A 144,179-nucleotide genomic window follows, 5' to 3' on the forward strand; every position below is an offset into this window, starting at 1 on the left:
CAAACATAAATTATATGGTCAACTCCACCAATATCAGACAACGAGTGCACATTGCTGTTGCACTTATTGGTGTTTTGCTGATGTGACCATTTACATGTATATGAAAGGCATTCGGCCATTTAACTTCTAAAAGAGGGGCGAAAGATACCAGAGGGACAGACAGTCAAACTCATAGATTGAAAATAAACTGACAACGCCATGGCTTAAAATAAAAAGACAAACATAAAAATAATAGTATAGAAGATCTAAGCTAAGATGCGGAATTTTGTGTGTTTCCATACTGAAATAGAAATTCAAAGAAAAGAAAAGTTTAAAGCTAAAATATTTCCATACACTCATCTAAGAATTTATATACTATATGGATTCTCTGATTACAAATACAAACACATACTTCACAAGTTGAATGAATCGTTTGTTTTCTAAATCAACAGTAATGCATATTAATAATTCAGGAGTGTTTTTATTCTTAAGAATATCCCATTTGTTTTACGGTGTTCTCTGATGATCTGTAAACTATGCAATAAAATAAGGTTATTCATCCTTGAAACTATAGATAATAAAAGTAAAGATCAAAGAAACTTAGCAAACGACCTGACACATAGAAGAATACGTGATAAAATATACTTTTATTATTGTTTTATTTTTAACCGATAAACAACTGTTGCTCTCTCTAGACAATCATGCTGGGTCGGTTAGATTTCTTGGCATGATACATTGCTTATGAATAACATATACATATGTTAGGTTTTCCGACTGAGGATGTTGGATAAATATGTTTTAATTGTTTCACATGTGGTCTCATCAAGCCGAGCTAATTACTAATTGATGTTATTATATCGAGATAAGTTCCAAAAATGTATATTAAGAGCACTTAATCATGCCAATTTCACCTTTGTTTGATTGATTAATACGTTCTTAAGTGTGTTTAGATATTTCCGACTGATCTTGATGCAAGGAAATTAAATATTATTATCGCCTGTTTCCCATATTTTTGCACCATCTCATGTTCACGTTTCAACGAAATTTTTCGAATATACACGCAGAAAGTAAGTGTTCGAAATGAACCTAACGTCAAATAAGAATAAAAAAAGAAATTGTCACGACTATAGTAGGAATAATTCATCTGAAATTGCAAAAATGTTACTTTCTATAACCCTACGTTTTGTCTTCACTCGACTCATCAGGGGCGATCTAATAAACAGATAATGAACGATACTCTTGAGAAGACATCGATAATATATTTGTATAGTTGGTATGATAAGGCCACCTTTTTGACGACTGAAACTCGAAAACGAAAATGAATGATAAATATTGTAAATTTTTACTGTTTCGTTTTTTTTTATTTTAGCATTGTAAATGTTCTTTTTATCAATACATTTCGTTTTAAATAAAAGATATAACAAATGGCATTATTGTCCCTAAACTTATTTGTTGTTTTGTAAATTCCTCAAGTCTATCAAATTTATGTAGTTTGATTGATAAAGGAAGAAAATCACACAATATTGACATCATTCTACTGATATGTTGTGATGTAAAATGTAGATGAATTTTGAGCTCTAAAACTTTTATTTTCAATGATTTTTATTTAGTCAAACGTGCAACGAACCAATAACTAAACCGGCGAATGAATCCAAAGTGTAATGAATACCAATAACCATTGGTAACAAACACTCATTTATGAAATATCGAACTAAAAAGTGAATTAAAAAAGGTGAGAAATTCATAAAAATGACAAAATCAAACATGTTTCTCGTTTCTCGTTTTGTTTATATAGATTAGACCGTTGGTTTTCCCGTTTGAATGGTTTTACACTAGTAATTTTGGGGCCCTTTATAGCTTGTTGTTCGGTGTGAGCTAAGGCTCCGTGTTGAAGGCCGTACTTTAACCTATAATGGTTTACTTTTTAAATTGTTATTTGTATGGAGAGTTGTCTCATTGGCACTCACACCACATCTTCCTATATCTATTAGACTTTTTTTAACCTACGGGTCGAATAGATACACCCCAAACTTGTACGACAAGTGTTAATATTAGTAGTAATAGACAGCAGCGCCTGCATACGGGATATATATTTCCCAATTGATACGATATTCGCGTAATGTATTTCCTATCATGATTTTCGTGATAGAGGGTTGTTGCTCCAATGAAGCTATAAAACCAAGTTCCAAAATGGTGAAGTTGAAATCATCCCTTCGTAAAATTTACGGACGCCATCACGAGTTAGTTGACCGTTATGGAATAACCTTTACACAGATGATATCGGATATGTTCCTTACGTCGTAACTACAATCTCCTTCCTTTTCATGAATGTGACCTACCGAATTAGACTATTTACCGGATTTGTTATAAAATGAGCAGAACGACGGGTGCCACGGGTGGAGCAGGATCTGCTTACCCTTCCGGAGCACCTGAGATCACCCCTATTTTTTGGTGGTGTTCGTGTTGCTTATTCTTTATTTTTCTATGATGTGTCAGGTGTACTTTTGTTTGTTTGTTTGTCTTTTTCATTTTAAGCCATGGCGTTGTCAGTTTCTTTTAGATTTTAGATTCATGAGTTTGACTGTTACTCTGGTATCTTTCGTCCCTCTGTTTTGACACTCATGAATCGCAAATTTGGTTGGGCACATCTGCATATTTCAGTGAATAAGTTCAATGGTTATTAAATTTCCATTTTAAGTTAAATTAAAGCGACAGTAGTTTGTCAACGATCAAATCGGTAACAACGCGTGCATACAATCATTCGTATATTACAAGTTTGCCAAATGATGAACTAAATTTAACATTCGTAAATTAACTGCACTTGAGTATCTATTTTTAATCATGTTTACCTTCTTTTTCTAGATAATAATTAATTCGTCGAGTTTTAGCTATATAACAGAGTGAAAAATATTTTACTTGTATTCTAAATGGTGGTTGGGGACTGTGCAGTTAGTTTAATAATTTATATAATGAACATATTCTTAACATACTTTTGTAACATAATAACTTTGAAATTCTCATGAACTTGATCGAAGGTAGCAGCTATTTTTTTAGGGAGTTATTTCAGCAGATTGTAACAAACCGCTTTGAATCATCATCACTCTTATACTAATAATGAAGTTATGAATGTGATATTATGAAGATTAAATAAGGAGATTATTACGGATTCATGAAATTAGTCATTTCAATTGAATTATACTTTTCATAACAGGGTACCAATTTCATTTTATTCACAACCCTTCCTTACTTAAACTATGACAACTCTTATACGGTATTTGGACAAATGCTAAAGTGGTGAACATGCGAACTAGGAATGATTTCTTAAGGGAGTTGTTAGGCAACACATATATGGTTTGTTTATTTATGTATAGCCGTTTTCATTCTTTTAATATATAACTAAAAAAATGCATATATGTTGCAATAATCCTATTGCACTGAAGAGTTCTAGATTCTCAATTCTAGAATGTTTAGTAACACATATTTCCAACAACAAGTATTTTCTTCATTTGTTGCCTACGCTATCATTGTAATGAGAAATTCAGTGAGACTATAATAGAGGAATAAAATACGGAATTGCAGTTTCGAAGAATAAATTATATTATTGGTCTTCACATATTTGTCGATATCGGCCAACCGAGTTATGTTGGGTTCGTCAAACTTTGAAAGGATGATTTCAACATTTATTTATACTTTGAAACCTGCTCCAATAGCTTTTTTGGAAGTTATGACAAGAATTGGAAGTTATGACAAGAATTGGAAGTTATGACAAGAATTGGAAGTTATGACAAGAATTGGAAGTTATGACAAGAATTGGAAGTTATGACAAGAATTGGAAGTATTTGGAATATCTTAAAAACTACACATGTGGGAAATACAAACTCCATATACAGACGTTCCTTGAATGTCCCTACGCTTAGAATTTTAAGTTTTTATTCTAATTGCACAATGTGAGGAAGATAAACAATACTCATACAGATCTTTAAGCATTATCATTTGATTTACACCGTTTCTAGTTTCAGTTACTCAGAAAACTAATTTCCAATGAAATGAATATAGTGGAAAGCAGTTTCGTGTAGGATTTAGCAGACTAAAAAATATAAAATTGTTTCTGAGAACACGAAATAAGAGTAACAAGTAGAACTAAGTAAGATTCAGCTCTTTGCTTATAACTGAATATCAATGAAATAACTTCTGTAATACAAAGATACCTCCAAAAACATAGTTTCGTAATTAAATACAGAATAATTAAGAAAAATCAGCATTTAATACTTTTCACTACAGATATAAAAATAAAATTGAGTATGACTATTATGATGCGTTAGTTTGAATTAATTGTTGCATGTTTCATGCACATTTTTTGCACTGACGAGCAATTAACTCGTTAAATATTTTGGATTCCCCTGCCTCTAGAGATTAAACAAAAGATTTAGGTTAAGTAACCTTTCATCAGAAAATGTCTTAATGATTTTTCGTCACGAAATAAGGAGAAAAGAAAAAAGTGATTTATGTCAACACAATATAAAAGTTTAGTTACTATCTGAAGAAGATCACACATCTCAATCGCAAAAAAAAGTTTTGATGAGGGATTGCTATTTATTTTCAAAAACAATTGTCAAAATCCTAGTATTCTTTTTTTTTAATACGATTCTTGTGCGAGACATCTGCATAAGACCATAATTCAATTATTTGTAACCGGGCATTGCATTTTGGGGTGTCAGTGTATTGAAAAAAGGGAGAAAAGATACCAAGCGCTTATCAAAATATATTTCAGGCGTGAATCTTATTTGTACAGACTTAAAAAAAATGTTCGGTTTTCTTTGAAACATGGCAAAAGTTTCTCAGGACCAAATATCATAATAATTTATACAATTGCCTATTTTCTCAAACAGCAGTTTAACTTTGGAAAAGTTTCTCAGCATATATCGTAATATCTGAGTATGTGGAATTGTAAACCATATATGACAAGGACCAATCTCCCACCATGAGACAGTTCTTAATTTTCACCTATTTTAACTTGTCACGTTTTTAACCTTTACATATCACAAATTCTGCATATACATTGTTTACTATTGTCATACCTTTTCTAACCTGAGGATAAGTACAATATTACTTAAGTTTGAACTGTATTTGGAAAGAGTTATAAACCTCGCATTGTGAAATATACTCGGACACTTTCCTCACAGGATGTTTTTTATACAATGTAACCTTTTACAGTGTGTTTTTACTTATATTAACTTCTCCTAATGTTTCCAACATAAGTCTTTGAAGAACTATAAAGTATTTAAACATTACATTGATTTTGATTTTATCACCCTTGGTATCATGATTTTTTTTTCACCACCTCTGTACTCAGCTATTTCAACACCACTTCTTTTGATAACGTATCGTTCAACATTTGTTGTTTGATATATTTGAAATATAGTATGTACAAATGATGAATATAAAATTCCAATCGTATTTTTTCACTCACATCGTTGAAACCTTTATAAAATATTTTCGGTCGTACTGACACGATAAAAGATTTGATTGATTATTTTTCATTTTCAAGACAAAGACACTTGGTCATTTGTATAAGAAAAAAACTTTCTTGGCATACACTATTGTTTTTTGTGGTATTCTTGGTAGCTTCATCAAAAGTTATCTCTTCATAAAATTTGATTTTTATTAAAGTTACACACCTGCTACAATATATCATGAAGTTGTTTTAGTATATTTGTTTTTGCATTTTATCGAAAATGTGACCTTTTCTCACTTTTACAATGTGTAAATTAGCTCTTTTTGATAATCTTAACAGAGTATATACATTTCAATAAAGTTACTGATCCGGCCCAAAATTATCTTTGGAATTTTTATCTCTTCAAATTGTTTCTATTAAACACATTTTTAAACTCCAATTTTTAAAACATAAACTTATGTTCCATTATGTACTTAAATGCATACACCTCATATCATGTAAAGTAGACAGACTACCAGGCACCGAGGGAAACTAAGTAGTCGGTTCTTCGGTACCTAAATTGTTAATATCAAATTTTTCTGAAATCGTCTGTTGATGAATTTCTTAATTAGGTCTTTCAACTTTTCTGTGGAAAGACCTATTGTTTTTCTTCTGATTATTTTTTTTTTTTTCTTCCGCCTAATTTTGTTCTTGCGATAAACATTTGTTTCGCAATATGTCGCTTTGATATTTGGTATATGATATCGAACAGTTTATGCGCTTTTGAAATTTACCCTGCGTAACCGAATACTTTTCGTTGTAGGAGTTATCTCCCCAAACACTGTTTTCCTTGTGCTCACAACTCCTTTGCAACCGTAAAAGATAACGACAAATTTATTTTACAAAATTGCTCGTTATATCCTTTGCATGATTTGTCCTATTTTGACCGAAGCAATATGACCGCTCCATATGAGAGTTATTTCCCCTTATGCATCTGATATAAGTGATATGCATTTCTATCTTATAAACCATAAGTGATAGAGACCAATGAACTTTTGATTTGAGGTCCTTGGTCCAAAAAAATGAAAATTAGGTCAAGGTCAAAGGTCAAGGTCATATTCTAATATTTGAATTTGGCTTATTTTCACTTATATCCAAAGACCGTATAAGATATCAACAAATTATTTTTACTAAATTGTTAGTTGCGACATGTCGTAACACATAAATTTTTATTACAAGGGCACGTTGAACGTAAAAGGGAGTTTTCTCCCCTCTTGTATTTAAAAATACGCGTTTGGTGATATAAGTCATTAACCAAATATAATTAAGACCTATGATCTTTTGATTTGAGGGCCTTAGTTCATGACCTTGAAATTGATCTCAAGGTCATAGCTTAATTTGACGTTCTAGATTTTGACCTTTGCTTTTATATTATATGTATACATGATAAAGCTATGAAACTTTTGGAAAAAGGTATCAAACCATTTAACCTAGAAAGAAACAACCGGAAGTGACCTTTTGTAAACCGGAAGTAGCTATTTTTTGTACTTTATTAATATAAAAGTATATAGAACCAGATATTTTTGGAATCAGTGTCAAGTAAATATTCAAATATAATCGTAAGTAATATTTTTCAAACCGGAAGTAACAAATTATCTCCCTTATTTAAAAAAAGTATGGAAACCAAATATTTTTGGAATCAGCGTACTAGAAGCTATCATTTGACGATTGAAATGACATTTTAAACTTAGTTTCACAACTTTCATATCAAAATACATTGTTTTGATGGAAAGACCTTCCATTGTTCTCTGAACAATTGGTTTTTAATTAATATAGATTTTGTTTTACTGAACTCCGAAAAATTCAAAAAGGAAAGTCTCTAATTAAATGACAAAATTAAAAGGCTCAAACACATCAAACGAATGTATAACAACTGTCATAATCCTAACTCGTTACAGATATTTTCCTATGCTTATGGTTTTATAGCTAGCTTTATCTCTCACTTGTAGACAGTCGCACCACATTCCATAATGTTTCACCTCCCCAGGTAAAGTTGACATCAGAGGGATTTGGTTTGGTTTGTTTGGTGACAAAGATTATAACACAATGTTGACTGCTGTACCCCTAGTTTTGACATTTGTACCAAATATATCTGTTTGTTTTGGTCACACATCGTTGTTTATATAATTGAATTTGATGCGACTGGCATACAAGTGAGAGGTTTCGCTAGCTATAAAAGCAGGTTTAATCCATCATGTTTTACATACGAAAAGGCCTGTACCAATGCAAGTCAGGAATATGACAGTTGTTATCCATTCGTTTGATGTGTTTGAGCTTCTAGTTTTGCCATTAGATTAAGAACGTTCTATTCAAAATTTTCCTCGGAGCTCAGTATTTTTATGATTTTACTTTTTAATTGCATATGTTTTTGAAATAAAAAAGCTACCTGTAAAAAATGCAAAATGAAGAATTAAACAACTATTAATTGCATATAAAAAAATCAATACAAACTATGAATAACTCTGTCAAGAATCTTGGTTATATGATGTGGAGATGAAACGACAACTAATCACCGCATGGTAATTTATGCCGACGGTGAGCTTTAAAAGATTAAGTCAAACGATAAAGGTCACTCTAGCTGATTTCTTTCGTAACATTTTCATAGAGATTGTAAAATTACAGACCAACGAAGGTTATATAATTTAAGATGATACTTAAAATAAGACATTTTCTTTACAATTTATTTTAATTGCACCAATTTTGGAAAAAGCTGTAGGCGACAGCATGTTCTTACAGAGCGCTATCTTTCGTGACATTCTATTTATTTTTTAACGCAAAACAATTTTGCGATTACAGACTAAGAAAAGGTTGTCTAATCTTTTTTACTTGCAGGAAATTAAAAAAAGTCAAGAAATTTTGTCAGTGCTCACTAAAATTTTGATTCAACAGAACCTTATAAAAATCTTAAAAGCAGTACTCGATATGTAGATATCAGTTCAACGAACTTGAAACTAAAATTAACTGAAATTGTCGCTGTAAACAGTGGAAAGTCATATGACAATTTGAGATTTACGAAAAGTCTCGGTTCAGACTGTTGACTCCGTCTCTGACAGAAAAAATTACAGGGGTCATCTCAAAAGTTATTTAAGCGGGGCAATTGATTCACAAGGGGTATATAATCGCTCAAACGACAATAGGAATCACAATTTGAATCCAGAGTTTTCGTTACAGCACCCCCCCCCAAATAAAACAACTAAAAGGTAGCTCTAAAATTAGTTAAAAAGTGGTGTGAAAAAAAGCAGGAATAATTAATGACAATATTATTTGAAAATATGTGCCATAAAATTAAAAGCTGGTGAAGCCATTCTGAAAAAGGAATATAGCAACTCATGAAAATTACAGACAAGTTTTGTTTGAGTTAAGAAGAACCCGGAGGGACCTGCTCCCAATTTTGGATCATGTTCCCCTTTATTGAAGCCAAACATGTAGCGAGTCCCCGTTTCCGAAATTATTGATCAGCCACTGGTCAAATCAAAGACTTAAAAATTGATATAAACTGCTACTTCTCTACGCGCAAAGCATGATCAGTCAGAATAATGTGTTAAGGTTGGTTTACATGTTTTACTGCGGACAGTGACCTTTTTAAAGGAACGTTACAAATTGTTTTGTCGGTCTTGTTAAGTTGAACATTAGTCAACCAACAATTTATCAGACACTCATTAATTTTTGGACGAGAAGTTAAACGCCCAAAGGCTGCGATCGGAATTTTGAGATTTGACAGGGTTTTCAGACATCATTTCTGCATCAAAAGAGCTTTCGACGTTTTGAGAATGACTTTTATTTCAGTCGGAAATAAATAACAGACACAATTATGAATGACAACTGTATAGGGCAATAGCTCGAAAATACATTAGAGCATAGAATCAGGGGTTTAGATTTGTGAGACTGTATATATTAATGTTAATTAAAAATAATATAGTAAATAAATTTATCCAAATCGTCATCCTGCTACTACGATATTACCAAGATAGCAAATCAACTGAAAACCGAAATACAAGAAACGTTAGAGTTGAAAATTAAAAATAATCACTGCAAAATAGTTTATAGAATTGTTGTCGAAAATGCAATGGGTAACCTACAAATAATAAAGTGATGTGTACTTTGTCGAGGCACCCAAAACAAAAACTCAGACACATCATGGCGACGTGTGCAGGATTTGTAAAGAAAAGACAAACCTATTTCATTAAATAAATTGTTGTGTACAATCTTGTTTTACCATTATTTGCAAATTTTACTCCGAAAAGCTAATTTGTAGTACGTTTGTCTATTTTGAGACGACCCCTTTCATTTTATCATCTGTCAGACTCGGTGTCAATAGTAGGTACAACGACTTTCCTTAAATGTCTATTATCTTACCGCAACACTGGAGTTCGCCTTTGCTTTTCAGATTGGAATCGTCTTTCTCGGTCTTTATTTCTTTTTTTAGTGTAAACTTGCTCGTTTTTTCGTCGTTTTTTGTTTTTTGAACTGGTTTTCTGAGGTTTTTTAAAAGTCATATATTTTTAATGTTCCATCCCCTTGTAATTGTTTGTCTTTTCTGTAACTTAATATATAATGATATAGAAGTACAGGCTAAGGATGAAAGCCTCTTATAGAAAACAACAACATTTCATAACTGAAATATTTCACAATAGATACGGTATAAAATATAAAATTGAGAATGGAAATGGGGAATGTGTCAAAGAGGCAACAACCTGACCATATAACAGACATATAGATATTGTAGTATACATTTCAATAATGGAAAAATAAGGATATGTCAATCAGCTTGTTCATCTTCATTCAAACATTGGAAAATCGTAGAACTTTTGGAGGAAAAAATATAATCATGTAAATATGTGAAAATTGAATCTTGAATCTTGAAATGTGTGGAAAATAAAATAGAAATAACGTACATATAAAAATATTTGTCATTAAAGTTGACATATAAATAACTCAACGTCATAATTTATTTCTACAGACAAAAATTTTCAACTAAGTGAAAGTCTTCCTTTTCAATCTGTAAAAGGAGAAATAGAAACATGATTCATGAACCGAATATTCATATTTTTTAAATAAAGATTATGTTGGGTTGGGTTACTATCTTTCTTCCTTTCCAGCATCTCCTTTTTATTTGTGTTGGTAGGATCAATCAATATGTAAATTCTGAATCATGTGAGTACACGTTTTTGATACAGTAGTCTGTACATTTTCCTGAATACAACATGGTCTGGACTCATGTGTTTTTCTATTTTATATAACGACCATACAGCAACAAAACAAAAATTCAACACAAACAATTTTTCATTTCTTTTTCTTTTTCAGGTATTTCAAAATCTTATTATGGAAAAATAAAGGCAACAGTAATATACCGCTGTTCGAAAGTCATTAATCAATTGAGAGAACACAAATCCGGGTTACAAATTAAAACCGAGGTTAACACATCAACTATAAGAGGAAAACAACGACACAACAGAAACACTGTAGTGCAACACAAAATTAAGACGACAATGCAACACACACAAAAACGAAATCAAACAAATTGACAACATTGAGCCTATTGGTAATTTCAATTTGCTATTATTGAATATTTAATGCGTATTACTTTGAGTTAAATTGAGCACAATAATTCATATAGATAAGTTGAATTTCCAATTTATGTAGAATACCCACTAGATAAGAAAACTATTAAAAACAAATATCATTTACTCGTCTTCATATGTTTTAGTATGTAACACCTGTTTAATAAGTTCTTATCATAATAAGGGCACTTAAATTTGTCATTGCTTCCTCTGGTACATTAGTATACAAAATTGCCCCTATCAATAAACACTTTATCTACAGTTAAAACAAACCAATGATAACAGGCTTATAATTTGGTATGCCAGACGTAGTGTTTTGATGAATGCAATATTTGATAAACACAAAAGTTACAAAAAATTAAAATTCCAAAAAGCATACCAAAAAACAGAACTCCAAGGTAATTTAAAAAAGGGAGACGTTATTTTGTGGTGAAAAGTGCACTAGTAGGAGCATCGATGTACTGGTTATTAAACCTTGTCAAAGAGATTGATACCGGTCTAACAATTCTGTACGCAAGACATTAGACTTATCAATGGACCTTGGATCAAAACAATTTTGAAATGCATTTTAGACACATATCTCCACGAAATTTCTTTTCCTCTTGAAAATGGAGGTAAAGAATTCAGCTGGACAATCAAAAACCATACGTTGATTAACAATTAACATGACTTATAGGAAAACGACGACACCATCTAACAATCCAATTCTTGCCAAAAAAAATCCGTTTATTTAGGATATCCGGTGACAATTCATGACACTAAAGCTTTTAAGTTTTCAAAATTCACACAAAAATCCTCGATTGATGTTTCGTTGAGGAATGGTTAACGGGAATATTTATCATTGTGTTTTAAAATTCGTTGTTTTGATTAAAATGAAAATAAATCAGATGTATCATTTAGGAGATAACTGTATTGTATTTTAAGCTCCGACGGCATCAATTGGGGATTTGATGGTCGCAAATTAAGTTTACTGGCGACGCGTTAGCGGAGACAGTAAACGGGTATTTGCGACCATCAAATTCCAAATTGATGCCGTCGGAGCTTAAAATACAATATTGTTATCTCCATTCTAATGAAACTGACAGAAAACAACGTTAAAACATGCATTTAAAATCTGTCATATGTCGTCTGCGCTTGCGCGTACGTCCCATAGCATCAATTGTCAATTGATGCCATGTAAGAAAGTGACGTTATCCAATCAAAATGAACGTTACAAACGTTGTTGCATTAGAATATGTTTTTCATTATTGATTTTCAATAGTCTTTAATATTTGTCATTGAGTTAACATTTATAAAAATTTTATTCGAGCGCCACTGACAAGTTTAATGCAATAGCAAAATGTATTGAACGAAATTCAAGGTCAATCCGAGTTGGTTGCAAATAAATAATTTCATTAAAGGAATTTCACCATTTAACTTCTAAGTAGAATCACATCCATAGCAGCCGGTAGGTGATTACAGAACAAACATAGAAATATACCTGTCTCTTGCACTTTTGTTATTATACACAATGATAACTGTGAGCAGTTAACAATAATATTATGTTTTACTTCCTGCTGGACTACTGAGAAACTGAAGGAATAAATTGACCAAACTTGAGATTGTTGACATTTAAAGTAAAATGTCAATTACCACATGATAGGATATTTCGCGTCAACATTCAAGTATCCTTAAAACAACTTTAATCATCTATATTTTTTGGTGATTAACATTTGATTATTTGTAGAAGTAGGTAATAATATGTTAAAAAGCGCAAGCAATAAAAAATCATTATCCGTATTATTGCCCAAAATATTATAAAAACTGAAATTACTTTAAAAAAGAATAACATTGTGACGAAATTATCATCAATTCGATCGATCCAATTATTCCAAAACACTCTTGGTTGCAGTTTTTGAAATAGAGTCGAACGATATCAAAGGGATATTTAAACTCATAAGTAAAAAAAAAACTGGCAACGCCAAAGCAAAATACCAACAACAGTTCCATAACACAATTAAGAATACTAAAGACTAAGCAACATGAACCCAACCGACAACCGTGGGTGATCGCAGGTGGTCATGAAGGGAAGGCAGATATTGCTTCACATGAGGATCCATCGTCTTGCTGGTGTAAAAAGAAGAGGAATTTGTGGCTACGTTAATTGTGGTATCAGTGTAATTGATTGACAGCCTGTATAGACCCTGGACTGAGATTTTGACATATATTTTAGAAAGCTGCCCCTTCGATGTCTGTTTATGTTTTTGTAAAGTTGTTGTAAAGTTTAAATTATAAGCGTGGTACCTTTGATAATTATTGATGTCTCACTGACTTACACCCCACATCCCATTTATTGATATTCGAATGAATATAGAATAAAAATAAGAATATTTATTGTTCCTGTTAACTGGGCAATGTTCTTATACTTATTTCTTTTTATATCGCAATTTAAACCATAGCTCATTGTCGTCTTTATCATGTTCTCTTACTATTGTACTATTATATAGATGCCACCTAAAAAAGATGAACAAATGCAGAGACAAAACGTTTAATTATCCTGTTATCTCCGACGACCGAAGAAGCTAAATCACTGCCAATGAAATTGACATCGATACTGTAAAACTGACACAAGAATTGTCACTGATCATCAATACTTATAATCATTCAGTGGAAATACGAAATTGGACGTGATCTGCACAGTGACATTATAGGGACAGAACAAATTTAATCTCCGAGATTGTCCATCATTTTTGTGTAGTTTCTAATAAACTTGCCATGTTTCCGCCAGACGAAGTCGTGTTATTTTTATATTAACAATTCTTACAAAAAGGCAATTTTGATCTAGAAAAAATATTCCTGTGATCATCCGGCTCCAAATAAGTTTAAGGTTACTTATTGGAATGTTTATTAAAATAAAAGAGAGCTTGTTCAAACGTTATTTAACTAATGCTGGTTTAAAGGATCAGATGAAAAATACTTACAAAAGAAAAACGATACATTTATCAGATTGAGGCTGTTTAAAAGTCATGATAGTTAAAAACGAGTGTAAATAATTATGTCGGCTAAGTTATTATAACTTTATTCTATTATTTGTGCCGACCTAATAAAAATTTGCAGCAAAATAAAAAGTTAATGAATGCTGAAAAATTATAAAACATATTGGGTATCGTAACTCGGTTGAGTCGTATTATGCGTCCCTACTTTTATCTTTTTGTTCTTCTTTGGCTGATTTGTCCTGGTTATACTGTCAATTTATTGCTGATTATTCCACAATATTATAATTTTCATATAAGATCCTAGACTAAGGTTAGTTTGTGAGGAAACGTGTTGGTGTAATTTCTTTTAGAAAAGCAATCTTATTTCCTTTTCGTTTGGTTCTTGTGGAAATTACATGAGATATAATCATTGCTACCAGTAATGTAACTATTAATTCATATTTTGTAATTATATACCTGCTGCTTATGTAATTGGGTTGAGTCATTTATTTTTGGCTACACGTATTTAGTTATAATAGGCACCATAGCGGAATACAGATTTATTGAGAATAAATTAACTGTATGCATAAAAAACAACTGTGCAAGTAAAACAATTATGATATCATATCCTCAATTAGAACATAATATGATACAAAGTATTTAATATAAAAAAGATGTATTGTTTCTTTTTAATGCAACTTCAGAATGCATGCAGCTCCTACACTTATAGTTCACATATAATTATTCACATTCACACTTATAACACTGTCTATCTTTGTTATTACAAGCACAACATAGTGTGTAATACATAAATTATGCTTTCTCATTTGGTTATAAATAGTCTTCTGAATTGGTGCACAAATACCAAAACTTGATTCATTTTGTGAGGAAATATTCTTCATAGATTCTGAAAAAAAACATTTAATAAAATATAGATGTTGAAACTGTTTTTTTGACGCAACGATGATCTGTAGAAGTGAAGGTATTAACGTTCTTGTCTGCATTGTTTTAAGTATAAAGTAATTTATTACATCACATAACCGAATTAGACTTTTCGAATTTCGATTTACATCTTCTACACAACGTTGCTATGTACATATGGAGCACGATCTTCGTATCCTTCTGGAGATAAGGTTCCGTGGTGTTCATGTTGTTTAGTTTCCAGTTTTCTAGATTGTTCTTGTAACTGTTGTTGATTTCCAATTAAATTAAATTAGAGTTGTCAGTTCGTTTTTTTACTTTTGAATATCTCTATATATCGCGTCTCTTGCTCAATTCAAAATGACTTTAATTTTGATTGAGAGTATTAAGCCGATAGTTGTTTTATTTATAAAATGTTCAACATTCTGTCCTTTCGTGATAAGTTTGGTTAATATTTTGTTATGAAGCTAAATTATTTTCCCGTGCTCTTAAAATTTGCTATGGTGACGTTACAAAAAAAAAGCCGGCTGCATTGTTTACCTATGATGCCAATATTAACTCTTTATTTGTAACTTCTTTGAAGCAATCCTCTATCAGGGAGAATAAGTCATAATAGAAAACACAAGCTCTGACAGATAGAATGGGAGATATACACTTTTCATATAAGTGATACTGATATGTTGTCTCAAAGATTATAAATATTCACAGTGAAATCATCTTTTGTCGTACGTTTAAGTCACCAACCAACTCTCGATTTCAATTTCCAGGTATAAGGCAGAATATTTTAGATTGAATATACGGTATCCTTGATTTCAATTTCAATAGAATAGAGGCTTCAATTTATTAAGAACTCATTAAAGAAGAGAAAATTTGATACATATGCAAATTGGCTTTTTCTTCTACTGACAATTTTCCTGTTAACATTTCCCTTCGTTATAAAAATCATCGACATTGTATATTCGAGTTGTATTGAAAGGTACAAATTACGATGAAAATGTAGTGTCTTGTTAATACCACATGTTTGTGTAAAATGGAAAACTAATTGAATTACATGTATGGGTTTCTGATTGAATGGTTTAAGACATATCAAAGGAAAATGAAGTTCACTTTAGTATATAAAATTCGTTGATTTCGTGTATACAACTGAATTAGCTAAATGTGAAATTAACGTTCAAAATTGCTGTTTAATGCCTTAAAGAAATCTGAATAACGTTAACATTTGATGCATTTTTATTCACGCTAATACAATTTTATGTAACATAAGGCAAACATGTTGGTTTTGATGGTACTCTATACTTCATATTCAATCCTAAGAAAAAGTTTAGCTTCTCTGACGTAAAATATTTTCTTTTTCAAGTGTCAATTGGGAATAAATTCAAGGATCTCTAATTAGTTTTGATTGAGTTTATTATCACATTCCATATAGAAATTAAATCAAGAACACTTCCTTGTCTGGCGAAATATCTGAATGTAGGACAAGCGATTGAGTTGGTTGAGGTTATTTATATTCATGTCAATAAGTAGTTTATCAACAATTTTGTATGACTTCATATATGATTTGAGCAGTACCATCACTTTGATAATTCAAAATTTGGTGATTATGATCAACGCATCAATCCCGTTGAACTTTAAATAAAGGATACAAAAATACTTAATAAAATTGAGAATGGAAATGGGGAATGTGTCAAAGAGACAACAACCCGACCAAATAAAAAACAACAGCAGAGGGTCATCAACAGGTCTTCAATGAAGCGAGAAATTCCCGCACCCGGAGGCGTCCTTCAGCTGGCCCCTAAACAAATATATACTAGTCCAGTGATAATGAACGCCATACTAATTTCCAAATTGTACACAAGAAACTAAAATTAAAATAATACAAGACAAACAAAGGCCAGAGGCTCCTGACTTGGGACAGGCGCAAAAATGCGGCGGGGTTAAACATGTTTGTGAGATCTCAACCATCCCCCTATACCTCTAACCAATGTAGAAAAGTAAACGCATAACAATACGCACATTAAAATTCAGTTCAAGAGAAGTCCGAGTCTGATGTCAGAAGATGTAACCAAAGAAAATAAACAAAATGACAATAATACATAAATAACAACAGACTACTAGCAGTTAACTGACATGCCAGCTCCAGACTTCAATTAAACTGACTGAAAGATTATGATTTCATCATATGAACATTAGGCACAATCCTTCCCGTTAGGGGTTTAGTACCATACCATCATAACATATATGAGAAGAACATAACCCGTGTCATGCCAACAACTGTTTTTAGAATAAATGTGTTTAGTTCCGATGCAAAGACCTTATCAGTGACTCAATATTAACGCCAAAATATGCAATCTTTAATGACTTGACAACAGTATCGTAATAAGTCTATTCAAAGGTTTTGTAAGTTTCCGAGGTGAATACTGACACCTTTGTGCTTTATAAAGAATATTTCCATAAAAAATTGGATGTGAAATACCTGAACGTATTAGAAGTCTGCATGTTGAGCTATTTTTACGAATGATGTCTTTATACCTCTGCCTCATATCTTGTCTTACATCCAAAAATAGCAATGAGGGACTGTTGAAAATAAACTTTACAAAAAAGAGATGATTTCAGCTCCCAAATTGTGAATTTTCTATTTCTATATAGCAACATTTCAGCAGCGCCTACATATGAAATATACATTCAAAAGCTGGCATTGTGTCTGCTCAAAATGAAGCAAATACACCAAAAGATCCATTGATGGCATGCGAGTTAGTTGAACATTATGAGTATCTGTTTCACAGATGACGGTGGATATGTTCCAATAGTCGTGACCACAATCCTGTTCCCTTTTCCTCATATGTGACCTAACGATCCAAACTTTGGCCTTTCATTTAACATCCCCTTAAATTTTTATCACTGGGAAATGAAATAAGCCCCTTTTTTTCTAAAAAAGTATTACTACAAAAATACTTAACTCCAAGGCAATTCATAAAGAGGAAGTCCATAAAACCTGACAAAACAAAACGTTACCAATCAAGAAAACAATTAAAAAACAGTTACCACTATCCTGATTTCGAAACGCGCGTCTGGCGTAATAAATTAGTCACTGTCCAAAGAAAATGGAGGGTGAAACCTGCATGGTTTATAGCTTGTATTACAGTTGTTTATAGTTCCGTTATATTGATAAAAATAGGTGTACAATCCATACAGACAAGTTATGTTTATGTGCAAATAATTGGAATTAAGCAACCAAAACTGTGTTCATGCATATACATCACAGACTAGCAACACAACTGACTACTAAGATAAATATACTTATAAACCTACATACTGTATATTGTATACACTCTCTCGGAAAAGTAGAAATTAAGTACAAATACAAAAGTAAAAAGATAGAAACAACACTGTCAAAACCCATTGTGTCGAAATAGCACAATAGGAACCAGCTGCATAAGAGCAAAGCATGTCCAAAGTTAAAAAATCAAAACCTGATGATACCGTCAATACCGGTTCACGTAAAAAATAAAAAGAAACATAGTCACACGAAGAGAACCATAAACATCGCCTGGAATGTATAACTCAAGACCATCTTGTAGTTTTTGTGAAGTAGACACTGAATATATATCTATAAAGTGCAAACGATTTAGTTTGAGAAAAGGGACAAGACGTTCTTAGACAAAACCCTAGCTCATTATTTATGTTTGCTCAAAAACTTATAATATTTAACAACGTATGAGTAGTAGCAGCTAGCTCTTGAATATAGTATGAGTTAAGAAATGTATATTACATACACGGGTATAGTTGGTATATTGCTGCTAGGATGAGGAACATTTTGATTTCGAAATAGTTCGTCATAAATTCTAGAACTGAAATGACCGTATATGGTGTGTAAATAAAAAAAATAACGATACCAAATTTACAGCAACAGAACACTTTTCGACAAATGATGTCTCTTCAGCGATATTTGTATCCAAAAATGTTAGAAGAGCAGATATATACAAAAAGGGCCAAAGGTTCAACCAAACTTTATCAAGGATCCAGCGCTATGCATAAGAGAGATACATTCCTCAATTTCAAACCTTTCCTGAATTAGCTGGTAATAATTTACCAAAAGAAATAAAATACAACTACTGAAAAATATGCTCTGCATTGTAACAGGCGCATACATAATGTTGCGGGGTAAACATGTTAGCGGGAGCCCAACCCTCCCCGTAAGGTGGCTCACCCCAATAGTGACCCCCGGTAGATTTTTTTGTATATAAAGTCTTAAGTAGTGTTTGAGACTGCCCGGCATGCTGCGGATGTGACCTAGCAAAATCCTAACATGGTTAAACCAATAATTTTGCGGTCCTCCGCAAAGTATGCAGTATTGAGGAATTATAACATAGACCGATATGTCGGAATACTAGGCCAGTCCCGGCTATTTGACAGTGGTGGAACCAGGGGGAGGGTTTTAGGGATCGGAACCCCCTTATTTGGACGATCAATGCTTTTGAAATATAGTTGGAACCCCCCCCCTTTTGTCCTGGGTAAGAACCCCCTTTTAAAATGGCTGGATCCGCCCAGATTGATCAATTTTCATCTTCATGAAAAGGCGGAAAACAGCAAATTATTGAAGTGTCGTTTTATTTCTGCAGGAAAACAAATAATCATTTAAGTGAAATAAGTTGCTGGATCCATTTCTAGTCTATTATAATAACACTTGCTCTGAATCAATTATTTTAGTTTTAATGCTGATGTTTCTTTTTTTTTAATATGAACTCGGTTGACATATTGATAAATACAACAGAAAATCGAAATCAACAAAATAACAATTCAGCAAAATAAGTAATAGAAAAATATCATAAAAATAGAAACATTGGCCCTGAGGATTTATTATATTAGATTATAGGTATTTAAATGAATTCAAAATATGGTACGAACGGACCCAAGGGGCGACCGTGTAAGATGAGAATGCGTTTTGGGATTGAATGGGCACCAAATACCGTCGACGTCATACATGTGACTGTCAGTATTTATATATTCTTTTTTTAACGTTATGCTTAAATCGTGTATATTTCTCTCCTTTTAGACCCTTATGCAAAAAATGAAGAAAGCACTCTGAATTTCTGACCGTTCGTATTTCCTGTTTTGAAGAACGTTTTGCAACACTTGTTTACATCGTCAAGGGTGCTTTTATACACGCCCGCGTTCTAAGGTCGTCAAAGCTTTTTTTGAGAAGACCCCTTAAATCGACCGTTTCCAAGGCATTCGTCGTAAGAAACATGCGTTAAAATATGCGCATTGTTAAAGGGCCGAGTCATCTTAATCTGTGAAACAGTATTGTGACAGTACAACATAAGAACAATCTATAACAATCGGTTGTCTGATTGTCTCCTATTTAATTTTAGGCATAAAGTTGTCTGTCTGTCTTTTATTATGGTTATTGATTACTCATTGATATCTATTCAGTATCTTACTTCTCTACACTAATACTACAATATTACTGTATACCAGTGACATTTACATTAGCTAATTCAGAACACTATCGATGACAGTATATTATTTTTTATTTAAACAAATCTATTTATTGTTGCATTTATTGTTGCATTGCATTTGTATTCAACCTTTATTGTGAAAACAATGTAGATATATGAGATATCCAAATGATTCAAATCATATTTTATAAAATGACTTTAAAATACAATGTTTAACTTAATATCATATTAAATATATCTCCTTATATTCATAAATGATAAAGACTCCAATTTGTTTACATTGACCTGTATTGAGCTCGTTATAACCGCTTGTCATTAACACGTGTCATATGACATTAACGCAGTTGTTAGCAAATGACTGCTTATTAACCTCTGGTTATCTGATAGGGACAATGTTACGTAATACGTGTAATTGATTCGTACCATAGTAATTGGTAATCAATTACAATGATAGGATTTCTGATGCCTAGATAATAAGTTATAATGAGTAAATGCATCTTGATTGTACCAATACACGCAAAGACAGGCTGCTTTAAATCTGATAGTTGATCTTTAATTCGATTATCTGAAAGCTTTTTACTAAAGACTGTCCATTTCAGATAAAGTAAATAATTTATATTGATGCTTTAAACGGTTATATTTTTAGATATTAGAAAAAAAAAGAGTAAAAAATTGGTTATAAGTCTGAAGTAAAAACTTTAAACACAAATAAGTATGGCACCCATGCAGACATATGACACTTCATATAGAAACAAATTGTAGATTGATTGTGGATGCGTCTATAGTATCTTAAAACAAAGGTACTGTAAGCTTGTCAAACCCATATTTTTATGCAATTTAAAGCAGTTAACACCAAACAAAAGACAAAGACATAGACAACTGTCAGCTGACAAAACAATCCACAGAACCGACTAAGTTTTGTTCATGCGATTTCTTAAAATCTCCAAGAAGGTACTATGATAACCTTGGTTTTTGTCACGTATCTGTTCATTTCTATATTATATTTTTTTAAACATAACATATATAGTGTATTGAAATGGATTTAAAAACTTTATTAACATGAACGCGTTTATCTATAGGGTTATTAATAGTTGAAAAAGTAAAACAAGTTGAGCTAATTTAATAGAAAGTTTGAGACGATGACACTGAAACAAAAAATCGTCAATCAAAGAAGCACTCAACCTCGTGACAAAAATAAAACAAGAACAGAAAATCAAATATTAAAGACAGTACTCAGACAATTTGAGATCGAGTAAAACTTACATGAAAAAAAAATGAGAATAGATTATACACCGTTGAAGGTTAGGTATTTCTTAATCAACCGGTGGCATCTTTCAAGTTGCCCATGGTAAGTTTAACTCTGAAGAATTCACGATCAAACTAAAAAAAATAAAGGCACATTCAGGAGTATGGATATTGCACCGGTTACATTGAATCAAAGCAGGTTTGGAACAAAATGATGAAAAAAGTAAAACATGGTTAGTAATTTCAATAGAAAAAAGTAAAATCATAAAAATACTGAACTCCGAGGAAAATTCAAAAAAGAAAGTCCATTTTCAAATGGCAAAATCAAAAGTTCAAACACATCAAACGAATGAATGGATAATAACTGTCCTATTCCTGACTATGTACATGCATTTTCTTATGTAGAAAATAGTGGATTAACTCGGTTTTAAAGCCAGCTGAACCTCTGACTTGTCCTGAACTGGAGGAAATATCAGTATATAACTAGAAAATAATGCGCGATATATCAGTTACCGTTGTTAAATAAACCAAGAATGGTAAACCAGCATCAATAAATAGACGGAAGAAACGGTTCAGTTTAGATACATATATAATTTATATATAATGTCACGGTACCAAATTTGTGTTTATATATATTTTGCAAGAAAAAAACCACTACGGAAATCCGGCTTCTGGTTGTATTAGATGCTAATAATGCTAATAAAGATACCAGGATTATAATTTAATACGCCAGCCGCGCGTTTCGTCTACATAAGACTCATCAGTGACGCTCAGATCAAATTAGTTGTAAAGCCAAACAAGTACAAAGTTGAAGAGAATTGAGGACCCAAAATTTCAAAAAAAGTTGTGCCAAATAAGGCTAAGGTAATCTATTCCTGGGATAAGAAAATCCTTAGTTTTTGGAAAAAAATTCAGAGTTTTGTAACAAAATTTATAAAAATGACCATATAATTGATATTCATGTCAACTACTGGGCTGGTGATACCCTCGGGGACGAAACGTGCACCAGTGGTGTAAATAGTTATCAAAGGTACTAGGATGATAATTTAATACGCCAGACGCGCGTTTCGTCTTCATACGACTCATCAGTGACGCTCAGATCAAAATAGTCGTAAAGCCAAACAAGTACAAAGTTGAATTAATTGTTCTTTTGTCATTTGAAGACAGACAATAAAGTTAAAATTGTATCAGTGAATAAGTAAAATATACGGACAAGAAGACACTTAAAAATGAGCAATAAAATATGTTACAACCATCATTTTTTTGTATTTACAAACTGCATTAAAACATGGACTTTGTTAACCATCAATGGTAGAAATACCAGCAGTTATTCAGTTTTGATTATTTTTTTTTTATATAAATGTGAAGATAAGCAGGTGTGTAGTTATGTACTATACTCATTACATAATCTTGCCGATCATTAAAAAGATGGTTCAAACATATATAATTTATCCATGTTTCAGATTGTATCCAAAATCACATTAGTGGAACTATATGATAAATTAGGATACATCTACATTAAATACACAGACACTAAATAGCCTGTTTCAAACTTTTTTTTTAACACAACAGATTATAAAGGTTGATGACTCACACCGACAACAAGAACATAAGAGCGTATATAGACCATATAGGGAAAACGGTACTATTTATTCTGCCATAGGCGACAATACTAACATTTTCTAAATTTACCAGTTTTTATAATAAAAACCTGGATAAAACAGTTATGTATGTTGTTAGTACTTTATTATTCGAATAATTCTCTAGAAAATATTTCAATAGGTTTTAAAATTTATATTGTAAATTTACACACTGCAGTTATTCGTAGATAAATAAAAAAATATATTGTACCCTTACATCCAATCACAGCGATCCTAAGTTGACTTCCTTCACCTGTCTTGGGTACACAAAAGGCCAACATAATGCTGGGAAAATGTAATACTACCGTTTTCCCTATAAATGCACTTTGATCAAAACTAAAATTTGGTAATATTGACAAGACCAAATATTCTATCAAAAGTATGTAAAAGGAAACAACACAGATGTCATATGGCATCTGCTATTTTATTTACGTGCGTATAGAGAATGGAGAAGTAGTAAAGTTTATATATAGATATTGATAAGTCCGCTTCGAATTTGTATTTTCTGAAATAGGAAATTGACATGAAAAGCACAAATGACTGACACGAAAATTCATATTAAGATGAAACAATATTCGTTAAAATACGTCACAATACTTCACATACTCTCTTGGGGTTATCTTTGATTGTTAAGCAGTCCAACGGAGTGTTTTGTTTTATACATTATGCCTAATTTCCTATCCAATTTACTTACAAACAGCCTAGTCCGCCTGATTGCAAAACTGTCTCTATTGTTTTTTGTACTTTTTTAATGTATTTTGTCGAGATTATATCTCGTATAGAATATTTTATTTTCAAATGTATAGCTTTATCGACATCTAAGATATTATTCCGCTAAAAACGATAATAGGTACCTAAAATAATTTTACAATTAAGTGTAGGCGTTCACTCTGAATCTGTGTTGTAGGACACAAGTTGACTTTGAAATAAGGAAGAACTATATAAAAGTGTTACTTCTTTGATTTGTGTTTTTGCAGACGATGTTAGTGTTGTGAATTTTATGTATCACCTCTTTTTCGATATGTTCTTTTGGCTCAGCCTTATACCTAGCTGGTTGTAATACATACCATAAATGGGTGCACAATTCACGAATGGGCACTATACACACCAAAAGTCGGTATACGATGACGTAAATAAGAATTAACAGAATGTACAGAGAGCGGCTGTTGAGCTTTTTTATCCAGTCTTTATGTTGTTGATTTTAAATGTATAAATTTTCGACCACCACAATTAGAACATGTACAGCGCATAAAGTGAAAACGTGTCGCATGGTATACGGCATAGCAAGATGAATTTTGCTGCCGGTTGAAGATGTCATGACTTGTAGTTACTGAGAATAAATTGCACAGCAACGTAATACAGAAGGACAAACTGAGATCAATCTGCATACCCAATCATTAGAATAAGTTATTACTAGTTCAGCTTCTCCTTCGTCTCTGGAAGCCAATAGATTATTTTGGTTGTGCTTACATTAAGAACTAAAGAAGTATCTCGATTGGCTATTTACTGTAGCATCTTTAAACTAAAAAGTAATGTCGAAGCACATACTATTACCTCTACATGTGATTGTGTGAGCTACGTATACTTTGCAATTTCACATAGGAAAATAAACTCATCATAGATACCAGGACTTAATTTTGTATATACGCTAGATGCGCGTTTCGTCTACAAAAGACTCATCAGTGACGCTCGAATCCAAAAAAGTTTTAAAAGGCCAAATATAAAGTACAAAGTTGAAAATACACTCTCAAAAAAAGGAAGCGTATTATGAAATTATAAAAATGTGTTTATTTATGATTATCTGAATATTATGAGTCTATTTTTAATAATAACTGTCTTATGCTATACTAAAGGGTATCATTATTGAAACTAATCATGCATGTTCGTGTAAGTTAAATGCAAATGTATTGTGTCAAACAGTTAATATATAGTAATATCTATAATTAACATCTGATAATCGAGTTAACATACTATTGTATTTTGTTGTTTTCAGATTAAAACAAAACACTATTTTTTCTAAAAATTTTTCAATGCGAACTTATCAACAAAGATTCAAAGTAATTATGGCCAAGGGCGTTCAAGTACGCAATAGAAAGCCGTAATATGAAGTGTCAGTACTACAAAGTAATAATGCGCATGGAAGACAGAGAAACGATTGTAGGATGCGCCGGCTGAATTTCCTATCAACAGTTTATAAAGAACCCGTAGCTTGCTTTAATCATGACACCTGCATGTGCAGATCTCAAGATAGCAATCTGCCTTGCATGAATGTTATATTTGAAGACTGAAAGAAACATAAAATCCTTAATATTATTTTTTACTTGAAAGTGGTCAAAATTAAAGGAAGCAAGCTTGAACAGGCGAACACCTAGTGCGGACGGACTTCCATTTGTAATAATATAGAAAAATATTCGTTTATAATACAGACTCATTACAGGGATAATCACTACACGGTCTGTGGAATTTATTTAAGTTAAGTCTTAGAAAATAGCTGAAGACTTGTTTTTCTATAGTTATTCATTTATTGGATGTTTTGCATAACGACATACTGGACAGAAACCGAATGCAGCAAGCAGATCAGATCATTCTTAATGTATAATATGACATCACTCGCAAAAGTTAAACTGCTAAAAATACGGTCTGAGTGAACTAATGATTACAAAAAGAATCAGTCTTTGGAAAATTAGAGACAGTGTCACTCTATTTATGTGACGGTATGAAAGTACAGAATTAATATTTAAACTTCTTTTACAAATGGACTTTTGTTCTTAGCTTCCAGTGTAATGTACTTTCAGAAATGACAACCAACAAAAAATATAAACTAATTAAAACTACCTGTCTATATATATGATGTATAATTCAGCCACGATGTAGATTGATACATTGCCAATTGCATTAGTGGTGTCTACTGCACTGATATACGCTAAAATTAAATATTATTTTTGAATTGTTATACCTAAGGACAGTGTCATTTTTGTTTTGTTTTCCAAAGTGCAGTTCTGACGTATTTTCCCCCGATTCGTATTATGTATCCACTTATCCCATTACCGAGTTTCTTATACTAGTACTTGTTAACATGAATGTTAAATGTGAATTAGAATTCCGTAACATAAATATCAGAACCAACAATGGCTGGCAAACGGTTTTGTATTTATGTTTGGTTGACGTATTTTCAATAGACATAAGTCTTAACCACCAAAAGCATGAAATTAGAAGAATACGTTTAATAGCACATTGGCTATATAAATATGGTCATTCATCGCGATATTACTCAATTGCTTATAGATTCGTACAGAACTCGAAATAAAAAAATATCCGATCAAATATACCACCGACGTTAATCTGTTCAACTATAACAACTTGATTCTGTCGCTTTTCTGGTTTCTATGACTATATCGTAAAATGTTTCATCAATTTTTTAAAGTGCATGATTTTCTGGTAATTGAAAAGCCATTTGAAGGGCGAAAAAGGAAGCGTATAATTCTTTATTTAAACTTATAGAATGTGAAAATTACAAAATAAACTTTTCAGAAACGAAGTTTCCATTGCAACCCTTTATTTTATGTGTTGCTTGCCCACATTGATAAAAATCTATTTTGAAAATTTATTTTCAATATATGGACCGTGTTTTGCTGTACGGGCTTGAACATTGATTTTTTTAGACAATACATGTATAACTGTAGATAACATGCATGTAAAGCTATATATTTTACTACGATATTAAATTGATAACCTTTAACAATTATTTGATATAAAGGTTTATGAGTTTACATTGATCGTATCTAGATTTAATGCGTGGAAACAAAATTTTATCCCCGATTTAATTGTTTACCAGCTGACCATTAATTGCGTTATGTTAGATATATATAAAATTTTGCAATTGTCGTTGATGCTGTCTAACATAGCAGTTACATATATTTTAAATTATGTGCCACCGTTTACTTTCATATAATATTGAATTACAGTACTATTACAAGTACTAGAAATTATGTTCCGCCGCTTACGCTCATTAAAATTTGAATTGCAGTAATATATTGGTGTAATTTAAATTGCTTGCACCCACTAAATCTATTTAGTGCGACTATAACTGTCAAAATGGGAAACATCTAAATGATCAATGGACCATCATCTCAGACTGGAATGTCAAAAGAGTGTGATTATTCAGATAAGAAAATAAGTGTTATGTTTATGAAGTAAATTGTAATTTATACCCCATTGTAGAAACCTTAAACTAATGAAATAGCACACAAAAATATCTAATAATATAGTTCTAATAATAATTCTATATATGTTTTAGAAACATCAGTGTCAAAGATACAACTTTGTATAACTTTATATGTCATTCTATTATACTATTGTTCTTTGCTGTCTGTTCATGTTTTATATAATGTAATATATGTTGTTAATTTTGCCATAGCGTTCGCATTAAAGATTCATTCATTCGTACATTCATACAATCGATTATGCTATTCTTATGCGCAATTTGAATTATTTATACCGATTTATGATGTCTAGCTTTTACATAATTGGCCTTACATGCCTTATTCCCAGACGGTAGATTTAAGAAACAAATGAGCCAGTTCCATTTGCAAATCGGTTACTTTCATTTTCGTAAAAGAAACTAGTTTTTAGTGTTTCGAAGGATAAAGATAAAAGGAGGGAATTCTTGAATAATTTTCAAATTGAATTGAAAATATGTTTGAAATAACCGAAAATTAAAATTTTTACTTGATATGTTTTTGAGATATGTTTGTTTGATATTAGCAAATACAGTGAACAGGAGTTTCTTGATATTTGTTTTAATGCATAAACTTGGAATCAGAGAAGATGTTGTAAATTATCAAGGTGTAGATGAAAATGACAGGAGTGAGCATATCTAAGTTAAGTAAAAACCAAGTTGATAAAGGTGATTCAGATAAAACAAATTGGTGAAAAATTTATACATACTTTTGTCAAATGATAAAGTTGGAACCTTGTCTTTTTTTGTGGATTTATTTTGTCTTATCATAATACTTTGGTTCATCTATAGAGAATTTAATGTTATATATTTTATATATTTATAGTTTTAGAAGATGTGGTTAGAGTGCCAATGTGACAATTAACTCTCCATCCATGTAAAATTTGTAAAAAGTAAATCATTATAGGTAAAAGTACGGGCTTTAACACGGATCATTTGTTCACACCGAACAGCAAGCTGAAATGTGCACCAAAATGACAAGTGTAAAACAATTCAACCAGAAACCCTTTTTGTAATGTTCAAACCCCCTATTTTTCCTAGATGTCTCTGTTATTTGTCTCGTCTGGTTGCTGTATCATTGGCATAATAACCTTATCCTTTTGTTGATATCTTTCAAATTTACAAAATAAAATTATTTGCCTCAAATAAGAGTTTGACATAATATAAAGCTATTAGCACCTGTTTATCATTGAATATTTTAATATCAATATGTATGTATGTTTTGTTTAGAAGTTGGGTGTAGTCTCATTGGTGTTTCTTTAATACAAATGACCTGGCTCTGTACTTATACAGTCCGTTGTTGTACTATTGTATTTGACACTTTTGTATTCTTGTCTTTTATGTTTGTTAATGTGCGTTGTCTATATGCCTTTTTATGTTTCTCTGATAAATATATGACGTGGCTCTGTACTTCTACATCCCGTCATTGTGTGATTGTATGATGAAAGATTTTGTACTTTCCTTATAAACATTGCCGAAACGGAACAACTTTGAGTGGGATTCCGTCTATGGGAACGTAGTACAAAAATAATGTGTGACAATTGTCCTATCAATGGTAAATTTGTGTATTTTTGTCTTCAATTTTTGCTAATATGCGTGGTGTATATGCCATTTTGTGCTTACTTGTTTAAAGTGATTAATTAAACACAATGGTAACTGCTGTACCCCTATTTTTTAAAACATTTTTACCTATAATGTCTGTTTGTTTTGTTCACGCATAATTATCAGTATAATATAATTTGATATTGCTGCCATACGAGTGGGAAGTTTAACTAGCTTTAAAATCAGGTTCAATCCTCCATATTCTACATAAGAAAACAAAAGCTCAAAGTCAGGATTATGACAGTTGTTATCCATTCGTTTGATGTGTTTGAGCTTTTGATTTTGCCATTTGATTAGGGAATTTCCTTTTTGAATTTTCCTCGAAGTTCAGTATTTTTGTGATATTATTTTTTACACCAAGTTCACTTTTATTTTTAAGTGAAGATTTGTTTCTATTAAAACTACCTCTTTTTAGTCAAGTATGTTTTTCTCAACTGAAATGTAAGTTATGGATTATTTGAGGAGTTGTCGTCGCAATAAACACTTTCAAAAAGTGAAATTATAGGGATACAGGGTAGTGCCTCAGTAAAAGTATACCTTATAGAGGTTCAGAATTTAAAATATAGTTTAAAAAATCAGAATGGAACATAACATACTTAATGTTTTCAGCCTTTTATTCTCATTAAAGTATGTATTGCTATTGACAACTCATTTTTAACATGATAGAATCTGATTATGTGAAAGTCATTATCCTATGAATAAACATTTTGTTAAATTTTGCATGTTTAGCTTACGAACGTATTTCATCTGAACGTCACTGGTTAGTCTTGTGTGGACGAGGCGCACTTCTGGCGTGTTAAATTTTAAACCTGGTACCTTTTGTTAGCTATTATTCGTGTGTTTCTCTGACCTATATGTTCTCCAATTTATTTGAATTGTATTCCTGTCAAGTTATGATGTCATTTTAATGTTATATTTAACATCGCAATAAAAGCGGGAGGTTTGGCATGCCACAAAACCAGGTTCAAATCACCATTTTTTCCCCCTTAAAATGTCCTGTGCCAAGTCATGAAAATGGCCATTGTTATATTATAGTTCGTTTCTGGGTGTATTTTATTTTAATGTTGTGTTTCTGTTGTGTCGTAGTTCTCTTCTTATATTTGATGCGTTTCCCTCAGTTTTAGTTTGTAACCCGTATTTGTTCTTTTCTCAATCGATATATGAATTTCGAACAGCGGTATACTGCTGTTGTCTTTATTTATAATGTTTAAGTACTTCTCGCTATATTTAGACAAGACTATATATCGGGATGAGACATCCGAAGACTGCCGATGATCAAATAACTCGATATCAACATAAATATAAGATTGGCGATTATGGTTGCTTTAACCTTATATTTCATTTAGTCAAGTTTTCAACTTGTTCTCTTATCTCTACGCGTACACTCAATGTATCTTAAATGAAAATAACGCTTTCAAAATATCATGCGTCCAATCCGCTTTTCGAGGTTTTCCTCCACCAGACACGCTCATATCTTAACATTTGAAAGCCAGGCATTTGTGCATACAATAATCGCCAGATTTATATAAAATGAATTTAACTTGAGGGAGATGGAATTTTTGTTTTTAAATAATCAATAACTTTTTAAAGTTTTTTTTAGAAATACATTATGTTATAAATTATGTCAGTACTGAACAACTGACTTATTAGCTTTGGGGATAAACAGTCCACAACTTTATATATTTCCTACGCCGAACGCGCTTTTCGGGGTCTATCTTCAGCGATCAAACCTAAACATTTGAAAGCCAAAATTCATAAATGCGTAGAACCGTTAGGAGCTAACGACAAAAAAAGAATATTCAAATCCATTTGACGTCAACTTAGCATCAAGGAGTTTGAACCTCAGTTTCTTAAAATAGTTGTTTAATTTGTCAAAGGGGAGTTGTAAAATAGGTTGTTATTAACTATGTTTAATGTATCGAAATATAGTGTAGTGAGCTTTATATGATACCATCGAAACTTATATCCACTAGCAGTGGTATCAACCCAGTGCTTTCAAATGAAAACTAAAAATTATAAATTTTGTCTAGTCTAAAATTCCGAATCGCTTTCGGGATGGGATTTACTCTCATCAGAAACTCTCAAACCTAATTATTAAAATATATAGCAACGTTAGCTTAGTCATTAGCTACCGTGTTTGTGTCTAAACTAGTTTAAGATTAGCATACAACTTAAATTCTGTGTTGTTTTAATCTCCTGAACGATGTTTCGATCTTAACTATTTACATCTGACCTTGAAGACAAATATAATCTAATCTGCCAGCTTTAATATCATAAGTTTTATTGCGACCTTGGCATTGTATTTTGATTTAATGGTAATGCAAGTATCATCAATGCTTCACCATACATTAGACAATGTTTAAACATAAAACTTATTATCTTAAGCCAGGTATCTTTGATGAGTTCCTTTTATTACAAATAATGTTTCTTTTTCTTTCCAAGCAACTTACCTTCATCTTCTGTATATGGTGTGTACATACATTGAGATGAAAAACAGTAATCAAAGAAACTTTCCTTCAAATGTGTGTATGCATTACTTCTTTCATAATGATGTTCAGTTGGTGCTTCACACATGAGCTTATGTTTATCACAATTACTTAAGTGGAGCACAATCATTGTGAAATACATTTCTCGGGATAGTTATCAACTATAGCAGTGAATTTGGAAATGTTTTGAGATTTTTTAAAAATGTCTAAGCTTAAACAAATTGTTATTATTTGAATAGCAGATGGCCATGCAAAGTATATTAAAAGTGAAAAAATAAGGTTTTAAATGTATACAAAGAAATAAATTTTCAAAGTACTTATTTTTTGAAAAGGGGATTTTTACCTCCAGTAACCGCATTAGACGGACTTTTCCAGTTTAAGCTCAATTACGGAATGATAAATCTCACTTCGTATCCCGAAAATTTCACCACATATATAAAACTTACATGCAAATGTATCAGCTTTGAAACTAGTCATCATACATATCCAAGTGTATACGACATTGGCAGAGAAATTGACAAAAAGGCCACAATTACCGCACCTATCTAAAATGAATCGCGCGTATTAACCCAACTGTGCACGACTCTAAAATGCAAATTGCAATCACACCATATTGTAACGTTTTGAATAGTTTTTTTTTCGTTATGAGATGTAAATACAAATTGCGTCATTAAAAACAGAACAAGTTTGACATATTAAGTTACTGGAAGTACGTAGTCTCATGGGAAATTATGTTCATCCGATAGAAACTCACAATATCCAGATATGTTTTGCTTTGGTTGAATCATTAGCTTTAATCTTGACCCGGAATCTGATAAAACTCAGTTCGCGATCTCATACATGCAGATAACCTTGAACTATAATATTAAAAGTTATCATTTATGCATGTTATAATCTATGTAAAATTAAGAAAATGTTTGATGGAGTCATTAGACATCAACTAGCTCCTGTTTACTGATATGTGGCGTGAAAACCTAATGAAACTCTGTTCGTGATATCATGCAGATGACCTTGAATTATAATATTAAAATTTATCATTTATAATTGTAAAATTTAAGACGATTGTCAATGCGACAACTTTCTACAAGAGATCAAGTGACATAGACATTACCAACGTATTTATATAAGATGCGGTACGAGTGCTAATGAGACAACTCTCCATCCAAGTCACAATTTATAAAAGTTAACCATTATAGGGAAAGTACGGTCACTAACACGGAGCCTTGGCTCACACCGAACAGCAAGCTTTAAAGGGTCCCAGCTACTGAACATCAGATTCCTGACTTGACAGGTGCAAACAATTGCAGAGGGGTACTCATTTTCAGCTTACAGATATAAGACCCAATGTTCTGGCCCGAATTGAAGAGGATAGATATACGACCCATGTTAACCAAAAAAGATTACTATTATAAAAATTGGTCTGATTATAAAGGAACGTGATTTGTACTAAGGTTTCAATATTGCACGAAGAATTGCTAATTTTTTTTTGCTGATTATCTTATATACTGCAAAAAAAACAATCAATGGCAGCCATTTTATAGTCAATCTAGAATGAGTTTGGATTGCGACATATCAGTTATATGACAGAAACTTGAGAAGGGATTTTTAATCAAATTTCAATGGAAACAATTCAAGTGATTGGAAATTGCCTATGGAATATCAAAAATAATTTTGTTAAAAAAAATACATTCTTTCGGTAAATGTAAATAATTTGCTCAATAATGAGACACTGATTACGTTACTGAATAACAAAAGCACAGATCTTTTGAACTTTTGAAAAATTTCAAGCGTGATTTTAGAAAAAGAAAAAAAAGTGTTATTGGAGTTTCCGGAATAAGGTCATTTATTGTTTTAAAATATCTTTTGGATTACAGATGATTGAATGCAAACCCAAATACAAATTTCATGAAGTGTGATAGAGATGCCTAATTTTTTATTTTGTGACTTGTCAACATTTATTGTTGTTACGTATCTACTATCCGAACATAATTGCATTGCAAAATTTGAAAATATGTTTTTAAGTGACCCTTGTAAGGTTTTAGTAAGGTCTGTATATGATGATATCGGGTATCTATCTACCTTAATATGAAAACCAAATTTTACATTGATGTATTTCGCTAAGTGTAAAGTGATGCTTTACTTGTTATATCATTTTATTTTAGCACCGTATTTCTTATTTCGTTATTTCCAGACTTTTTACATATACGACTTTCGTCATTTGTTAAATGGTTTGTGAGAATGTAACTTGAAATATTAGAATCTCACGAAAGCTCAAATACGGGCAGTTTACACACAAAACTGATGACGTATATATGTAATAAAGCCAATTATAACACGGAAAACGGACGAAGCATATTGAGTTTAATCAACATGCGTCAAATGCATTCTCAGTAATTCATAAACTACCATCATTGGGTAGTGTCATTTCTACAATCACTTAATAAATTCCTTTTGCGATATATTTATTTATCATTCAACCGATTTAGCCTTTCAAAATCTATCGCAGATTTATTTATCTTGGTCCCGATTATTTTGTTCATCGTATTGGAATTGTAATGTATTCATTTGTATGGAACAATCATGTCTTGAGGTTCCTTTCGTTAGTTCAGTTGACGAATATGGAATATTTTGTTTTATTTGATTCATCTTATCAATTATAGACGGTCTGTACATGTCACTGTGAAGCTTGAAGTAGAGGAACAGTTATTATTAGTTTTTCTGTATTCAAAGTGTTGTTTTGGACAGCATGCAAATAAAATTTTGCAAAAAGCTCGACGAAAATCTTTCATCGATAAAGAATATATAACCGGATTCATTCCGGAATTAATATATCCTAACCACGTAAATATTGGAAAGACTATTTCTGGAGATGTTACACACGCCGTATGACAAATTCCAAATAGTATATTAAACACAAAAAATGGCATCCAACATATAATGAAAACACCAACAACTATACCTAAAGTTTTTGCCGCCTTTTGTTCACGGGCAATTTTTGTCAATTTTTTGCTTAGAGCAAACTGTCGTAATTTGCGAGTAATATTTTTAGCCTGTCTCCCAGGTGATTGTATAGACGCACGTGCTGATTCTGGTGACAAACTCTGATTTTCAGGATCGATGACGCATTTTTCGTAGGTATTTGAATATTCGTCCGATGATTGTCGAGTCATTCCGCCCCTGTGAATTCGTAAAGTCATGACCTCTCGATTACCATGACTACCATTTGATGTTAATACTTTAGATCCAATTTTTAAACTCCGCATTTGTTGAGCGGCTGCTAAATATATCCGCCAATAAACGAACATCATTACAAAAGTAGGACAGTAAAATGAAACAAACGAAGAAAATATTAAATAGGCACTATCTTCTGTAAAGAAACACATACCGCTTGGTAGATCATTTGGAGTTACGGCTTTCCACCACGCAATAGCAGGAAATGAAATTCCTGCAGAGCAAAGCCAAACAAATGCAATCAATAGCATTACTTTGCATGATGACATTTTTGTAGGATACGCTATAGGATCGGAAATTGCCCAGTACCTATCAAGGGAAATGATACACAGATTTAATATAGATGCAGTACTCGCCAAAACGTCAAACGAATGCCACATATCACACCATTCAGATCCAAATAGCCATACTTGATTTGTCAGTTCAAGACTTATACTAAATGGCATTACAATACCTCCCACCATAAGATCTGCAACAGCTAGTGATACTATGAAATAATTAGTTATTGTCCTTAAATATAACTCTCTATAGACCGAAACGATAACAAGCAAATTCCCAAGAATTGTTACTAGTGAAAACATGGAAAGAACGGCACCAATAGCAGGATGTTTTAGATCATATTGGGAATTTGTAGAGTTTGATGAATTTAAAGAAACCTCACTAAGAAGTGATGAATTGTAATATATAACAGTTGTAGCGGCGTCCGTTTTATCCGATTGATTGAGTAAGAAATAATCGTCCAGTCGAGATGTCGACATTAAGAATATTTTTTGCTCCCTTTTGATTATTACAAATGGTATTTCCTCGGTGGTCGTCGTAAGTTGATTGATGTTGCTATTAGTCATTAGCTTGTATCGGATAATTTCATCATTAAATCGAGATTGGTAATGGTATTTTGTATGCTTAATCAGTATATTCCGTATTGTAAATTCACAGTTATTCCCAAAAGTTTCCTCCTCCCGTGTCACGAATTTCATATCAAAGTATGATATAATTTCTAGATGAAGACTGCATCGGAATCTAAGACATTTCCGGTAATAGCGACTCTAATTGGGCAGTAAATTATCTGAAAAAGAATATAAATATGTGAAATGATGCCCGTAATAAACTTCAATGAAAGATGAAGTGCAATTCAAAGAATTGATACATGCTTAAATGACGTGTTTACAATTATCGAAATAGCAGAGAAAGCTATTAATTCTGCTTGTTGAAATTACAAAATAATAATCAAAGTAACAAGATTTGAGTTTTTCATACAATTTAAAATAAATTGTCGATGTTGTTACCAATTTTATAATGAGAATAAGTTGTCATTTAGCAAAGAATATAAACCATTATGTTATAACATAAATGTCTGTAAGTTTAGAATTAAAGATAATCAATCGGAAATTATACAGTCAGTTTGCATGTTGTACATTGCTAAGAAAATTCTCCAACTTGAAGAATATTGATCTTTGTAAACAGGTACAAGTGAAATACTTAATACATTATTTGCATAAATCTGCCACTCTTCACTTTCTTTAGATCGGTATGCGGTAGCTTATTTTAAATGCACTGCTTCACTCTATTGATAAACGCAAAGACAAGACTAAGAGTTACAAAAAACATGGAACACTATATGCAAAGTAAAACTGTGCTGTAAAATCCAGAGCATTTTATACTGATTAAAAAAAGAAAACAATGGTATAGATAACTTTCTGTAAAATCAACTTCATAAATAGCTGATGAACAGTAAGTTTCGACTTCTTGACAAAACTAGCATGATTGTAGTGATTAACTCTATAGGAAGTAGAAACCTTTCACATAACACAGAGGTCATAATCCAATTGTCTGACAGAAGAGATGGAATCAACAATTATTTGAGGAATGAGTTTTTCGGAATAATAAAGTCCGGCGTTGTGGCAGTGATTAACTACTTGTCTGCATTTCCGCCAAAAGGAATAATCTTTAATTTCCTTCTTTTCTGAATGGACACTATTGAACTTTCGACATCAGCATAACCAACGCGAAGCTTTATATAAAAAGGTTATATATTAACAAAAGTAGTTTACTTTTAGATTGAACTTCTAAAGAGTAAATTACAGATGGTTTATTATACAACAAGCAAACAAGCAATAAATGATTGTAAGAGGACTTGTATGTTTTCTCAGACTCACAAACAATTTCCTCATACACCCTCACCCCCTAAATGGAGATATATAATGCCCTTGTAAACAGGCAATATTGATATAACAAACAAGAAAGCCAATGGTTTAGGGATGTGGATCTCAACCAATTATAAATATTTCAACATTGTTATAAGACAGGAGTTGGGATGACTCCTAGTAACTCACCAACTCTGATTCCTCAATGCAAATCGACATGTCAAAGACGAAGTATAACGTTAGAAGTAGGGAACCTTAGACCAAAAGAACCGCAATGTCTTTTTAACATACTGTTCTCATATATAAAACTTATCCTTATAAAACGTGACAAACGAAAATTACCATATGTTCTATAACAAATCTTCCCTCAGCCCAATAGTCCTCGATGTTTTAATTTGAACTCCCATGACAATACTAAGTAATGTATGCACTAACTATTATACATTTTTTAAACCTAGAGCCTAGATAAGCTGAAGAAGAAAAAGGTTGTTATTTTTTAAGATGTCAGTGATAAGAATTCATTTATTTATAATTACTTTACATTTATTCCCCCCCCCCTGAAATCTGGACTAACATTTATAATTTAGTCCAGTACGTTACTAGAGGGGGAAAAAGATTTGAAAAAAAAAAACGTAATTAAATTTACTGATATATTCATTTGCAATTGACGCTGAATAATTATTAAAGACATCTTACAACCTGTGAATCTAATCTAAAACAATTTACACAAAGTAATAAAAAACAAAACCTGAATTGCAAGACAATGGTATAAGATTGTTAAAATGACAATACGATTAATTTCACTGGATTCACTTTTCTGTCGCCATGTTAAAAGAAATTTCCAATATCAAAAATAACGTATTGCTAGTATAAGGTAATCACTTTTTGTACTTGAAATTGAATTTTCAAACAGATTCACCAGGAAACCAAAATTGACATTAAATACTTAAACCTTAAAGGTTTTAATGAAGGGAAAATTGAATTGTCGTAATCAGACTTGCATTCATTTGGCTGCTCTACTGGAAACTGACAACAGCAATATACAATTTACTGGAAATTGACATCAGAAATAAACAAATTACAATTATCGGCTTTTTAAGTTGTTTTTAAAGCAGGAAAATCTGTAAGAATAATCATAAGATCAGGAAATTACTTATAGCGAGACTGCGAGACACTGCGATAAGACAAATAGTTATTGCAATATTAATTAAATGGTTATCAATTAATATGTTTCACTGCAAATCTAATCAGTTTTCTAAATCCAATGTTTTTAGGTACAGGTCGTGATAACAGGTCAGATCTATCATGATTTATTATTTAATGTTTGGGGATAGAAACGTTATAACTATCAAACAGTAAACATTCTTTGAGAATAGATTAGCAAAAGAAATCGAAGATAAAGAAAATAAATCATAAAAGGTCGATTTTTAATGTAAATAGATGAAAAACGCGATTTTTTAGCATAACGAAAACATCAAGTAAACAAATTATTTGTTATTTTGGCGGATGTTCTGACAAACCACGGACGATAAAAGGCACAAGCTGTATTTTTATTTAATAATTCCTAAGTGCAGAACACATCTGGCGAAGGAAAAACCTTAAGACAGGCATAAAAGGGCTTTATCAAGTAGAATCCGAAGTATATTGCTGCAATTTAAAATGAAGAAAATCCTAAGTGGCACATACATTTGTTTGTACATTCTTCAGTCAAAATACATCATTAATTTGAGCATGTCGGTGTAGGAAAAAAGGTTTGATTGTATAAGACGTGTAAAAAATGAAACAGATATCAAATTCTTAGAAGGATGATAATGGATCAAGTTTACTTGCTAAATTAATACTTGCCCTTTATATTGAGTAAACTGGGATTATAATTATATAAAGGATGTGAAATTCATCAATTCAGGCTGTAAAACTGTAAAGAGTTCAATTAATATATAATTATAGTTCATTTGAGGATACGACAGTTTACTTAATTACCAATAAATATGTTCGAAATAATCATTTCAAATCAATAAATCAAGTTAAATAAACCCTCTCATGTTTGGTACAAATGCACAAATATTCCTATCCCTTTACTTCTCTGAGTGCACAGTTTGTATTTCGTCTTTTGTTTTGGCCATTGTGTTTTAAACTAATGATATGTTTAGAATCATATTCAAAACAGTGTAGCTGTGGCCATTGATTGACAACCTTAAAGTATCCCATTGACTGGGGCAGATTAGGTGAACGTGTGTCTGCAACGACAACTGCTCACCACTTACTTATAGAATTTAAACTGTGGGGTCACCAAAGGTTCTTAACGCCTTTAATATTAAAATAGTTCGAAAAATTAATCAGGAATAACTTTATGTTTTGATTTATATTATTGATATAAATCAAAACATCGTGTTATTCCTGATTAGTTTTTCTAATTTCTTTATTTAGGTGTTGAGAACCTTTTGTGACCCCACAGTTTAAGTGCCTTTAACAAGTACATAGTGAGCAGCGGTTGTTATAGACAAACGTTCACATAATCTGCCCCAGTCAATGGGATAATTTAAGGTTGTCAATCAATGGCCACACCTACACTGTTTTGAATATGATTCTATATGTTTTAATGCAACAAAGAATCCTTTAGATATGATTTGTTTTTATCTTCAATGAAATCAAAATATAAAACATGATGTATTAACTGTTATTAATACTTCATAATCATAGTATTATTAATTTGAATTTAAATGCAATATGCTTTATTTAAAAATAAAAAAGTGCCTTCACCATTTTGGGGAAGGAAATTATGTTGTTGATGTATCTTTCGAGGTGAAACCCAAACCCGAAAAGCGACCAAACAGCAAGTGTTAAACATTCATTCACAAAGAGATATTTTGGTAGGTACTGGGCCATTGCCATAAATCGCCAGTGCAACCTTTAAGTTAGTTGACCATTGCATGAAAAGAAAATATGCACTTTGCTACATGTATCTAGCTGATCAGTATAATGTACTATTGTTGAACTTCTCAATTAATTTAAGGTTAGTGCCATAGTGTTATTAACGTCCTGGACCGTTGATACTTAAGCTTTGTTAGAGATATCTTCTTATCAATGTTGCACATACTGTTTTAGTTCTATTAGTATGGAAGAATAACAGTATTACAATCCATCATTATCACACACATCATTCTAATGTCTAATTAAGTACCCAGACAATATAATACATTGTAATCATCTTTGAAAACAATTTCCTTTTTGCCGTACAAGTTAGTTACTAATTTAAATTTGATACTTCTGTTAAACGATGCAGTGTATTTAACTCACAATTTCAGAAAACAAAAGTTGACAATTCAAACTCAATGTTACGATGGCCGAAGTGAGCCGACAAAAATACTATTTAAACTTTGTATAGTACTGTACAGAAAGTTTGTACAATGTACTATCTTGTTGTTTTACTTCCGAGTAAAAAGATAGTACTCTGTACAGAAAGTTTGTACAATGTACTATCTTGTTGTTTTACTTCCGGGTAAAAAGATAGTACTCTGTACAGAAAGTTTGTACAATGTACTATCTTGCTTTTTACTTCCGGGTAAAAAGATAGTACTCTGTACTGAAAGTTTGTACAATGTACTATCTTGCTTTTTACTTCCGGGTAAAAAGATAGTACTCTGTACAGACAGTTTGTACAATGTACTATCTTGCTTTGTACTTCCGGGTAAAAGATGGTACCCTGTACAGACAAGTTATGACAGATCTGCCATCATCAGGGGTCCAACTGTCAATTTGATAATAAAGTCTTTAACTTTGATCTTCTTAGCACATCTCCAATACTTTTATGTTTGCTATACGCAACTATTGGTGCTGTATTAAATACAATTTGATATTCTGGGGGAGGGGGGGGAGGAGGGCAGGAGGATTTTGAAAATAAATAACTCAGCCTTGATAATCACAAAAATAAATGGTTTGTTCTGTGGTAGTCTGAAAATAAATTACCTGACTTGCAATGTATTGAAAATAAATAACTCAGCAGGTCTATTCGAAAGTATGAGATGGCACCAGATTCTTCATAAATTCATCTTTTTCCCCCCAAAAAAAATTGGGAAACACTTCCAAATTTTTTTAATAATAAAAGTATAAATATTATTCAAATATACTTGAAATGTCTGAAAATTGGTTTCATTTAACTTGAGGTATATTGTTTCAGGAAACCTTACCTCACTTTTATTTTAACAGGGCCGTAACTATGTAGGAAATTTTAAAACCAAACGCGTGTCTCGATATCAAATTGTGTTCACGGCAAGAGCCTTTGAGGAAGCAAGTTCTGTTTTCCCTCATGCAGTCGTAGCCCTGAATTTTGGGGATCAATGTTTCTTATTTATTTGTCTTTTGTTTATTTACTCCCCTTCTGTATTCTGTGAGTGTTGCATTCATTTTGTAATTTTGTTATGAACTTGATTCCATGTTTGCTTTATCATGCACATGGGTTCTTTGGTGTTGTCCCTAGAAACTTGAATTTATACATTTTGCTTTGAGACCAAAATATTGTCAAAAAATTATTAAAACAAAACTTGCATTTTCAGATTAAGAAAGAGACTTCAGAACTCATGATTTTGCATCATTTGTTCTATAGCTTCTTGTGCCTTTAGTGGCTCAAAAACTCTTAAAAAAAAATATCATAAATATAGTTGTGAAATAAATAATCAGTCCTTTGCTTTAATGAAAATGAAAAATCTTGCTTCAATAGTGCAGAAAATGAATAATCTGTCCTCTTAGTTTACAAAAATAAATAACCGATCAAAAACAAATCCTCCTGTCCTCCCCCTCCCCCCAGAATATCCAATGGTCGTCCCCTTATCATAACCCTATCTAATAATTTCGTCCCCTTATCATAACCCTATCTAATAATTTCACTTTGAGATTAGTTAAGATTTTTTTATTAATTTGTTATGGTCACTTGTGTTTCTAGTTTGCCGTATTGCTTTACCTTTAATAAATCCTCTGAATACATGCTGTGAGCGACAGCTATTTCTGTGCAGAAACAGATAAGAATTTGTGTCTTAAAAATGACTTTGAATTTCAAGGTCAAGAATGCTATATGTTGTAAATCTTTGACCTTTAATTACATCAACATCTAAGAACGACATTTTATCGTTTTTGATTTTTATTAGGGGTTTTAATTATTTGCTAGACGAAAAAAATCTATTATTTCATCTGATGATCCCTGATATGTTCCATTATATATTATAAATCCATCACCTCTATATCTGCCATGATAGAATATTTTTTTCTCTATATTGAAATGCATATTAAATAATTTGATTCATTATTTCGAACATGTCACAGATTTCCGGTGAAGTGAAGGAACTGCACCAACTAATTGCCGTACCTAATATTTCCTGATCCCATAAAAAGATAGTACACTGTACAAACTTGTCTGTACAGAGTACTATCTTTTACCCGGAAGTAAAAAGCAAGATAGTACATTGTACAAACTTTCTGTACAGAGTACTATCTTTTTACCCGGAAGTAAAACAACAAGATAGTACATTGTACAAACTTTCTGTACAGAGTACTATCTTTTTACTCGGAAGTAAAAACAACAAGATAGTACATTGTACAAACTTTCTGTACACATGGTACAGTACTATACAAGTTTTAAACAATGTAATCATATGATCATTCTGATATTTAAATGTAAGAAACTTTCCATTAATTCTTTTATTTCTTAATTAAATGGAGCAGGGACGTACTACAATAGGAACATTACACCCTTCAGAAGCGCACGACTTCACAAATCATTTTATAGGAATAAGCTTGGTTGATGCTGCTTTTACTGAAATTCACTGTCAAGTGATGTTTATGATAAAAAAAAATATTTTCTAAATGTCCGATTTGTTAATATCTATCATGATTTTGTTTATCTTTCGTTGGAATATGCTGTTATACTTTCACGTTCGAAAATGTTTTAGGGTTTGAGCACGATCATGTTTTAGGGTTTTAGCATATTCCATCGAAGGAAATAAGAGATCTTAGTGTCGTATCACCTTACCATAATCAATCACTACAGAAAATATAAAACCTTAAAATATTTTAGCTGTGGATCACATTTCGTAAAGCCTTGAATTCTGTCTGAAAATCCATAATGAAATATTGAAATAAATATACTTCAAGCCTATAAAGAGATTTACTGAAATCGTGTTAAGCATGACAATATACGACAGTAAATAAACCGCAGTAACTAATCCACCTATAGCTTTCATGACAGGAATACAATAATTTCTTGACGTATTAACATCTTTCAATTTGTCTTCAATTTTCATTCTTGACTGAACCAGTGACAACACTATACTTCAAATCCATCAGTAGAATTGAGAAATAAATTGGCATATCTAATACAATTTTCACAGCAATTTCATCGTTGTTTAGTATCGACCATATTTCTACGTTTATTAGAAATGACAGTCTAACATAGAACCGTACTTAGTTTACATGATTGCAAAGTTTGTGAGTCTTCTCTCTCGGTTACTTATTTTAATTACTGCTTAATTCGATCGTTTTCATGTAGAATGTATTTCGAATAAATACAAATCAGTGGCATCTTGTTGCACGATGCACATCAGAACGACAGGGGAATTTTCAAAATGTTGTTCCTTCGATTCATGTTCTTATCTTTTATTCTATTTTTGCTATAGAGGTATTTAGGCATATTTACTTATCAATCAGCGTAAAACAAACAAACAACTAGACGTATTTTAACTAAGACAAGAGGTTAGTTTGTAAATTATAGATACAAGTCACTTTCAAAGTCTTTTATGATACGGTTTACCGTGACGGACAACCTGTGTCACCGGTAACTGGGGATATTTTCCATTTGTCGTAGCCACAATTCCGCCACCCCTTTAGCGAAGAACGTGTGTAATCCAAAGTAAAAGTATATATATAAATGAATTTATATAGTTTTACCTATCGTTTAGACACACTTCTGTTAATTAAAACTGTGTGTAAATCTCTAGAAAATGGAAAAAAATTGAAATACATTTATTAACAATAAACTAAATTTCTCATAAAGAGAGGCGAAAGAGACCAGAGAGACATTCAAACTCATAGATCGAAAACAAATTGACAACGCCATAGCTAAAAAAGAAAAAGAAAAAACAAACAGACACACAAACAGAAAAATACTAGTACACAAGATACAACATAGAAAACCAAAGACCAAGCAACACGAACCCCACCAACAAACTTTGGGTGATCTCAGGTGCTCCGGAAGAGTAAGCAGATCTTGCTCCACATGTGGCACCCGTCGAGTTACTAATGTTATTACAAACCCGATAAAGAGTCTAATTCGGTTGGTCGCATTCGTAAAAGTAAAGTATATATATATGAATACTATTTTATTATTAAAGTAAAGGCACGATCATAATCAAAATTAATGGTACAATCAATAATATTCATTACTACTATACAGTCTGATTTGCTGTATGCAAATGTTACACGTGCTTTTAATAATGTATAAATAGTAGTTTCTTCAGAATTATTGTGAGAAAGCGAGGGAAATATTTTTTAAAGAAGTATTTTTTTCAGCTCAAACAAGTGTGGCACTTTAATTATACATATAAGTTTATTTGATCAAAGAGATTATACCAAAACCTCCTTAATTCAACACAAAAATAAGGAGGTGGGGTTCATGAATGAATGTATGCAAATTAAAATTTTGCTACAAAATGTTTTATACAAGGTTAACTACATTTTAAGTCGGGTTTAATTTCAATGTATAAAAGGATAATTTCGGAACAAATTTTCCAATAGTGACATCAAAACTTTTTTGTACTTCAAGTACAAAGATAATATCACCCTTTTCGTGTACCATTAAAAGACATATTTGTGAAATGCATGATGAATTTAACTACTTGTGCTATTTCATGGTTCAAATAAAGGCTCTTATTCCTTCTTTGTCGTAAATTCTTCAAATTAAAGAAAAATACCATAAAGTTCATAAAGTTATTCGTTGTGTTTTGTAAATTAAAGGAACTTTAGAAGTTGTATTTATATGATGATATACTGTTCTATGAATTATGTAATGTTGGATATTATGTCTTCATATTTTCTGGAAGCCGTATCAGGGTATACAAATACCAAGCCACTTTTTAATATGAACATTTCAAACTTAAGTCATATACAGCGTGTTATTTAGATAGAAAACTTGCATATGTATACAATTTTTTTTTTTTAATCGAAAAAAGAGAATTAAAGATTTTTTTCTATGTTTAGCAGTAAGACAAGAAATGTTTACTTCATTTTTTAATAATACACAGGATAAATGACGCAGGATAAATGTTCATGCACATTCTAAATAATTATCTTACAGAAAAAAAACCGAAGAAATATAAGAAATGTATCGTTAACTTAATTTTTACTCTACAGTAAATAAGTATATCGTGTTCCCTTACCTTGCCAGTATCTAACGCACGTTTGCTACCAAATAGAATGTTAGAAAACAAACAAAAACCAAGCCAAATAGTCAATATAAATAAAATTTGTAAATTTTCTTACCACTTTATCTATTACAAAGGTATTGCATTATCCTATAGTAAGCTATATATCCGTATATGATTCTATTCGTGCTCACAACTTTCTAATATATTGTTGTCTATATTTATTATAGATCCTCGGATTGTTATCAACTATTCATATTTGTATTCTTCTAGCGGAAATCGTGATTGACATTAACTGTTCATTTCACGGACTTAAAATGATTTCTCAATGACGACTAAGTATCAGAGCAATCTGCTCTCCAGCGCCAACAGTCAATAAGGTTAGCCGGTATATGTTTTCATATTGAAATAAACACAAAGATATCTGATCAAGATAGTATCAACTAACTTATGTGGTCAATCATCTGTAAGTTTACATACAATTCTTCTTATTGTATTTCTATTTAAAAACAATTACATGTATCAGTTCATTGGGGTTAAATAGTAGTAATTAACCATTTTATAACTTTTAAGCGTTTTAGACTGAATCCCAGTGAAACATTCTTTTGCACATTTGTACATGTTAAATGTACAATACAAAATCCATTAACTTCTGTAAACTGATGTTTGGTTTTTTTTTTAGAAATAACTTTGCCAGTATCTACGCACGTTTGCTACCAAGCAGTATATTGCCACTAAATCGGTTTCGATACACAATACACAAAGCAGTAGAATCTATAAAATCTCGAAAGATTTATTTGCAATTGTAAAACACAGCGAACTCAGTAGGTATGCAACTGTGAGATTCTCTTTGACGTTTAACCCGAGTAAAGACTAAGTCTGAGAAATTACAATAATTGGTCAATTATTATTCATAACCTTTCAACACCCATAATTACCCCACAAGTCCCCCTTTTACCTGCCGGGACTTTCATACTAATAGTCCTGTTTTACATAAATGTACTTATCATTTCTAAAATATTTAAAGCGGTGGACTATAATGACTGATTTAAAAACGGAAAATATTTACCTAAATATTTTACCAGACATTTTTAAACATGTAATTGGTCAGGTGTTGGTAAGCATGTAAAGTTATTTAGAAATATGAAACCATTCGTCTTGGTCAGTTAATTAATTTTTGACAGATTTGAACAAAGAAATGATTATTTTTAAAAGTATGAATTATATCATATCCAATTATTTCATTTTAAATAATTTATAACTGATAAATAGCTTAGGATTTGATTAAGATTATTGTTAATAATTTAGTAGACGGAGTAATATAGTTGTCAGCTGTTATATTTACATAAGATATACTTTATGTGTTACCAAACACCTTGACTATTATAAATTTTGCTCTTTAATTTTGACAAAATTATTTACTTTGACCATGCATGTGACAAAAATATAAAAAAAAAGCTAAAAAAAACAACAAAATAGAATTAACCAAATACTACATCCGAAAAATGCCTGTGGATGTATAGCAGTTTAACAAACACTGATTAAGACGTTCAGTTGAGTTTTACAGAGTTATCTTCTTGAATACCACTTTTAACAAATTTCCAAAAGAACCAATAGAAAACTAATGATGTTTTATAAATTAGCATGGTTGATCCAAGGATAGCAAAGGACACATATATGTTTAACTATAATTATAGATAACCGGTCTTCAACAATGAGCAAAGCCGATACCGTATGGTAATCAATTTAAAGTTCGATGAAGAGGAAATGTATTACAATTCAAAGGAGAAAAAGCATTAACATTAAATATCCTTAAACAATAGAAAAAATGGCACGTATTAAACAACGACAACAGCTGAATTACAGGCTCCTGGGTTGGAATAGGCATAATTAAGAATGGAGTTAATAGATATTAGAAGATGTGGTATGGGTGCCAATGAGACAAATCTCCATCCAAGTCACAATTTGTAAAAGTAAACCATTATAGGTCAAAAAATGTCTTCGAACAACAAGCTATCAAGGGCCTAAAAAATGACTAGTGTAAAATAATTCAAATATGAAAAAAATTCCCTTACTTGTGTAGTGTAACAACAGAACATAAAAACATAAGATGTACAGTAGTTGTCGTTTGTTTATGTAATTTATACGTGTTTCTCGTTTCTCGTTTTTTTTATATAGATTATACCGTTGGTTTTCCCGTTTGAATGGTTTTACACTAGTAGTTTTGGGGGCCCTTTATAGCTTTTTGTCCGGTGTGAGCCAAGGCTCCGTGTTGAAGGCCGTACATTGACCTATAATGGTTTACTTTTATAAATTGTTATTTGGATGGAGAGTTGTCTCATAGGCACTCACACCACATCTTCCTATATCTATATTTTGTCAATTACAATGTATCTTGAATCATCAAATCGGAACACAACACAAAATAATAAAAACAGATAAAGAGACTAAAGGAACAAATTACCACTCTAAGGGTACTTAAATTTAAACGCTGTGTAGTTTCCTTAAAAAAAAGTCATCTACTTCAAATAAAAACAAATACTTACGTTTACGTTATTGTTAGAACTTCATACTTATGCCATAGATGTAATTTAACAAAGAGCATACACAGAATAAAGTATGATGCTTATATCCAAATCAAATCTTCGGAACAATTAAACTCAACGGTCACAATAAGTTAATGATATAACACTAAACTGGCTAGTCAGATGTAAACGTTTGAAAATATTTAAATCCCGGACAAGGACTTGTTAAGCTACACTACACACCTTTCACAAAAATAAATGATTGCCGGTGAAATCTAGCTAATTGATGATTATGTACAAATGATTCTGTATAAAATCATCATCAATATAATTGATCCTGATAGAATCGACCATTCATGATAATATAAAACATATTCAATACAAGAAAACGATCTTAATGTAAAAATAATAGTCATTCATTTGCCAAAATATAATAGAGATTAATTTCCATTAAAGAATAATAATATTTATATTAACGACGAAAGAAGTTCTAGTCTTTCTCTGTTATATTAGATCAAATTCCATAATTACACCTTTAACCATTCTGATGTACATTCATGGGCTAACCTATCATTATTTGACCGTCTTCATTCAATACGATTATTTCAATACTTATAAAAACAATTTTAACACGTACACTGTGCTGTAGGGTTTAAATAGCTAATTTCGTACATGTACACCTTTGTATTTATTTACAATTAATCTGACATTCTCTAAATAATAGATTTTAGTTTACCTCTATGAGAGCGGCAATAATATAGTTTTGATTTTGTTTTGTGCGTACGAAGTCAACAGGAGTATGAGGGACATCACAAGCTTACATGATTAAAATTTTAAAGTCTTTCGTCCACTGCTTTACTTTTTAATATGACTTGCATTTATATTGAGCAAATTATTTTGAAATACAATCATAATTATGATACACTATACAGTATTGTATATGAAATTATACCCTTTGCAATAAATCATGAATTCAATCTGGTACTAATGACCTGTTTTAATATCTGATAAACAAATGAATACGTTCTTTATAAATGTAAATTAATATTTATTTTTAACCTTAAACCTTGCTGAAATATATCACGTGAATCTGTATTCAATCACAGCTAATGAATAATGAAAAACAACCCGTCATATTTACTTACTGCTAAATAGCAGATGCATGTCATATTCATAAGTTGGATGGTTAATGACATGATAGTGAACTTTCCTTTTCTAAACAGTAAATATCCTATATATATACAGTCTACTGAATACGTATCACGCATTAATAAGATTTTTTTTCAAACGTTTCTGCTTGTTTGAACGATTTTTTCGATCGAGATAAAGATAATAAAAAAGCCTTTATACCATTCAGTGTTAATCAATTAAGAAATCTAGTCCAAGGGATGACTGGGTTATATATAGAATATAACCATCCCCGGACTACTCCTTTCCGGAAATAAAACGATTGTCAAAGAGTTGCGTCTATTTGTGGGGCGAGGTTAATAAATACGCAATCACGACCGCACTGAACTTTGATATTAAATCCAATGTGAAGTTAAAAAATACTCGCAAGCATCGGTCGATCGCAATCGGTGATAAACCTATGAATTCCTAGTTGTGATCACAAAAAGAAAGACCTACGATAGATTTGTACTTGACTTGTTTAATAGTACTATTAAGACAATCAGAAAATATTGATTTGTATAATAGTAATTGATTTTTATATGATAAAGTTCAGATTATTCTATTTTTACATGTTGTTTTATATTTTTGGATTTTGAAAAGTTGGAAATCACAGGGGAGTGTGACATCACGGACCCATCCGTTATTATTTATACTCGTCTAACATCTTTCTCTATAGTTTTGGACTAAAAATTGCTATGGTCCTTCCTATTTTTTTCCAATTTTGCCCCTTTAACAATATTGCTGTTATAACTCAGACATAACCATTATACTGACAGATCTGAAGTACATGTTGTAGTGCTTTGTAAGTACTGGAATCCACTACACTCTAATACTAGTATGCTATCTTTTCATCATTAAACAATATATTAAGTGATTTAACGTGAAATGGAAGGTTCGTCCCTTTGAATTTGAATGTAATTGTGAAGTCAATCGAAACTGGAGTGTTACCTATGTGAGTGACCCATTCTGATGTTTTGATATGATAAAGATTGTTTGTTCAGTAGTCAGTCTTTGGTGCTGTTTCATGTCATTATAATTGATACATTTACATATACGATAATATTTTTTTTTTTTTATAATGAAACGTTATGTCATGAAACGCACAATACTCTCGCATTTCTTTAAATAAAAACGATGTAAAGAGCGGCTAAATTCAGGGACTACTTGTCCTGTTACTTCACTAAAAATGTATGAACTGTAATTAATTGAAAATCAATATGTCGTTCTCTATATTGACCATCAAAAATCTAGGTAAAGTTTTATATATATATATTTTTTTCTGTTTAGTATTAAATTTATATTAAGATCCATTTTGTTACATCTTGTGATCAATTTTATTTGGCAATCGCCAATGGCAGGCAGCAGGGTTAAAGAACATCAGTTGTTCGACCTGCTAGTCAAATGCGTTTTGTTGAAATATACTTTTTCACTTTTTTGGTCTTTTGGAAAATGTTGTTTGTGCTGTTTTTAGACCCTTCTACAACGAAATTTGTTTTCTAAGCATTTCCTGACTGTGTCAAACCCGTGTATATACGCATGAACACACATGCATGTCAATCATAACGAATCAATGGTGATACGGATCCACATGTATCTTTTTTGCAACATGTTACTAGTCTAACAAAGTACAATTTATGCATGATTTACAGAATTCAAACAAAAAGTATTAGACTTTGAAATTCCTTATGTAAAATTAAATACACCGCTATCCAGGAATAGACAGAAAAGTTAAAACGTAAGCAAAAATAAAATGCTTATAAAACACAAATGTACTTATATAAACCTGTCTGAAAACGAGAACAGTTTGTTATCATGTCATATAACTATGATAGAAATAAAAATATGTTTACGTGATGATTTCCATTTTATATCGCTTTTCCCCAGTTCTGATGTCTGTTGTAACGATGGGAGCCATTTTCTAGATAATACCAACGAGCTTGAACGAAGACCTAGAATGAAATTCAAAACAGTGTAGCTGTGGCCATTGATTGACACATTAAAATCATCCATTGACTGGGACAATTTACGTGAATGTTTGTCTGTAACGACCACTGTTCACGACGTACCAACGATAGACATTTATTTTTGTGGGGTCACCAAAGGTTTCTTAATGCCTTTAATTATAAAATAATTCGAAAAATTAATCAGGAATAACCTTTGTGTTTTGATTTATATAATTGATATAAATCAAAATATCGTGTTATTTCTGATTAATTTTTCGAATTACTTTATTTAGGTGTTGAGAACCTTTGGTGACCCCATAGTTTAAGTGTCTTTAAAAAGTACATAGTGAGCATTGGTCGTTACATACAAACGTTCACCTAAATTGTCCCAGTCAATGGATGATTTTAATGTGTCAATCAATGGCCACAGCTACACTGTTTTGAATTTCATTCTACTATGTATACATTCACCAAAGCTTTAGACACTATGTACTGATTCGTGACTTTATTATGAATCATTTATTTATTTCTTGAATGTTTTGAAATGTTCTTGTTTCGTTCCAATTTCCCCACTTCTTACACGTACCTGGTACATGCACATACAATAGAATGAAACATGTACTCACCCTGTTCCATTATTGTATCTTATTTTTGGAATATTTGAATATATATTTAAACCTAAATTAATGGTCTTCATTGTTATTGGTAAATAATATTTGTCTTATCAGCCGATTAAGTTGTCGTACTATTTAACCTGTTATTTAACTCTTTTATTTGTATAGTAGATTTCATAATTGTTACGAGATCGGAGTATTAAGAACTGGTAAATCCAAACTGAAACCAGGCTCTTGATAATATCATAAGAGCTGAATAGCTTTGTTTTATTTCTTTATTTCTATGAATCATTTGTACATTTTTCTTAATATTAAAATCTCAGTAAAGGCTTTAATAAATTTCTGAATATGACCATGTGAGTGAATCAAATAAAAGGGAAATACGCTAGTACACATGCTTGTTTTAATGTAGTTCATAAATTAAGGAAAACAGTTTGAAACCCTGAAGCAAAATACATAACTCAAAATCAAAAAGCTGAAATCCAACAAAATATTAGAATCTGGTTTAATACATTTAATGTTATTTTTTGCAAGTTCAAAAGGCGAACACTAGCAACGTGGCAATACCGTACTTTCTGCTTGCTATTTACAGGTTAAAGCCATACCCTTTATTCACAATCCAAGATAGCGTAAGAAATTCTCATATTACCCCTAAACACTGAAAGTACCTAAAAACTGTGATTGTGTCAGATAATCGATACGACACATTTAAAGAAATTAAAGCCAGGAAAAAAAAATGTTTTCTGGAGGGTGTTTTCATTACAATAAGATGTAAAAGTAAAGTTACATAAGACAGACTATAGATAAAAGCCATTGAACAAATGATGTTGCCATTCTGTAAAGACAATTTCGCCCATATTTATGACATTATATTTAACCACGAAGAAATAATCCCATAATAAAAAAACAAACGGCCTTTGTGTAATAAGATGCATTCAGAGTAGATGTGCCTACTGTTTATACTCTTAGTCTAATTCAAATTTTGACCAAGTTTGATGCAGATCCATTTAGAGAATATTTTAAAAAATGGTATCAAAATCATTTAATTGTAGGTTTGAGAATTTAAGAATCAACGAAGTCAATTTAATTGTTCATATCAACTACAACTTTCAAACCTGAAGCTTTGCTTTCTAATGTTTTTTTCGATAACCCCCACAAACAAATGTTTTACTTGGCACAAATAATAAGTAATAATAATCAACGAAGTCAATTAAATTGTTTATATCAACTAAAACTTTCAAACTAGAAGCTTTGTTTTCTAATGCTTTTGGATAACGACCACAATCAAATGTTTTTATTTTGCACAAAGTAATAAAGACTAATAATAAAAAAAATCTTTATATAAATCAATGGTGAGGTTTGTTCAGTTGATATTAATAAAAAAAAACCAAATACACTTAAAGTAAAAACTTACATTATGAATAGGTTGCTTCCTTTAAGGAAACAATCTGATATTCAGATCTAACAGACAACCAAACGATTGATTACCTTACTATACCACTAACATGGACAACCAAGGACACAATAGAAATTACTTATCACTATAAACACTTGAACAGTGTTATGAAATATGATTATTTTTACATTTCGTTTAAGAGCAATGATTTCAACCACAACTTGTCGCCAAAACGATCATCGAAAGGACGGTCAAAAGGACGGCCATGATTAGCTTTTAGAAGAATTGATGTAAATACATGTACAAAGGTAAAATATTATGATAACTAAGACGTCTTTGTTTTAGTCTTATCTTATTTAAGTATATATATATATATAAGGTGTTTATATTTTTATTCCCCACCTACGATAGTAGAGGGGCATTATGTTTTCTGGTCTGTGCCTCCATTCGTTCGTCCGTCCGTCTGTGCGTCCATTCAGGTTAAAGTTTTTGGTCAAGGTAGTTTTTGATGAAGCTGAAGTCCAATCAACTTAAAACTTAGTACACTTGTTGCTTATGATATGATCTTTTTAATTTTAAAGCCAAATTAGACTTTTGACTCCAATATTACGGTCCACTGAACATAGAAAATGAAAGTGGGAGTTTCAGGTTAAAGTTTTTGGTCAAGGTAGTTTTTGATGATGAAATTGAAGTCCAATCAACTTGAAACTTAGTACATATGTTCACTATAGTATAATCTTTCTAATTTTAATGCCAAATTAGATTATTACCCAATTTCACGGTCCATGGAACATGGAAAAGGACAGTGCGAGTAGGGCATCCGTGTACTTTGGAAACATTCTTGCTGTTAACTATTTTCGTGATAAGCTGCTACAATTATTAGTAGATATACATTGTTGTAAGCTCTTATACATTTTATGTTATGTTCTTTTTTATTTACTCTTTTAGATAAGACTGAAGTGACTTACACAATGTGTTCGTATCTGCTGAGGTCCATTCATCAAAATTAATAGATACTACAGAGACTAACACGATTTTGTGAGGTAGACGAAATTGTCCTTAAAACGTTCGTAGAGGATTTTAATGTCCAAAGATTGGCAGATCGGACACATTTTGACTCTATTTACTGACTACTTTTCTTTGGGAATAATTGTAACTATAATACTATGATGAGAGTGAAAAATTAAACATTTAAGCCGTGCTTAAAATGTACTTCCGTATTTCTCTTCGAGAAATGAACTATTTGATTGAATAAAACTTCTGATTAATAAATTGCCCTTTTCCCGCAAGAATAGGCTGTTAAAACAAATATCTACTATGTGCCTGGAAAATGTTGTGAAAATATAAGAAGTGGCAATTCTTACCATCAATACCTTTAATTTTATTGTCATTAAACATAATATGGCCTCGTCCACTGTTCAGTTTGATTTAACTGTTTCTGTTGTGTCGTTGTTCTACTCTAATATTTGATGCGTTCCCCTCAGTTTTAGTTTGTAACCCGGATTTGTTTTAATTCTATATCGATATATGAGTTTCGAACAACGGTATACTACTGTTGCCTTTATAAATCAATTTATTTATACAAATATGAAAAAGTAAACAGATTGAAGGTAAACTAATAACAATTTAATCCAATCAAATTGCGTAAGATTCATAACTATTAGCGGTTAACATTATATATTATTATACTTCATGTTAAAATGCCAGTTAATAATTATTGGATAATGCGAGGGTGTTAATTTACTCTATCACATGGCTGAGCGGATGACATTTTTTTTAATGTTACCCTCTCGTGCAGACCAATCAAAAATCGATAATTAAAAATACAATAAATTGAAATCACATCAAGTAATTAAATACAATGCTTGAGTCCCACGTTTTGGCTCAGATTTTATTATTTGACTGTCAAAATAAAAATAATAAACATCTTGCCTAACTTTCTTTTTTTTTCTAATACACTTAACGTTGTTATGTACAGTACGCAACGTCATAGAAAATACTTTTAGAAGTATTTTTACAATAAAAGTAATCTGTAAAAGACAATAATAGGACATTCAGTATAATAAATTGAATAACACATAGCTGAGAGGGTGATAGAGAAGATTGATACCCCTCGAAAAAGCATTGTCAACCTTGGCTTCGCCGCGGTTGACAATGTTTTCTCGGGGTACCAATCTTCTCTATCCCCCTCTCAGCTATGTGTTATTTATATAAAATAATAGGAGTGAAACGTGTATGGAGAAAATGACAGGTACTTTAAAGTCATATGAAACCTCAAATTAAAAAAAAAATACTGCATACTATTATGCTTTTTATGACTAAATTTTAAAACTTATGTACATATATTTTCTCTGAAGAAAATTCTTTAATCTGTCCATAATGAGAAGAATTTTACTTTTTTTTAATTGCTTGCTTTCAGGAAAAAGTAAAATAAAAAATACTGAACTACGAGGAAAATACGGTGAACGCAATACGCATGGAACTTTCATTAAAATAAACTTTTATCTGATTGTACATGTTAATATTCCCGTGCTTGCATTTCCTATCATGATTTTCTTGATAGAGGTTTGCTGCTAACAAGGAAGCTATTAAACCAAGAGTTCCAAATGGTGAAGTTGAAATCATCCCTTCGTAAATTTTACGGACGCCATCACGAGTTGGTTGACCGTTATGGAATAACCGTTTCACAAATGATATCGGATATGTTCCTTACGTCGTAACTACAATCCCCTTCCCTTTCATGAATATGACCTACCGAATTAGACAATTTACCGGATTTGTAATCACATAAGCAACACGACGGGTGCCACATGTGGAGCAGGATCTGCTTACCCTTCCGGAGCACCTGAGATCACCCCTAGTTTTCGGTGGGGTTCGTGTTGTTTATTCTTTAGTTTTCTATGTTGTGTCGTGTGTACTATTGTTTTTCTGTTTGTCTTTTTCATTTTTAGCCATGGCGTTGTCAGTTTGTTTTGGATTTATGAGTTTGACTGTCCCTTTGGTATCTTTCGTCCCTCTTTTAAACACGTGCTCAGTATCCATGCTAATTTGTTGATTGTTTACAATAAGGTGACAATCGGTAAACTTCGGCTTCAAAACACGACATTTAAGAAGCTGCCATATTTTCATTTCATAACTGACGATTATACGATATGGTTGCGTAACAAATTATTAAATCGTGCACAGCAGACTAAGTTTATGATATATACATGCATTGGTTCAAATATTGAATTAACATTATTTTTCACCAGTCACTTGTTTCATATCACTTTTTAAGTTCATTTTTTTTGCAATAATGAATAAAAATGTGTCAACGAAAAGTTTTACTATGATTTCAAAAGCTTAAAGTTCTGTATTGGTATAGTTTTCGGGTATTTCATTTATAGAAAGTTTGGGCTTCAAAAGTCTACACAATTATTGACTTTATAGAGAAAATTTGCCATTTTAAACCATTGAATGTTTCACAATTTATGCATGAATACAAAGTAAAATCATTTTCTAAAACACTGCCGAAAAAAATCATTCTGATTGGTTTCGTGGTATTGTCATAAATTACACTCAATTGAACCGTGGTATAGCAAACATCGGTCTGTGCTTAAATATATTTCTACTTGTTTAAATTCGTGTAACCCTAGCTGTACACATTGATGTTATACTTTGAAAAATGAATCAAGGCCTTATTAGTTCTCTACAAGAAACTTAATTTAGTTTAAACATATTTATTTATAGTGGATTGGGAAACAAGTTTTGCAACTTATATTAATCCCTTTCCACTTTTTGGGTGCGAGTGCTGCCTTGTAGCGGCATTAGCCTACTCTTTTTTGAAATCTACAAGGGTGTCTTTAACGTGCAAAAGATATGGCTCTCTCTTAACACGGGTCAGCCATGTATCGTCTCCTTCCGACGGACTATCATCGTTTCCTCAAGACCATACTCGCAGATGGTGTCAAGGGAGAGCCGAAAATTGAGTTCCTGAAATGTTCATCCCAAACGGGAATCGAACTAGGAATCTTTGTGTTAGTAGTGCGATGCACTAACCACTATACCACGGCTCTCGATAAAAGAATTAAAAAGTAAAATCACAAACATACTGAACTCCGAGGAAATTCAAAACGAAAAGTCTCTAATCAAATGGCAAAATCAAAAGTCCAAACACATCAAACGAATGGATAACAACTGTCATATTCCTGATTTTCTTATGTAGAAACTTGTTTATTGGTTGGTTGATTGAGCGTTATGGAATAACCGTTTCACAGATGATATTGGATATATTCCTTATGTCGTTACAACAATCCCGTTCCCTTTTCACGCATGTGACCTACCGAGTAAGACTATTTACCGGGTTTATAATAACATGAGCAATACGACGGGTACCGCATGTGGAGCAGCATCTACTTACCTTGTCTTTTTCTTTTTTAGCCATGACGTTTTCAGTTTAATTTCGAACTATGAGTTTGACTGTCCCTCTGGTCTCTTTCGCCCCTCTTTTTTGCCAAAGGCGCGAGTCATGCTTAATTCATACTTTCAATGTGAATATTCCTCGAGGGTATCAACAGCCTAGCAGTCAGCACTTTTTTGCTGACATGAGTTGTCATTGATATGGTCATATTTATAAATAAACTGTTTACAAAACGTTTTGAAATACTAAAGCTTTTCTTCCTCAGGAATAGATTACCTTAGCTGTATTTGGCAAAACTTTCGGCCCTCAATGCTCTTCAACTTCGTACTTTATTTGGCCTTTGTTACCTATATTTTGGATTCGAGAGTTACTGATGAGTCTTTTGTAGACGAAACGCGCGTCTGGCGTAAATACAAAATTTAATCCTGGAATCTATGATGAGTTTATTTATTGTTAATGCAATTTGCTTTTTTACTTTGATACAAACTCGCCCTCAATATTTTAAGGATTATCTTTTTACAAATACATTATTTTGTACATATCTTCAGTATAGCTATGCATTGATCAATTGGCGGTTATAATGGATGGTAGAACATACATGTATCTAATTATCTACGATTGAAAGTTTAACAAACCCCAACGGACCATAAGGAACCAAACAATAACCTTTAATTGTCTTCATGGTAAGATTTACAATGGTATAGTCATGAACTGGAACATAGTTGATTTTGAAAATATTGTTGGTTTTATCCATATAGGTCATCAGGGAATAACAGATTCCATATGCTGGTAAATGAAGTTTACATTAAATGAACGAATTTCTTATTGTATTGATATAGTACTTTCTTTAAGTTAATCAATACTTCCCGTAGAGAATCGTGATTCCAGAACTAAATTTTCCATAACGAAACTTGCTCAGCTTCAATAAAAAATATCGCAAAGTAAATCACAGAAATTAGATTATCCAGCTATCAGGAAGTTATTACACAGAAAAATATAGAATTTCTATTTCATATAAATAGTTTGATTTCCATTAAATAGTCCTTGACCATCTATAACTATGCTTCTTATCGTATTAAGAGGTTTTCTAAATAGAAACAACAATAAAAGAGACATACAAACTGTATCTCTTTCCTTTACAAGTAAAACGCCTACAGATATAGGAAACATTGAAATGAATTGATGGTGACTAAGGCAATTACAACAACGAGAAGATAGGTTACCGTAGCGGTTTCGTTATTAAAAAGTAAGGATAGTTTATCTGGTAGAAAAAAAACCAAAGAACTATCGTGTTGCTTTCATTCATGAAAACTCATATACGTCCGCTATATGACGCCTATACTTTTCAACTTATTCATTAGATAGCTTGAAATAGTATAACATAACAAATAAAAGTCAATGAAACAGATGTTTGTTTTTAAGCTGTCTTAATTTTGAAATGATCACCTAAAAAAATTTCAAATGCAAATACACAAATTTTAAAGCCGGGTTAAACACTTCAAAACAATCCCCAAAAGCAAACACGTATCTGCTAATTTAAATTATAAACCTGTTCCCCTACCAAAGGAAAAAAACACCAACATAACGGTAAGGGATAGGGTCCTTTTACCCCTTTATATATGAGAATTTGTACTCGTAGAGAATTTTCAACAAAATTAAAAACTAATGTTTCCAATCTGTGATTTTTCTGCTTTGTTAAAACGCACTAATGAATTTCAATACATGTGTAAGAGTTGTCTCCCATATACAAGGTCTACCCCTTAATACTGCTTCAAAAAGGGGAATTCCATTAAAAGTGACGAAGTTTAACGTTATCAATGTAACCTTTATGGAAAAGGAAAATGCGTAATGAAAACTTGTTTCAAAATGTTACTTTCTATTGGCCCATTGCTTTCCATTTTTATTTAAGTCCTTCATATAACTTGTACAAGAAGCCTGTGTACAATTTACATTTATTTAAAAAAACGTTACGTAATATAATGTCGGGTGTTTTTCTGACTGGTATGTACAGGAAGAATGTGATAAACTTTGGTCTGTCATTATTTCTGAATACATTTGTCTTAGATATGCATCATCATTAAAATGTTATGCATTAATCTTAGATATGCATCATAGTTGAAATGTTAATATCCTCGTTAAATATAAAGTAAGGAATAGAAAAGTTAGAACATTTACCCAGTCCAAGATGGTTGTATCACAGGTTTTAACCTATATTCAATATGAAAGTAATTGCGAAAATCCTGCAATTACTTGATAACCAATTCAGTCAAATAATTGAAGATTTTGAATTAGCTTTAATACTAGAATTGCACGAATAAATAAAAAAAATCAGTCAAAGATATCTATAATCAAACTTAATGAGTATTAACAATCGTACTTTTTAAACCTCACATCTGACCTACATATACACTCAATTGATATTACCTTGGCAACAGTTCTTCAATCAGAAACAACGTGCGAAAGTTCGAAAGACAGATAAAGAGGTCAAACTAATTATTTATTTGAAGGCCGTTTGTTGAAAAATTAATCTTTCTATATGATAAAATTTCATTTTTTGTCTAGCCTACGATTTTAGTCAAAAAAGAGAGACATAGCAATCCTGCATTCCGTCGTCGTCGTCGTCGGCGTTCACAAATATTCACTCTGTGGTTAAAGTTTTTGAAATTTTAATAACTTTCTTATACTATCCTTGATTTGTACAAAACTTGGACAGAAGCTTATTTATGATCATAAGATAGTATCCAGAAGTAAAGTTTGTAAAAAAAAATTTTTCCCGTATTTTAGTTATAAATTGACTTAGTTTTTTTGCCAGAAAACATTACATTTACTCTGTGGTTAAAGTTTTTAAAATTTTAATAACTTTCCGAAACTATACTAGATTTGGACCTAACTTGAACAGAAGTTTGTTTCTGATCATAAGATAGTATCCAGAAGTAAATTTTGTAAAACTAAAATCCATTTTTTCTGTATTTTACTTATACATGGACTTAGTTTTTCATCCACTTAAAATTACATACAGTCTGTAGTTAAAGTTTATAAGATTCATAAACTATCCTGGATTTTTACAAACATTGAACAAAAGCTTCTTACAATCAAAAGATAGTATTGAGAAGAATATTTCTAGTGATTTTCTCCTCATTTTGTTCAGTGAGATTAACAGCAAAAGTAGGCGAGACATTGGGTTCCGCGGATTCCTTGCAAGTTTTTTTTATCTGGTTTGCAAGGTAGTGCATCTATATTCTTCCATATATATTATGTAAAATTATTAATTGTTGTGTATATTCGAACTTATATCATTCTCTATTTAAGAGCCATTTGTACAACTATATTTTAAAAGGTAGACTGAAAACAGTAGATATAGAAGTGATATGCATGCTTTGTTCTTAAAAAAAATTGTATTGCAAGGTTATTCTCAAAATGACGATAGAAACAACAAATCAATTGCATTGGTCATGTTGGTGCTCTACTACTATGTATTGTGCCTACTGGCTTATTGAAAATAACTATATAACAACTATAGCTTTTGTATGAGGTCAATACATTGGTGCTCTACTACTATGTATTGTGCCTACTGGCTTATTGACAATAACTATATAACAACTATAGCTTTTGTATGAGATCAATACATTGGTGCTCTACTACTATGTATTGAGCCTACTGGCTTATTGAAAATAACTATATAACAACTATAGCTTTTGTATAAGGTCAATACATTGGTGCTCTACTACTATGTATTGTGCCTACTGGCTTATTGACAATAACTATATAACAACTATAGCTTTTGTATGAGATCAATACATTGGTGCTCTACTACTATGTATTGAGCCTACTGGCTTATTGAAAATAACTATATAACAACTATAGCTTTTGTATGAGGTCAATACATTGGTGCTCTACTACTATGTTATGTGCCTACTGGCTTATTGACAATAACTATATAACAACTATAGCTTTTGTATGAGATCAATACATTGGTGCTCTACTACTATGTATTGAGCCTACTGGCTTATTGAAAATAACTATATAACAACTATAGCTTTTGTATGAGGTCAATACCTTGGTGCTCTACTACTATGGATTGTGCCTACTGGCTTATTGAAAATAACTATATAACAACTATAGCTTTTGTATGAGGTCAATACATTGGTGCTCTACTACTATGTATTGTGCCTACTGGCTTATTGACAATAACTATATAACAACTATAGCTTTTGTATGAGATCAATACATTGGTTCTCTACTACTATGTATTGAGCCTACTGGCTTATTGAATATAACTATATAACAACTATAGCTTTTGTATGAGGTCAATACCTTGGTGCTCTACTACTATGTATTGTGCCTACTGGCTTATTGACAATGACTATATAACAACTATAGCTTTTGTATGAGGTCAATACAAGGATGCATCGACCTAAAGAAGTATATCTCTCAAGGACTTACCAATATACCTCTTTTATATCCATATATCTTCGTATCGACCTACATATGCTATACAATTGTATTTTATAATCAAACATAGAGGAAGATATGGATAGAACCACCGTATCAAATACCATAATCTAAATTGCACAACATTATTACGACTAATGCTTCAAGTCATGTTCTGCATGTCCAGCAGTATAGGTATTTATGTTTTTCACAGTAAGATTTTAAATTATCAAATGTGTTTTAAATCTAGGGTTATACTACAATAAGAAAACAACTTCTAAATATGACAAACTGTCTAGAAACAAAATTTGATAACAATACCATTTTGCGGTTTGCGATAAGATGAGAGATAAGATCAAGAGGAGAACAATATGCTATTGTGACGCAACAGTCATGTCTGATGACGTCACATAGCAAATATATCGTCGACAAATAATTAAAGAAATAGATTCATCCATCGTATCTCTGGCAGTTAAGTTTAAAGTTTAAAACACTAGTCAAGCCATGCGTATTAAATTTGTTAACTGAACTGCCTCGAGAGGAAATACATACTATCACACTCGAAATGGCAGAATCTATAATTATTTTTTTTATACATTGTGCCTTATTTTACAGTTTCTATTCAAATGTGCTTAAATTTGGTAATTGAACTGTCTTGATATTCTGCATATTTTCTGAATTTTTCTAATTGCTAATAAATATAAACAAAATTTCCGTTGTTTTAGCGGAGACTTCGAAGACATCATTGATTGTTGTTTGACTGGAAACATATTATATAATAACAATTTTTTCTCAAAAAGGAGGTTTTTGTTACCTCTTTTCTATTTCCATCAATATTATAAAGATAAATATGTTATTTACAGTATATCATAATCTCTTTGAAACAGAAATTGACAACTATGAAATTATTTTTTCAAGAAAAATAACCTCATAAATATAACAATAGAACCTATTAACCTCTATTCTAGTCCTTTAAATTAGTTTAAGATACAATTAGTGAATTTGTGTTGAAATATGACATAAGAGAACTAAATTATAAGAATTGTCAATTGAATGTTTTTTCTCAGTATTTACTTTTAGGAATTTTGAAATGCTTCAACTTTTTGTTAATTGCAACCAAAAGTTTTCACTTCACGCATTGCCTTAAATTATAGCTATTGCTTTGTATAATTAGAAATTGATGAAAGGGCTCTTGACTACAAATGTGTTTTTAAATACAAGAAGTGTTATAGATTTCATTTTATTATTATTAAACAAAACTTAGTTTGTTATTAAAGCGTGCTTACAATAAACCGAAATCTTTTATATATCGTATCTCCACTTTAACAATTGTTTGTTTAGAAGAAATGAATTTTCTAGAAAACAAATATTAATTTAAATTGAGCATACCGTGTATAAACTGTTCGTTCTTAAATGTCAATCAAATAAATAGTAGAAGATGTTTCAAAATTTGTTTTGATTTTCTGGAGAAAATAACAGTAATATTTATTAATTCAATGCGCAGTACTTTTAAACCAAAAAATGAAAACAACACTTAATAATCTTCATGCGTCTGACGTTTATCACACTAAAGTCTGACGTTTATCACACTAAAGCCAATAGTGTATAACATAGTTATTAAAGGTACCAGGATTATAATTTTATACGCCAGACGCGCGTTTCGTCTACATAAGACTCATCAGTTACGCTCAGTTCAAAATACTTATAAAACCAAACAAGTACAAAGTTGAAGAGCATTAAGACCGATTTAAAAATTAGAAGCAGACAACGAAGGTTATGTATATTTTATGATATTAACCTCGTGATAAACAAGCACTGTTTACATATTTTGCTTGCAGTCCACAATCAAGTACAGTTGGATTACTTTTTATGCATTGAGGAAATGTTGTTTTGCGCAGATATATACCAGGTCTGAATTTAATTAAAGACATAAGTTGTTTACCGATGTTCATATCTCAAATCTACTAAGCAGATACAAAAACATAAAATGTGTTAGCCGCATGTTATCCTACATAATATGCGTATCCTGCTAGGTTAAAGCATCACCCGTCATGCGAGTTCTCACTACGTCAAAATGTCACCATCCGGAATGAACATACTCTGTAAAATGTACAGTTAAGATAACTTTTTTGACATCTTATTAATGAAGACCCTTCCGTTAGTGAGTTGAGACACAATTCTACCGCTTTGGTACGAAGAACTAATGAATTGTATATCAATTTGAAATGAGAAAGATATGACTAATGCATTTACTTTTCTGTTTAAAACATGGAGCTGTGTGGGTGCTTTTGAAATTATTCAGATCTGTTAAGCGAAAGAAAAGAAAATTAAATAAATACACAAGATATGATTGAACGAATTTAAGCTTTGAAATTTATTTAGATCTCTTAATTGAAATAAATGAATAAACAATAGTAATTAGACATTAGACTCATACATTCCCTGTCCTCACCAACAAAATACAACGAACTGTTATCAAACAAAAATTACAGTATTTTCTCTATATTTAGAACTGAACAATTACCCATGTAATAAGCTAATTTTGTTTCTTTCAAATCTTAATCGGAGATTTTTTTTTAACATAAATGAACACGCCAAAATTCAAAATTCGGACAAACTTCGTGAAGCCTTGAGCATTATGTAATTAATCGGAGTAAAACAACTAGAATTATTCCATTGCATGTCGATTTTGATAGCGAATATATCTCACATGACGTCGAACAAAAATTTATATTCCACTCGGAGTATAGTATCATATTCCCCTCTGAATGTCGGGATTGCATAGTGCGACGTTACCTGCGGTTTATGTTTTAAAACGTTTTGATCAGTACATGTATAATGATTTCGTTTTTGAAAATAATGTTAATTAATATCTTATGATCAGAAGTGAAAAAAGTATAGGCAGTGGAATAAAACAATCATTTATCTTGCCTTTGTCAGGTATAAAGATTTGTTTACCCTCTAAAAGTCATAATTACCTCGGGCGATGTCCTCTGGAAATATGATTTGTCTTGGTTAAACAAATCTTCATATCTCCCTCAGGCACGGGAAAAGATTTGTTTACCCTCTAAAAGTCATAATTACCTCGAGCGATGTCCTCTGGAAATATGATTTTCCTTGGTTGAACAAATCTTCATATCTATTTCAGACACGGTAAATGAATGTATATAATTCTTGAGGAGCATAAATGTGCATATTGTAAGAAATCAATCTGCCAAATAATTTGTAATGTTTATGCGGATAAACCGAGATAAACGGTACACAATAAAAACGTTAATGAGACAGCAACCAATCAACAAGAAACAAAAATAGCTGGAGGTCAATTTACACAACATGTGTCTATACAACATGTCAAACAGAAAGAAGTCCCTTGTTTAAATATTTTACCAACTATCAAGTATGTATTCTTGCTTTGAAAACCCGCAAAATATAATAACAATCCAGATTTATACATGTATCTTCTTTCAGTATTTCTTTAGAAAATACATGTTTTTAATTGTTTTCGTATACATGATTAAAATTTGTAACATCTGTCCCTGTACCAATGACCTTTTTTGTACTAATTTTACAAAATGATATGACCTAAAATAATACATGTTTGTATTTAAAAAATGATTTGAACTTTCTATTGCATTCTTTTTCAAATACATTAGACAAAATGGACAGCTTTTATCTTGCTTGGTAACTGAAAAGAAACTGAAGCATCCATGCATCACAAGTGTAATCGTATCAGTGAACATATTGTTTACAGTCTGGATGAACTTACAAAGCGACTGCAGTCGATTATTGCTTATTTGCAAATTACACATATTTATTTAGTATAATGCAAACTTATCTTATTTAAATGTATATCTGTTTGAAGAGTTGTCACCGCATGTTTGAAATTTGACGGTCGAAAAAGCAGGTTTACCTTCCATGCGAACATTTTCAGTATGCTTATTGCTCAATGTTGTTATAAATGACCCAAACATCGGACCATGGGATTCCAAAACGACGAAAGAGGGCATTCATTTAAAAAATGGGACGACAAATAAATTTGCACTAGAAAAACTTGAATATATAAACCTTTCTCGATTGGATGTGTATAAATTGATATGAAATCTTGAATACATAACTTTGTATTAGTTGCTATTTGTTTTGAACTACCGGTACTTCCTTTCTGGGAACTTTTGTTAGATATTTGCTTAGTGTGGATCTAACAACTTAAGCCATTACTTACTAATTTTTTTATAGTTTGTTCATATATGGTGTTTCACCATTTTATAAGAATAGCCGAAGATGAGATGACACAAATGTTTAACTCCGCCGTATTCTGAATGTGTCAGGACCAAGTGCTGAAATTTAAACTTAGAGGCTGTTGATATAGTTGTATATCATTATTTCGTTTTGTTTTGAATACATAAACCAGGCCGTAACGGTTTTCGTTTATATTGTTTTACATTTGTTATTATGGGACCTTTTATAGTTTGCTATGTGATATGTATTTTACTGATTGGGAAGGCCATACGGTGACATATAAATGCTTACTGCTATGGGATTTTGTCTTTAGTTCAAAGATGTCTCATTGCCAATTAAACTACATTTTCATATGGGTGTTGTATTTTCAAATCATCTCCATTTTAACACTTTAACAAATGATATGATTTCTTCAATCAATGGAAAAATGGAATTAGAAATTACATAAGAATGCCAGTTGTAGCCTTATCAAGAAATTGTTTGGAGTAGTGTGGGTGATAACCATGAAGTAGGGACGAATTATTTATTAATATTTTACGCAATACTAATATGTTTATTATGTGCATGACACCTACTTAAAGCGGCTTATGTCTAAAGCGTCTGAAATGATGTACGAAGACGCTTTATTTAACGGATAAACTTTATAACAGTGACGTCAAACCAATATATTATTCTAAAATAATTGATAAAAAAAATGATGGACAACTTTACAGGGAATAGACTGCATGGATATGAAACGAGTTTAGAACACGGAATATGTCATACAATAAAGTTATTTATGATGTTAAGATATGAAAACATCCTTAGAAATTTGCTTCCATATATGCTTATATGAAAAAGAATCGTAAATAATAATACAAAATATGATTCTATTTATTTCTGATTGGTTAGACGATGCTTATGATTTCAATCGAATATATTATTTTGTTATTTTCATTTCTTCTTTTGCTATACTAGATATTAAAGAATTAATAAAGAAGGATTCATTGCGATAAACTAAATCAACTACATCTTTATTCTTTGGATTTGCAAGTTATCTCCTTTTTTAACATATGATCCAGTTTACCTTTTATTGATGTCGCACCGGTGCTTGTATTACCTACACTCACATTGGGTGTGCAAAGTAGTCTTTGGCTCACTCATTTGTTTAGAAAGCTAAATAATTAATTTTATTAAAAAACTTATTACATTTGTATATTTAACCCTTTTTTACGATGCTTATTGATTAAATTATTTTAATTTGTTATCTTCAAAACTCTTTTGGCTTATACCATCTTATTATATGACTAGCGTCTTATTTAGATCTAGGATATTGTCTTAGATGGATGAATACAGTTATGGTGGTCATCATAGAGATGTTTACTAAAGACTAAACAACCGAATATGCCCTGCAGTTATTTCAGTTTCAAAATTAAAAACATGGTAAAATTTTCTCGAAGCACTATTAAGGATCTGTGTATTATATTTCAAACCATGTTTTAACATTTTAAAAAAGTTATTAAGAGTTGTATGCATATTAATTTCTGCTTTAAGATCATTCAATGTTATATCACGTTTAAGAACAACAGTCAACATATACATTAGAATATAATCATATTACTAGTACCAGTTTTGAGCTATCTTATTATAATTGTTATGTTGTTTAGTTATAACCTTGGATTTTATAAATATAAACTGCGAAGAAGTCATAGAGAAGGTTAAGGTAAGAAGTTAGACAATAAAATGATAAATGATAGCTCTTTCTTCAATTTCTTGGAAAACAGGAATCAAAGTTTAATTTGAAAATGGAGAAGGTCAAATTATATTAAAAGATAAACTAGTAGAATCAAATGAATAAAACTGAATTCGCGATCAAATATGTTCGAATATATACAAATATCTATTGATTTAATATAACACTTGATAAATTTCGTTCGTCAGAAGCTCTTTTTTGATTTACCTCCATTAGCAAATTGAAAGCCATTGACGTAAATAAGTAGAAACGTCAGAAGTGACATACAAAGAAATAGCCAATTCATGTAAGGTAAACTTTGCCGTGGTGAGTTTGAGAATTAACTTCTTAATTATTTAAGACATACTTATATAATAAAAGGCTATCATTCAAATGACGTCATAAACACTGATTGAACTCTGGTAACTCACTGTTTATAAAATGCATACTACTGTGAGTATGCTTGGAATAGCCAAAACCAATCATGACGTTGACCATCAGCTGACATACAATAACTCTTATTTCATCACAGATGTGTACTCCAATTGTTTAAAGAGCATCATATAATTTATAAATCATCATCAGGAAAGTTTAAAAAAAAACGTATGACCAAAAATCATATCAAATATCATTAATCAGTTTTAAACTCAGTTTTGGTAGTTTTATTCTGCAAAATAGTCGTCCGACGAAAAAAGGAAAGGCAGTTATGCCTGGATGCAATATATTTTCGCCGAACAACTGATCAATGACTTTGTTTAAAAGGAAAATTTTCATGTATGATATTTTAATCAACGATAAAATTGGCTTGTAAAATTATGCAAGTCCTATGTATTACATCATACTTCCTTATAAGAAACATAAAGTGCATGCTAAAGATAAATAAAATGCCCAATTAATGTCTATACCATTTAGAGATGCAATATAAAAACGATAAAGTCAGATCTGGAAATGTCAAGAAATATACGTTTTACGTCACTATTACAATGTCAAACGTTATGTTATGCAAATTTACTCAATACATTTGCTGTTTAAAGTTTTCAAAAATTATCATTCTATTGCAACTTCAGTTTGATTGATGAAATCAGCCGGCAACTTGGTGTAAGCAAATACCAAATAACTGAATACTTCCAAGAAGATTTTTTTGTAGCTATATATTAAGACATCAAACAATAATGACATTGCTTGAAGTGAAGTTAAACAAATTATATGAATGCAAATTTTACTAATAATATCATTCAGATTCATCCAAAGATTAAAACATCCAATAAAACACGTCTCAAAGACCGATCTTCAGTCACCACTGAACCTAAACATTCTAAATTTTACACATAAATTTTATATGATTTGCTCTTGAATATGTTTGTTTATGTATTTGCTTATGTAAAGTGCTAAGAATAAGTTTGAATAGTGCAACATCTCGGAGTGGTATATCATATTGTTCGGTAAATTTGCCCTGAACATTCTTCATATCTGAATTCATCTTATTTCAAGTCTTTAGCGCTAATTAATTTGTCTAGTCCGTTGTACATCGGGATATAGAAGGTAATTGACTACAGTCATAGTTTAGATATTGTCATTTTAAATGATGATTACAAATCAAATTTAATTTCTAAGACTAATTTCTTCGTGTTTGAAATTTTTGAAAAACAAATTGTCTCAAAATTCTAATTTACAAAATTTCAACAGTTTAATTTTATCCTGGTACCTTTGATAACCAATTAATATTGTCTCTTCAAAATAAACTTGAAAAATAGCTACATTTTGACATTTAAAATTATGATCCAGAAAAGTCTAACACAGCGATGACACATCTTGAAATTTATTTAATACGTTTATTCGTTTCAATGTAATATCGAAAAAAACATGTAATGTACCCGTTAAGACTCATTGGTAAATGCGTTCACACAGCTAAATAATAGCTATCAAAGGTACCAGGATTATAATTTAATACGCCAAAATTGCGTTTTGCTTACATAAAACTCATCAGTGAAGCTCAGATAAATAAAATTATAAAGCCAAACAAGCATGAAGTTGAAGTGCATTGAAGACCCAAAATTAGTTACTATAAAAGTACCTCGAACTCCAAAAGAAAGAAAGGATAATACAGAACGAAAACCATGTGTATGTACTCATCACCCAAAAATGCCATATGCATTCAACGTTATAAAATATCAAACCTCCCACTTCTTAACCAAAGTGACAGAATAAAAGAAATGATAAAATATGATAATTTCTAGTGTAGCCGTCCCCAGCTATACATTTTGAAATGACACATGACAAGAGCTAAATTTGACTCGAACTCAAAATTTGTTGTGATATCATATACGGTCTATGCTAAACAGAATACCTTGAAACCAGCAATACCAAAATGTCAACCATAAACAGAAAAGCATAGTGAGTGCAAACATTACTTTGTTAACAAGAAAATTTCAAGTACTATTTTTACAAGTATTAAATGAAAGCAATTTCACATAAGCAAGACATGAATCCAAAAGGAAAAAATAAAACATCTGCAATAAACCAAATTTAATTTAGTAGACACATTGACACATTTAGCAATGGACAATTAAATAAACTCATCATAGATACCAAGACTAAATTTTGTATATACGCCAGACACGCGTTTCGTCTACAAAAGACTCATCAGTGACGCTCGAATCCAAAAAAGTTAAAAAGGTCAAATAAAGTACGAAGTTAAAGATCATTGAGGACCAAAATTCCAAAGATATTTCTATTCATATGTGCAACAGAGCGTGCGAAATGTACCGACATTAAAAGTATATGGATATGGCAGAATGCATTTAAAAATAGTTATTGAATTACAAGTTCCATTAGTATTGTTGAAATGCAAAGTTCTATTTCTTTCACTTATTATTGGCCAGTTTTTCTGAACATGAACGGTTTGGCTAGACTGCAGCTGTATACTTCTTTGTTATTGAATACCACAGATTTCATGCTTACATTGGTATCTAAATTTAATCATTAGCAGCAGATATTGATCAACACAATAATGTTGTTTATCTATTCAGATTTAATTGTTGTAAAAACAGCTAGCTCAAAGTTTTTATAAAAGATTCTTATACATTTTGAATAACTATAAAAGTCATATTAAAGATAAACAAAAACAGATATAAAAAGCGTTCATTGTTCCGAATATCATATTTGGTAAGTTCAACTGTTAAGTTAACATTGATTTAGTTTAACAATGCTGGGGATTTGGTGAAATATTCAACTTATTACGTGTTTCTCTCCTGCTAATAGGGTTAACACAGGATAAATTAATTAATTTTCAAAGATTTTCGTTGCATTAATAAGAAACCTTATATATCATTATCTTCTTTTTTTGATACAGGGCAGAGAATTTAGTTCGAATACTAGTAGCATGTATGTTAGCACATTTTGCTTTTCTTTAAATGTTTTCTGTAAAACTAGTATTCGACATAACTAAAAACTCGTATATGATCGTGCTTTTGTACTGTTTGGGTAATCCGTCACGAGTACAAACACTTTATTATTAAATATTAAATGTCAACTTCCACTATGCAAGAATTGATAACATATTAAAAACCGATACCTTTCTCTTCCATCTAATAGAATTTGATAGAAACTGGAAGTTTTTTTTAGAGCAATTTCGTTTCTTTGCAGACAAAAACAAACTAAATGAACGTATTGATGTAGTCAAAATGACAGCTTATGAGTGGGCATGATGCGAATTAAGAAAAAAGCAGTTCTTGCAAATTACTGAAATATATCCACATTAGCAATTTTTAGCGTCTCGATAAAATTGATTTGTCGTTTGGTTAAATACATATTGGATTTTCTACCCAATGTTGGCTGTTACTCTTCTCAATTGCATATGAAGCATACATCATGTCTTGCAAGATAAGTTGTATTCTCCTAAGCTTGGAATATGTTCATCGTAAAGAAAACATCATACCGCATCCGGTAAATTGATGCCTGTGTTTATCAAGAATTAGTCAAAAGTATCAAATAAGATATGTAAATGCTATTGAACGGCATAACAATATGACTTTAAAAAATTCAAAAATAAAAATGTTAGAATATGAGATTTTAAAATTCAAACAAAAACTGAATTCAATGATTGCGTCCTGCTGAAACTAATTTCTTCGTATATATGTAAACATATATTGAAACATGTATAAATATTGGATGTATTTTGAAACATGATGTAAACAAAAAAAAATCGTACAATTTTTTTTCGAAATTCCAATATGTATTTATATTCGATTGTATTTAAAAGTGTTCTTTTATGGTAATCATGTCCGGGATTCGTGTTCTATACATATATATTATATACCTATAAGCTGTATTGCTTCTGGTTTGTAATAAACACTTTTTGTTACTTTATTATATAGAGAGATCAATTAAACAGTAAACATACTCTAAAACAACGAACTTAGAAGTCAAGCTATGTGTCACTTGAGACTACTTCAGAAGATTATTATATGACTCAAAATCTTTATCTCATTTAACAATATCAATATGTTCACTTTCCATTAAACCCATTTGTGGTTTAACAAAAAAGATATTTACAAATCTCTAAAGATTCTACATGGTACATGTATAAGATGATGGTACTCTATATCGTGTAAATGAGACTCTAGTAGATAGATAAGAAAGACCTGTTGTTACCAAAACAACTTCGACTGGTTTCCATTGTGATATAGTATATATATAAAAAAATACAAAAAAATTGGAGCCTTTATTTGAGATCTAATATACATAACCTATAAACTGTAGATAACTTTTTATTATCAAAAATACGGTCACAATATGCAGTTCATAAACATACCAACAGTACTATCGAACCAATGGTGATAATATGGTACTTGTGTGTTTAACATTTCCCGTAAAGTGACAAAGCTCAAACAAGGACAAAAAGTATTTCTGTACTAATTCGGCCATGGCTGCTAATGTAAAGAAAAACTCCTATCAGCTACAAGGATATTCATCAACATGGACTGTACTATCAAAAAGAATGAGGTCCAGGTAATTGCTATCCAAATTTTGAATGTAAAATTCTGGGGATTTACAGAGTACGAAAAAATAATCCATAAGAAAAGTTGCAACTTTGACAATCAAGTTCCGTTGTTTTCCTCTTATATTTGATGTGTTTCCCTTAGTTTTGGTTTGTGACCCGGATTCGTTTCAGTACAATCGACTTATAACTACTAGTTTTGAACAGCGTTATACTACTATTGCCTGTATTTGTTTTTACTTTCGAAAGTTGCTTGAAATTACTTGGTTTATTGAATCTATCTTGTGTGCAATATTTATGTATTTTTTTGTAACTGTTTTGCATGCTTTAAAAAAATCAATTCAAAAGCAACCGGGTGTGTATAAATAAATATTTTATATTGTATTTGTTTAGGTTGAATTATAATGATAAAAAATAAAAAAACAAATAAATCCCACACTTATTTGTTTTCGTTTACTGCATTTTTTTGCATATCTCCAAGTTAAATAATATGTTCCATAAATCATCACACAATACACGTGAACATTTTGTCATGGTTCTTTTTTATGTGACAACCGAAGGAATATAACAGAATAAGTGCTACATTCGTTATGTTTACGAGGGAACAAAACACAATTAGAAAGCTATTACATAACTTCTCCTAATAAATTTGCATTTGTCTTCCTTTATAAATTTTAAATAGTTATGTAATTGTATTTCATAATGATGACAAATTATCCTATCTTTAACTCTGAATTAAATATATTTAATTTTCATTCGCGTGTGTAGTAAACAAAACATATTCCTTACAAATCGAAACATCTGGATTCTCTTGACTCCGTGTTTAAAACCGAATTTTCACTATAGCTTTCTCTCCAAAATATTTCTTCATTTTAATAAATGATTTGCATATATGCATATATAAGACACAAGATGGCGGACAGACCGATAGGTTGACAAATCGAAACGAAGATATGTGTTTAAAAATTTTGCATATAACAATACAAACAGTAAAAAAAAATAGAAATGTCTAATTGTAATTTTTCTTGCATTACTTGTGCACCTAAATCAAGGAAGAACAGTAAATGAAAATGGAAACACAATGAAAGATCCCTGGTGATAACAAAGGGGTCTGTACTAATTGGACCCCTAGTAAAAGTAACAGTGTACACTTTAACAAAAGCTAATCCACAAATACTCTATTAAGCTCCTTCATGTATTAAAACTTTCAGCTCATCCCCGTCCTTTCTCCGTAAACGATAACACGCCCCTTAAACACATTTAAAAGAATGGATAAGAGACTTAAAAGAGTGGCGAAAGATACCGTACAGCCATTCAAACAAATTCAGCCGAAAAAAACCAACTTACAATGACATTGCTAAAAAAGACAACTAACAAAAGAAAACAAGTAAACAAAACGCTACATATAAACTAAAGACTGAGCAACATGAACTCCACCAAAAACTTTGGATGACCGCAGGTGCCTCTTAAGGGATGATTTCAACTTCATCATGTTGAGCTTTTGGTTTAATATATTACGTGTGAGCAGCAACCGTCTATCAAGAAAATCGTTTTAACTGGGAGATATATATTCTGTATAAAGGCGATGCTGGAATGTTGCTATATAGAAATTTGAAAGCTCAAAAATGAGAAGATAAAAACATCTCATTTATCCTAATGGTTTGTTTTCAACCGACACTCATTATCAATTTCCAGAAGTAAGTCAAGCTATGAGACAGAACTAAATGTATGTATTGTATTCTTGATCTTAAGTTCGATGGGTCAGATGCGTTGAACAGAATCACCAAATTTGGAAAAATTTAGTGAGAGAATAACATATATAAAGCAGCGGGAAATATAGTTAAAGGATACCACTAAATTATTATTTTCTTCCTAAGAAGTTTTTGTGTCAAGTCAGCCAGTGGAGAAATGATAACTAGAAAAAAAGATAGTACTATATAGGTCCATTATGAAGCTTCTGTAAAAACTATTTTTATTATATTTCTACCATCGGTTTGAAGACTGTAAGTTTGCGGGTCCTATATTTTGTGTAGATAACTTATTCTTCAAATAACGCATATTATAAGATATTGCATACTGGTGAGGAGGTAAGACAGGAAAATGTGGCCGGGTAAAACAAGTATTTTCCATATTTTTTTTAAGGTAAGAGAGGAGGGACAGAAAGGTGTCAACCCTTCATATTTAGATTCTTTTAAATATTTTTGTTTATGAATTAAACAGTAACAATATCTAATAATTTCGTCAGAAGTAGTTGCAAAAATTACTTAAAGGAAATAGTTTTATGATTACAATAGATTTGGAACACTTAATATATATAGGTTCACTGAATTATTTGTAAGTAACGTATGCTTTGCTAGAAGCACGTATTGGGGGATCATCATTCTGTCGATTTAGAGGATACCATGAAAGTATGATTTGACCCATTTTTAATATGAATTTCCAAAAAGAAGGAAAATCTTAACTATCAAAAATCTTCAATTGCCTGTAAATGCATTTACAAATGTTATGTTACTGTACAAAAATATGCTGATAAAACAATACTATCAATATGCAATAGCAAAAAGAGTACATGAAGATAACAAAAACACGCGCCAAGCACAATTAAAGATTACTACGCAATTGATCAACAAAGGATTGGAAACTAACTAAAATGTATACGGTGTTATATTGAATAACAAAACCTAATTACTTTAGAACTATCTTTTGAATGTACTATGGTTTTCTCATTAGGTTATGCAATACTTACTTAAACTGAAATAAGCCTGCACTATACCTTTTCCTTGGAGAAAAGGGAGTATCAAAACTATATTGAAACGATTTAAACACGAACAAAATCTAATTTTAGTAAATTAACTTTTATTCTAAAGATTATATCTGAAATTGTTAGAAGTGACAAATTTAGTTTTGTTAAATGTTTCAATTTCCGTTCTGACCTGAATTGGGAATAAGATACAGAGGTAAATTTAAAAGTAATTTTTCGGCACAAATATTTAAATTAACAATTTTAACTTGAGAATAGTATGTGACAAGTTGAAGGATTGGCGTCTTTATTTCTAACTGTGAAGACTATGGAATACTGTTCTTCGACACATGAACTAATGCAATCAAATCATTTGACATTTTTTTGTATTTGGATTCATATCAATAAGAAATACAAAATTAATTCAAAACAATTACTTTGTGACCAGTAACATCAGATGATTCTATACTGGAAAATATACGATCTGTGTAGATCGAATTGGAGTTGAATGCTTACTCAATTAGGAGATTCCATTCGGAACACGTTATTATCGACTGCCTTGAAATATGATAAGAGCTATGAACTAAAACATTTTTCAATTTATCTTCATCTTCATATTTGAAATATCTGAACTGTTTTCTATAACTATTATTTTGCCATTAACTGAATAAACACTTGAGATATAAATCAACCAATTAAAACTATATTTATTCAACCTTCAAATCAAACGATTACTTACAAAATGGATGAAATAAAAAAAAATGTTGTTGCCTTTTTTCATATAGCTTGATGGTTACTGATAATTTTCTACATTTCCAAGTGCTTTAATAGCGCATTGCTGTAAATCAAACAGATGACCTCATTATGACAATGTCATCTATTGTAATTATCTGGCATTGAACTGGTCACCAGATCATAAAAAACGTGAAGAGAGAATAAATTGCACCATAATTTATCGTACGTATAAGGCTTCAATCATTGCTGTAATTTCTTCGATATCTATTCTCAATATCTATAATATTTATATTCTTATATTCGCTTGTCATAAATGTCACCGAAGAATAGTCATCATGTATTTTAGTCGGCGTCGCCTTGGCTTTGGCTACTTATTTAAAGATAAGCGTTCCAGTGGTTACGATGGAATAAAGGATGCAATTCTAAATAAGCATCATATTTTAATAATTTAATTTTGGATGTAACGCGTCTTCTGATTGGCTGACGTTATTTTGTTATCAGCCCATAGACATAATTTAGTCATGTGACCGTGACGTCATCAACGTTTTTTCATGGTAAGGTTTAAAATGGAATTTAGAATTAAAATATAAGAAATGACTGTAATATTTTTCTGTCTATTCGAAATAACATAAAAAATGTGGTGCACACTGTTAAATAACCCGCTACGCGCTATCACTTTTGATGCTTTACATTACTTTCAATGCAATAGCATTAAAAGGCAAGAAATAAAACAGGACAAATGGCAATCACCAAATTATTATTGACGAGGTTTCCGACACCTATATTCTTATAATTGCCGAGGTCTCGGTATGCATCTTATTTGAACATTTGAACTTGCTGTGCCAATTTTAGATATTAACAAATACTAGATATATGTGTGAAAAAAAACCCATTTAGTATGAGGACTACCATCTTGGGGAGAATGAGTTTGCCGAGACTTTCAGAGACTAAACGATGTTACTCTTACACATTCAAACTATATTTTTTTTCATTTGGAGAAATATGAAAATTCATAAATATTTGCAAAAAAGATTGAACGTACATCGTAAAATCGGAGTCAGACGCTATTGATCTAATTAATTACAAGTTCCAATGTAATAATATCCTACATAATGATGTGTGATTGATTTGCTAGAGGCATTTTTCTTGGTCCTAGACGTGGAACCTCCACAAAAAATGCCTTTTAATAAGTCATGTTTATGCATCAGTGATCATGCAACATATTAATATGACCCTTTAAAAATCCAAAAATAAATAAATCATAATTATTTTTATTCTCATCGAAGCTCAGCATTGCACCAAAGAAGTACCTTTGAAGTGTATTGAAACTGCTGTCAAAATATGATTATAACATTTAAGATTCATGACACGACCTACTTAAATGTGATATACGACAAAACACTGGCTTAGATAATTATTCATGTTTTTTCAAAGTTTCATAGGACGACTGAAAAGCAGCTATTCATGACGCGATTTATTATAATACAAAACACTAGCTTGGATAGTTATACATTTTTGTACAAAGTTTGACACATATTTGAAGGCACAAAACGGTTTATTCATTCTACAAATAAATAAACATGGTTCCACAGAGAAATAGGCTGCACATGGTACGCAGTTGGGTAAAAGATAACACTTACCTTTTTAAATGTTGACCTGTCTCACCTGTTTAACTTTGTAGTATGTTATTACCATCATTTAGTGCAGTTCACAAAAAATACTCTAGAAAAGAAATTCTAGCTCACCTGTCTTACCATGAAATGTGTTCTAATTAATACCATCTGCCGTCAGAAGATAAATCAGTGTGTTTTCATCTGATTCATATTGAAAATGTAAATAAAGGATTCCAAAGCATTTGAACATTATACGCATCAGTATCATATTAATCATTTCATTAAATTTGTTTTATTGCATTGTATCTTGTCAGTTACACATGCCTATCGTAGATATATAAATGTATACTAGACTAAATTATTAGAAAATATTAATACCAGTTACAGCTAAAACGGATTTGATAGGCCGTTAGTTTTCACATTAGAATTGTTTTACATTGTCATTTCGGGGCCTTTTAAAGCTGACTATGCGGTATGGGATTTGCTCATTGTTGAAGACCGTACGGTGACCTATAATTGTTACTTTCTGTGTTATGTTGGTCTGTTTGTTGTGGAGAGTTGTCTCATTGGCAATCATACCACATCTTCTTTTTTTATATTGTTATCCTCCATACGTAGTAAAGACACCTGTCTATGATCGAAGACTTTTCTTGTATTCCTAAACATATAGTGTCAATCCTTTTTTGAGTTGACTTGGGTATATTAATATGTTAAAAGGTTACCAATTCAACACTGTAATAAGATAATTGAATATTGTTTTTATTGGTATAAATATTGATTTTGTTATCAGTAAATTAAAAGCAAACTTAAGATTACTAGTATGTTAAATACATATACACATTCATGGATCTACAATCTGTCGATACCTGTAACTTGGCATGGCACAAGGTCATGTTTTTCTCTGGCTGTTTATGACGTCTTTACACTAAATCCATTGGATGTTGGATGTGTACGGATTGATAGTGTAGTCTTAGATGCATGATTTTTTTTATTAGTTGTTAGTGGCTTTGAACTAGCTGTCAGATTACTGCGAGTACTCTCAGATCTGTTCCTAGTGTCTTTTTGTTGTCGGGATGAACAAGTACCCGGCCACGTCCACTTGTATTTTTTTCCATCTGATGAGTTTAGCCTTTTTCAACTGATTTTTATAGTTCGTCCTTATGTTGTGCTGTTATACCACTATCGGGGCCTATATCTGACTATGCGGTATGGGCTTTGCTCATTGTTGAAAGCCGTACGGTGACCTATAGTTGTTAATGTCTGTGTCATTTTGGTCTCTTGTGGACAATTGTCTCATTGGCAATCATACCACATCTTTTTTTTATATGCCCTTGTTTTCCTCTGACAAGAAACAAAACCCTTGCCATTGATGTATAAATTTGCACATACGAAGTCTGATCGGAAGATACTTTTTTGATCCTACATTGATTTTTAACATAAAGCATAAAGTCTATGTTTACCTTGTCTATATAAATTTGTAATAAAACAAAACATAATGTCATGTGTTACTATTTGACATTTAATTAAAATTATGATCTTTTAAGAGCAATCTGTCATGTCTATCCTTTGAACAGACACTCCTAACTATTTTCTTTCAAAAGATAAATACAAGTGGATCATTGTTAACACATTTCGATTACATTCTGTACCCAAGTAGAGTGTGTACTTTTATGCAACAATTCTTTGGAAACTAACAGTTTTTAATAAATATCAATGATTTTAGAATATAAAAACGCACTTTTTGTTGTATATTTCATCAGTAATATGTTCATAAAAATGGAACAAATATTCTTCTGACATAAATAAAGCAAACGTGATTTAAAAAAAATCGGGGTCAATGTATACTCATTTTCAAAATGATAAATGATAAATAAATCAAGGGAAAAGATATTCTTATTATGTCTATGGTATTGCAAGTTCATTCTATTATTTGTATTTGATCAATACTGTTTAAATATGCTAAATTTAGTACAATGCATCACCTGCGAAATTCCCAGCGCTTTTGAAACAATCCGTTGTGTACATTTGATAAATTTCAGTTCAAAATAAGTAGTTCAAGACTCAGTTTCTTTGGCTTTCTATATAATTTATTATTAGTCAATGTATCCTTTTTGATTGAAAAAAAAAAATAATGCATAATAAATGAAAGCAAGGATTTTACTAAATAAATGCATGAATCGACGAATTATCTATTTTTTATTTCAATATTATCCGGAAAGTTTAAACTATCTACTATTCATGAACTTTTTTACATCTGATTTTATTTCCTGTTTGCCAGGAAATATCAAAATAATTTTAATCTGTTACCATATATACATGACAATTGAAACATGCACATTCGTCTTAAATGTACAGTATGTGTCATTCAGTTAAAATCTTTCCAGGCATCTTTATTGCGTAATGTTATTATTGAAGTGGTGAAGACGAATTTAGATTAAAACATACTTCAACTAGATGCAATTAATCGATTACTTAATAAAAAAGTTTATTTGCCACCGACTATTTAGTTGAAGAGAAGCCTTTCAATGTCTAAGAATTTAATCTAAATCTTCACGCGAAACGTCAATCAACGTTTTTATTCTTAACCAAAGTTTGACAGAAATGTCAATATGACATTTTAATCATTATTTAGTTTTTGTGCTTTTTTCAGTTTGATATATAGCAATTATAATTAGAAGTCACAAAAATTCTAAGGAGTTTAGTCGACATCATTCGAAAGATTCCTGAGAAATGATGTTGAAATTTTATCTCCCCCAAATGAGATCCTTTCGGTAATATAAGTATCAAGTTTAGTTAAAGACCCCGTTAGTTAAACCGTTTGATGTGCTTTATCATTTGATAAGAGTCTTTCCGTTTTGAGTTTTTCTCTGAGTTCGATATTTTTGTTATTTTACTTTTTTTACTTAGATTGTCAGATTTGTATAGTATTGTATTTATACAAATCCTTGACTTTTCTATAGTTTTAATATGTTGCCCCAAACGTGATACACTACACTGTAAACACCTGGATTGAAGAAAACCGTTACGATACTTTTAATTTGCATGTATTGCTTTAATGAAATGCACTACCGAATAAATGTGTTCTAGGATAGGCTTTGAAAACAATTATTTCAGGTAAAAAAATAAATACAATGACTAATTAAAGAAGATAACAGGCCCACCCATGAATAAGGTTCTAGTATACAAGTGACATTTGCTTATAAGTTAAACCAATAACAATGGTATGTTCCAAGTGGTGAAGTTGAGATAATCGCTTCGTACATTTAACGGATGGCATCACGAGTAGGTTGACCGTTATGAAACATCTGTTTCATGGTTGTCGACGGATATGTTTTAATTGTCGTAATTTCAAGCTCTTTTGCACGGAATGTGGCCTTCAAAATTACACTTATCACCGGGTTTGTACTTACATGAGTAACACGACAGCTGCCAGGGTCTGCTTAACCTCCAAGAGCACATGATATTACCCCATGTTTTTTGGTTGGTTCGTGTTGTTCAAACTTTAGTTTTTCAATTTTTTTTCGTTCTGGTGTTTAGAGATAGGAAGATGTGGTGTGAGTGCCAATGAGACAACTCTCCACCCAAGTAACAATTTATAAAGTAAACCATTATAGGTCAAGGTACGGCCTTCGTCTGTTTGTCTTTTTTTCTCTTTTAGCCATGACGTTTTTTTAATTTATTTTCGACCTCTGATTTTGAATGTCCTTTTCGTATGTTACGCCACTCTCCTATTGTCAATATATAGTTATTTAAGCATATATTTGCCTTGGTGTACCATTGCACTTTAAAATATAAAGACACGTGTTTGGTTAGCGAGTGTATTTAGTATTTAGCACCTGACTGTAACTTGTCATTAGCAATACGATATTACCCTCAGTGACAAAGAATAAACTTGCCCTTTTTATTACAGTAGCGCAATCTTTTTTGCGTAGTTCTCTTACATGTATCTAAGAGTTAGATTTTCATTGTTTTATGATGCCTGTCTTTTAAACCTATGTTTGTACTCAATTCTTTTATTTCATTTTTTTGTCTGTTTTTTTTTCTGATGCTTTCAATTGACCGTTGTACTTCGTTATATTTGAAAAATGCTGTGATGAGTAAATTATTATTTTGCATAAACTACAGTATAACAGTACATTTCAATGGCTTTAGGTTGAAGCATATTTAGCATTATTTGATTAGCATATTACGAAAGTAATTCATGTTGCATCAACTGTATGAGCGTACATTACAATGGCTTGAGGCTGAGCACTTCAAATACAATGACATGATAACGCGTAGGACATCAAGTGTTTTAATATTCTTTCTTAATTTTAACTTTTAATAGAAAAAATAAATAATGTTTCCTATTATTTCCATTATCCGTTACAAAAAGAGGGACGAAAGATACCAAAGGGACAGTCAAACTCATAAATCCAAAACAAACTGACAACGCCATGGCTAAAAATGAAAAAAGACAAACAGAAACACAATAGTACACATGACACAACATAGAAAACTAAAAAATAAACAACACGAACCCCAATTGATACTTTGTAATTATATGTAGTATGTATATATATTTTTAAATTTCTAAATCAAATAGAAAATATACAACAAGAAATAATGATTTTTATTTCTTTATCAAACATGATGCACCATAGCTTTATATAAACACAAAGAAGTTGTCCCTTTTCAAACAAAATCTTCATTTCAAAACTGTGTCCCTCTCCCGTTTATTCATAATTAATTACTGAAGGTAACTTGGTATCAGATAATAAGTGCACTAAACAATGTACTAGAAGAATGGAAAAGTAAATCGCAAGTAATATTGGAACTTATCGAGTAAATTTGCTTGCTGCATATAAACTTGGCCCAATTAAAACAAACAAAAAGGAAATCAATCAATGCGATTAAGGGGGTTCGCGGGTCTAAATCATTTATATAGGATTTCTCTATATTTTTCTATAAATGAACTTTATCTTATAGTTATTAGAAAAATAAAATTAAAAAATGGGGTCACCGTTCATTTGCGCTCACAATCTGCCTTCGAAAGAAGCATACAAGTGGGGTTTTTCTGTTGAATTAATAGGAGAAATAAAGGTAATATCGAAATAAAAAAAGAAATTTATTACAGAAATCGCTCAAATTTTACAATAATTTACTTTAAGTGCAGCATATATCAAAATTATATTAAAAAATATAGGTCACCGATGAGTTAAAAGAGATATTTCAATGTTAAAGCCAAAAAATGGCATTTTTCCACCAAAGGGAGATAATTTGGAACTTTTTCAATGATATTTACATTTTAAAAGTCATCTGTTGCCAACGCGAATTTATTGTTTTGAATGTTTTTTTGTAACATATGATAAAGTAACAACTACAAAAGGCAATAAATAAAATGTGTAATGAAAAACAAATGTTTAATTTTTTTCTGAAATTTTTATACCCTCGAGCCTCCTTAAATAAGGGTTTGTGATACTTACAAGATTCTGTTCTTTAATTTGAAAAGATATAATCCTTCATTTTCGTTAGAAAACTCTGACACAATTCTTAAAGCTTCTTTGAAGTAACACTAAAATGATAAAAAAAGGCAACATTTACTTTCTTTATGAGCGATCAAAACCGATTTTAATTCATCTGTTACGAAAAATAAATGAACCCATTTAAAGCTAAATACCACAGATGCATCCAGTTAATTTAATGATAGTCACATCGAAGTCTTCAGCAAACACTAAAATGATTAAATATACTCTACAGTACTCAATAAATTGCTATAATTCCCCGATTAGGTAAACAAATCTTTTTTAACTTCATCCCTAAAAATTCATACTTAATGAAATTTAGAGAGCTTTATATTAAAAGAAGAAATCAAGTAAATAACATTGCATTTGATTACAGTATAATAATGAGTTTGAAAAGGACATAAATGTCAACAATCATATCTTAGAAACATTAAAATACAGCTGATAATATTAACATCTTGTGTACCATTGCAGTTGTATTTACAACAAGATGAGAATTAACTACCAATTGACACGTTTACGATAGCACTGTGTATCATCGCCACCGGAAATTGGGTACTAACGAAGCGGAGAGAAATAGAAAAAAAAGTAAACAAGTGAGGAATTCATTCAATTTAAAGCATTTCCACTCATTTGATGAGGGTGCCGCTAAAGAAATGATTTTCTGATATATAATTCTTTAAATTATTAGGCAGATAAGTACAAAATTGATACAAGATTTTGTGTAATACTCCAAAACTTGCCACTTAGTACCGGAAAATTTCGAGGTCGATCGTCCTCTATCCCCCCATTCTCAAGATATTGAACTGTTTTTCATTATTTTTCCAGACACGTTTTTAGATTATTATAGTGTGGCATCATATTTACTGAAATTTGTTGTCAAAAAGATGTATTTTAAAGAATATAGACCATGAAAAATAAAGTCTAGTGTACGGCAACTTGCTCGTGTTGACAAATTTACTGTATGGCAACTTGTTTTTAACTGTATGGCAACTTGCTAATTTTAGAATAGTTATTTACCGTCCTTTCAAAGAAAATATTGTATTAAAAGTTCAAATATCTAAGGGGTGGGGGAGGGGGGTGTTCCCTTTTAAATTAAACTGTTTTTGTCTTTTTCAAGGTTTTAATTTGTTTAAAACTGTTATTTGACTGATAAATTTAAAAACCCTTAACTGCTCGACCCACTGTCTGTAATCTGTGTTGTTAAAATTTGCAATGTTGTTAACTGTTTATTTGAAATTGAGATTCCATTTATCTGTTACTTAATACTTAAGTGTTCACTGTTTTTTGACATTATTTTCTCTGTTAACTAATCTTAACTGTAATTTACAAGAATCACATGCAAATTTGGTGTCCATTCCTTTTTTTACGTTGCTTCCGCAAAGTAAAAAATCTTTGATTATAGTAAATCCTTGATAAAATTGAGAATGGAAATGAGGAAAATGTCGAAGAAACAGAAGCCCGATTAAATAGAAGAAACTACCCAACGCAATGAGAAGATTATTCACTAGGATGGGTGTCAATTCACAGATAGGAACAAACTTAGAATTGACACTCATAATTTTTAAACACCCTCTTTCCCTTCCTTCCTAATAAATAAGGCTTACTATTTGAGTTATGCATGTGTATATTTATGGAAAGAGAATCGTCCATAGATTTGATTTCCAATAGTAATAAATGTGAAATATAATTTTTTTTGTATGTAATCATGGCAACAATCAGCATTTATTTGACACCAAATATTGCAAGATAGGGTTGAACATGTCACAAAGATCTCAAAAATTTGTACCCAAAAGAAAAATGTCAATCAATAAGAGTGAAACCTTTCCTGAAACCATAGACATATATCTATCAAAAGGTAAAAAAAAATATATGCATTTCTGCGTTTTTTTTCCATAAAATTGAATTGAAAAGATCGAGCGTCAAATCTTTGTTGAAAAACAATACAAATTTTTTAAATCTATGGCGGTACGGATAGGAACGTATGGACGTTCAAACTGTAAAATGGCTTCTAAAACATGTTAAAAACAATCTAAATGTTCATATAAACCCACTAGGAAGGCTATATTATTATTCAACTATCTAAAAATCAATTCAATTGTACAAAACTTTCATATTTAGAAAATTCACCATGGCTATAATGCGAAACTAAACTTGTAACTGTGTATTGATATACCCGAAGCTGTCTCCTAAGTGATCAATCATTTAACTACAAAAAGCAGGCGTGGATCCAACCATTTAAAAAAAGGGGGGTTCCCAACCCAGAGTAAAGGGGGGGGGGGGTTCCAACTATATGCTCCCATTCAAATGCATTGATCGGCCAAAAAAAAGGGGGGGTTCCAACCCCCGGAACCCCATCTCCTCTGGGTCCGCCACTGAAAAGGGGGTAGAAGTTCAATGTTTGTTTCTTGAAACATATAAATGAACCAAAATTTAAAAAATGAAATAAATACAAGACTATATAAAAATGTAGCAAAGGTTACAGACTCAAGTTGGGTCATGCAGGTGCAACAAATGAGGCAGTGTTAAACATGTTTAGAGATATCTCGTACCCCTCTTTATACGTCTAACCAATGTAGTTATATCTGCCTTTTATTTGTTATATATCAAAAATGTTATAAGGAAAGGCCACTTCTTATCCAGCTAAAACCCTGGTCAGTCCTATGATGAAAATAATTCAGAAGTATGTGGAATGTTTGATAAGTTATATTGACCCTGAGTACCTGGACGGAATCGTGAAATATATAAAGTACCTTTACATTTTGCAATTCGTAAAATAACTGAACCGTGTGGCCTGGTAGAAGAGGCCGAACAATGATGACTTGGTTCTCAAATTGATGTCAAATTTGCTAGTCTAAGACTTCAGAAATGTAAAGATGGACCAAGGCTTTTTTATATCAGCTCAGAGTTCTTAATTTGGACTTGGAGATGAAAGAACGCTTCAATTTGTGACACCTTACATGTTACTTTCTGATTTATACACTGGTTTTGATGATTTAAAATAAAAATGAGTAAACCTTCGTAATTCCTTTTAATAAAATCATGTAAGCAATGAGTCGTATGAATACCCTGACTAAGATGTAACCATAATTTAAAAGAGCTACCGCCATAAAAAAAAATAATGTTCACGCCGTATAGTATTCACTCATTCTAACTGTTTGTTACACTTTCCTACGTCATGACGATAACCCAAGTTTACTACGACTGATTGACATAAAACATTTACTCAACAATATACATAACCAGAAGAAGCCTCCCTTTTGCTGTTTAAAGCATTTTCGATTATTCATGACATAGTCCTTTTTCTTGGAGTCGATCACTCCGTCTGCTTTTCCATCCGTTCAATTGTCTGTCCATGTGGCAATAAAAAAAAATATGGTACTTGCCACAGGTACTTGTCTCAGAATTTTTTTTTCCTATATACCTTAATATAGGAAATTTTTTTTCTGAGACAAGTGCCTGTGGTACTTGCGTGTGATGGATAGTTATCTTATTTGCTATCATACCTCATCTCCACTGTTTTTATCTAAAAAAAAAAAAAAAAGAGAAGCTAGCACCAACAAAAGAGGAATGGACGGTTTATTTTATTGAACTTATACAATTTAACCTAACAACAAATAAGAAAACAGTCGTTAGTAGTATAACGATATATAAATGTATTTAGGATAATATGGTTGAAAAAAACCTTTTTGTACAAAATCGAAAAGCGGTACGCAACGAGACCTTCTGAACTGAATTAACGGCATATATTTAATAATATTTGATAAGTAAGACATTTTGTATATTTGTAAGCCTGTAAAGCTTTGATATCAACAAAATATCGTCACTTGATATTATTTAAACAGTGATTAATTTACTCTTAAAATTATAATATATTGCAAGACGGCGTACAGACAAAAGTTGTTATTTTGCAATTCGCCGTACAACAAACAAACAATGTTTTTGTTCATATTCTTTAAAAAACATGTTTTTGACAACAAATTTCAGTAAATATGATGCCACACTATAATAATCTAAAAACGTGTCTGGAAAAATAATGAAAAACAGTTCAATATCTTGAGAATGGGGCGACAGAGGTCGATCGACCTCGAAATTTTCCGGTACTAAGTGGCAAGTTTTGGAGTATTACACAAAATCTTGTATTAATTTTGTACTTATCTGCCTAATAATTTAAAGAATTATATATCAGAAAATTATTTCTTAAGCGGCACCCTCATCCAATGAGTGGAAATGCTCTAAATTGAATGAATTCTTAACTTGTTTACTTTTTTTTTCTATTTCTCTCCGCTTCGTTAGTACCCAATTTCCGGTGGCGATGATACACAGTGGATAGTATACATATTTGATAATTGTTAAACTAATCGTGGTTTACTGGAGTTACCACTATCCAAACGTGGCGGAGGTAAAACACGGTAGCGAGTGATAAAATTGACGGATATCACGACACAGGCTATATGTAAATTTCCAACAAATCTATGGCTTTCATGCATTATTTCAATTCTATTAGATGAATACAGTAATCTAAAAAAAGTGAAGCAAGTATGATATGCCGTGTGTGTGGTTGTTATATTTTACCCCCTGCCAGATAGTGTTAAAACATCAAATAAATATGTAGTTTATAAAGCTGAAATTTAAATCAAACAAAATCCGTTTATTTTTTTATTTTATACCAGTAACGACGTAACATCTACGTGACTGGTGATACTCTCGGCAATTTAAAGTTCACGAACATTTCATACAAACGTCAAAGAGCAGATAAAACAAGAAAACGACATGAGTGAAAACCAAATTTCGGATAGGGAATTGTAGTCTTGCATGATGGAGATATATTCCTAAATTCCTAATGACTATAAAAACTTCATAACGACATAGTTCAATCAATTACAGTTCGTATTTGGATACCAGTGCTGCATTTGGTAAACATTATAGACGTTCACATGGTTTTGCAAAAGATGAACATTCAAACAACCTTGACAATTCAAAACCTTATATAAACGTTGGATAGCTGATAAACCATAGGAGGATATACCTGACGGACGAGGAATCGTTGCTTTGCATGTAGGAGATATGTAACTTTATTTATATTGTCTCAGCAATAAGAAATATGCCTATAGTCATTTGAATGCTAATACCTAAGTAGTGACCTCTGGGCAGGTGATATTCCCGGGGAACTGATAGTCCACTAAAATAGGTATCAACCAAGTTGTTGTAATAACATCGACGGTATTAATTTCTCTGCACCGGATGCTTTATTGACTATCAATGCTGCTCGTAAAAAATGGACGCATTTAATGACAGCAGACATAAGGAGACTTATCAAAAGAAAGTAAAGTGAATAAAATAAGAATGAGAATCTTGAGATAAAAGAGATGCTTATTCATCATAAGAAATAAAGAGCGAAACCCAGTGAGAAATAAGAAAGCCGTTTTGGTAATACATAGAAGACATAGTACTAACAATGAAACTGACAGCGTTATTGACTGCATAAAAAGGAGAAAAATATACCAAAGGAATATTCAAACTTATAGATAAAAAAATCTGACAACGCCATGCCTAAAAAAGAAAAAGTCAAACAGACACATAACAGTACACAAGACACAACACAGAAAACTAAAGATTAAGCAACACAAATCCCACCAACATGCTCTCAGGTGCCCCGTAAGGGTTAGCAGATACTGCTCTACATCTGACACCCGTTGTGTTGCTCATGCTACTACATACCCAGTAAACAGTCTAATTCGGTAGGTCGCTTCAGTGAAAAGTGATCAGGATTGTAGTAATCACATACGGAACATATCCGTTATCATATGCGAAACGGTTATTACATAACGGTCAACCAACTGGTGATAGCGTCCTTAAAAAATTAGTCAGATTGGAGTAATATTTTACACCAGTAATGAAAACCTTCCATCCTTTAATGGTAGACTTTACATAGATAAATAAAATCGTATAAGATAAGCAAAATGAGGATGTTAAATTTGATGTATGATTTTTTGTGCTTCTTCGTTCGTTTGTTGTTTTTATAGTGATTAAGATGATAACACAATGTTGACTGCTGTACCCCTATTTTTGACATTTTTACTCTTTGAGTATGTTTGTTTTGTTCACGCATCGTTGACAATGTAATGGAATATGATACGACTGTCATATAAGTGAGAGGTTTAGCTAGCTATAAAACCAGGTTCAATCCACCATTTTCTACATTAGAAAATGCCTGTACCAAGTCAGGAATACGACAGTTGTTATTCATTCGTTTGATGTGTTTGGACGTTTGATTTTGCCTTTTGATTTTGGACTTTCCTTTTTGAATTTTCCTCGGAGTTCAGTATTTTTGTGTTTTTACTTTATACTACAATTATAAGAACAGTAGGATTACTACCCAGCGATTGACCACTAAATCGTGCCATCCTGTATTTTGTATGATTTTGCTGTACACAAAATCTGTTTTTTTCCGATTTGTATGATTTTCCTTAATGAAACCTACTGCAAAGTACAGTTGCCAATGTTTCATGATAAGACAGCTTGATATCATATCAGCAATTACGATCTTTGTGCTTGATTTCAATAACTACTATATGCAAACAATTCGCCAGAATTTCATGCAGGGAGGTACAGCAATGGTGCTAAAATTACATAATTATTGCTGATGTTTTCAATACAGAAATAAAATGATAATAGCTGAGTAAATACAATCGTGCATATGCTGTATCTATAACGCATGTTCAATAAACAAACAATGATGACACTTATTATTTCCTGTACTTTGTGATTATTTATTTTCATTAAAACTAGATTTAAACAAAACAAAAACCTCTGCAAACTCAAATATAATGATTTGCTGATACTCAGGCATCCGTCAATCTTACAAATCATACTGTTATATCTCATCAGGATCGTTCTTTGTTGAATCGAGTGGACACTTTATATAAATTTTGTAAGGAATAGCTGTCAAGATGAATTTCAAAGATACTTGAAAGAAATTTAAAATTTTGTAAACCAATCAACTGATAAGTATGTCAAAATAATTATCTGATTTATTTTTATTGTGACAAGAAAAGAAAACGAATAGATAGAATGTTCTTTTAGCTAATTGGCTTACGTTGTCATTATAAAAATCATTTTGAAAAACGATATCATTACTTTGGGTTTTTAATTGCCGAAGTATACGAATACATCTTATCGAATAAGCTGGACAGCTATCTAGATAAATGCGTTAGAATATCTATAAAACGGAATTCGATTTATACGGTTGTTTCAATAACAAAGAAAATGGTTTTACATTTAACGAATTTAAAATTCTGTGAAAAAATCCAATTACATATGTTTTGTGATCTAGTTAAGGAACGCCTGTTTCGTGTTTTAGGTCAAACGAAACTATTCAACAAGGTTACGAGGAAAAACGAGAAAGTACATCACATCGGCGTCGAGTATTTTCATTTATAAAATTGATTAACTATTTAAATGTCTTTGGTTTTAAATTTACAATTTAACAAACACATCTTTTTTTCTTTCTTCATTGTTTAATTGGTTTATGTAACTTGTGGCTTAAAGAAATTATAATGTGAGTACATCTGAACGAAGAGATTTTTAAAGCTGACTATGCAATATGGGCTTTGCTTATTGTTGAAGGCCGTACGGTGACCTATAGTTGTTAATGTTTTGTGTCATTTGGTCTTTTGTGGAAAGTTGTCTCATTGGCAAACATACCTCACGTTCTTTTTTATAAGAATGTTCATGACAAACCTTCTAATTTCGGAGATGTGTGATGTTTGCTAAATAGAATTGAATCACAACCAGATGAACTGAGGACAAGGATGTAACAACATGTTACCTCCAGTCACTAACAATGAGAAAAATCACAACCATATTGTTAGCTGCATGACCTATTGACAAACATATGACTCTCACTACATGAATGTCATCATGAAAAATAAAATAATTTGATAGACATAAGATAATGTGGTATAAATGCCAATGAGAAAACTCTCCATTCAAGTCACAATTTGTAAAAGTAAATAATTATATGACTAGCATTGACATAACGTTTTAAAATAGCATAGACAATTCTTACAGATACATCTTTATTTAGAGTGTTAGACTTCATGAACGTTTTCTAATTGAAATAAATTTGACAATGATTATCAGGCGTTATTGTAGAAAACTGTCATACGTGTCCCTGTTTAAAATCAGTCACTATGGTTTTGATTCCCTAAAATATATGACGTCATCTATTCAAAATATCATCCTTGCAAAAGAATTGCAGTATAAATTTTATTTACATGTTTTAAATATGATTTATGTATGAATTTATTATACATTCACCGATACTGAACCTAGATACGATTTAAGATTGACAATGATTAACTTCGATGATGCAGTCGATGTCATTATATAATTCTCGATGATTTAAAGTCTTAGGTTTTCCCAGTACAATATTGTATTATCATCTGTGATAAGTTATTTTCATGATAAATTCAACTGAGAGTAAAAATAAATCACTTGTAATCGACAGAATCTGCACAAATTACTGTTAACCTAGGAAGCGAGGAATACATTTATCAAACATAAAAAAAATACCTATCTAGCTTTTTTTTTAAATTGAGCGATTTCCGCCTCCATGAAAAAAATAGTTTTGTTTTATCATACCGAAATATTTTAAATTTAGATGAATATCACTTATCTAATATTAAGAATATCGCATTTTTTAATTGTTTTTTAACCTGAGATATTATTTAGACTTTGAGGTGGGTGATTTAATTTTGATTATCATTATCATGTATGATTTTATATTTGTGTACCAAGACCTTGCTGACTTTTTATCAAATAAACCGAATGTACCAATGCAAAACATTCTGTAGGTATAAAATAGTTATTAACGGTACAAGGATTTTAATTAAATAGGCCAGACGCGCGTTTCGTCTTTATTAGACTCATCCATCAGTGATGCTCAGATCTAAATATATATAAAGCCAAACAAGTACAAAGTTGAAGAGCACTAAAGACCCAAAATTCCAAAAAATTGTGCCAAATACTGCTAAGGTAATCGATTCTTGGGATAAGAAGTCTCTTAGTTTCACGAAAAATTCAAAGTTTTGTCAACAGGAAATTAACTAATCGACCAGTGGTGTAAATAGGTATCAAAGGTACCAGGATTATGATTTAATATACCAGACTATTTAGAACTGAGCGTCACTGATGAGTCATATAAAGACGAAACGAGCGTCTGGCTCGTTTCGACTTTATAAGACTCATCAGTGACGCTCAGATCTAAATAGTTATAAAGTCAAACAAGTACAAAGTTGAAGAGCATTTCATGTTGATGAGGTAATGTTAAACAAATAACCGCTAAAATATGGATTGTTAAACTCTTTACCTAACTGTCGATGCACATATCTTACTCCCTTTGAAGTTCGTTATATGAGTATTTCCGTATATATTTGGTCTCAAAAATGGGTGTTGATGTTGTTTGTGGTATTGTCCAATATTTTTTATTATTCCTGTTTTTCATGTTACATACATGTATATCCCTGTTATGTATTATACTAACTGAATATTGAAATACTTTCTTCAAAATTACATCAATATATATTTAAAATACGATACTCTAAAATATCATGTTCAGGTCAGTTATATACAAAAGTCTCATAGAGTGCATCTTGAATTAGTATTAAAAAAAGACTCATTCAAATTAATTAATGACAAATGATAGACGTTCTGAATCAGACACTAAAACACATTTTCCGCTTTTCAAAGTACAAAACTGTTCAAAACATGAACTAAGGTGAATAGATAGGGTCCCTCCTTGGTGGTGATTAATGATCTTATAATGGAACTATACCAAATGATATGTTCTTCCGACAAAAGGCTGAAAGAAAGGTCATATTAATCATCCAAAATCGATTCCGAAATAACATCACAATTAATAAACGCTAAAAACAAAACAATTCTTGATTTTTTAAAAAGAAAAGAATATTAAAAATAAGGAAGACAAAATTAATTGTTTAGCTACCTCCGATACGACAATGCGTGTATCTTTCCGAGAAACTAGCGATAATAGTTATAACAGGATTATAATTTAGAACGCCAGACGCGTGTTTCGTCTATATACAATGTTAGTTTTCAAGGCTTATTTTCATCAGTTTTATTAAGAAAGGGCCGATACTTACTTAAATTTTTTGAACTAGTGTTATTTTGTTTACCTTTAATGTACGATAAACTTATCATTAATGATTTCTTAAAGATACTTTTATAAATTTTTGTGTGGCATATGATCTTTTTCTTTCATTGTTTATTCATAATCAGCAGGTTTAATCATGCGATACTATGCCTTATTTTCAGCTCTGAAACATTAACAACGTATCGTTTGGTAGATCTTGATCATATTCCTTCTTTTAAGTTATAGTTATAAACATTGACATTTAAGTTAACATTTAAGATCAGTTACAATTTCATTATACACGTCCCGCATATTCTTTTCTTATTCAGAATCCAAAATGGTTTTAAATGTTACAATAGTTAAGTCCTGTTATTATCTCTTTTAATTTTATGATTAATTGTATGTGGTTGACACTACAACAAACAGCTGCATTTACCACACTCAATTCAATAATCACAGAATTCATTTAGTAAACTATCAAGTACGTTTCAGTTCTCGTGACATGCTGCTTCTATACAAAACAAAGACATTACAGTAGGTGTGATATTCATAAATGCAGCCCCCTTCAGTACCACCATTTAATGCACTTTAAACAAGATCGATTTGATTATTAAAAGAACGATTTCGACTTGTCATGCGCTCAGCACGTGTTTATGTGAGACCTGGAACATACAATTAAGTCCATTAGACATCAAGAAGAAAAGATGTACATTTGTACTAGAGTCAACAGAGAAAGAAAATGTGTTGAGCTTGTTACATAATGATTGCTTCTGTTTTCAAGTGTCACGTATACTCAAATCTTCAACTGATATCTAATATTATAAACTACACGTATTAATATTTAAATTTTCAAACAGTTTTCTCAGTGTGTTTATTGTTTCAAGACACGTTACATTAGATTACTTTAAAAATTATATAATCAGAATTTCAAGTACTTCTTAAAGCTTTTTGTCATGCTGAATGTTCAAATTGAAGCTTGCAGTTAAGAAACTTGAAATTGAGAAAAGAAACTTGCATTGCCTACAGTTATTGAGACAGAACAGTCTTCTGTCTAATCTAAAACGAATTTCTATGGGAAGATGGATTTGTGTCAGATGCATTAAAATGTTTAATATAGAATTTGATTTCCCATAAATACCATTACAGACATACTAAGTAAACGAATCTGTATTTACAATTAAATTCAGTGGTTTACAAATTGAATTGCCTGCTTTTTAAATGACATACTTGTTGAAGCAAAATATTTATTATTTCATACAACAACCAAGAGGATGTAGATTTTAATATAACGTCTAATTTTTTGTTGTTTTTGGCAGCAACAGTTGCATTACGCATCTACATGCTTAGCTAATTTGGGCGCCTATAACAAAATGTAACCACATAGAAAATGTATGATAGTCACGATAATCGACTTTCAATTCCAACCCTCACAATCCCGTTTTCGCTTCCTCAAGTCTTACATCACCTGACGCAAAATTTTACTAGTTTGTAACTTACAATGAGCGCAATACATGTACGTGCCAACAGTGGAATAGGAAATACTTATCCTTCAAGAACACATAAGCAATCTCAAGTTTATATGTAATGTTTTGTCAATGTCTTTCTGCGACAGTCGCCTCTTGCTGTCTTTATTCCTTTTTGCTCCCTTTGCACAACAAAGAATAATCAGTATATCGATTTACAGTTAAAACTATTGGCAATATGATACTTGTATCGTTTAAACATACTAGCCTGGCTGTAAGTTATACAGCACTGAAATGATTTATTGTTTAACTGAGAAAGGGAACTTGATGAGATTAAGAATTAAATATCAAAAACTTAAAGAGAAAATTGATGCAGCTACTTTTAATTTTTAGAGATTTTAGAGATCTTCGTTAGATTTCAAGTATAATGATACTTCTCTCATAATTAACTTTCAACTACTTTTGACGAATTGAACATTAACAGTTTCTTCATCAGGTCTATATGTTTAACGAACTGTATGAAATATTAACTTTCAAATAATGATTTAAATCAGATACTAGATAGTTCCTGTCCTTCCTTTCTCGAATGTGGTAATGATTCACTGTAACAATACGAAATGCAATATAGAAAACAAATATACATTTTCAATAGCTTTAATGTATAATTTGAAAAAAAAGTTTCTGTAAATTAATTCACTACCTCGGCTTCTGGCATCTGGAGGACTTGCAACTAAATAAAAGCAACAGTAGTATACCACCGAAACTCAAACGGAATTAAGTTCATCCATCACTGTGATGCTATAACAATACAACAGATCCGTTCCACTTAGACATGAAATACAATAGATATCTGTTTTACGGAATTTTGAAATATTTCTCGCAACATTATTCTACATTTTATTTCTATTTTTGCTTATGCATTTATATAATCCTTTCTTGGTCTTGTAATTAGTGATATAAGCTAGTTTATCATGCTGAATCAAAGTGGATGCGAGTAATATCAAGTAGACCACAAAACAATGACAAACATAGCCAAATGACCTTACTCCCATATATAAAGTGAAAATACGGACTTGCAGTCTAGATGATTGAAGAAATAAGGATAGCTCTCCTAATGCATTTTATATAAATGACTACCTTACGAAAGCAATCAGACTCTCATCAGTGTCAAGTGGTCAAGATCTCTTACAATCCTGATAAACTGTGCTATTGAAATCCGGAACACGAAAGAATCATTATAGACTCCATATAAATAATTACTTCAAAGATAAGTTCTTATTATGTTTCAATCGATCGTATTCAATGCTCATTACCGTCTCATGGTATTGACCTATATTTCATGTTTAATTAGTAAAAGGTGATAAAGGACATTTTACCACGATTGGTGAAGAATTACCAATACAGGTCAAAAATGAAGCTAGGTCACGAAAGAGAGAGAGGGGAGAGATATTTAAACTACTGTCACATTTGAAAAGGATTATTGTTCCCCTACTTACAAATTTTATTTGTTTTATGTAAGGTCGCTTATTGATTGGGTTCTAAATTTAATAATAAAGGCTGATTAGACAATTAGTTAAAGGAGGTCAAAGTGCTATCTTTGTTAGTGAATGGCTTTTTTGTACATTGTAACCTTGCAACAGGTTGTTCAACTGAAAGTCATATATTATAAAAGATAAATAGATATTATTTTAGTTAATTTAATGAAGCGTGAACTGCATGTTATTGATTTAGAAAATCTTTTTAAATAATTTGATAGTTGTTCCGGTTTAGTTTTTATAACTAAACTAAAAACCCAGTATAATCTACAACTATAAAATTCAGAAACAAATTTATTGCCTGTACCTCAGGTTTGTGAACTTCACTTTGTGGTACGTAGTCGGTCTTTGCTAAGATGTATCTACACACCAGATCATACCATATGGTGTTTTGTGTATTACATTCGAATATAAGACTGTGGATGAAAAAGCAGGTACCGCACGAACATTGACACTGAAGATTCACAAACCAAAATGTTAACACGAACCAAAAAGCTCTAATACAAAAACATACTAGTAGATTACAAACAAAACATGATACATCAGTTAATCTTTGATAACACAGACTAAAACATTGATATATATGATCAATGAATTCCTGTGAAATCGGTGATACGGCTTGCAGTTAACAATGTAGGTGTAATGTTTCCTTTTGCTACGCGTTAAAAATCTTAAACGGCTCACTGTGACTAAGAAGTAATAGTTTACATAAATTTAAAAGGGAATTTTCCCGTGCTAAGGGTTTGAAATGCCTTGGGAATTAGCATATGTCGAAGGTATATTCTAGTATTAGTGAAACTCACAGAATAAAAACATTTGAATTATTAGCCATGCATAATACGAATTTTGAAAAAAAACCAATATACTGTAGAAACGGTACAGACCTTATAATGATATTCCGTAGGGGTTAGACGTATAATTTAGTTTAGATATGAGAATTCAATCACAAAAAATCTTGCAAAAAACCTTATTAGATTGATGATTGAGCGGTTTGATACTTCATAGCAGGAACGTCTACAAAGGATGGTCTACACTTATTGTTATTCTAAATACTCTCAAATATATACTAGTAATAGAATTTCTATGGTCTTTATCAATTTTTAATATGGTTTCTGTCTTGAGAATTTGAAGATTTTAAAATATAAAACATCAGATTTAATCATTGTTTGCTGGTTAATCTTTCTTTTTATTACGTCTTTTTAAGTACAAAGAAAATCACATACGCAACATCTCTTAACGTAAAAGTAATCTCAGAATGATTCTATTTTCAATGTCAATTTCACTTCTTGTTACAATTCTTTAATAATTTCGAACCTGCTGTTAGAAAGCTCATTTGTGTAGATTCTCAAATTGCGTTCCAGGAAATTAAGTTTGTTCCGAATCGCGGTTAACTTATTGAATTAATCCATTTTTTCAAAAACGCTTTTAATGCATAACAGCGTGACCTAATCGAATCCTTTGACAACATGGTTCCTAGAACTGATTCTGTCAAAGTAGTTTGTATGTTGTTAATGTTCCGTCAGTTGTTAATTTATTTAATTGTACCACCTATTTCTTAGGACTCTAGCTTTTGTCAGTAGAATATAACCAACGTCTCAAGAGGATGCTGCCAATACAGTCTTTACAAGAAATTGGTATATAACGAATTCATTTGAGTGACAATCCTCGTCATGTCATTAGTCGTATTGTTGTATAAAGTCTTGAGGGCGATCACCACATCTTCTATAAAGCCAGGAAAAAACACACGGGAAAACTGTAACAGTCGTTAAAAGAAATAGAAACGAAAACAAAAAAATAGAGAATACAGTCGAAAAATATGTAACAAAAAGCTTAGAATCCTGGAAGATACCAAAAGGGAGAATGAAAACTCATAAGTTAAACTAAAATTAACTGAACAATATAAATCCCATTAATCCTATGGAATATGTGGGACATTCTCAGTTGGGAGTATGTATTTCCATCTGTCAAATAAAAAGAAGACGTTTTTGGCTTTTCTGTTCAGGTCTTGTTTGATTTTGCAATAAAATATCTTTTTTTCCTTGGTTTCAAACGTTTTGGTAAGTGGTTCTTCGAAGGACACCTGTTGTTTGAACTGAACCGGTATCATGCTTGTACATGTATTTAGTTTACCTAACCATAATTAAATTATTGACCTAGGTTATATATTTAACACAAATGGATTTGCAAGAAAAGATAGTGAATTGTATTTGTTTTTTATTTCCTGTTAGGAAGTACAGCTTCATCAATTAAATCTATATGTTACCTGCATCAATTCTAAGATTTAAGAAGATTGCTTGACAAATACAACAAAACGTTATCAGCATGATATCTCATTAAAGTAATTTGTTAACTGCTGAAAAGTTCGCCAGATAATGATTATGCCATTAGCTTTAACTTTATTAAAAGTCAGAATAATTTAAATCTATTTAAAGCTTTCTTATTCTTCGGCTGACTTTATTGATATTCTCAAGCTTGTGTTTCCTATCCGGATTTCCTTGATACCGAACTACGGGATTTAATGGTTGATATGTAACACTTGTCTAAATAATAATATTGCCCAATTTGCTTTATTATGACTATAACCGAATTTTACGTTTTTATTAACTGGTCACAGAAAACACTGTCATGGGAAAGAACATAAAAATAATAAGGCAACTTTCAACCAGAGACAAAATGACGTAGAAGTTAACAACTATAGGAAATAATAGGCCGCGTCAACCTTGAGCAATACCAGTACCGTATTGAAATCTATAACAGACCCTGCTATTACAAAATGTGAAACAATGTAAACGAGAAAACCAACGGCCTGATTTATGTTAAAGTTATAACCGAAAAACAAATATAATACACAGAAACAAGACAACCACTGAATTACAAGCACATGACTTGGGACAGACACATTCAGAATTAGGTGAGTTTTAACATATTTACTAGCGCCAGGCCCCATCCCAACCTGAGGTTTCTATATATATATATTGTGATCACAGTACTTTTTTTCGTCTTGTGATTATGACTGCTGTCATTGTACCTTCATATTTTTTTGTATATTTAAAATATTAAAAAACGTACATAAACGACATAAGGTGATTTACTATTATACTTTGTAGTACAAGTTACATTTTAAATACTAAAATAAACAAATGATCAAACTGCAATCAGAAATAATAGTTAAAGAATGACAGATCACGGTCATCATGGTCAAAATAGAAAAAAATGCATTTACATATCACAATGCGAAACCTTCCAACATACAATCAAACGTAATATTAAATGGCTAGACTGCAATGCATTTCTTCGATTATAACTCCTACCAGTAACATATGCATGGTCAATGAATCTGCTATTAAACAAATATATAAAGACTACCCACAACCGATTTTAAACAGCATAACGAATTAGCTGTTTTTCTCTCTGAATGAATATATTACTAGTGGAGCATTAGCCTTTAACCCTTTCGGAGCACTCAACTAAAAACTAACAATCAGAAACCCAACCGAAAACCGGGGATGAACTCGGTTGATGTGGGAGGGTCAGCTGTGTTTTGCTATTGACACTTACCGTGTTACTTATGAAAGTTCATTAATACGTAATATCAGGTGATACGGTAATATGTAAGTAAGGATTGTTAAATGTATATTGAAAAGAATTGTCAGACTGTTACAATTATTAGTCTGCAAGATAATTGGATTTGCAAATTGAAAAAAAAGTATATGCACTAAATTTTCTGAAGGATAATTATCAGAGAATGCTATAATAATACGAATTATTAGTGTCATATATGATGATAGTTTTATTGAAAGGAACAATTATAAAGGTGTTTTAATTAATCTATATTATGCGAAAGTCGTTTCTTACTAAAGAGAAAACGGACCAGTAGACTGTAGAGAAGCTTAATGTTTCAAACTACGGTTATAATTGTCAACATTACTGAATAAATTATTATCATTACAAAGGAAAGATAAAAAAAAATTTAATTTAAAATCGTAGTTGTGGTACTGAAAGGAAATTCTTAATATGGGTTTCTTTCTTCAAAATCTAGAATCGTTAGAACAGATATAACAATATAAATAAGAATACTCTTTTAAACCACAACAAAGATAGTCTGCATATTCTTATTTCTGTTAGTTATTTTTCTTGGATTTTTTTCATTCCGTAATGGCACTATCGGGGAAAACAGAATGCGATTGTGTCATATGACAAGGAACAGTTAACCATGCATACAATTTAATTTCGAAATATATACAAGATATCGAGGTCAAATGGGATATTGGAGTAAACCATTGCTAAAAGATACTAAGAAGACATTTAAAACTCAATTCAGTCTAAACAAATGAAAAAAGAATAACGTCATGATTACAAAAAAATAAAAATAAAACACAAACAAATATATAAAATACTACATAGAATACTACAGAAATTGCCCACATGACCCCCACCAATAATTTAGGGTGTTATCAAGTGACCCGGAAGGATAAAAAGTTCCCGTCGTATTGCTCATGCAAGTAGGCATCCGGTGATCATTTTTATTCCGTAATGGCACAATCGGGGAAAAGAGAATGCGATTGTGGTAACGACAATTGGAACATAGCAGTGATAATCTGCGACGCTACAACTACGCAATTTCAAATGAAGTAAAATTTAAAGCTATCATCTACCAAAATATATATACAATAGAATCAACTTCTAAGATCTCACTGTTTAACCAATTTCAATTTCGCAATTTCATGAAAGCAAATCTCATTATCAATGTTGATATGCATTTTAAAGGTTTAACAAGCAAAACACAAAATGGGACTAAAAGACAGGATAAGTAAGATTGAAACATTGAAGAATATATAAAGAGACAACCTGTCAAGTTTTATGTTTTCTGAGTAAATATCAATGTATCGAAAATATTTAAAGACAAAAAGCCGACGCCAAATGAATATCAAACAAACAATTTTCTAATGTTTCATGTCCCGAAAATTAAAATGCAATAAAAACATGTCTAAACAAATCAAAACACATGTACATACATGTCGAAATTGACTAAATACAGATAAATGTAGAAATTTACTACCAAGTTTGATACTTGTTATTCAACACATAACCCAAGAAATAAAATACTGAAGACTAAAAACAATACAATTGAAAACTTGATTCCTCCGGAAACCAGATGTACCAATGAAGACAAACAAAAACGGTCAAACGAAACATTTGTCATATAGAATTAGATGCGTACGAAAAAAATTGACCTGATGCAAGTTCATGTATACATGTACATGTATAGGGCTAACACTGATTTTGAAAGATTCAAATACGAAAAAAACAATTTTGGTCTTTTTTGTAGGAATCAATTTTTTAACTCTACGTACAGATTTTTTTCAACCAGTTACAGATTAACAGATTTGTTGGCATTCGTTTGCATAAGGTCGATTTCTAACAGACAACAGACAGAGCCCCTCTGTAGACTACAGATACATACTTTTTAGTAGATTCAATTATTTCTAAATTCGTTTAAAACATTATTTAAGAACAGATAAAAATCCGGTCGAACTTTAAAAGTTTTATCTATAAAAAAAATATTCTTACCTTAAAGTTATATTGTTCTTGCTGCGACACTCCTAAGTTTTCTTTTCACAAGATTTTGATATACTGTATTGATCTGATCATCACGAAGTGTTCTCAGTATTTGATTCAGGAATTCTTTGTGTACAAAACCCCTTAATTAAACTCTTCAGATGTACTGATAATACAAACACAACTAGTATTGTGTTTTCCTTTCGTTGGGTCAAAGTATTTTCGCATCTGTTCAATCAATTAGAATAGTTTTATCAGTATATCAGGCATTTTGCTAATTAGACTTTTATATCAATAAAGTTGGAATCAACTTTAAGAAATGATAATACTTCTAGTACAAATTGTTGTCTGCATGATGCTTTTAAACTAATATTCTAAAAGTGAATAATTTGATTGATAACTACGTGAAAACAGTCTAGCTATTTTTTACAATCTTTAATTGGTCATATATTCATCACGAAAGTACAATTTTTATCTTCTCTTTAAAGGCAGTTTTTTTCTAGGAATACTTTGCTCTACGTCTAAAACAAACAAGTGCTTACAATTGTTCTTCAAGTCGTAAATATGCATCCTCTTTGTTGAATTATGTTCAACGTTTTTCAATTTCATTTTTTCATTGTTGGCAGAAGCAGATAACATAATAATGGTTAACTTTTACTCAGTGAGAGACGTTAATTTTTTGCATCAGTATTTCTAAGATTTATGTATATTTTAAAGTTTAGCAGTATTAAAATTGAAATAGGATGCGCAAAAACGGTAGTATAAGCATCAAACTTGTACCTCTTATGAAGGTTTAACAATTAAGAAACAAATTTATTCTACTTTTTTTTTTACCGAAAACGCCGGAAATGTTATATCATATATAATTGATTTCAACCACGCAATAAGAATTTAATGAGGGGTGGGGTATACATGTACGCCAAGGAGATAGCCATTAATCATTAAAAAATAATCAGTCTGCAATCAGTGATATATGAAGTCCATTACTAGTGCTAAAACGATGAACTTCTGGTACATGTAATATAATTAGTATAGTTTAATATTTTCTAATTTTAATATTTTTTTTAAAATTCAAATGAAAAAAAATATGCATTTTATATTATGTACATTAAAAATATACAGACCGTACTTTGACGCAATGTGGTTAATTTTTACAAGTTGTGACTTGGATTGAAAGTTATCTCATTGGCAGTCATACCACATCTTATATCTACATAACAGTAAAATGTTAATCATTAAATCAAATAGCAATACTGTCATTTAAATACATATTGATATTTACATGTGCAAATGTACATGTGACTTTGAAATAAAGAACAGCAATACAAGAGCTGTTCCTTTGCTCTGTGTCATTTGCTGTGCACATACTGATTTTTGGTCATGTATGTATACCTTATACCTCTTCCGTTTGATATGGATCGAAATCAAAATTAATGATAAAAATGAAACAGTATAGAATAGTAGTAGGTATCATTATTTATTAACAGTGTCAATGAGACAACATATCAAATGTTTCCAAGATAAAATCCAGAGGCACCTACAAATAAATCCAAGGAAATAGTACAATAGCCATCCGATTCATTTATATATCACAATGCGAAACCCTCCTACATACAATCAAACGTTATGTCATATGGCTAGACTGCAATGCGTTTCTTCGATTATAACTCCTACTGTAATATATCCCGGTCAATGTATCCGCAATTTAACAAATATAAAAATACTACCCACAACCGATTTAAAACAGCATTACAAAATAGCTGTTTTTCTCTGAAAATGCATATATGAAGCAAAACCTGTTAACCCTTTCGGAGCACTCAAGTTAATCTCTGATATTTGGTAGTGTTTACTGTTTATAAACCATTAATAATAATGTGTTTTGCCATCATTTCTTTTTGTTACTTTTTTGCTCAGATTTTTTTTTCTGGTTTGAACAATCTCCTTTATTTCGTACGTTTTTTTGTTTGATATCCCAACATATAGTCGGCATTCCAGTGGATATACTTCTGATACTCCATTGGAAGCCTACCTCATGTAAGGCGAGTGTCACACTCTCTCTGAAACATACCTGTTGTATCTTATCACTATAATTGTTCTCGACTTGAATTCGTATGATAAATTGCTAGATTTATACTAAATGATAAACAAATACAGTCACTTAACTGAAACTTTATAAGAGGGCATTAGCTACAAGATATGAAAGAATTAGAATATAGTATGTTTTTTTGTTCAATCCTTAATAAAAGTTAAATAAAAAAATCAAAATTCGATTTTAGCATCCAGTTCGGTTAAACTTTGTCAAAATAAGCAAAGAAACATCGCTGATGAATTATTCAATTGCGAGTGTCTTGCAAGTGAAAAATTCGACCACACTGAAACCGTATTCATGTGACCTTCAATTTAACCCATTTGTTAGAGATTGGTTTCGCATCTATTTGTCGTGTTCATCCATTAAAAGGAAAAGAATGTCCTTATTGAAAGTTAAACAAAGATAGACCATTCCGTTGACTAAAAAACAAAAACGATGATTATATTATATTTGTTTTAACTTCAACTTGAAATCAAACAGAACTAAAAAAAAAAGACTATATTTAAAAAAAATCACATGAAATGCCGATTTATATCATCGAATATATACATTGTGAACTGTTTGATTTAGACTTATTGTATTTTGGATATACGTTTTAGTAAATAAAATATGAGAATTTGAGTCAAAATGGCGGACATCAGTTTGACAGCTAATGCTCCTTGAAAGAAAAAAACTCAAATTATCAATTCCCAAGATGTTCTTTTTTTAACATGTTTTAAACTCTTTTATAGACCCACGTGTTCCCTAGTATCAATTATAACCAGTTCGATCATGCTCCTGACTTTGACACTTACTACTTAATTTGACCTTGGAACATTTAAATTGTGATGACAATATGCTATTTATTTTGTCAACTGTTTGTAAGAATGTCGTTTCAATTAGCATACCGTAATCGTCGTTTTCTGTAAAGGGACAGAGAGTTGTCTCTCGTACTAGAGAAGTTTTCCTGTCTTTACGAGGTTTGTACGTTCATGTTTAGAATTTTTATTCTTTAGATAACCTTTCTTATGCGTGCTGGTTTATTATATTCTTTCAGATTGTATTTTTATGTCTGTATGCAGCCAACCTGGTTATTAGCCCAATTTCATAAAACACATCTAGCCATGTTATTACGTAGTTTTAAACAAATGCATAGTATGATTCGACGAGTCAAATGGTGAATAATATGCCAGGCTAAAAAATGATTATTAAAGAATTCGACTTAGAGAATATATGCCAATTTATTTCGTTAACACTTCGTTTATGTTTGTATTAACAAGAAATTAACATAAACACATTTTGTAAGAAGTATAGCTTAAATATATTTTTTTCAATTTGTATTTCGGTTTCTTAATTTAAATATTAATTAAAAGACGTTATAGGCTTCCAGAAGTTTAGTTTACACATCTTTACACATCCGAATCTTTTGCTGTGAAAGCTGATATTGCAAACAATCTATAACATCAATGGAAAACATTTACACTTTAAGCTGTTAAGACCTAAACCCTATGGATATCAATGTTGTATATCATAAGATTGTGCGAACTGTTCTGCTTTGTTTTTAAACAGTGCTTTAGATAAAAGAAAATGTCAGTAAAAAACAAATGTAACCTTGAAAAAATAGAGATGTCGTAAATTAAGCAAACGATTATTTGAATAATATCATAACTTATTTCCAGTATCATAACATATGAAGACATAATCTTTCAATCAGTTTAATTGAGGTCTGGAGCTGGCATGTCATTAACTGCTAGTAGTTCTGTTGTTGTTTATGTATCATTGTCATTTTGATTATTTTCTTTTGTTTCATATTCTGACATTGGACTCGGACTTCTCTTAAACTGAGTTTATCTGTACGTTTTGTTGTGCGTTTCTTTTTTCTACGTTGGCTAGACATATAGCGGGAGGGTTGAGATCTCAAAGAACATGTTTAACCCCGCCGCAATTGTGCGCCTGTCCGAAGTCAGGAGCCTCTGGCCTTTGTTAGGCTTGTATGATTTCTAATTTCAATTTCTTGTGTATAATTCAGAGTTTAGGATGACGTCCATTATCACTGAACTAGTATACATATTTGTTAAAGGGCTAGCTGAAGGACGCCTCCGGGTACGGGAGTTGCTCGTTACATTGAAGACCCATGGTGGCCTTCGGCTGTTGTCTGCTCTATGGTCGGGTTGTTGTCGCTTTGACACATTCCCCATTTCCATTCTCAATTTTACCTTCTGGTTGATAAGATTTCTATGACTTACATTTCTTATCATAGTTTTCACGATAGATGGTTGCTGCTCACAAAGAGGCTTCTAAACCAAGAGTTCAAAGTGGTGATATTCAAAATCATCCTGTCCCAGGTGTTACGGACACCATCAAGAGTTGGTTAACTGTTATGGAATATCTATTTTACATATCACGGCGACTATTTTCCAATTGTCGTATCTACATCCCATCCACTTTTTCTCGGATGATACCTATTGAATTAGACAATCACCGGGTTTGTACTTATAGGAGCAACACGCAGGGACACGTATGGATTAGTATCAACTTTTTCTATTAAAATATCTTTCCAAACTCATTAACTTTGTATTTGACTGGTATTTTTTTCAAAAGAGAAGGAGAGGATGATTTGTTTAGTATTTAAAAAAACATTCATTTTGTGATTCGCTCGCATCCTCTTGCAGCTGCATTCAATCATTCTTCTTATCAACACACTATACTAGAACGAGTTTGACCGATTTACTTCTTTTCTTTTTTAATAAGCCTTTAGTATCACTAACAACATTTGGCGGAGTATTAACAGAGCCTTGAATTATAATGAAGTGATTATAAAATTGACCTATATAAAATATGCTATTTATTTTCATCGGAGTTTATCGGCTCAGTTTGGTCATATTTTTACAGTTTATACGTCCCTTTTTGGTTTTAAAGCCCTTCAGGAGTGTAGGTACTAATATATCATCGGCCTTCGCATTATTTTAGGCATTTAACGTTATTGGAGAATGCCAATCAAGAAAAGCGCCCCGGTTGCATTGAAATTTACAAAGTATTCTTTCATTTTTGAAACTTTATGACGTTTATCCATTTTGTGTGCAGTTATACTTCCGTGTATTTGAGATAATAAAAAAAAACCAATAAGATTTTAAAAACCCTTCAAAGATTTTGTCCCTTTTCATTTTGATTGAAATAGGAAGGTTAAAAATCGTTCCTTTGCTCTGTGTCTATTTTGTGCACAAAATATTGTTTTTATCATGTATGTATACCCCTATATTTTTTCTCTGTGTATATGATTCGAAATTAAAATTAATGATAAAAATGAAATAATATTAAATAGTTGTAGGTATCATTATGTAACAACAGTGACAATGAGACAACATTGTCAAATGTTTATAAGATAAAATCCAGAGCTACCTACAACTGAATCCCAGGAAATCACAAAGTAGCCATCAGGTTCATTGACATATCACATTGCGAAACCTTCTAACATGCAATCAAACGTAATGTTAGATGGCTAGACTGCAATGTATTTCTTCGATTGTAACTCCTACCAGTGTAATATATGCACGGTCAATGTATCCGCAATTTAACAAATGTAAAAATTCTACCAACAACCGATTTAAAACTGCATTACGAATTAGCTGTTTTTTGCTGTAAATGCATGTATTACTATGAGTTTGACTGTCCCTTTGGTATCTTTCGTCCCTCTTTCACTAGTGGATGAAATGAAATTAACCAATTCGGAGTACTCGAGGTAATCCCCGTTACTTGGAAGTATTCAACTGTTGTTTGTGTGCCATTAATAATAATGTGAATTGCAATCCTTTCTTTTTGTAACTTTTTTTGCTCAGAATTTGATTTCTTGCTTGGACAATCTACTTTGTTTAGTACTTTTTTATGTTTGATATCCCAACATATAGTCGGTATCCCAGTGGATATACTTCTGATACTCCCTTAGAAGCATACCTCATGTAAGGCAAGTGTCACAATTTCTGTAAAACATACCTGTTGTATTTTATCACTATAACTTTATAAGTGGCATTAGTTACGATATATGGAAGAATAAGAATATAGTAGTTTTTTGTTCAATCCTTAATAAAAGGTAATAATAAGATCATTATTCGATTTTAACAGCCAGTTTGGTTTAACTTTGTTAAAATAAGCAAAGAAACATCGTTGATGAATTATTCTATTGCAAGTGTCTTGCAAGTGAAAAATTCAACCTCACTGAATCCGTATTCATGTGACCTTCAATTGAATCTTTTCGTTAGAGATTGGTTTCGTATCTATTAGTCGTGTTCATCCATTAAGATGAAAATGATTTCCTTATTGAAGGTGAAACAAAGATAGACCATTCTGTTGACTGAAAATCAAAATCATTCTTATATATGTTAGAACGATTATTAAATTGTTGTTGTTTTACCTTCAACTTGAAATGAAACAGAACTAAAAATAGTCCAATTGTGCATGATGTCTATATTTATTTATAGCTATGAGCTATGTTTATGTTTATATCGGGTTATGTGACCGTCGGCAGTCGTTGGAGGTCATTGCGATAGGTAATCAAATAGCGTCAATATTTAAACGATACACATGAAATGCTGATTTATATCATCGAATATATACCTTGTGAACTGTTTGTTTTAGACTTATTGTATTTTGGATATACCATTTAGTATGTTATAATTCAATTCATTAACAGTTCATTTTTGTTTGGAAAGGATTAAAAAACATGTTTGGTGTCTAAATTCTAATATTTACAGGAATCTATTTTTTTATAATGTGCTACTCTCATTACGGTACCAGGTAACAGTACAGTTTTCTATAGGTTTAGTATTTGAATGATAATCGTTTCGATTTTTGATCTACAAGTTTACTGTTATAGGTAAATGTCACCTATAGTGTAACTATATGTTTTGGATTGTAAATTGTTCATGCTATAATAAAGAAAGGTACACAATGTACATGTTGATTTTTTATTCATTATTCCATTGGAATATATTTTATTTGGCTTACCTACATAAAACCATTATATATATGCAATGCTAAGGTGTATTTTTTTTCTAGCTGTAGCACATTGCTTCACCCCATTTCTTATTTTTTTAAATTATAATTGCACATTGCAAAAAATTAAATTACCTCAAGATACATGGTAATGTGATTTTCATTCCATGATGTAGGTGCATAGGCTCGAGTGTTTTAAGAATTTGTGCCATCCCTGGTCTTTGTCAATCTCTCATGTATGTTAATTTTTTATTTCCATTTGGGACAGTACCAATTGTAACATCCCCCCATTTCAGCTAGCGATGTTCGTGTGATCCTCGGAGACCAAAGTGTATAGTATTTAGGTACCAAATGGCAGCAAGGAGACTATCTGGGTTTGAAGTTCCAAATGCTCCAGAATAAAACAATTCTTCTTCCTCATCGGACTCAATGGCCTCAGCAGCGTTAGGTAGATTACTAAGTCCAAGTTCTTTCAGGTGTTTTTTCTTGGCCATAAGACAATCCCTTGATTTTTTGAAAGTAAGATCTTTCATAATATCATGGGTGTAACCATTCAAAGATAGATATCGATTAATCATGCCATGAAAGCCACTTAGTGTACCTGGCTGATATTCTTTTTCCTCGTTTTCATTTTTAGTTTGTTTTCTAATACCAATGAAAAATTCTTGCAAATATGTGTCAAGTTCAGTTGGTTCAATTGTATATATTTCTCTCGTTTCTGATTTGATATCATTTAAAAACTGTTTAAATGTATTAACACTGTACATTATTTTCCTCTTTGTATTCTGATTTTCTCTTTCATCAAGCCAGACATAACTAATCGATCAGATCGGTAATCGAACACTAATCGATCATATTTGATCAGTACTCGATTGATGACTTGAAGTCATCGATCAGTAATCGATCAAACCCTGCAGGCACATTTTGTTGAATCAACGTTGAATCTTTGTTGATTTTAGGTTATACATTGATCAACAAATATTCAACATTGATTCAACGTTGACAATGCAACGTTGAAATTAGTACATTGTTTCAACGTTGAATTGACATTGTGTTGAAATACCAACACTGAATCAACGTTGGCTAAACAATACATAAAACCCAGTAGTTGTGGATACCAGAATTGTCAAAAAAGAAGTATTTGACACATCACAATTAATTTCAAATTGAAAACGATATTCGCATTAAATAAAATATTTAGTAGATTTATCACTAATTGTTGTGGTGATTATAGAATAACACATAAAATAATCACAGTGTATATATAAGCATTACTAATTAATCATGAACTTCGCACACCAAATATTAAAATAATAGAAAATTCCAAAATTTCACCCCCACCCCAAAACATAATAAAAGAACCAGCGTGTATACAGGATCATACAGTAAATATAAAATTAAATATTTGTGAATAACTCCTTCCCTTTAAAAGATCCCTCCACCTTTTCCCTGGACTTCTGATGACAAATATCTTGTTTTCATTTCTTTTTTTTCTATTCTTTTTATTAATTCCAAGAGAAAGACGTATACATCAGTACATAAACAATGGTTGACAACTTGAAATATAAACAACGGATAGATCTATTTAAATAACGATTTAAATTTTCGCGGCATTGTAACATTTCTATTTTAAGACTTCAGGTATGCGCATGCGCAGTTGTTTTTGTTGCCAAAGTTTGAATATCCGCCAACGAGACTACAAGTGATTTGTGCAGAGTTTTTATCAATATCTTTCCTCTATTCAGCTTTTACATTTTTATCGTAAGTATTTATATTAATTGTTGTGATTTATGTTATCGTATTTTAGAAATGTGAACATATCATGTTGTTATGAAACTGTACAGTACTGAAAAGTTGAAATTTTACACGTGAAAAAGGGGAATGCTTAAGACAATCTTTGGATTGACCGTAGGATCAGGATCAGGATAGCATGTTACCATTCCCAAGATATCTTGCAACGTCTCATGAATTTTTATCATTGACTATTTGAAATCATATGATTGAATCAAAAGTGAAAAGAAATTTTAATCGCATAAAAAGGGGGGCTTGTTTACAACTTTGGGATGGAAAGGTCAGAAGCTATATATATCATATATGACTCACCAAGTTGAACCTTTAATTTTACTGTCAAAATTGAGGTAGAGTTTGGACAAGGTAATTAAACATAAAGGGTATATGAGGGTGGTAAAAAGTTATTTGCATTTATGGCCTTTTTAGTTCACGTGTTTTAGCGTTTTATTTCACGTAATTGGTTTCGACATGCATTATTTTTGTTTCCTCTTATTTATTTTCTGTGTTTCGTCTGGGTATTCTTTAATTTCTCGTGCTAGTCCAACATTCAAGATAAAAAAAAAGTAAACCAGGACTAAATTCGAAGTCCAGTCGGGAGATTGTTTTAAATTATGTGTTCCCAGGATATTAATTGCGATCAAGTTATCTTTTCCACGATTCGGATGCAACAAGCGGAAGCGAAAAGGTGACTGCAGGGTCTTTGTGTCCATTATCATGACTGTGTGATCTCCAATAACGACTGAGTATTAACTTCTAGTACTTTTTTCCTTAATAATATTCATGATTTAATTTTTCGTGCTTCCTTTATCCAAATTTTTATTTTCAGTGCAGTGTTTTTTTTTTATTTTTATTTCACGTGTTTCCGTGATAAGAACCCCCTTTACCATCCTCGAATATGTCAATTAGTCAGATATCCATGCCGCAGCACAAGTAATACAGAAAAAGACATAAGTGGATAAACCTTCAATTTGTTCAAATTGAAATGTAGTAGTTAGGATTTTCTTGCAGATTATACCTAGTTCCTTCTAGTCTATCTAAAAGGAAATGTAGTTAGAGACTTCAAAGGACAACTGTTATTTACTTGAGTTTTCATCGGTTCTTATGCTTTTTATTTATACTTTAAAGTAATATCATTATGAAGTTAAAACAGTTAAATGTGTTGGACAGAATACAACTTTACAATGTTATAACTTTTGATTTTGTAGATGTCATCATGAAGACCTAGATGGAATCACAGAACAGCAATTCAAGTGTCTGAAAAAACAATAAACTTTCTAAAACGGGCTCCAAAAAGACAAGGTGTGAGAAAAAAGAAGTTGAAGTTTCACTATTAATAAATAAAAAGTTTCAGTATTAATAAATAAATTTATTTTAATTTTATCGTATTGAATATTTCTCTATAATCAGTGGTTGGACATTAGAATACATAGGATAGGAAGTGTCCGAACAGCAAACTTTGTTTTATATTTTGACCACTCAGATATTTCAAATAGACATTGAGCAAAATTTGTGTATTAAGGGTTGTGCGCTTTCGAAATCAATAATTCTCTTGGAAGATAATTTGTGTTGTTGTAAGCATGTTGTTAAATGTTAAAAAAATCTTGGTGGTTAAATTATGGTTCGTAGGATATCCCTCAACCCCCATATTTGTTATTCAGTTGATTGGTTGTTATCATCATCATTGTCAAGCCATGCTCTCATCACACGAATGTGGTCACTCAGTTTTATTGTTGAAAATTACTGATATTTTACAAGTAATTGGCAGTCAATGGCATCTACATTGTATTAAAAGTTTTGTGTACCCAAACACTTTTTATTGTTGTACCTATTGTTAACAAGACAACCATCAACCAAAGAGCATTATTTATATATCTTTGCGTTACCATACAGTCTTCAACAATGAACTAAAGAACACACCATGTCAAATATAACCAGACAATGACTTTATTTAAAGATAATCAATTTTTTTTTGAGATTATTTTTCAAACTTGGGTCTAATGGAGCAGTTATTGGATCAGGTTTCCTGAGGCAGAATGTTGCTATGGCGTTTTGCATATTGAGCGCCTAGAGAAGACAATAGCTTGAACATTGCTACAGTATAAAATTATGGACTGCAAGACAAAGACAATACAGGATGAATGAAACATATTAGTTTAGGTGGAAACACAGTTGAACACAATCACTAACCAATTTTGATTCCGTGTTGAATACTAGTATTGTATTCACCCTGAATTCAATCTGAATTCAAATTAAGCTATTGGTTGAAACAATGTTGAAGCAACTATTATTCTATATAGATTCAATGTTGAACATCAACGTTGATTCAACATAGGATTTCAACGTTGATACAAATTTGCAAAATCTAATAATAATTCAACATTGATTCAACATAGAAAATAAACATTGATTCAATGTTAAATCAACGTTGTGTGCCTGCTGGGAACTCTCTCAGGAGTTTGATCGATTAGTGATTGATTAGATTACTGATCGATTTAAGACCGATTACTGATGGATTAGTGATTGATTAATGAAAGACATCATCCATTGCCAAAATTTTCTGGAATTCTAGAATTTAAAATCATTTCACTGCTAAGAAGATACTGGAATTGTTTTTTCATGATGTTGTCAATATGTCTGGAAATTTGAATGTAAAGATTAGAACCAATACCCATGCCAGACATCAGTGTTTATTTTTAAGTCTTGAATTTATGTTTCTGTCTAAATATGCCAAAAAATCCAGGATTTACTCAGCAATACATTTTTACACAATATGCAGTCGTAACAAAGAGAAGCGTATCTAAAAGCTTAGCCCTAACATATTCCTGATTAAAAACTACATTTTTGTAGGTTTACCCATGTATATTGGTACAATAACTGTGACGTCTTGAAAGGCTATTGTAATTTTTTCTTTTACAAACTTTCATTGACGGAAGGCGTCAAAGCAAAATTTAAAAAAGCCATCCAAGATGTCATAATTATTGATATAAAAACTCTAATTTTTATATGTGTGCATGTAAAAAATTTGGTTGTAGAGGGGTCTAAATACAGCACAAACTACATTTTCCAAAAGACCAAAAGAGTGAAAAAATAGATTTTAACAACAACATTTGACTTGAATATAGTAGTATATATATACTTCCATGGTTTGATAAATATTTGAAGCCTTTTAAGTTTATGACCTTTGTTAACACATCAAAATTAATTTTTACATATAATATTAGCTTCAGACACTTGTGATTTTATTAAGAAGATGAAAATTAAATTTCAACCAAGGTAATATATATTAAAATCTGTATTTTTCATATATACGGATTAATCAACACAAATAAATTGTGCAATTTGATATATCATTAACTTTATGATGAAATTTAGGGTTGGTCCTATAACATTATTAACTAATGCCAGAATTTAGGTCACAACTAAATCGCCAGAACATTTACCAATTAACAGAAAATTGATACATCATTTATTCAAACACACTTGTTTGTTTTCACAGCAGGATATTGTCTAATTTCCACAATATTGTAGAAGACTGACCAGAAATGACCAGCTGTGGACTATGACTCTACTAAGGATTGCAAAATACTGATAAAAATAAATAGATTGTTATCAGAGTCAGTGGAAAACTTTCTATTGACTTTTGAATTTACATACAGAAGATCCCCCCTTTTTTCTAAAATTTAAAATAGTCCTTATGCAAGGCAATAGTGGTTAGTGTTTTATTTTCACATGAAAACATACACATCTAAAGATAAGTAGAATAAATATGAATATGGAATTAAAGATGTTTTTAAATAGAATTGAGTATGTGCCCGTCACAAGTCAGGATCGAGCCTGTAATTCAGTGATTGTCTTTTTTTATTTTGTGTTACATATTTGTTTTTAAATAAATAAGGCCGTTATATCCACCTATGATTTGTAGTTGCATAGTGCAACTACAAATCATTGTTCTGGCCTTTCATCGATACTGTGTAGCAATGTTTAGAGTTTTTCTGTAAATATGGTGATTAAAGGGAAACTTTCAGCAGAGACCACCCCTTCTGTTTGTCATTTTTTTATTACTGCTTTTAATTTATTGATTTTTCATAATTTTGTAAAATTTGTTAATTTGAATTTAGATTTTTTGTTTTTTTTTGCAGAGTTCACGAAATCTTTTTTCCCCAGGTGGTCCTTGGAGAAAATCTGCTGGTCCTCATTATTAATTCTATTGAAAAATACTAAAATTGTGTCAGTCCTATGCAAAATTTTGGTGGTAAAATCCAGAGGACCACCACTTTTCACGAACTCTGTTTTTGATTTTCTAACTATTTCATTCTATTTTAATAAATGTTGAATTAAATGTTTCCGGGTAGAATTTTGTCTTATAAGAATTTCAGTTTACATGTGAGGTTTACATGATGATGGTCATTAATTAGTTCTGCACAGTGAAATATTTTGAAGGAATTGTGACCTTCATACAAACTATTTTATAGGTCATTTCATTAATTCACCAATGTTCTATTTCTTTTGAATCCTATGGATAGGTTTTAATGGGATATGATACACAATGTAGCACTTATTGAAGAATCTGTTTTAATACGATGCCAGAATTTCCTGAATACTTTTTGAAGTTCTTCTGCTTGAGGATGATAATATGTAAATGATACATAACATCTATTTTAAACTTTTTCCTTTTTCTTAATTTTATCTTTTCTGTCATGGAATTTAATAAAATTTGTTTTACCAATTTCAGTTAATAAAATGGTTTTTCAATAAAGAGTTTTCTTTCTGGTTTGTGTTTCTATGTAAATGAATACCTTTGCCTTTAATATAGGATTTAAAGTTCCAAATGGGTTGGTTTTGGGTTTTTATGAAGATGTTGAAATTTTTCTGTATGTTTTTTTTTATAGCATTTCATATCTTACCAGTATTTTCATGTGTTCGTCTTTGAGGATTTCAAGGTCTAGAAATTTTATGGAATGATTATTGCATTCCTTAGTAAACTTTAGCAGGTAGTGTTGTTGAATGAGTGGTAGGGATGAGCTGGTCACCATGGTCACTATTTCAAGCTCTATTACATATTTCATGATAAAATCGTGAAATTTAGATGGAGGTGAAGTTTTCAACTTGCCTGTTTATATCACAAGTGTCTGAAACTAATTAGATGTCAGAATCTTTTGATGTTTGTTAATGTTTCCAATAGTGTGGTCAAATTAATTATCTCTAAATCAATTTTCCCATACAATCTTACCAGCTATTTATTTGCTGTTTGTGCTTTTGATCCTATTATTTTGACATTTTCACCTAATTAACATTAACAATATATAATAATGAAACATTACATTACTACAAATGTATCCTGAAAAGAAATTCTGATGTCTTTAGAAAAAATAGCAATGTATCTTTCATCAGTTATATACATGTATACTTTAGGTTAATCTTATTTTCATAAAAAAAAAACATTTTATGACAGATATACATTTTTGACAAGTAAAAATATGATACGGGAAGGGTTGGGTATGTGATGGATCCAAATTCACATGGAAATAATGTTGAAGGTCATATCTAATTATATAAACAGTAGTCCAAATAATTATGACATCTTGGAAGGCTATTTTAAATTTTGCTTTGACCCCTTCCGTCAATGAAAGGCGTAAAAGAAAAAAATACAATAGCCTTTCAAGACGTCATATCATAGTTTTTAGGACTAATATACGTGGGTAAACCTACAAAAATGTAGTTTTTAGTCAGGAATTTGTTAGGGCTAAGCTTTTAAATACGCTTCTCTTGGTTACGACTGCATATTGTATAAACATGTATTACTGAGTAAATCCAGGAATTCCAGAAAATTTTGGCAATGGTGAAAATATTTTCATGGAATTTTTATTTCACAAATGATGTCTTTCATAAGGCTTATTTCTGGAATAGCATTGTTTTGTCAATAATAATAAAATCATTAATCAATCACTAATCCATCAGTAATCGGTCTTAAATCGATCAGTAATCTAATCAATCACTAATCGATCAAACTCCTGAGAGAGTTTGATCGATTACTGATCGATGACTTCAAGTCATCAATCGAGGACTGATCAAATATGATCGATTAGTGTTCGATTACCGATCTGATCGATTAGTTAAGTCTGGATCAAGGAATGATTTTTCCCCTCCTCATTATTTACTATGAACCTTGATTTAAATTTAATATTCTGCACAATAGGAATAGAGGTGGGAATGTCTGCCAAATTTTGTTCATTTAAATTCTGGTCTGTTTGTATGTTTGTTAATGGGTTCATAAAATTAAGTGGATTGACATATGTAGTTCTTTCATCTTTGAGGTCATCGTCTATTTCTTGTTGTATTTTATTTAACTGTGAATCTTGTGATTGACCTTCCAGTTCAAAGTCATCATCCAGAAAGTCAATATCAGAAATGTCAGCTGGAACTAGATCTTGATTTGAAGGCCCTGGATATATGGTTTGATTTGGATGTGGTTTTTCATTTTTTTGTGCCATTTGTGAGGATGTCTGATGAAACGTGTAATAATTAATGGAAGGGCTGGTTTGTAGCACCGGGTTCTTACTCCCAGGAGCGTTACGACGGTGACACATGTGGAACAGTATCAGCTTAGCCTTTTCGGTGAAATCATCTGTCCAAACTCATTTGTTATGTATTTTACTGCTAGGGATTTGTTTAGTATTAAGAAATCATTATTTTTTCATTCGCTCGCATCCTTTAGCAGCTGCATTCAATCATTCTTCTTTTCAACAGAATATACTAGAACGAGTGTGACCGATTTACTTCTGTTCTTCTTCGGTAATCCTTTAGTATCGTTTACGATCCATACGATGTGTGTTTAACCAAACTAGCTAAAGACATTTTTACCACATGGTAGATTGTGGTTTGTCATTATGTCGTCTAATCTTTTAATTACCAAATGTGACTTATTCCCGATTGTGACTGTTTTGCTGAGTGTGAATTCGCATTACTATAAGACGTGTTACGGTACTTGTCTATCCCAAACTCATGTATTTAGTTTAAATGTTTAATAATATATAATTGTAATTCTCATCGGATTTTGTCAAATGTGTTGACGTCTTTTCTATTATATTTATGTGTTATGGAAACAAAAATTAATCACCGCCGTCATTTATTAGATTTAATTTTGGTCAACATAATCTGTACGATAATTTACGTTTGAAGTTGGATTCATAACAAACTGCACATATATATATATTACAGTTAATTGCTATTAATAAGTATTGCAATATGCATTGTGTTTAAATGCATTATCAGTATTTAGTTCTTTTTTAATCTTTAATCAATCCTAATTCTATCTTACTTTTGAGATATATTTTTTCATATGTGACGTAATTTTTCTGCTGTTTCAGAAATTTCATATATTCAAATTTTTAATGCCTTTTCACCATCGTATGTGACGTAATTTTTAATGCCTTTTCATCGTCGTATGTGACGTCATTTTCATAATTTACTGCGTTGAGGCCTGGACTGAGTCGGGTGTGTCTATTCTGTGTTGGTCATTCATTATGTATTCGGGTTTGTTTTATGTAATGAGTTAATACTTCAGTTTCATTATGTATATCTGTTATATTCATTTAATAAAATTTATTGTTTGCAATAGCATTAAGTGTTCTAAATAATTAGGATGTTCTTATCCCAAGCATACAAACTTAGCCGTATTTGACACAACCTTTTTCAACTTTTGATCTTCAGTGCTGTACAACTTTGTACTTTTTTTCGCTTTCGATCTTTTATATCTGGGCGTCACTGGTGAGTCTTGTGTGGACTAGGCGCGTTTTTGGCGTATTAAATTTTAAACCTGATGCTTTTTGTTATTCATTAATCATGTGTTTCTTTGTCTAATACGTTTTCCTATTTATTTGTATTGTAGTCCTGTAATATTATGTTGTCATTTCTATGTTATATTTAACATTGCCATTAAAGTGCGAGGTTTGGCATGCCACAAAACCAGGTTCAACCCACCATTTTTTCCTTTAAAAATGTCCTGTACCAAGTCAGGAATATGGCCATTGTTATATTATAGTTCGTTTCTGTGTGTGTTACAATTTAACGTTGCGTCGTTTATTTTCTCTTACTTTTTAGTGTACATTGACATTGCGATAAGACGTGTCCGTTTCTGTGTGTGTTAGTTACATTGTAGTGGTGTGTCGTTGTTCTCCTCTTATATTTATGCGTTTCCCTCAGTTTTAGTTTGTTTCCCCGATTTTAGGTTTTTTGTCCATGGATTTATGAGTTTGAACAGCGGTATACTACTGTTGCCTTTATTTACGACGCTTGGCAGAGTATTAGGAGAGTCTTGAATTGTAATGAAGTGATTATATAATTGACCTCTATATATATGCTATATAATGAATGCTTTCATGAATGTGACCTACCGAATTAGACTATTTACCGGATTTGTAATCACATAAGCAACACGACGGGTGCCACATGTGGAGCAGGATCTGCTTATCCTTCCGAAGCACCTGAGATCACCCCTAGTTTTTGGTGGGGTTCGTGTTGTTTATTCTTTAGTTTTCTATGTTGTGTCATGTGTACTATTGTTTTTCTGATTGTCTTTTTCATTTTTAGCCATGGCGTTGTCAGTTTGTTTTAGATTTATGAGTTTGACTGTCCCTTTGGTATCTTTCGTCCCTCTTCTATATAAATCAGAGTTAATCAGTCCAGTTTGGTAATATTTAACAGTTTATAGGTCCTTTTTGTTATTAAAGTCCATCAACAGTGTAGGTATACTTATATATCATCGGCTTTTGCATTATATTGTCATTTTAACAATCTTGGTGAAGGCCAATTTGAAAAGCACTTCGAACGCATAGAAATTTATAAAGTATGCATTCCATTTTTTGTGCAGCTGCATTCATGAATTTGAGACATCTAAACAACTTATATATTAATAATAATGAAATGATTTTGGCCCTTCTCATTATGATTGAAATATGAAGGTTAATGAACGTCAAACCATTCCAAAGTATATTGTATATATTGTTTTACCACTAAGTTTTCCATGCTAATGCTTTTCAAAATAATCAGTAATTAGTATACAGTCAAAGAAATGATATGATGTATCAGTCTATTGATTGATTATCCCAATTTTTTAAGATATGTTTATTTGTAATAGTTTTCAACAAATGCAAATTAATATAACAAACGTATATTTTAAAAACAAGATAGGGAGTAAGCATCAATCACAACGATTGTAAACATGTCATACAATTCTTTCATGTTAGTTTAAAAAAAATTCAAAGAAATACATCTTTACCCATCCAAATACTTTGCTGTAAAAGTTGATATTACAAACAGTAACGAACATCAATTGAAATTATTTACACTTGAAGCTGTTTGAACCTAAACACAATTGTGTTATTTTGCTATTGTAAATTTTTGTATTCTTGTCTTTCTTTTTTGCTATTTGCTTTGTCTATATAAAATTGAGAATGGAAATGGGGAATGTGCCAAAGAGACAACAACCCGACCATAGATAAAAGAAAAAAAAACAGCAGAAGGTCACCAACAGGTCTTCAATGTAGCGGGAAATTCCCACACCCGAAGGCGTCCTTCACCTGGCCCCTAAACAAATATATACTAGTTCAGTGATAATGAACGCCATACTAATTTTTCAAATTGTACACACGAAACTAAAATTAAAATAATACAAGACTAACAAAGGCCAGAGGCTCCTGGCTTGGGACAGGCGCAAACATGCGGCGGGGTTAAACATGTTTGTGAGATCTCAACCCTCCCCCTACACTCTAGCCAATGTAGAAAAGTAAACGCATAACAATACGCACATTAAAATTCAGTTCAAGAGAAGTCTGAGTCTGATGTCAGAAGATGTAACCAAAGAAAATAAATAAAATGACAATAATACATAAATAACAACAGACTACTAGCAGTTAACTGACATGCCAGCTCCAGACTTCAATTAAACTGACTGAAAGATTATGATTACATCATATGAACATCAGGCACAATCCTTCCCGTTAGGGGTTTAGTATCATACCATCATGACATATATGAGAAGAACATAACCCGTGTCATGCTAACAACTAGTTTTTGAATAAATGTGTTTAGTTCCGATTCAAAGACCCTATAAGTGAATCAATATTAACGCCAAAATATGCAATCTTTAATGACCTGACAACAGTATCGTAACTATATCCCTTCTTAATAAGTCTATTCAAAGGTTTTGTTACTTTTTTGAGGTGAATACTGACACCTTTGTGCTTTATAAAGAATATTTCCATAAAAAATTGGATGTGAAATACCTGAACGTATAAGAAGTCTGCATGTTGAGCTATATTTACGAATGATGTCCTTATACCGATGATAAAAATTTAGTGAATGTTTTGACTAGTTTGTGATATCGAAAACCCTGGCCTCACGGTCATAAACCTTCGAGCATGATTTTTGTACTCAGACTCGAAAATCAACCAATCAAATTGCTGGATTTCCTGTTTCGAGCATGATTTTTGTGCTCCGAGCACTGAGCAAAGTTTTATGCCGTCAAAACCAGGGGTAATAATTTTTCAGTTATACACAAATTTCTCTCGTTAAAACCTAAAACATTGTTACATACACGAGCGAATCGTACAAGTTGAGATATACAAACACCGTAAGATGGTGATAAGGGAACGTCATTATCTAAAATTGGATAATTAACGATAGGAAATGAAAAATCATCTCATTTATCATAAATTTTAGTATTCAGCTTTCCGTTAGGGATATAGATATCAAGATCGAGGAAAGGGCAGTGGTCATTGTTAGTATTAGCTTTATTTAAAGTAAGTTCAACAGGATAGATTTCTTTAATATACATACTGAAGTCGTAATTATTGAGAGCCAAAATATCATCCAAATATCTAAAAGTATTATTAAATTTGTTTATCAGATGTTGTTTAGATGGGTCTTTGCTTATTTTTGTAATAAATTGTAACTCATAGCAATACAAAAACAGGTCCGCAATAAGTGGTGCACAGTTAGTCTCCATTGGAATTCCGATAATCTGACGATATACGTAATCCCCAAAGCGAACAAAAATGTTATCTTTTATGCCTTTTTGTGCTTCCTTTTTTACATATTTGTTTGTTTTTACATTGATCAAGATTAAACAGCAATTTTGACTGCTGTACCTCTATTTTGGACATGTTTACCTATTATGTCTCACACAATGTTGTCAATATAATGGAATTAGATGCGACTTTAATACGAGCAATATTCTTTCTATACACTATAAAATGTATTTGTAAACATGAAAATTAAATTTAATAATGTTTATATTATATGATAATATTGTGCAATACCCTACAGGGCAATCGTCATCAAACCAAAATTAAATTAGATTGTCATGCATGTGGGAGGTTTAGGTAGCTATAAGGTCAGGTGAAATCCACAATTTTCTGCACAATAAACTGTGTGTACCAAGTTAGGAGTATGACAGTTGCTATCCATTCGTTTAATGTGTTTCAGCTTTTGATTTTGCCAGTTGATTAAGGACTTTCTTTTTTGAATTTACATCGGAGCTCAGTATTTTTGTGATTTAACTTTTGAACGCAATGTTTTATATTAAAAATAATAGTCCCCCCCCCCCCCCCCCCCCCCCCCCCCGTCATCAATCTTTAAAAATTGATTTGGATGTTGTGATCACTGCACAATATGCATTTAATTTCAAACAGCCACGTAAAGGTAATTGCCAGCGCTACTGGAGGGTTCACTTATGTCATAACTACAATGTCGTAACCACAATCCCATTCCCTTTTTACTAATGGGAACTACCAAATTAGGCCGTGTTCACATTGACCTAAACTCGGTGTTGTGTAAGTGTAACTCACACGTAAACTTAACAAAATTACGTTCCCATTGATAAAATTCAATGTTTACATGTAGTGTAAATCATGTTTTGTCTACATGCAGTCGATACTCGATGTAGGCCTTGTGTAGATTACGTGTACACAAAACTAGGTATTTAAAACATAAGTTTCACCGTGTATATTTACGGAAGAAACAATTTTTGAATAAAATTGATATTTATAACAATTATTAATAAAGTTCTTTACAGAAATATTTGTCTATATTTGATATATATATATATATTTTTTAACTTAACGTAGTTTTATTAAGCCCTTATAAAGACTTAAATCAGCATCATTGCCGAACACATAATTCATTTGAAAATTAAGGTCTTTCCGAATCGACTTGACTTGCACAGAAATGTTTGCCACTGGTCTTTACTCAAACAACGATTCTGTAATGAATTGCCTCTATGCTTAACTCCACCTTTGTAACAGGCAACTGCTCTTTTTTAAATCTCCACATTTTTAGAAAAACTTAGCAATAATTCATTCTTCCTGTGACATCTTTTTGTGGACGCTGCTTCGTGATGTTTTCGTGCATGTAACCTTTTCTGACTGAGTACTCTATATATTGACATATAATGTAACAATTGTGTTTATATATTCAGCCATGTTGAAACACGAACATAATGGCAGTTCAAAAATACCAATGATTTAGTATCTAAGAAAGCCTACAAGATTTTCACTGTTTTTTTTTAACATACTAAGTACAAATTGAGTACACAGTGCAATATAGGTACTTTGTCATTAATAGGATAGTTTTGACCGATTTATTTCATATATTTTTCAGTTATTACTAACAACATTTAACATAACAGAATATTATGGAGAAGTCTTGAATGGTAAACGAAGTGTAAATGAAATTGATTAAAATTGAAGCGTTTTGTCGTATGGGTAAATCAAATTAAAGAGGACCATTTGAGTGCTTAGTTGTATGATAATAGTAATATTATACGTTTACAAAGCTTCAGACAATACTTGAAATCTAGAAAACAGAAATAAACCTGCATAAACTTTGAATGATCAAAAATGATAACTGCCTCCGATCATTTTCGTTTTGGAGTAAAATTGAATCATAAATCATTTCAAGCAATGAAATTTTTCATATCAATTTGTTTCAAAGTTAATTTCGAGAAGAATGCATATTCCCGTCAAAAAAGGATACATTTCAATTTCCTTGGACCTATCTAACTTGATATGACGGTCGTTTCTGTCTAAATTTAATATTTTTGTTTGCTTGAATGATAATTCAAATATTTCCCGAAGTAATACTGTCCCCGCTGTTCACATGACGATGCAGTGTTTTTAAGTCCTTTCTAGGCGGCATATGTATTACCAATGTTATTTCAACTGATCGGGCGGAGCTTATATTTAATTTGCATAATGACAATCTATTTGAAGATGTGAGTGATAAGGATGATTTCTGTTATAATACTCATTGAATTCTAATCACTAATCAGTGTCACCAAACGCATATACAAAAGAACTGAGTGTATGATATGGTACGAATAACTGGACACCTCATTGATGACTTTTTCCAAAAACTCCTGTCTATAGATGGACTGGTCTTAAATTAGCGAACTTCTTAAACCCCGCCCAGTCAAGTGAAATAACTCTAGTAATACCATAGGTTTTAGGTCCATTTTGAATATAGCTTTTCGGTTGTTTCGGCACTAAAACATTCTTGGTTTTAAAATGATTTAATTGTTCTAGATGAAGGTAAATCCAGAAAATCGAATCGAATGTACAAATTTTATATAAAGGCTGTTCTTCGAGTAGTTTTTATGTGAAGTTATACAGCCATTAAAGACTGAGAACGTTTCGAAAATACATTTACTACTCTCGTTCTTATCGGAATTTGGAGGTAAATATAATCCGTCGTATTATGTGATCGAAAACAAAGTTTGCACTATTCCAAAGAATCGTCATATTTGATTCCAGTATACTTTTATCATTATCGTGTCCTTAATACGGCTTTACAAAATAAGTTGTTATCAATATAATGGAAAAAAAGATATGATGCATCAGTCACTTGACTATTAGCCAAATATATTTATTAAAAAGCTAAAGTCATAAAAGTTTTAAACATATACATATATGGCTGTATAGTTTAAATTGTAAATAATGTCTGCAAGATACTAAATTTATGTGTTGAAACAAGCAGAAAAATGTGCATCATACACTTCGAATTTGCGATCATATTTTTGTTTATTACATCAACACATCATTTATGTTTATATTAACAAGAAGTTAAGTCAAAATTATTCGTAAGAAGTATAGCTGAAAGAAACGTTTTAAATCGGTTTCTCAATTAAGTTATTAATTAAATTGCGAAATCAGCTATCAAATGTTGGTTAACACATCTGTATACATCGACATCCTCTGCTGTTAAAACTGGTATTACAAACAGTTGGTAACATCAAAGGAAAACATTAACACTTGAAGCTGTTTAGACCTAAACACAATCGATTTTAATGTTGTATATCATAGGATTGTGGTACTTTTGGTTAGGCCTTAAACGTACATGACGTGGATCATACGATAACAGCACGATATGCATTTTTAAAATTATAAAACAGAATATGAATAAAATCGAGAGGTCGCTTAATAAGAAAATCGGAAGGAAGTTTCATTCATTATAATAAGTGTTTAGTCATAAATTGTCTATTTAGACGATGGGTTTATATATATGGATTAGGCAAACCATTTCGGATTTTTGGTTCTTAATACTCTTTCGTACTTTATATTGGCATTTTAATCTTTGGTGATTCGAGATTCTGACAACAGTATCGTAACTATATCACTTCTAAATTGGTCTATTTAAAGGTTTTGTTAGTTTCTGAGGTTGATACTGACATTTTTGTGCTTTATAAAGAATATTTCCATAAAAAAAATGTTGACTAGTTTGTGATATCGAAAACCCTCGTGTAATTATTTTTCAGTAATACATAAATTTCTCTCGTTGAAATCTAAAACCTTGTTACATACACGAGCGAATCGTACAAGTTGAGATATATAAACACCGTAAGATGGTGACAAGGGAACGTCACCATCTAAAAATGGATAATTAACGATAGGAAATGAAAAATCATCTCTTTTATCATAAATTATAGTATTAATCTTTCCGTTAGTGATATAGATATCATGATCGAGGAAAGGGCAGTGGTCATTGTTAGTATTAGCTTTATTTAAAGTAAGTTCAACAGAATAAATTTCTTTAGTATACATACTGAAGTCGTCATTATTGAGAGCCAAAATATCATCCAAATATCTAAAAGTATTATTAGATTTGTTTATCAGATGTTGTTTAGATGGGTCTTTGCTGATTTTTGTCATAAATTGTAACTAATAGCAATACAAAAACAGGTCCGCAATATGGTGCACTGTTAGTCCCCATTGGAATTCCGATAACCTGACGATATACGGCATCTCCAAAGCGAACAAAAATATTATCTAGTAAAAATTCAAGGGCAGATATAGTATCAAAGCATGTCCAATTGACAAAGTTTTTTTGTTTATTGCTACTAAAAAATGACCTAAAAGAGTTTGAACATATATATTCACATTCTGTCTTTTTTAATGCCCATTTAATTAGGTGTGTGAATTTGTTCTTAATGAGAATGTGAGGCAATATGGTATATAGGGTAGAAAATCAAAACTTTGAACAGATTCAAAATCAAAAATATAAGCATGCAATTTACTTCCAACGAGTTCTTGACACTCCAAAAGTAATAAATTCCACTATTTTCGAAGGCCTTATTTGAACAATTTATTATCAGGTTTTTGATTGTACCAAGTGTACTGGTAAGAAGAATAGACAATTTTGTAGTGGAACAATTGCTTGAAGACGAAATTAATCTATATTTGTAAGGTGTTTTTGTAGCTTCGGAAGCCAATACATAGTTGTGACTTTAATTAGGTCTTTCCACTTTTCTGTGGAAAGACCTATTGTTTTTCTTCTGATTATTTTTTTTTTCTTCCGCCTAATTTAGTTCTTGCGATAAACATTTGTTTCGCAATATGTCGCTTAGATATTTTGTATATGATATCGAACAGTTTATGCGCTTTTGAAATTTACCCTGCGTAAACGAATACTTTTCTTTGTAGGAGTTATCTCCCCAAACACTGTTTTCCTTGTTATGGCATCTCCTTCGCAACCGTTAAAGATTATGACAAATTTATTTTACAAAATTGTTCGTTACATCCTCAGTAATTTTTGGCGTATTTGGATCGAAGCGATTCGAAGAAATTTTATAGGAGTTATCTATCTTTTCGGAATAAATTTGTCGGTATGTTTTTTTAACTCATAAACCGTTAACCATATAACCCTGGAATGTTTTTATTTGAGTCCCCTGATTCCTAACTTAGAAAATTAGGTCAAGGTCAAAGGTCAAGGTCATATTTTAGATTTTCATATGTCTTTGATTTCCCTATAACTCTTGAACGGTTATAGATACAAAAAAATTAAGCAGTGAAAAATGCTTGGTACTTCAAGGGGCAACTTTTTTTACATTATGACTATATTGATTTTACCATCATGTAAGGGACATAACTCCCATCGATGGTTTTTAAAAGGCCATTTTTAGGCAAAACTCTTAAACAAAAGGTCCTTGACCCATAGGGTCTTTTGCAATGACCTTGTGGAGCAATGACCTTGACGAAGGTTACAAGGTCAAAGGTCAAGGTCATCAAATTATGTGGTTTTGGCACTATTTAAACAGTTTTATGTGTGTTTGAATTTCAACCAACCAACCAACCAACCAACCAATCAATCAATCAATCAATCAATCAATCATGATCATGATCAATCAACCAATAATGATCATGATCAATCAATCAATCATGTTTCCGTCTCATGTGTTTCTTATAGGGTTCAACCAACCAACCAACCAACCAATCAATCAATCAATCAATCAATCATGATCATGATCAACCAATCATGTTTCCGTCTCATGTGTTTAATATAGGGTCCAAGATCTTCTTTGTGTCTTTTTCCGTGTTTCAATTGACCCTATCCAATGTGTTTAACCAACCAACCAACCAACCAACCAACCAACCAACCAACTAATCAATCAATCAATCAATCAATCAATCAATCAATCAATCAATCAATCAATCAATCAATCAATCAATCAATCAATCAATCATGATCAATCAATCATGTTTCCGTCTCATGTGTTTAATATAGGGTCCAAGATCTTCTTTGTTTCTTTTTCCGTGTTTCAATTGACCCTATCCAACGTGTTTAACCAACCAACCAACCAACCAACCAACTAATCAATTAATCAATCAATCAATCAATCAATCAATCAATCAATCATGATCATGATCAATCAATCATGTTTCCGTCTCATGTGTTTAATATAGGGTCCAAGATCTTCTTTGTTTCTTTTTCCGTGTTTCAATTGACCCTATCCAACGTGTTTAACCAACCAACCAACCAACTAATCAATTAATCAATCAATCAATCAATCAATCAATCATGATCATGATCAATCAATCATGTTTCCGTCTCATGTGTTTAATATAGGGTCCAAGATCTTCTTTGTTTCTTTTTCCGTGTTTCAATTGACCCTATCCAACGTGTTTAACCAACCAACCAATCAACCAACCAACCAACCAACTAACCAACTTATCAATCAATCAATCAATCAATCAATCAATCAATCAATCTGTATGACTGTTTAATCATGACAGTTTATTGAAGGAACAAACTCTCAATTATTCAAGAAAAATTGAAATTTAATATTGTTCTTACGTCACTTCTGAAAAAAAAATCCACATGTTCTCTGAAACTACAAGTACAATCGACCTCAAAATTTGCAGTCAGCAGGGCATACATGTACTAAACGTTTATAAAAAAACTTGGTGCAGATATCTCTCAAAGCTTTTCCTAGAGAAAAGAAATGGCAATGCCGTAAAAATAGCTTGCTAGGTCCGTAAATCTCAGTAAAAACCTACAATAAAATGTCCGCTCCGAGTTTGAAATACTAATCTGTGTTACAAACAGGTGCTGAAAAATGTACATTATCAGAAAATAATCAATAAATGTGTTTTAAAGTTACACCGGATCAATTAAATCCAAAACATGCACTACTTGTGAACTGTCATCAAAATGTCAATTTCCTACAATGACAAAAGAAATTACATTTTTGTACATTCCATCTCTATAGATGTTGTCTGTTTAACGTCCCCACCTAAAAAGAAATAAAAAGACTATGTTTTCGTTATTATAAACCCGTGTCACGTGATGTGGCGCGCGCGCTGTACCTAAAATAAAAGAAAAACTTTCCAAACTAAACATGAAACTTCTCCGGTAACAATAATATAGACCCCATACAGAAACAAACAAACAAACAAACAAACAAACACCCCCCAATTCAATTAATTTTACAGGGGGAAAGACCCCCTACAATTGCTTTTTTAAAGCAATTGATTTATATTTGTATTTGGTTCTGTTAGTAAAGCGGTAGCTAAAAGTTTTTGTTTGTTGCAGATGTCATTTTCTGAAAATGGAGTCAGTTGGAATGTTGGTGAATTAGTGATGTCTTTTTTCAGAACCTCAATGTGATATTTACGTCAAACAATAATAATATTATTAGCAGCTTTATCGGCCGGTACAAAAACAAATTCCTTTGCTAGTTCTTTTAGTTTATGTTTGATACGAGAAATAGGTCTATTGTGGTTATTGTTAATATATTAAAATGTTCTTTAAAATGTTGAATACGTATATCAACTATGTTCATTACTGAATTAAAAAAAGAGTCCAATTGAAAAAAGAGTCCAAAGATTTTTTGTCAGCTTTTTCCCGTTTTATCCATTTCAAACAGTAAGTACGGAGTGAGTCGTGGATGATATTACGACACTCATTCCAATTAATAATTGACGGGGGACGATATTTAGGTCCTTTACTGAGGAATGATTTTAACTCTCGGTCTTTAACGATGTTAGTTTCTCCTGTTATAACATGGGAAATGGGTCCATAAATGTATTCGGAATTACTACAATTACATGAAGTAGGTGTATTTTCACTGATATTAACATCTTTACACAATTGGCTATAATCAAACACAAATTTCCGGGTAGATTTCTTGTAAATATAACAAATAAGAGGGAGCTCAGTACTATCAAAATATCCAGGAATTTGTTCTTTAACAGAATGATCGTTAAAAATACCGGCAATATTTACAAAATCAAAACCTTTATTGACATACTTTGTTTTAATCAAATGTTTTTATGATCTTCAGGGCGATCAATTTTGGGAAACAGTTTAGAATAACAATATGCTATAATAATTTGAACAATTTCATACTTAGAACTGCTATATGAAATTGTGTTGCAATCCTCCAAAATTTTATTTAACTTATTAACCGGTAATGAACATAGCTTTTTTAACAGATAATGTCTGCCGTTGTTTTTTGAAATAGAAATTAGGTCCGAAATATTGGTATGATTGGTCCGAAATTTTCCTTGATTGCGTTTTTTTCTACGACCGTGAGAACGGTTTTTACGAACAGTTTAGAAACTATATCCAAAATGTTATAATCCAATTTAATTCAATTATTTTCCGTGATCGTACAAACTTTGAATGAGATTCACCAGGCTGCTTATTTAGTACTTCTAAAGGTTGAACTGCTAAACATTTAATAGGATGATTGTGCTTCTTAAGGTGTTGATAAATGATACTTTTGAATTTATTGGGTCTTTTAAAACGATACAGATGTTCTTGAGTGCGTCTTGAGTATCGTCCTGTTTCACCTACACCACATCCATGTTTGTTTCTTGTGAGTAAATACATAATACTGTTTGTTTTTCAAGTTAAATCAGTTTCAAATTTTAAAGAAAATGTGAGACCATTAAAAGAGGGACGAAAGATACCAAAGGGACAGTCGAACTCATAAATCAAAAATAAACTGACAACGCCATGGCTAAAAATGAAAAAGACAAACAGACAAACAATAGTACACATGACACAACATAGAAAACTAAATAATAAACAAAACGAACCCTACCAAAATCTAGAGGTGATCTCAGGTGCTCAGGAAGGGTAAGCAGATCCTGCCCCACATGTGGCACCCGTCGTGTTGCTTATGTGATCACAAATCCTGTAAATAGTCTAATTCAACGTGGACCTTACCGTATTTTTTGTGGAAAGACGGGGACATGTAAGTCATTTTTTGGCATGACACTTATCGATAGAAGGGTAACCACGATTTTTATTGTTAAAAATGTTAGCGATGGTAGTATTTTTAGATAACCGATTTTGAAGATTGAGACGTGTAGATACCCGTTGAACGAGTTTAGTATTTAATATTTTTCCATTTCTAAGCTTCATATTTTTGGTTTGTTTGTGAATTATACTAGAAAGGAGCAAAGACTGGCGTCCAGAATATGAACCAGCATACAATAAATTAAGTTATGTAAAAATGATCAATCTGTTCGGCTAAAGATGTCAAACGCTATCCATATTAAGTACCCGAAAAAAATAAGGTATATCAGGGTAGCGACTGACGGCTGACTAAATAGTAGAATGGGGCTGAATATTGAAATACTACTTTTTGATAAATATTCCTAAAGTAATGAACTAGAAAAGTTCTCGAACGGACACACACTCCATAATCTAGTATATGATAAGAGCGTAAACCTGAAGCACGGGGAGTCACTCTACCGTCTTCGCACGGCACTAAAGACAAACTCTGTAAAAAATAAAATTGATAATGGAAATGGGGAATATGTCAAAGAGACAACAACCAGACCATAGAAAAGACAACAGCAGAAGGTCACCAACAGGTCTTCAATGAAGCGAGAAATTCCCGCACCCGGAGGCGTCCTTCAGCTGGCCCCTAAACAAATATATACTAGTTCAGTGATAATGAACGCCATACTAAACTCCAAATTGTACGCAAGAAACTAAAATTGAAAATAATACAAGACTAACAAAGGCCAGAGGCTCCTGACTTGGGACAGGCGCAAAAATACGGCGGGGTTAAACATGTTTATGAGATCTCAACCCTCCCCCTATACCTCTAGCCAATGAAGAAAAGTAAACGCATAACAATACGCACATTAAAATTCAGTTCAAGAGAAGGCCGAGTCTGATGTCAGAAGATGTAACCAAAGAAACATACTTGACACTGAAATCAGACTTTATAAAACTACGTATAATAAAAAAGGTAATGATGTCAAATGTTTAACAGCACTTTTCTGTTTTGCTGTCAGGAAAAGCCGCATAGTTTTCACGCAGTAGATTTTTCATTGTAAATTTGTTCATAAACACTACCGAAAAGTATGTCTTTTTCTGTCAAAAGAAAAATTGCCAAGAATAATTTGTACCAGTAGTTGTTCACTTTAATATTACGGTAATTCTTTTTCAAAGTATTTATCTCATATTGTTGATATTTACATATGTGTCTGTATAGAGCTTTCCGCGCTGATTCAATTTAAATTACAACTAATGTCTGCAAGACCCTTTGGAACATATGCAACTAGGTCTATATGTCTTATTTTAAAGTGTTTATAAGACACTTTTCGCAATATTTAATAATGTTTATTGACCCCTTTTTGGTCTAATTTAACAATGTGTACAGCCAATTACTTGGTCTTATTTTAAAATTTCGATTGGTCACTTTATGCCATATTCATAAGTATTTGTAGGTCCTTTTTAGTCATATTCAACAACGTGTATTGGTCCATTTGGTACACAGATCTTCGAGTGTTTCAATACTTACACAAATTTGGCTTTGAAATGTTTTGGTCTCCAGGGGTTCCGTGAAAAAGAATACCAATTCGGACATAAGCAATTGATAAATGATTATTTTCATATTCGAAACCTTCTGCTCCTCTCATTTTAATTTAAAGATCTTAAAGTTAAAAAAAAAGCCGTTGGATTATGCAGATTGCCATATTTGAGAAAAAAAACACAGTCAGTTCGCTTTTAAGCACATGACTGTATTATACTACTTTTCAAAAGTATCAGTTACTAGAACAATTGAAAAGAAAGGGCACAATTAAACAGTCACTGGATTTTGCGATAAAAACGAGGTTTCCGAATCGTAAGCAACCAACTGTTTTATTATCGGAGATGTTCAACCCATGTTCTTTGATATCCTGTCCAAAGTCAGGAACATGGCAGCTGTTATCATGTAGTCCGTTTCTATGTGTTTATGTGTTTGCTTTTTGTAGCAGTTCAGTATTTCTATTATTACATTGTTTTCCTCTTATAATAGTATATGTATTTCCCTCTGTTTTGGATTGTGACTCAGATTTGTTTTCCCCTTAATCAAATTATGACTATTGAACAGCGGTTAACTACTGTTGCCTTTATTTAAATGCATGCTTTGCATTTAAGTTTACAAGTTTTGTAATTGCAATTTTGATCTTTTTGATTTTAATTTCCATTGCCATTTTTAGATTTGAGACAATCACATTTCATTATCGATAACCTTTTTGTACTACATTTGTTCTCATGCAGTAATATTATTGTTCAAGTCATTATCAACTATTCACTTGCATTTATGACATTATATCTATTCAACCTCAAATTGGTAGTTGCCAAGCAGCCAACAAGAGTTTATTCTCTATCAGCATGTTGATATATGCCAAACCAAATTGATTGGACAATAATGTATACAAGTTGATTTCACTGTTCAGATCATTTCCCATCATTTTATTTCAATTATGATTTCTCATTCATAAGATTTAACATAACCTAATTTACAGAAATGTAACATGAGGATAATTGAAACTGCGATGAACGACTTTTTATATAATAAAGATGGTTCGCATTAGGATAGTGATCAATTAGTCTTCATATCATTCTCAGCAGACTTGCAAAGACTAAGCTGTTGTTAGGTTTCACTTGAGAATCTCTGCATGCTCTTGATTTCGGCATGATATTTGCGCATGCTTATCGGATGAAAAGATTTGTTTTTAAAACCAATTTGCTCGTTCTCCATGAAAAATGTTTTAAAAGCCATACAACACACATTTTTTAAAGATTTTTTTTTTACAGTGTTGCCTTATTACAATGGATGGGTATTGAACAGATTGAATTCATTAAAATACTTTCTTTCTGACACTTTTGTAATTTTTTTATATCTCCAACATTCCTAAATAAAAGAAGATGTTGGTATACGTTAACAAGAAATCCTCTAAACGACACAGAACAAATCCCAATGAAAATATAGAGCTAAACAGTTTACGACATTCAACAACAAAGAAATGTTTATACAATATATCAAGATACAAGTCACAAAGGCTTTATAAAAAAAATCGACATTGAGTGTACAAATAAAGATATGTGCTACATAACAATTATATATCCACCAGAGTACAAAAACTTTGTCGCGGATTGAAGCAACAATAACTCACCCTATGGTCTTCAACATTGAGCAAAAACAATACTATAGGCAGCCAAAAGGTTTTCTACATGCCAATTGTGCAATAGTTCAAACGAGAAAACCTACAACTTGTTATTCATCAACAATAAACGAAAAACAAAAAAGACAAATAGACAACAATATACAATTATGGCCCACTGAGGAGTTGATTATCCAAAATTGTCAACCCGAGTCAGGTTATATTCCATGAGAGCTTTAGCCCGAGGGGAATAACTCTTACTCGGGTTGACAATTTTGGATAATCACCGACCCAATGGGCCACAATTGTTTTATTATACCGAACTAACAGTGGAAGGGTATTTGAATCATTATAAAAGTACTTGCCCTTACTTAAGTCAGTAACAAACACAAGTTGACGTTCATAAATACGTCATTTGTATCTTACAATTCTCGTATGTACAACACAGGTATATTCTTTTTGTAAGATATTGATGGCCCTGAAAAGAACCGTTTATTAGATATATCATCGGCACAAGATGCACGTCCAAAGCCTTATTCTTCTCTTGATCAATGGGCTTCCTCTAACTTGAACGTTGCCATCTTGTTTATTTACGTCTGTGACGTCATTTTCATGGGTGCAAATCAAGAAACAAAAAAGGTTATTCTGCAGTGAATAACAGGGCACCGCTGGTGTAAATTTTTAGGGTTATTCGTCCTTCCTTGCATTTGAATGAAAATTAAGTGAATTATTCCATGTCACGTGATAGCGTATTGCCCAATAAAATTGTTTGTAACATATGTAAGGTATAATAATCAACGATAACCATTGACTAATGTTGAAACAACGACTATTCCGGAACTCTCCTATTGATAAACAGGCATGCTGTATGAGCATGTCCCAAGTCAGGAGCATGTAATTCAGTGGTTGTCTATTGTTGCTGTATACTATATTTGTTGTTCATTCACGGTTTGTTACATTTATCAAAGATAATGCTCACAGTGATGAAAGTCCTTAAGTACTTAACCTGTTGATTTAGAACCATGTCGTCATACGATGTTGAAATTATTGGGGTCATCTGATAGAATGCACTCTATAGTTTACACAGAAAAACTCTTTTCATATAAAATGTGTATTGATAAGTTGAAATAAAAAACTAGTTACAAAATGAAACGTTGACAATAGTTATTGTGGAACGGTTCATCTAAATTATGTGCCGTGTCTGATAATTAACAATTTGAGACCTCATTTGAAATACTTGAACGTATTGAAAGTAGTCATTCTAAGGTGAGTGCAAACATTTGGGAACATCACGACAGTCTCAATTAATTAATCTGTCGAATATCAAATATTACTGGTAATATTTTCGAAACAATACAAAGTGTTTACTTTGTTTAAAAATGTATACCAGGATTTCAATTTTTTTTGTTCCCTAGATTATCAAGAATATAAATAATCAGACGCAAGTTTAGTTTACACCAGACATATCAGTGGCACTAGCACATAAACAGTTCAAATTTATAACGAAGTTGAAGATCATTGAAAATCATACATTTAAAAAAAAAAGATATGCCAATTTTGGCAAAGCGTCTCCAAAAACGGAAGTTCAACAAACGACATGAAGTTATTTTCATATTTGGTACCAACAATAAAATATGATACTAGTAGTTTATTTTAGATTCTGAAAGGGCAAAATGTGTACAAGCTGATATTTCATTATTGAATTTTGTGCAACAGTCAATTCATACGATTTGTAGTTTTATAGTGAATATCCTTCGTTCTTCTATCTTACGTGAGAAGTCGTTACCTATATAACTTGCTAAAAGTTACTCCTGAGTTCTATAATACAAAATAAAATTGGCTAATAATGGTATCTCAATGTGAATCTTCCATGACGTCTGCTAATAGAGGTTGAAATATGTATATTTTTATTTCAAGCAGTTAAAAAGAGAATCTAATCTCAAGTTAGTTTGGTGGGGTGGTAACAAAACGATTTGGAAATTACTGAGGATGAAAGAAAAGAGTAAAACATAGATTTCTCTATCACTGCTATCGCATCTTTCATTGCATTTAAATCAATATATCTGTAAAGTAAATGATAAAGTTTGCAGTTTAGATTAGACTAGATTTAGAACTAATTACACAAATGCCTATGTAAACAGTAATTTCCCTCATTAATCAGCGGTGCATCAATGTTCACACCTTGTTGCAACCACAGCATGTTCCTGACAGATTAATCTATCAACAAACATGCTTGGATCATTTATACTATCAACGAAAAAACAGTCTATATTTTTTGCATTCACTTGTAATTTCATTACTAAGAGTTCAACTAACCACCCGCGACGATCCAATCTTATATCGTAACTTAATTTGCAACTGAAGAATTTCATTTCATTTACTTTTTTTGTGTATATTAAATTGAATAAAAGAACGATAAAAAACAACATTATGAAACTAGTTTTTATTATTATTTTAAATAAGAAAAAAAAACACAAATTGATTGGTAAAACACATATCAAAATCCATGAAATGATTTCTTTTTGACATTGAAAACAATGTAAGGTAATCGCATTAGAGAAAACGTTTACATCTTCTTGATCATCTGTGTTGGTACAGCAAGTTCAAGATTTTGCCAGATGAAGAGTTCCCTTGATAAAATATATTAGCTAGTTGGTAACATTGACTAATGCTCAGTCAATGCAACATCTTTTGAATAGAGGTGCTTGTGAGTGGCGTGTTTACCGGATTGTTCCTTATAAAGAATCAGGTATTGTTAATGAAATGTACAAAATATTTCCTATTAAGTGATTAAAAATGTTATCCCTCACCCTCCTCGATCCCACACAACTTAGTTACGTTTAAAGGGAACGTATTTCAATATTGGCTGATTCATTAGAAGGTTATGTTCACTATATTTTATACCTTATTTTTAATGATGAACAAAAGTAGAGGTTGAATAAACGTGAAATGTCAATGATACAGAAATTAAACGACACACAAAGGCAAATAAAAAGTTGCCAAGGGGTCCACAAATCGAAGGGCGTTGAACGTGTACGTAGGTATGACCTTTAAATCCTTTGAAAGAACACCAAACATCTATCTATTAACCATGCATGGCTGTGACAAAAAAGAAACAGGCTGAGCTGCATGCAGTTTATTAAAAAGATATTTTGTAATCATAAAACTTCTCATTTTAAATTTTGGTACGTAAATCTATTGTTAATGTTTTTTGTAATATGTCATTTATAATGTATTTGAATATACTGATGAGCTATTAGGTTGAGAGTTTTTTTTTTAAACTTGAATTTGACAGTTCCGTTAACAGTTAACATGGCTCCGACAGTCTTCGCTTCCAAGTTGTTGGTTTCTACCTGAACTCGTGATATTTACACGTTCTGTATAATAAGGGTGTGTTATGGTTTTTATTGCTTCTAATTAACAATCAGTTGAATAATAAACAGAAGCAACATACCGAATAATTAATTGCCAATTGAACGGGTGCTCTTTTCAATTGTGTTGCGTTTTACACGTTCTGAAGCGTGGTATAAACCAAATCTTCGGTTTTGGGGCATTTGTTTACTTGCACTTAAAAACATTTACAGTTAAATATATATTTGCAATTGTCTAAATGTAAAGCTATCCGACAGACATATCAAACATCAAAGATTGAAAAGGCAAAACATATTTTAGAATAAACGTATACTTTATTCAACCACAAAAATCAAAACCTTTTGGTCCTCCTTTTTCTTCTGAATTTACTGTTTCTCCACCTTATATAAATGTTCTGGATGATATATATAATTATTTTTCCGATTGTGGATTCATAGTAAAACAAATGATATATTCAAACTTCAGAAAATGTGATAACCAACCAATCAAAATAATGCTCTTGATAAAGATTAAGATTTTAAGTAAAACAAATAATGATATTGAGATTTCAGTCTTGATGAGGTAAAAATAGAGGGCGCTGCCGACGCAGAAACTGTTCAAAGTGTTATATTAATTTTAGGATTTCGTGTTGCTTACTCTTCCACTCAAATGCTCAGTGTTTAGATTTTCAGCGGAGAACCAAATATAATATGTGTAATTTTCATGTATTTTTCGGAAAACTTCATAGGGTTGTATCAAATGCACCACATACCTTCACCCTCAGTTCAAGTAGGATTTATGTTGCATTCGATGTAAGCCTTCTGCAAAATAGTTCAGAACGTTTATTCTGTCATAAAGTTATAAGCCTTCTGACTTGTTGATCACTTTGATTGTCCGTCTATCTGTCCTCATATAAATCACAGGCCCGTGATTTTTATCATTTCAGTAACAATAGACTTTAAAGGAAGAACGTATCCTACTGGAAAGAAAAATTCATTAATACAAATTGTGCTGGTATCAAATCACCGTTTTCTTATCATTACAATGGGTAACATGTTTGTTAGTGAACTGGTTCTCCGGAAATGATTGGGAATATCAAAGTCAATAGTCTGTTTTACTGGTACCGGTCAAAAGATATCAGTTGGAGGAGAAAATAAATATTTGCTAGTACGTGTAACTGAGCGGGGTATAATTGGATTGGCTGATAAAGGCAGATGTAGCTCTCCATATGTTCTAGCTAATTCATGTATATTATCTCTAATTAACAATAAGGAAGTATCAATCGGAACTCTAGCCAAAATAGCACATTTGTAACCCCGCTAATTTTACAAGAAAATAAAACATTCCGCCGAAGTGTAATATGATAAGATGTGTTTTATCGGATATACGATATGCCGCCTTCGCTTTTTTGATGTTCGAAACTAATTTAATCACATGATTTGATAATGACTGTCTTTATCTACCTACTAAAAGTGCAGAATCACGGAAATTACCCTGATCGTTTTGTTTAGATCAATGTATGCATAGTGTCAACTGTGTCTATTTTAATAAAAAGGAAGATAATTATAAAAAAGTTCGAAATAACGTCAACAATAATAATCCATTAGAGAAGAAAGGATATGATTGCTTCTAATGCGAAACTTTTGTTTTAGTTAATACATATAACACTTTTACAGATTGCATTGATAAAGAACAAAAACGATAAATAAAATCAGCAAACCCCACCCCTCTCTTTTTGCAACAAAGAGGTGCTAAGAATTTACATGTACAGACATATACTGATATCGAACAGATCACATGACTTGTTTCTTACTTATGGGTACCACCTGTAGAACAGGATATGCTTATTATTTTCGAGCACCTGGGATCACTCCTGACTTTTATGTGGAGTTGGTTTGTACAGTCTGTGTACAGTCAGTTGGTTTCCGACGTATGCGTTTGAATGACCATATAATACCTTTCGCCTCTTTTTACTGCAATGTGGAAAAAAGTAAAAACACAAAATACTGAATTCAAGAGGAAAATTCGAAAAGGGAAGTCTCTTAACAAAAGGCAAAATCAAAAGCTCAATCACATCAAATGAATGGAAAACAACTGTCATTTTCCCGACTTGGTACAGGCATTTTTATGACAAGAAATGGTGGATTAAAACTGGTTTTAAAGCTTGCTAAACCTCTCTTTTGTATGACAGTCGCATTTAATTCTAATTTAACTGTAACAACAATCATGAATATCGAATAGCACAAAGATTGCATTTTATACAGATTTAGCTTATTTCTATTTCCATAAGAAAGAAGGTAGCTTTTCTCTCTGTTAAGTATTTGACTAAATTGTTTAGACTTGGAATAAAAGATGCGATACATGTTGGTATTTTGTTAATGATTTGAGGATCTTTTAGTATTTCTAATTAAATCAATTCAAAAATGTATCAGATATGTTGATAGATACATTTTTCTAAACTATTTTTTTTCGCAAAATATAAAAAGTCACTCATGTTGTAATTATGTCAAGACTTAATGCGTCGTTGATGATTCTTTCGCATGGAATCTTTGAAACAATACATGTGTTTGCTTTGTTTTTTCTTCGGAAACCCCAGCCTAAATACTAACAAATTGTCAAGATAATCAATAGTTCATATTTACTCTTATTTTCGAAGCACGATTTTAAAGAACTTGTGAAAAACACATTTTGATAAAAAAAAAAAAAAAGTATGCTGATGATTTTCAGAAAAAATGAATGTTAACAAAAATCATATCATATGCTATAGTATGTTGTCATTGGACAAACGTGCAGTAAGCAATAATTACATTATTTTGCTGATGCTTGATTGACTGATTGTTGTTATTTACATTCAGTGGCAAATATTTGATGAATATGCATTATACAAGGACAAATTACCAATAAACCCCATAGGTTTCTTATAGTATAACTTTGTTGAAATAACAATTGTCACTTGCAGTATGTTCGAAAAGGGAGGTACTTTATCTGATGAGATGCCACATTAAGACCCTTCAACGTGTAAATGCAAGTATTTTAACGTCAACATAGAGTGGTCATAATTGCCGGATTCCAGAGTTAAATGCTACCAAATATATATGCCCCCACTTGTCAAGCCTTGAGTTGCGAAAATGGTAAAAACACACCATGTAATTTTTTTTCGGTCATTTCGGTTTATGAGCATCTCCATAATAGATACTATCCAACAGTGTGGAATATAATTGAATTCATAACAAAATCCTGTTGTATATTGATCTTTCAATGCTGATAAAAAAAATTCTGTGTAACAATTAACAAAAAATTATGAAAAAATAGTGTTTCTTCAAAGGCAATCACTCCTATAAAAAATTATTGAAAAACTATTTGACAATTATAAACAGCGATATAGTCTTCTCGACAAATGTGTGCCAGAATTTTTTATCCTTTGCCCTGTTTGGATATATTAACTGTTGTGTGTATATAAATTATGAAGAAAAACACAAATTTTTATTCAATCTCAGTCTTCTTAAATAATATTCTAACATGAATGATCTAAAATTAATTATACATGTGTATTAATCGAATAATATCATTTGCATCACTTTATTTGATTTCTTATCAATCGAACTGGATAAGTGTATTGTATATTGCAACAGTGTTGATCTCAGTAAACTAATATACAATGTAATGCATAGTCTTTCCATAAAACATATGATGGTTAATACACAGTAATCTGATGACTGACCTTCGAATAAGCACATGCTGTAATATTATGTGTGTGTGTGTGTATTTTAAAGTTTAATGTCCAACTAATGAACTCTTTTACTTTGGTACTGACATTATTTTTAACTATCTATCTAAGAGTGCCCGTTTATAAATAATGAAATTAAACAGAAAATAAGGTTTCAACTTCCTGCGGCAAAGTTGGCTTTAGATGAATGTGGCTAGTTTTTAAGGTAATATGTTTATAGTTCTACGACATTTTCGGTGTGCATACATCCTTGGTTTGAAATATTCGTTTTCTTAACAGCGTTCCCCATGAAAGTTGATACAGAAAAGCGGATCGGGCGCATGCATTTCATAACGTGTTGGTTACATTTTTTTTCTGTATTAATATTCATGTAGTCACAACTTATATCACTCACACAAACACTAGTACTTTCATTTATTTTGACTACATAGAAACACACCCTGATCCTAGTTGAAAAAACAATACCCCCCAAAAAAATAAAAACATCATATCAGTGCTCATGACTCGATCCATATGCTGAACAAACAGATTTTATGTTGTTATGTTATCCTGTAAATATCAGAATAAGACGATGATCTTTAATGACGTAGAAGTAAGTAACTAAAGGTCACTTGAGACTTCAAAAGTTAACACAAGCGTAAACCCCATAGAAAACTATAATAGGCTCCGACACGACAACGTAATATATAAACGATGAAAATAAACACTGTTAAATGTTGAGGAGATTGAGCTTAACCCAACAATATTATGTATGTGTATGTCACGTGTCAATAGATCAGTAGTTTCTGTTTGCGATATTGACATTTCGTTCATTGTTTCTTATATCATAAATCAGGCCATTATTTTGTTCGAGTTGTTGTTACACCACAGCCTTAGTACATGTACCTATAACTCATGAAGGTTGCAGGGTGACAAAAGGTTATTTACATTCTCGTCCTTTTGTCTATAGTTGGATAGTTATCTACTTAGCTGTTATACAACATATCCTTATTCTTAGAAGGTATGAAGATTGAATTTTCAATTTGTTTCTTTTGCAGTATAGATCTTATGTCAATAACTTCAATGCCATGAGTCAAATAAAAAAGTAGAAAATACCGATCAAATTGCATTTAAATAAAAAAAATTATCGACATGATATGACTTGTACACGAATGATGAATTGATTTATTGAATGATTGATTGGTTGATGGATTTTGCATGCTCTGAACTGCATGCTGTTTTCGTTATAGCCACACTCCCATTTAAATGTAAAAAAAAACTATTAATGAAAGGAAAGCAGACGAGAAGACTAACGACAGAGAAAAAGTCTTAGATGCTGTCTCAAATAAGAAAAGATGTTTACAAATAATCAAAATGCATCCATAGATTAGTGAGATATCATAGCATTACAACATATCGTCCCTGTTCATATTTGGACACCGATTATTTCTTAATAACAAGTAGATTTTTTTTATAAGTTAAAAGGTCATTCAAACGTTATAGTACCGCAAAATGATAGTGAAGAGTGACTTATTTGTTATCATTACAGAAAATGAGATTCAGATTGGATAAGAATTTTCTGATCAAGATTAGAAGATGTATATCGTAATGAGAAAGAAAGGGTACATTCTAAGGGATGCAAAACAAAACCTACATAGTGTTGTGGTTAACGTTGTCAAATAGTGACCATCTTTGTATCTATATGGGGATAGTAGATTTCATATGAGTTTCATGATGTCACGTTTACTATTAATGGTGACGTCAACGATTGATGTGCTTGTAATTCATTGATTATTTTTTTGTATAAATAACTTAGCAAAAAAACTCCCCTGTTGGATAAATTTGGTATACGGATACATAGAGGTTTAGTAAAATCGGTAGAAGTGAGGTCTTCAGCCTAAATCCTACGGGTTTAACTTACCCTCTATGGATTCCTAGGGGTTTCAGTAGCAAACCATATAACTAATAGTTTTTTCTATTTCAGGCTTAATCCTTGACAAACCTAAAATTGATATTCAATGATATATTAATTAGTGGGATAACGAAAGGTAATGAGTATGTAAGGGGGCCATTAACACAAACACTCATTTTAAACACTGTTTATTAAACGAAAAAAAGGTTCTCTAAATAGTTATCAAAGGTACCAGGATTATAATTTAGTACGCCAGACGCGCATTTCGTCTACATAAGACTCATCAGTGACGCTCATATCAAAATATTTATAAGCCAAACAAGTACAAAGTTGAAGAGCATTGAGGATCCAAAATTCCAAAAAGTTATGCCAAATACGTCTAAGGTATTATGCCTGGGATCAGAAAATCCTTATTTTTTTTAAAATTCTAAATTTTGTAAAACAGGAAATTTATAAAAATGACCACATTATTGATATTCATGTCAACACCGAATTGTTGACTACTGGGCTGGTGATACCCTCGGGGACGAAACGTCCACCAGCAGTGGCATCGGCCCAGTGGTGTAAATAGTTATCAAAGATACCAGGATAAACATAAAATCTTCATAACAAACGAAAACTCAAAAACTTTATGGAATAAACTGCAGTTAAAAGTTGTTAAAAAAAAATCTTTTTGTAAGGAATATACGAATTGCTGAATGCAATATCTATTGATATTGAAATCACGCGTTATAAAACTGCTATATATGAACACTCATCTTCTTTAAACAACATATAAGTACAATACATTGTATGAAGAAAGAAAAAAACACAAATCTGAATGTTGATTCTTTGTCTACATAATGTTCAGAGTGCAAACCAACGAAACGAGAAGGCTTCTATCAGGTGTTTGAACACACTTCTAATTGGATAATACAGTTATAGTTCTTTATCGTATACATATAATGTTAGGGTCCCGTTTGGTCATATAGATTCTTTTAAAGTATTTATAAAGCATTTCCGTTCAAATGAAAAGCTTTCCTTATGAAGATATAATTATCATGAAAA

The 144,179-nt window shown here is 31.5% G+C and overlaps 2 protein-coding genes and 1 long non-coding RNA gene across 5 annotated transcripts; 1 reads left to right on the top strand and 2 right to left on the bottom strand.

The window, feature by feature from the left end:
* Positions 1–33,713: 33,713 nt before the first annotated feature.
* Positions 33,714–102,440, bottom strand: LOC139520659 (dopamine receptor 2-like). Of its 3 annotated transcripts, XM_071313513.1 has the most exons (3): positions 102,103–102,440; positions 83,339–83,427; positions 33,714–35,875 (listed from the first exon to the last, which is right to left on the bottom strand). In XM_071313513.1, the coding sequence occupies exon 3, from the start codon at positions 35,784–35,786 to the stop codon at positions 34,233–34,235; it is 1,554 nt and encodes a 517-aa protein (XP_071169614.1). In that variant the 5' UTR covers positions 35,787–35,875; positions 83,339–83,427; positions 102,103–102,440; the 3' UTR covers positions 33,714–34,232. The 3 variants fall into 3 exon arrangements, with proteins under 3 accessions (XP_071169614.1, XP_071169613.1, XP_071169612.1); XM_071313512.1 differs by lacking the exons at positions 83,339–83,427; positions 102,103–102,440 and adding an exon at positions 47,908–48,086; XM_071313511.1 differs by lacking the exons at positions 83,339–83,427; positions 102,103–102,440 and adding an exon at positions 45,480–46,097.
* A 7,003-nt stretch (positions 102,441–109,443) lies between these two features.
* Positions 109,444–109,914, bottom strand: LOC139521555 (uncharacterized). The gene has a single exon (XM_071315031.1). The coding sequence runs from the start codon at positions 109,912–109,914 to the stop codon at positions 109,444–109,446; it is 471 nt and encodes a 156-aa protein (XP_071171132.1).
* A 683-nt stretch (positions 109,915–110,597) lies between these two features.
* LOC139518541 (uncharacterized) lies at positions 110,598–112,319 on the top strand. The gene is made up of 2 exons (XR_011663400.1): positions 110,598–110,908; positions 112,144–112,319. It is a non-coding gene; the product is annotated as an uncharacterized lncRNA (long non-coding RNA).
* The last annotated feature ends 31,860 nt before the right edge of the window (positions 112,320–144,179 follow it).

Source organism: Mytilus edulis, chromosome 4, assembly GCF_963676685.1.
Source record: "Mytilus edulis chromosome 4, xbMytEdul2.2, whole genome shotgun sequence".
NCBI classification, from domain to species: Eukaryota; Metazoa; Mollusca; class Bivalvia; order Mytilida; family Mytilidae; genus Mytilus; species Mytilus edulis.

Bases quoted from the DNA above. Each gene is read 5' to 3' on its own strand.
- LOC139520659 (XM_071313513.1), bottom strand. From the start codon at position 35,786: ATGAAATTCGTGACACGGGAGGAGGAAACTTTTGGGAATAACTGTGAA.
- LOC139521555 (XM_071315031.1), bottom strand. From the start codon at position 109,914: ATGTACAGTGTTAATACATTTAAACAGTTTTTAAATGATATCAAATCA.